Genomic DNA, 139,394 nt, shown 5'->3' on the forward strand with positions numbered 1-139,394 from the left:
ATGATATTCAACAAGCAGAATGCTGTTGCCTTGAAAAACATTCGGAAGTCCCAGCACAGCTGAACAGCAGAGCTACGTTAGACTCACTCTTGTTGGAGTGCATTTCAGTCAAGCTCTTTACCTTGGGTGACATGAATCTGTTCAGCTTCCAGTGCTGGTGGCTGTTAGGCTCCGGTCATCCTGGGAGGGGGGAGAGGAGCAGATCAGTGGAGCGTAATTAAACAGGGAACAGGCCGAATGGGTAAGAACGCACGAGGAGTTCACTTGGAAATTAAAAACTGGAACGCTGCTAGAAAAAAATGAACCCAAACCCTTTTGGTGTAAATATAATGTATAAATTTGCAAATTGATTCTCACCGAGCAATCTGTCATCAGTTGAGTAATAAGCCTGTATTCCCAGTGTGCTGCTCCTTGACGAGACGATAAGGACTGCAGGCTAAGTTTATCCTTGTGTGTTCACTGGGTTTCTTTCCAGGAAAGAAGCCAGGTGTGATAGACAAGGTGTTTAACGCCAGAAAGGTGTCACAGATGGCACCGTTTAAAAAAGCAATACATTAAGTATAAATATAAGTTGGGGAGATTTCATTTTCTTTTTTTTTTTGAATGGAGCTTTTCATCCTGAAGAATCTGAAAACTCTTGACACGTCATCGTGGCCCACTGCTGCCAAAATGCTCCGGCGGATCAGGTGGAGAAATTGTTTTAGCGGCTGAATTAATTGTAATTCATTTGTGTTCATTACCTGTAGGTGCATAGGACAATCAAACTCAAGCGCGGACTAACTGGATCATTAAAGACAAACAGTCATCCATCTGTCTCAGAAGATGAACTTCTGCTTGGTAGGCTCTTGGGTGATACTGGTTCCCCTGAGAGGCTGTGGGAGTCCCAGCACTGACTGCCATGGACAAACTAGAGTGAGGCCCAACAAGGCTTATTTGCATTATTTGTGAAAGACAAGTACTTTATACTCATAGCGAAAACACAAATATCTCAGGCTGTTCGATACATTTTTTTTTTTACTCATTATGCAACACCACAACATTTAACTCACAAATACATGGCCACATAACCAAATAAACTAATTTCAGGTACTGCACATACACGGCAAAATAAAATATCATAATCCAGCAACCGACATTATACCCTGTGGGAACTATACCAATTGTCCATGCGCTCGTATGCACGAACATTTCTTTCTCAAATCATTTCAATTCAGTTGTGCAATCTGATACCTACTGTCACGCCTGTCACGCAAGAAGAAAAAGAGACTGACGTACCCAGATGTTACAGCTCCTTAGGTTTAAAGGTAATTGTATCGTGATATATGGTGAAAATACCAGGTGGGCTTTTAGCAGTCTGTCAGAGAAATGGGTTCAAACACTTGGGCTGGGAAACAGGGCGGGAGGCTTGCAGTGTGATGTGCGTAAGGAATAGTTTTGTGGCACAATTGTCGTGGGTAGATTCTGAAATTATTAATTGTATATTAGGTGCACGTTTGTAGCTGAAAAACGTTTCTCACATAAGGCTTTAACTTCGCTCTGACCCCTGTCCAAAAAGTTCGATCTTACAGCAGGACGAAGAGTTTTTTTTAATGCCATCAATTTGTCGTCGTTTTAAGGAATTAAGTAATTTTAACTTTCTTGTGAAGGACGACAACCACATGCCATTCCCCGTTAGCCTCACAAATCATGTTTTTGTTTTCACAAGAAAAAAAAATCCATCTGTTTTACCCTTAAAGTCGCGAAACATACTGGCACTCCATTCCATAATTTCGTATGCAGTATTTTCATCTCTCTGTTGCATTATTTCCTTAGATCTGGTGTGGTTTACAGACAGACACGCAGGGATTTAAACACAATTCATGTCTGTCAAAACTATTCTTCTTTTTGCAATGACAACAGTCCTGTGATGTACTGGCATTTTGTGAAATACGCGGCTTCCTCCAATCTAATCAATAAAACACTTCTCCCTCTCTCTCTCCCCTCTAACGATGTTATTAATAAAGGTGGTCTTGGTGCCCCCCCCCCGAAGAGGGGAGGGAGATTAATTTCCCCTGGTCGCAGTTTTAAGTGTACACCGACAGAGGAACACGACTTCAACTCTCCTTTTCCAAAGTGCATTAGAGGCAGAGTGAAGAAAGGGGAGGGTACTACTTTGTCACAGACTGCTATGCAGATTAACCTTTCAATTAGTTGTTATCAGGTCCTTCTGCCTCAGCGCGAGCTGTCGCGTGCGTCCATTTATTAAATAAAAGAACGCCTTTGGAATTCCCGTTTTTTTTATTTATTTCTCCTTCATCGTTTAATTACCGCATTTATGGGGAGAAGAGAAGAGAACCCCGAGCAAACTTAAAAAAAGGTAACTACCAACAAATGTTCGCATTAGCGTCAGCAGGCATTTTTTTTTCCCTCTTTCCCCGGTTTCGTTTCGTTCCGTTCGTTCGTTCTTCTTCTCGTTCTCGGTCTGGTTATATGGCAAAGATTGAGCGTGGAGCAGCAGCAGCATCGTGGAATCATTTCACGTTTAAATTGAAAACCGCGCAGAAATTTTACAGTGGTAAAGAGGCGTGTTACTGGAGAAAATGGTCTGGGCGACATAAGAATGCATCTTTTAAGTGTTGCGATGGAAATTTCCAGATTTTTATACATAGACGCTTAAGACTTCCATATGACCTGGTTGATTTTATGTCCTCGAAAATCAGTATTTTTCAAGAAATGTCGAGTTGGTGATTTATTTATCGTCAGGTAAAAGATAAATATTAAGCGCATGTGATAATTTGTTTTTTGGGGGGAAGAGGCGATGCAAAATAACGAGAATGAATTCCGTGCATGCATTTTATATTTTTTTAAATTATTTGCACGGGTGGCGAAATGCATGGAAAAAAAAAGGTTTCACAAAAAAATCGAGAGCATCGTGTAAGCCCAGCGCAAAGATGGTGTTACTGCAATTAAAGCAGCGAAGCAAACGTTCTCGTATTGCAAAGCTCCGCTAAGGATATAAACATTACAGCCCGACAAACTTCGGCATAGGCGATTATGTGGTACTTTAGCAAATAAATGATGGATATAACCGTCAACCAATTAAAATCTAAAATGTTCCAATTCACTTTCGACAGTAGCCAATCGATTCGAGATGGAGCCTTTGTAAAGGTGGGCTGGCGAGGGTTGAGTCTCTGCCTGCCAAGTCACGGGGCATTTTTTCAGCTTGTGTGAACTCTTTGCTGTCATTTTTTATCTTAGTCGATGACTCGATTAATAAATCCTTTGGCTAAATCCCGTAGTGAGTCGTGCTTTAATTTAATTTTTTGTAATCCCTGGGAAACCGCACCGGGGGATGTGCGAGTGGCAGGCAGCGTAATTTACCGATTACCTTAAGAGGAGGGACGCCGAGGAATGATTGGCAGCTGTGCTCACCAATCGCGTAGACGAGTTGGCCGAAGGGCAGGCCTTAGGCGGATGATTGACAAGACGCTTATCAAACCAGAAATCGGGCTTGGTGTTTCAGGACCAATATTAAAGTTGCTGGGGAGGGCGCATCAGCGTGTAGGTAAGGCTTAATGAGACTCCATTGGGCTGTAATCAGTGTCATGTCGGATTCATGTAAACTACAACATTGTAACAAAATGGCGTCTGTTTAGGTAACACCAGCAGGCAGCGGCGCAGGCAGCCCTACAGCCACTCAGCTGTTAGAAGTCCAGGTTTGTGGTTTGCCTTTCATTCATTGCAGCGCGCAGGTTAATTGCAGCATTAACTCGCCGTCATAAATTATCCTTGATCACCCGTCGGAAGCGGACGCACAGTGTGTTTTCGTGCGAGGTAACCCAGAACACTGGTGATGCACCTTTAAACTTGAAACCAGAATAGTGACAGGTTTTTTACTCCGAGCGACGATGCCCCCCCCCCCACCCCCCGTCGGTGGGTGGTTAGCTGGTGTTTCTTTAGTGAACTTCGGGCACGTCTCAAGTTTAAGGAGAGGCGATGAAACACGCGAGCGCCTGGCGTGAGAGAGAGGAGATTCACACCTGGAGTGCTTTCTCACGTTAAATGTTGTTTAATTTTTATTTTCGTCCCGATGTGTGTGTGTGCGCTCTCGTTAGAATGGGCTCCCCGACCCCCCCCGGTCGCGCAGAGTTTGGAGTCGCGGCCACTGTCGCCCGTGGGAGTGCGCGAGCGGAGCGTGACAGCGGAAGAGGGACACGCAGCGGAGGCGGGGGGGGGGACGGAGTTTGCGGGATGCGTGTCCGCTTCGTGCAGTGCTCGCCTGCCCTGCAGCCGCAGTGTGATCTGGGGGTTGTAGCAGGTAGAGGAGCCCGAGAGAATCTGCACACTGCGGGTCACCTGCTGGCGGCTCGGCGCACTGCTCGCCCCGCAGGCCTGTAGCAGATGGAGGAAAAAAAAACACTGCTTACGTGCACGTGTGTTTTTGATATAGATATGTTTTTTATTTGATGGAGGGCTTTTGTGTCGGTTCGACCATTGGATGTTCATGTTTTTTTTTTTATTTCACTCCGCTGTACTGGGATGTCTACTTTTTAGAGCGGAAAAGTTGCTTATTAAACGTTAGTAAATAATGTGGTTGTTTGGGCGTTTTAAAATACCCCTCTCCTTTTGTTTCCTGTTTAGTCAGGTACTTTCTGTTCTTCTGAACTTGCTGACCTCCATTCAGAGCCTGTTGAGGTGACGCCGCAAATAGCCAGGCTCAGAATCCTTAAAGGTGACAGTTGACTGAAATAATGGTAGCTTGCCAAATAGTCTATGTGTGACGTATGTAAATCTAATGTTTATGTTCTGTTAACTGAGCATGATTTGTCTGTGGTGTGGGGAAAAAAAAAACTGTTGGAGCCCCTGCCTATTGAAAGTCGCCTGATTTTGTTTCAATTATTTTTATTCAACAAGTGACCTGTGACTGACATCCATTTCCTCATTTCTTTCTGCATCTCATGATGCTTTTGCAAAAGAATGTCCACAGAATTGGGAATGATTTACAAGTACGCACGTCTCTCTATCCTCAGAGCTGTTCTTGGAGTGAAATTGCTGGTGAGAGATCTCGGTACCAGTAACAACACTTTCTCAGCTGGATGACCACCTTGTAGCCTGCCCGCCCTAGTCACGTCTCAGATGTCAAAAAGTGGTGGGCCTGGTCAGTACAGGGCTGGGAGACCTCTAAGGAAAACCAGGTTGCTCCTACAAGTGGTGATTGTAGACCAGTAGGTGGCGCTCTTTCATTTGGACCACGATTTATAAACCATTCCTCCAGTATGGAGGTACTGTCCTTCAGATGAATTGTAAACCCAGATCCTGACTTCTGGGTCGTTAAAGATCCCATCAGTATTTACCTGAGGAGTCCTGGTTCAGTTCCACTCTGGGCTTGTACAGTCTGCCCTCCTTCAAGTTTCCTCTCTCCTCCCCCGGATCTGCTATGCGTTGGGGCTGCTGTGTGTGGACACAATGGGTGGACGTAAAGCAGTTTGAGATCTTTTGAGATGAAAATTTCTACACGCATTAATAAGTCAAGCCGTTTGTCTCTTAGAAAATCGCAGTATGCGAGACACTTGTCTGTTCCAGGGATTAGGAGACTTAATCTTGGCATGAAGTCATTGCTTTTAAACATTTGTAGCAGGTATTAGCGATGCTTGTTTTCTGGCCTTTTTGATGTGATCTGATCTGTTCATGCTATAGAAGGGTTATGATATTATCTCTTTGCTTTCTGCCCAGTCAGACATTCAGATATGGTCTGCAGTGGTGCAGAGCCAGGACGTTTGTCTGTGCATCAGGTGGTCTGAGTGTGTTACTGGCTCTGGCCTGTGCCAGAGGTTTTGTTGGGATGCTCCGGGAGAGTGGCAGGGAGCGGGGCCTTGCCCTGTTCCACGGGTGACAAGTGCAGATGTGCTCATGGCAGGTTTGCGGAACAGAGGGCTCCACTTGGCGAATGTCGAGAGACGAACGCTGAGGGTGTTCTGCAGCGTCAGCTGTTCAGGTTCCTTGAGTGTGAAGGGAAGTAACCAGGCAGGTTTATTTTTTGCTCTATGATAAAGATCTTTCCGAGGACGAGCAACGGAGACGGCTGAGGTTAGAAACGAGATTTTCCCCAGGTATAGGATTTCCCGTAGAAATATGCAGGATTAGGATTAAATGCCTTTCAGTCTGTTTAAAAACTGAACATGAGTGTTTAAAGCAAGGTCTTGGGGTTGGTGCTTTCTGTTCATGTCTCATTTTCAGTTCACTGCCAACAATACACTGTGACGGTAGCTGCAGCTCTTTCCTGTGCTGATGATAAGTGGGTGCACCTGAATTATATCCCAGTTGCTTTGTTTTGTGACTGACGGAAACTCTTTAAATAGGTAGTCATGCAGTGTCGTGTATCAATCCACATCTGCTCTCTGCTTTAGTTCTTTGAGTTGCAACCTGAAGTTAAACCTGTCCTGTTTTTTATTTCAAAATCAAATCCCAGCGGATTACTGAACCGCTTTTAGGAAGCAAGCCTGTTAATTCATTCTTGCTGTAGTAATCTGCTTTCTCTTCTGACTTCTTTTCGTAGGTTTCAGTTGAGTGTCCGAGCCCAAACCATTAAGGATTTGTCTTCAGATGAACCGTGCTCGGCTGTTCACTTCCCTGCTGTTCCAAGGATTTACAGTCATGATGCCACGTGCTGCACCGCCACATTTAATTCCAAAGTCCCTCTGGAGCTATGGATGCATTTAACGCGTTTCAAGAATAACGGGAAATCTCTATGGATCGCTCTGTTCTGAAACAAATTCTTCAACCATGGTGAAACTGGCCAACCCTCTGTACACAGAGTGGATTCTCGAGGCGATACAGAAGGTTAAGAGGCAGAAGCAGCGGCCGTCCGAAGAGAGGATTTGCCATGCCGTGGCCGCCACGCACGGGCTCGACAAGCAGACTGTTCTCGAGCAGTTGGAATTAAGCGTCCACGATGGCTCCATCCTCAAGGTCACGAACAAGGGTTGCACGTCTTACAAGGACCCGGACAACCCGGGCCGGATTTCCGCGGTCAAATCTGGAGCTACTCCCGTTCCCCCGCCTTCCCATCTCCCCCCCCCTCCTCCTCCTCCTCCTCCTCCTCCTGCCCCGACCCCGCCCCCTCCGACCCCCCCTCCCCCTCCGAAGGGATCCGTCGACACCTCCGGCGACCTCCGCCATGTCGACTGGAATAGGATCCTGAAGAGGGCCATCGAAGGCCTGGACGATCCGGGCGGCTCCTCTCTGAAGAACATCGAGAGGTACCTGCGGAGCCAGGCCGACCTGGCCGGCGTCGTCGGCCACCCCGTGTTCCAGCAGCGCTTCCGCTTGGCGGCCAAGCGAGCCGTCAACAACGGGCGGCTGCTGAAGGACGGGCCGCTGTACAGGATGAACTACGGGGGAGCGGAAGGAAAGGGGCCCTCGAGATACGCCAGTTCTTCCATAGCGTGTCTTCCGCCCGTGACCCTCCTCCCACATGAGAGAGACCAGGTAGGGCTCTGCGGCGCTGGCGGGGTTCGCCCTTGCCTCTTCGCGTGCAGCGGCTGGTGGCGTAGAGGCCGGAAGGGGCAGCAGTGTGGCACAGCAGTGTACCCTTGAGCCAGGTACTCCACCCATACAGCTCCAGTGAAATACCCAGCTGTGGAACTGGAAATGTACGTCACATGGGATGAAAGTGTCACCTGAATAAGTGGTAATTAATAGAGACGTTAGATGGGCACTCTTTTCTGTTTGAGGGGCGGGAAGACAACAGCCACATTGACTGATCGGTCCCTTCCGTCGTTGTCGTGTTATTGTCATTGCGTTTGAGCCAGGTGGTATTGTGTTATTCGTGAATGATTGTGGGTGGTTTTCTGAAGTGTCATGTGTTTCGTATGGTGAGGGGGGTTACTTTAAAACTACTCGGCGCCAAGTGGGTTTTATTGACCACAACTTCCTGATAGTGCATTACGTTGTTGGGGATGTTCTTTGGAGTCATTGTGGAGGGCTGCCTGGACCCGTAGCCGTTGTGGTGTGTCTGTTCTCTGGGTGGGGGTGCAAGATGTTGGTGCAGGCAGGGTTTTAGTCGTGGGTCTTCAGCCACTGGGTCTCTGCTGTAGCTCACTCTTCAGGACCTGCTGAATTATAACTGGCAGAATCTCTGGACAGAAGAGCATTCTGTGGATCATACTGATCTCCAGAGACAGAACTTACTTCTGCGCCTCAATAGTAGTCTTGCAGCCTTGTCTCTGCGTGTGGAACATCAGCTGAGCGGAATGTTTTCAGGCCACGATGTCCAGCCTGTTCTTGGAACTAGAAGACAGTGATTACCGTCTTGTCAAGTTCTCAAACCATCAGTGTCACTTCTCATGTTTTCTAGAGCTGGTGGGAACATTTTTTGGTTCCCTAAGATCAATTGCAGTGCAGCATCAGACTTCCCTAATTACCACATTAAAAGAATCTTTTTCTTTCTGTTATTAACTGTGGGTAAAAACTCTAGCCATACATTTCTAAGAATTATTCTTTGGTGTGTAATGTGAGGTTCTTCATGGCAAGCAGTTTTGGAAGCTTTTGGCAGAAGTGCTTTTAAGGACTTTGCAATTATTCAGAAGAGGGGGAATTTTTTGGTTACTCTCATTCCAGGTATTGAATGCATTGCCCTGTCAATTATATCAAAATGTCAAAATGCTTTTTTCCCCGTAATTCTAAAATAAAGCTTTTAAGTGAATTCTGATCTACAGGAGGTCATATGCTGTGCTTTTTTTTCCAATATAGTACCTCATGGAGTGTTCTGCCCCGCTGTATTCATTGGGGGGGGGGGGTTTCGGAGAGCTTTTGCAACCCATGAGGGCGATCTTGTGTGGCTCAAGCCTGCGGTGTTGAGCTAAGAACTGTGCTCTGGCACCATTTGGCTTTCGTTCTCAGTTCTTCGACTGGCGTGAAAGAAGGAGGTGTGAGAATGTAGTAGGCTGTAAATAACCTTTGCGTCTTCTGGCGCTGTACCTGAGCAGCTCCTTATAGAGTGACTGAAGATGTGCTTTCCAGGGGCAAAAAGCCAGACCTGAATTTAAGTGGCTCTTTTTTTTTTCTTTTCGGCACCATATTTTGTTTCTTTTCTTCTTGTGTAGGATTACTTTTTTTTGTTTGTTTGTTTGGATCGGGGTGGTATCCTAGCGGTTTAAAACGTGACTCTGAAATTGCTTCTGATTCACTCTGCAGCACCGTGATGAGCAGACGGGCTCTCGTGGTTACAGCTTTGTTGTAATTGTATCTAATTATTGAGCGAGAGAGCACCACGGTATAGAATTATACTGTAGTTAGTAACACAAGCCGCAGATTCAGCACATTTCTCACCTGTGCAAACTCCTAGGCTCCTGTTTCAGTCATTCAGCCACACTGTGCTGTGCAATAAATTGGTTGGACCTGACTGATATATATATATAAGGAACCTTGTGGGGGGGGTTTATAATGCAGTGTGAGGACTGGTAAGGCACTAGTGAAAAAGTCATTGAATGTGTTGTGAAATGCTGTCATCGCTCTCGGTGCAGGGAGGTGTCTGAGTGCTGGGCTCAGGCCTGTCTTCAGGTACGGCGCGGGCAGCAGACCCCGCTTTGCGTGGGGACTGACCCTGCCCTGCCTGTGGGGTGAGACCCAGGCTGCCTGGACCGTCGCAGAAGTGGCGCTGGTGTCGCCGCTGGAGAAGCTCGGGGCCTCTGACAGCTTCTGGCTGGCGATGGGCAGTACAGTTCACCTCCGTGCTCTGCTGGAGTGGAGGGTCCATAAAAATGCAGGTTAATGGACCTTAAACGCGAGTCCTTCGCTGCCTTTAAAATGCTAGTCCCGGTGATGTGCATCACCACGTGCTGTGAATTGAAAACTGCTTCAGCTCTGCGCTGGTTGTTGGCCTACACCTGTGTGAAAGGACACTGAGGAAGTCTGCCTGACCTGTAGCCAGTCCAGATTCTCGTCTCTCCTGGCAGATGTCCCCCCCCGATAGGTATTTTTGTGAGCCGGCAAAACAGTTTACTTTCCGTGCTGACGGAAAACAACTGCCTTTTCTGGGGTTTTTTGGCATTACCTCTGGAAGAACTTCATAACCGAGAGATTACTTGGGCCAGTGAATTGAATAGTTTATTGGTTTCCACTTCCAAGGAGTTGCTGGACTCCTGCGCTGGCTGCCGTTTCAGCTGATGAAAGTGAGCAGAGCCCCCTGTTCTGTTTGCTGGAATATTTCCTGCTGTTTCAGTAATGCTGGCGATGTAAGACCTTGGGCAGAGGGATCCGTTCAGCTGTCACATCGTCTGCAACAACAACAGAATTAAGGAAAGAGCCTGTAGGTGGGCTCTCTCTGTTCCTCTCCAGTTTACCGTGTGGTGTTACCGCCACAGAGTAAGAGCGACCTCTTCACTGCTCTTGCCATGCCAGTGTTTTGGGAAAGCAGTGTGCGTTGGGCGAGTTCCAGGTTTGCCGGAGCGGCGTCGCCGGGAGAGGGCGATGTGCGAAGGGGGGGGGGCAGCGTGAGGGGGGAGCTGCAGCCCCTGTGCCGAGGGGGGCGTGGCCGTGGGCTCTGTCGCTCAGCCCTGGGATCGGGCCGAGGTCTGATGTCCGAGCCCCAGCTACGACCGCTAGTGCAAAGGCAACATTGTGCGGAGCTGGCGCTCGGGAGAACTGTGGAGGAATGCTGTCTGTGAAGGCGCGCGTCGCCCTATGTCAGGACGCAGAATGGCCGTTACAGAACCTGATCTACTGGTGCAGCGATCCACACCTCCTTGCTTCCCTGCGGTTAGCCCTGCGTCTTGCCAGCAAACGCAGGTTCAACGCAAGTTTAGGAAACGAAAATGGCGAGCTCTGCACCCGTCCAAAAGTGTGATTATGTTTTGTTGCCTTCATAGTTAGGAAGAAGCCCTGATTTTGCCGCTGGGCGCCACGCAGTACCGCACCTTACCCTGCGGTGGTTTTGGCAGCCGGAGTCCTGTGGCGGCGCCGTGCCCTGAACTGTAAACCACACGCCGAGACCTCCCTGCCCCAGGATCAGCAAGGCGAGGCCATACTTGGCTGTGCGCTTTGTGCCGTTTTTGATTTTATTTTTAAGGAGCATCTTTGCCGCGGTTTACGCTGGTCTTGTCGGTGCTTGTTGTTTCTTTTTTCCCCCTGCACAGTTGACATCTCACAATGGAAGCCGTTTGGTAATCTAGTCCGGAGCCCAGGACATTCCCTTGTCTTTGAATTGTTCGCTGAATGCAAGCCTTTGGTTTCCAGGCATGGAGCTTGACTGTTGCTAGGAGATAAATTTCATTGACATGAGGACATGATAGCATGGTGCCAGTGGTTTCACAATCAGAAGGGTCTGCCGTCTTGCAGATGGTTCAGAAAGCTCTTGGTGGGTAGATGTGTGCTGATTATCTCGGTGCGTTAAAAGAGCCTTTTGTTATTTATTGTGTGGTGTGGACTGGTCAGTCTGCAGCTGCTCCTGAGCTTTTTATTGCGTTTCCTTGGGGGTTAATTCATAGGAGGGTTTTGGGGAGAAAACTCTCCACTTAAGCCATTTTTTTCTCTTAAAATGAACAATGTAGAATCTTTTATCTTTTGCCATTTTAAAGGCAAATGCGACAGTACTGAAAGACAGTGTTTTGCAACACTTAAGATAAATGTGTTAAAATGTTAAAATAGTAGAGTCCCCTAAATTTCATAATAAAGGTTTTCAGTAACAATTCAAAGGGAAGATAAAACCTACAGTGTCTCAGGCTTCTTGCAGTGGTCAGTCAGCTGGGAAAAGGTGAATTTCCACTGTGAGAGTTATGGTCCTTTCTGAGGTGTTGGGTCTTGAAATATTAGCTCCACTCCATGAAGGCAACACCAGCTACACACTTGTTGCCTAAGGCACTGTATAGCACACTGTGGCCTTGAAGGCGCATGAAAGTCGCTCTGTTTTACTGCATTGAAACATGGGTCTGAAGGGCTGCTCTGAAGAAAGCAGCCTTGCTACTACAGTAGCAGTCTACTTTCCTGGCTGCTGAAGTGCTTCTTGTGTATTTGGACATTGTACAGTAATGAGCTCCTGCTCTGTAGCTAACGTGAATGAAACCACAATTAGGCAGATAGTAAGTAGCACTACTTGCTGTTAAGGCAGAAATTGGCACACATAATTGCAGGCAAATTAATAAGAGTGCTGTAACTTGCGTTCTAGTACATCGATGTCACTACAGCTAATGAGTGTAGATCTTGGACACGGCTTGAGTTGGTCAGAATGGAGGATTTTGCATAGCCAGATGAAACGGAATGGTTCTGCTTGATCAGGATTATTCCCAAAGTACCTGATCAGGAGCATTGCGAGACTCCGAGAGAATCCGAAAGAGCCCTCGCTCCCACTTCCCGATCGCAGCTGTTCTCCGTGTGACGGACCACGCCATCTTGTCAACAGTAAGGATGCGTGTCCTGAATCGGCACTCTGGTGAAAAATGGCAGGAGCTGTCTTACTGCTGGGAGATTTATGTAACTTGTCTCGATGGGTTTTCCTTCAATGCACACAAATTCCGTTCCATCGCGCTGCAGAGCAGCATCTGCCTGGAATAAGGGATGGAGTGTACAGTCCCGTCTACCCCTCCCCAGGCATTAGAGTGCCGACTTGAAACAAGTGGAACATGTCTTGGAACGTCACAACAGGCAGCGTGATTACTTTATCAATGTCCAGCTGGTATAATTGGAAGGCAGCTTACTTTTAGAGTATAAGTCTTTCATGACGCTGAAGTGGCTCTCGAGCAGACAGGATTCTGTCGTGTGATGCTTGCTATGCTGGGAGTGCTCTGCATGGGACAGGAACTGAATCAAGTCTTCAGAGTCTTGAGAACTGAGAACATTGAGCCAGGTCTTTACACAAAGGGTTGTGGGGGTCTGGAACAAGCTTTTCAGCCATGTTGTCAAAACTGAGGGCTTGGATGAGGTCCTGGGATCAATCTGTCCATCACTACCAAACAATCTAGATGGATCAAATGGTCCAACTGATTTTCTGTGTAATCTGATCTTGAGCTGAGCTAGGGGTTGTGTTGCCAGGAAATTTTCATACAAGTTTGATTAAGGGTTGTCCTGATAATGGATCCCTGCAGTTTCCTCTGGGGAGTCATTTTGGTAACAACCTGACAAAAGTCAAGTCTGCTCATTCACAAGGGCTAAGTATAGCGCAGTAAATGAGCAAATCAACTTGGCAGTGATATCTGAAATGTTCAATTCTAGGCATTGTCCCATTAAATAAAATCCAAGGATGTTTTTAATATGTGATCCCAGTTGTGGCAGTCCTGCTTAAGACACTGAGATCTGCAACAGATTTGTACTGTTTCCTGCTATAGCAATGACACAAATTGCCGTGCAACACTTTAAGGATGTGTAGTCCTAACAAGGAAATAGAGTGTGGGGAGGGGGGCTAAAAAAAAACAAATGGGTTTTAAAAGGTTTCCTTAAATTTTGTTAAAGTCACCTTCTTTTAAAGGAAAGCATGTCTGGCAATATTTTATATAAAACTGATATAATAAAAATAAACAGTTTAACGACAGGAAATTGATTCCAGTTATCAGATCACGTCTATGCATACCTTAGCTTTGTGCAACAACCTGTATCTTTCAGGTACCATAAATACTATTATTCCTAAACACATGCCTTTCTAATCTGCACGTGACGAGAATACAGAATACAAATTTTTGTATAAAAATGCGTTTATACACAGCAGCCAAGAAATGTCTCGTCCCTTTGACTCTTGGGCTAGCCTCGTGCCCACAGTGAAAACTGCTTCCAGCGGGGTAGCCTGGAGGGGGAGAGCTCCACGCCAGTCTGCCGATAAACTCGGAGCGAGAGGTTCCTGGGGACATGGAAGCCAGGGGAGGACACTGTAGTCTCAAACTCTCTCGGGGCTTGATTTTCTTTCCCTCCTTGTTTACGCACCATGTGAATCGATGCCCGTTTGTTTTCCCTGGCCATCTTTTAAGCTGAATATTTCGTCCACAGTTATCTCCAAGATTAGGGCTGCGGAGCGACAGGATGGATATGACAGCCTTTCAGTTTAAGAGCTAATTACCTCTCGATTGGGAATCCAATTTAACGTGCTATTGTGTGATCTATCAAAGTAAATATGATGTGTGATTAAGAGCTTAAAATGGGGGGGGGGAAATCCTTGAGCTCCCCTACTCTGCTCCTTTCAATTTAAATCTTCCTGCACCCGACTCCTGATTTGTTCAAATGTATTGAAAATATTGACATGCTGCTAAAGTAAGCAGTGACCTCGCTCCTTGCTGTGTTGTGTACATTTCACTCCAGGCGCTCTGCGAGTGTTGATATTTCTGCAACCTTTGAGGCTGGCTGCGTGAACAGGGTATTAATTGGGTGGCATGTACGGTAATTTTATCTTCAGGTTAAAAGGAAAAAAACAAACGTGAAAGATTGCTTTAATATTTAATCAGGCACGCAGCCCTCTGCCGGCTAGCCAGTGCTAACCTGAGCGAATTACACCTGAGCGCTGCTCGGGTTCAGCTGCCCCGGTCATCTGACCGGGCTGAAGTAATTGTAATGTAATCGCTCGGCTCTCCTCGTTAAGCCTCGGAGAAACTGTAGGGAGTGATAAGCTAATGGACAGTGCGAAGGTAATGAAACCCGAGGAAAAGAGAAAACATCTGTTCTGGTTATGTCCTGCGTCACGCATTGATCACCGGTGGTGTTTTTCCCCCTGAGCAGACCGTAAGATCTCGGTTTAAAGTGGATTTCGAGCTTGTGTTCGCTTCAGCGGAGCGGAACGGTTCGCTTACAGTATTGTGGGATGTAGCGAACTAAATCACACCGGTCATTACCGATCGCACATTAGTGTTGTTTCTCCCAGCGACCTGCCAGTGTGGCCCGCACGTCATTTGAATGCTGTTCAGATCAGTTACAACGGTACAGAGTAGCAAATTAAAACCTTCCTCAGCGACTGCTGTGTTTTCCCTGTAGCTAATTTGTAAGTCTGTTTTGTAGTGGGGAGAGCAAGGACAACCCAAGCCGCTTGAGACCGTACCGTGTGTCACGGTTATGACATGTCAGGGACTGTTTCTGGTCCTTTATCTGATCCTTTTAGCCTTCTTGCCGAGTTTGTGTAAATGTCACCTCTTTTCAGTACCTGACTGAGGCGATTAGGAATCATTAAAACGTAACAGAGATTAACCTCCTAACTGATGTTCTGCATGTTTAAACACAGGCTGTTTCCCAATTCACTATCTGGTTAGTACGTGCAACCTCACCTGCCAGAAAGCTGAAGTGTTGCCGTGGCAACAGCAGCCTGGTACTCCGATGTTGATGTCTTCTGCAGAGTACTCTTTAACACCAGAAAGGCCTGCAGGTGTTTGTCATCCTTTACTCGGCAGAGCCATCAAATATTTTAGTTAGGTGTACATTAGAAAGGTGGCCTGGGCTAGTATATAAGGCTCATTCTGCTAAGAGCTGACTAACTATATTATCTAGCCAATAAGACTTTTGAAAGCGCTTTAGAAACTTCAGCCTCAAAGGAGTCATTAAGCCGGGCAACTGTAGGCATGTAACTGTAACCTACTGAGCAGGTGAAGTCATTTGCCGGAGTATCGCTCTCCGTGTGTAAACGGATTCAACCTTTATTTGGAAGTCTTAAACGAATGACTCCAGCGCAGGTCAAGTGTGTATTAACCCTCTTGCTTCTGGTGCCGAGGAGCTGGAGCCCCACCGGTCTGGTGGCCGTTTGGCGGCCCAGGGTTTAGGTGTTCGGGAATGAAAATGGCGACAGGGTGGCCTTCTGGGGCAAGAGTGGGCCACTCGGGGCTAAGCGGTGTGGCGCTGTCTGTTCATCGGCATTTGACCACTAGCAAATGAAGGAAAAACAATGGATATTGGGGTGCTGCAGGTTTTGCAGTAGCCGGTTTACACATACTGTACATGTGGCTGTTGTATACCGGGTAAGGGAAAGTGTAATGGCTTTTCTGTCAGAGGAACTACTCTGTAAACCTCACCGTAAACGGCAAAACATGAGCTGCCTGCACTGCCACTTGGGTTCTCTTGGGTACGAGGAGGCTAAAATCCATGTAGGAATCTGCTCTGTGTTCTGTGGGAGTACAGCATGTCCATAATATTCTGGGGTCTGATTTAAATGAACATGTAAACAGTCCGCTCGGGGTTGGTATAGTGGAAAAGGCAAATCAGTGGCGTCGTGTGTTGCATCTCCAACATGCAAATTGATTGGGAGCACTGCAGATGTCTTTATTCAAAGCCCTGGAGCTCGGAGTGGGGGCAGAACTGCATTCATTTCTGTTCAACGTGCTGTAGTGCGATTGTTTTTCGAGCACGTATGTAAAGAACCGTGGAGCACTCGCATCGCAATTGAGGTCGAGTACAGTAGGCTGTGCGGGGCGGGATTTAACTGGTACTGTGTGCTACAGCTCTGTCATTCTGGCCCAGAGGGGAGAGACTTACACTGCAAACAGCAATTTACATCTGAGAGCCGTGTCTCCTTTCTTTTATCGATTAGGTGGTTTAGAACGCCATGGGACACTGATTCTGCCTCAGACTGGTATTTATAAGATAACCCTGAATAAGTAGTTGTCAGGAAGTCTAGGGAGGAGGAAATTGTCTTAAATGCACAATACAAGGCAGGGGTCCCAGGCTCCAGGGGTGCAGTGGAGCAGGCTAACACCTGAGGTGGAGGACTAGATGATTGTGCACAAAGGCATCTAAAGCAGTGTGTAAGGACCATGTAATCTTGAGTGACGGCAAATCACCCAGTGCTGTGCTGATCACCAGCATTAATACAGCACTACTGAGTATTAGAAGAACTGTTGGGTTTGATCCCTGGGGATGGTGCTTTGGGCACCGGTGTTGCTTCAATTATGAAAAGTTGGCTTTCTTCTGGGCTATATTTAGGCCAGATATTTAGGCTATATCTGACAAGATATTAAGGGTTATCTTTGTGAGACGCAATGTAGACATTAAGGTTTTCCTCCTGTAGAGCACTGTAATTAAGTTATTAGGTCTTCAGTGTATCAAAGAGGCAAATAGGATGAATATATACAATTAAGATGCACCTGACTCCAAATTTATTCAGAACTGTGAGGTAATTAAAATCCAGGTGTACATTCAATGTTTTCTGTAGTAACAAATCAAAAGCTAAAGACTTGTATGTTAAACAGAACATCTGTCACGGTGTCCTGTATTTCTGTATGGGGATATATCCAGCCATTGATATTTTGCCGACCTTGTGAGGACCTCTGAACGGGTCCTACAGCTCCTCCTCAGGGGTGCTCCAGCACTCCTCCAAGCAGGGCCTCTCCAGCTCCCCCAGGTGATCTGCGCGCTTCTGCTCAGGGCTGAAATGTTCATGCTCTTTGGGTTATTGAGCTTGATGTGTTATTTCCTATCGTAGGGCCACACTGCGGAACAGTGTTTAAGGCACGGGACTCCTAACCGGAAGGTTTGTGTTAAGTCTTGCATGGAGCCCTACTGTTCTACCCTTGGACAAAGTACTGTCTTCATATTGCTTGAAGTGAGCTTCTCCTGTCCATGCGACTGTTTTTCTTGGGAAGCCGTCCAGAAGCCCAGTTCCAGCCTCATCACATCTCCCCATTTGTCCTGGGGAGTCAGTTTGCTGCTGTTGGGCAAATCCGTGTCTTTCAAATATATCACTACAGACCCCAGATTCATCGAGTCTGGGAGACACCGTATCCCGATGATACCACAGCTTGTGAAGATTCCCTCTTGTCGTTTTCCTTCCCACGCACTTTTCTCATATTTGACATCCATTTCTACCTTCCTGTTGAGGTAGCAGCCATCCCATTAGTCTGGAGATTGTTGGTGGTTTCTAGAGTTGAGGCTGTTACTCTGTACTATATCTTCAAGACTGAACTCTTTTGCCTTAGAGTGCCAAAAGTGTCTGTGGAGCTCCTTTAGTACCTTCCTGGCAGTTAATTCAACTTCCAGAAACTTCAGTACGAATACACTGAGGTATTGTGATCCTACCAGCTGACTGAAAATACATCGGAGGATAAAATTGACAGGATTTTGCTTTTAACATGTTTACTAGTGTGAATAAATCTTGTGCATTAAGAGATACAGAAAATGTGATTATTAGTTGTGCCATTGATGGTATTGGGATGCTATCAACAATAGAATTAATAATTACTTTTTCTTGTACATTATCATGTTTTAAAAGTTACCAAATCTTTATGTTGGTCTATAGTTCATGACCTTGTTTTTAGTTACAGTTTATCAGGGGGGCCTAGGATTCTGCTGTATTACTTTTTGCTTTATTCTATTTTATGTAACAGGAATGCATTTTTTGGACAAAAAACAATGTCATCATAGTGCAAGACAGTTTCATTCAGTGGCCACTCCATCGCACACTCACTTATTTTCCTCTGTAAGGATTTCAGTGCTCGTAGGATGCTTTTCTGTTGCATCTGTTGAAAGCTGTTGCTAAAGGCACGCGTTCAGAGTACATTCTGTGACTGCTAAAAAGTGCTCAAAATTACAACATGCGGTTTTAGGAAGCACTCCGTGGGTCCATACTTTACAAAACTGACATTCTCCTGTGTTCAGCAGCTTTTTTTATAATCCTATGTATAAGTGCATTTATGAGATGCAATGCAGCAATGCCTGCTTTCACAGAAAATGCTCACCTCGTTTCAAAAACTAGATCAATTCGTGTTGTCCCTCAGATATCACATTGACCCTGTCAGCATGCTTCCTTAACAGCCAGGTTTTGTAGCTGGGAAATGGGGCATATTGCCACCTTAGTCGGGTACCCTTAAGTAATGCCTGTAAAATAAAGGGTCTCCGGGGAAGTTGTGTGCAGCTGGAACAGCCGAGCAAAGTTTGTAACACTTTGGGATGCAAGTATGAAACGTATTCGAACAGAAACTCGTGCTTGCCTTTGCGTTAACTGCATGGTTACCTTCTAGAAACATCAGAAATGTTTTTTTTTTTTTAACCCTAGTATACTTCTCTCCAAAAATAACCACCGCCGCACATAAAGGAGTAAAGTCCTGTGGGTTTGACCTCGGAAGTGAGCCGTCGTTCATCTTTCACCAATGGCAGTCGTGATCCACGACCCCCGTTAGTCTCTTTAGCTTAACTGCGCCGCATCGGCGCCCTCGGTCAGGGCTTTCCGCCCCAGACGGCCCGGGCGCTGCGCTGCTGCCGTTGAGCCTCCGTCTTCGGTGGAAGAGCACCCTGCTCCCTAGTGCGAGGGTGCAGCCAAGGGCTGTCATGCATAGCGACATCGGCTAATTGCAGCCTGCATGCGATGCACAGGGCATGTGTTGGCTCAATTCATGAGTGAAGAGCAAAGCAAATGGAAATATTTGTTTTGGGAGATTGTTATACTGATCCCTTAACCCTATTAGTAACAGCAGCTTTACTGCCCGTTTGGATGCCGGTCCTGCGTTTTAATCTGAGCACACCAGTTCCACATGTTAAGAGGTTAAAATTCCTGTTGCGGCGTTCATGAGATTTCTGTGGTGGTGCTGCATGAGAGTCAAAGTGTAAAAGGCTCGGAACAATATCCTAAACCAGTTCCGTGGCGGATGATAGATTTTCCAAGGCCAAACTCTGGAAAAAAAGTGCTGGGCGAGTGACAGTCTGGAGACAGAAACCGAAGTGTTTACTGAGTAATTAATCTTCCTCTGCACTGTTAACCTCAGCGTTGTTGACTGTTGATATGAAGTTGCAGCAGCTGGAGAATAACTTGAGAAGGCGAGCTTTCCGCGGTCGGCTGTTGAGCCTCAGGCCTGTAAGGCAGTGTTGATGGCTCGGTGGCTGGGCTCCTCGGTGAGGAGGAGGCAGCAGGAGGTCAGTCCTCGTGTGCACGTGTGCTCTGGTGCTGCACCTCTGCACGCGCGGAGGGAGCGCCACGGCCTTCCGGGGCCCGGGGTGTCCTAGGCCGCGCAGCTGGAGGAAATGTGCGTGGCACAGTCCTCCTGTCTAGTTGCATCCTCGCCTAAAGCCTGCGCGGTGGTTGTTTGCCGATGGGGCGCTGGCGTGAGCGCATCTGGCCCTGCCCTCGTCGCACAGCTGCCAGTCCGCGGAGGAAAGGGAAGTGTGGTTACCCGCCTGCGCTTGAAGGGGTTTGCAAGCCGGCCTGCCCTGAGGTTTGTTTGTTTTTTTTTACCAGGCTCTGACATTTGCTTACTGCCAGTGGGGACCCGCCCTGCCAAAAAGAGCTCATCGGAATCCTGAAAAACGTCAAAAGATACCTGGTCCCTCTGGGCCGGTCATTGATCCGCTGGTTGGAGCAAAACCTGAAGCTCCCAGGCTGCTGAGGGCGGTTGTGTGCAGATTTCCTGTGCTTCGTTTGTTTAGCTGCAGTAAGGGGACGAAGAGTGTGCAGCTGGGCTTCTGATGGGTTTGGGCGTGAAAGCTGGCCCTGATTAGCAGCTCGGCGCTCTGCAGGTTGAGCTGGTGAATGCAGGTCGTCGTGACCAGTTTTTCCCCCATGGGGCTTCGCTGAAGTTTGAGCGAGAGAGTGAAGCATAAGTGTAGCATGGGCTGCCAGCATGGGCTGAGGAAAGTCCAGATCTGTGTTCATGTTTTTCCAGAATGTGAAATGAGACGCTTTTATCGATGTTCCAAACGAGCATGCATAAGTATTTTAAATCGAGGCCTTCACATGCTGAAATTGCAGATGGTGATTTGAATATAGGCTTCTGAGATGCGTTTTTGTGCCAACTGTTCGTTGACATAAGTGAAACAATGCTTTCCTTTTTAGTACAAGACATGAAGTATCGTTGCAGAAATTTTTGTAATGAATAAAAAAAAAAGGCTGGCTGGGAAGTTAATGCTGTGCTTACTGGAGACCCGAATCAGTTTTCCTAATTGTTAAATTGATCATTCTCTTCTTGACGGTAGCAGTATTGCACTTGATGAATGGTGTAGAACACCAGGCTTTTTTCCATTAAACATTAATTCAATTACACATCAAGTGCTCCCTTTGGGCTCTAGTATGTGAAACTCTGATTAAGAACTTTAATTGTTATGATCATTAATCTTTTTTTTTTATTTCTGTACAATATAAAGAGATTACCCGATAAAGGTGAGGTGCTTCATGTAGGCTGGGTGGTGGGATGTTGCTGGTCCGTGCCTGGCTCCCTCTGAAGTATTGTGGGGCTCGGAGGTAGGCATGGTCTGGGAATGTTGTTTATGTGCCTGCTGTTGCACACCAGGAAGGAAGAATGTAGCAGACTCCGATTCCTCCCTGTCCTGAACGGAGCTCACTGACAGCACATCCCCTTCCTCCTGGATTGTGTACTGTGCCGTGAACTACTGAGGGTGTGGTGGAGATAGCCCCAGGATGGAAATGGCACAGCGGCAGTCAGTTGTTCGGGCTCAGGCCTGCCGTTGAGAAGATTGATGCTGTATTAAGGGAGGTCAGCGTTGAGGTGATGACTTATGGCCTCCAGGATCTCCGTGGCATAAAGCAAGCCAGTTACTTCTAACGTTTTTTCTTAAGCTTTGTTTAGTGGAGGAGCAAGAGATATATTTTTTTAGAAGAGTTAGCATTTCATTTTGAGTACCTCGCCTGAAACTTTTCACTGGGTGTTCCAGTTTCAGAATTCCTTTCGTTAATCCTCCTCCTCCTTCCCCGTTTTCTTTCTCCCTCCTAGCCCCGTGCTGACCCCATCCCGATTTGCAGTTTCTGTCTGGGCACGAAGGAGTCGAATCGCGAGAAGAGGCCCGAGGAACTTCTGTCCTGTGCGGACTGTGGCAGCAGTGGTGAGTAGATCAATCAGAGAGGTGCCGTCTGCCCCCCAGTCTGCTCACCTGCACCAGAGGGGTGAGCAGGTCTGACAGAGGTGCTGTCTGCACACCTGCACCAGAGGGGTGAGCAGGTCAGACAGAGGTGCTGTCTGCCCCCCAGTCTGCTCACCTGCACCAGAGGGGTGAGCAGGTCAGACAGAGGTGCTGTCTGCACACCTGCACCAGAGGGGTGAGCAGGTCAGACAGAGGTGCTGTCTGCACACCTACACCAGAGGGGTGAGCAGGTCAGACAGAGGTGCCGTCTGCCCCCCAGTCTGCTCACCTGCACTAGAGGGATCAGCAGGTCAGACAGAGGTGCTGTCTGCCCCCCAGTCTGCACACCTGCACCAGAGGGGTGAGCAGGTCAGACAGAGGTGCTGTCTGCACACCTGCACTAGAGGGGTGAGCAGGTCAGACAGAGGTGCTGTCTGCCCCCCAGTCTGCACACCTGGCTGTGTCTGCTGCTGAGCAGTGGAGCTCGGTAAAGGGAGTTATTGAATTCGAGCAAGAGTAAAGAAACAGTCGACCACTAAAGGCTGTTGAAGTGCTGTATGTGAACTTGTCAGAGGGGCTCTGCCTCAGCTGCTCAACAGCTCTTGTTCCATTTTAGAGGAAGGTTGTCTGTCACTCCATTACTTCACTGCAATGAAAAATGGGGAGCGTTAGTCATTTTTGTAGATGCACAACACCTTGACTGATGGTGGAGAGAAAGAAAACATTAAGCATTGTTGTCGTCGGCTGCAGTGTAAATGATTTAGAATGGTTCTCCCCAGCCCTGATATGTTTATTGGAACAACATCCTAACAGCAGTCCCACATTAGGAATTAATTAGCTCTGAGGTTTGTGCATAAATTTTTATCGAAGAGCTCTGCTGTAAATATTTGATCCAGCGAGTGCAGCGTCTTCACAAACCCTTTCTTTAGCATTTTGTGCAACTTTATGGATGCATACCACAAGGATTTGTCTGCTTACATCCATTTGGTTATATTAACGAGGATTTTGTTTCCGATAAATGTAAATCAGATTTCTTGTCCTTCACTGCGGATCTTTGGAATCCTGAAATGTTCACTAAGTCATTTTTTTTGTGTGCTTGTGCCGGTGGTTCATGATCAGAGATAGCATCACAGAAGAGTAAAGATCAGCAAATTAGAGGTGCAGACTGGCGACATTTTCCTTTTTCCAGTTCTCTTCTTTCCATGTAAATTGCTAACCTTCCATTAAATTACCACCCCAGTGGAGTCATTTGTTTTGGACAATTATTTTAAATGCCACAAGGAATTGTTCTCCTGGTGACAGATTTTTATTGCCTGAATTTGACTAAGTAGCATTGAGGTGGTTTTCATTAACTGTTCATAGTGTACATACAAACTGTGCTTTCACTGTCAAACAGCTGGTCTGAAAGTCCTGAGAGGGAGAGAAAGCATGTGAAGGCAAGCTTTTACATGACTCTCATGGATCGACTTCCATTAGAATGAATGCTGGTACTGTTTCTGCCTCATTAAGATCAAATTATCTTTAATTAGCTACTCAGATGTATTTGATAATACAGTGCTTTCAGACCCAGATCTTGAAAAGGGATCATGCATGCTCTTAACAATATTGATGCAATATGTTAATGTTTAACTGATTTTTAAAATATATGCAATTTGAAAAAAGGTCTCCCTTCCCTCTGTAGAAATTAATTTAGATGGCTAATGGAAGCTGTCGGCGTGCGTGGTAAAAATAAAGGCTTGCCTGGCTTATTTTTTCAGCCTTTCTCAATTGCAGTCCCTGGAACATTATAAAGTTATTAAAAAGCAGGTTTGCTCTTTTCACTGGAAGCTTTCAGGAAGCGTTGATTTCAGTTTAGGAATAACCGAGGCCTGGGCTTGGTGAGGGAGAGTGGTCTGTACATTATGTTGTGCCGATCTGCTTTTTTTTTTAAGGACACCCATCGTGTCTGAAGTTCTCGCCCGAGCTGACTGCAAACGTGAAGGCATTGCGATGGCAGTGTATCGAGTGCAAGACCTGCAGTTCCTGTCGGGTTCAGGGGAAAAACGCTGTAAGTTGCGATTACAGGTGTTAATTATCAATGTTATTTATTAGGCTAAGCATTTAAATATTTGAAAGAATGATCTGGGTGTAATAGATACTCATTGCCTCTCATGATAAGTGCAAGATTCTGTCCGTTATACGTATAATAGTAATAAGAGGCAGTCTTATTGGCGGGAAATCGGATCTGATGCCATTTATTAAAAAATGTAGCCTGATGTGACATGCAAAAAAAATCAATATCTAATACATTCATATCATAACCATATTGTATCCCTTTGAATGTGTTAGGAGTGTGTTGTTGGGGGGGGATGATAAAAATGAACAAATGTTGAAAATGCTTAAAAAGATTGTTGTGTTTTTTTGTTAGGAAGACATGCTGTTTTGCGATTCCTGTGATCGCGGGTTCCATATGGAGTGCTGTGACCCCCCACTTTCAAGAATGCCAAAAGGTATTGTACTCGCATAGTAACAGCACTGCCTCAGCAATACAGTTTCTCTGCAGCAGGGCCCTCAAACTCGCTTCCTGGAGAGCCCAGTGTCGTCTGGTTTCTGTTCCACCCATAATTGTTCTCAATTTAATAGTAGGTCTAATTGTTTAATTAGCTGCATAATTGTAATACTTCTAACCAGGCTCTCGGGCAATTTATAGGTAGCTCTACCTTTTAATGAAGTGAATGTCTTGTGTAATCAACTCTCGAAGACCTTAAGAAAAATCTCATACATGTCTAATTTAGACAATAATTAGGTTAATTGTATAGTTGACTACTGGAAGGCACAGGGCCCTCGAGGAACTGAGTTTGTGACCTCTACTCTAGAAAGGCCTGTGGTTTCTGTCTCCTAGGACAGCCTAGAAAGATGTCTTCATAGAGCTTTTTTCTATTTCCTATCATTCTGCACATGTGGAATATTCAAGGTTTCATGTTAAAGCTTGTGCTGCGTCGGGAAAAAAACGACCTGCCGAAAAGAAATTACGTAATCGTGTTTGACAAAGCTATGCGAAGGAAGGCGAAAGTATCCGTCTTGATAGGGCAGTTGCAAAAAAAACATTTTACACGCAGATATATTGAAAGTTACATCCTGACGTTGGATCGCATTTGTGCTCTGTTTAGCATTTTAAAAATTAGAAATGTGTCCCTAGCAGCGACAGAGTTTCCTGAATCGCTTTCCTTCCAACTCTTCCCCAGGACTGTGGGTCTGTCAGGTCTGCAGGCCGGAGGACAAGGGGAAAAGGCTGCTGCACAAAAGAGCCGCCCAGATCAAACGGAGATACGCCAAGCCAATAGGAAGACCCAAAAATAAGCTCAAACAGCGAACAATGTATGTTATCCTCCACCTTCTGTCCTTAAATTTCTAGGCTAAACTTAGAAGGTTCAGCTGAATTAATTTGTACCATTAGCATTTCTGTTCCTTGTCCTTGTAACTTTTTGGGTCTGCTGTTCCATGCACAGAGCAGGTGAGCACAGATAATGCACAGACACCCTTTCTCATTGGCACAGCTCCACATTACATTTGGATGGGATTAAAACCACTGTGCTGTATTAACTAGGAGGTGTAAGAAAAGGTCATTGATAATATCAAAATTTACTTTAGTTTTTATCTTTGTGATGTGTTGTAGGATTGTAATGTTGGTACGTGTAATGCCTTGCTTAGGAATTAATTTTGCTCCAGTTGCATCTTATTAAATCTGAAATGCTCTGTGTTGCAGATTATGTAGATAAAGGTCTTGTAAAATAAGTCCATTCTTTTCCCTGAACCTTTCCGAAAGGGCATTTATACTTCTCATGACCTCCAGGTCTTTGCTTCCAGAACAAGTGTTTGAGAGTGAATCATGAACATATACTGGCTCTGCAGTAATAGATTTTCTCCCTTGTAGGTGAACAGATGAGCTGTTATGATCCTGCTTGTTAATTAACCATTAATCTTACCGATCCTGAAGCTTATGTTGTATTAACAGTTTATCTCAGATGTCTTGAAGACAGCACATACATAGAAAGCGATTTGGTTTTTTAGATAAATTTAGACTCAATACAGAAGTCTTCCCCTGGCTTTTCATTAACCGAAAGCCAGATTAGTAATTGCGTTACTCATTCATGCCTCCTGCAGTGCTCTTCACGAAGACCAAACGGGAGTGCTGTTTGCAGGGACCAATACTCAAGTTTTTGATCCGAGAACCTGTGCTTTGTACTTTTTACCTTTCTCCCCTTAAGCCTCAGAACAGCATTTTCAGTCTTCAGACCTCTGTGCCTCCTTTCCTCACTGCAGTCAGTGCTGGGAAGAGTCCAGGCCAGGGTCACATTAGGCTTTTTCTTCTGAGCACAGCACATTCGTGCCTACTTCTGACTGGCATCTAGCTTTCCGCTGTAACGAGGGGGGAAAAAAAGACCTCCCCTCACATGGTTCGTTATAGATGCGCTGCTCCCCGATTCATTGCACTCTTGCGCACAGAGGAGCATCTTGATGTGTTAATTGATGGTGTCGGCTGTTTTGACACCGAAAAGTTATCGGCAGCTGCGTGTTCTTAATTTGTCAAAAGCCTGAAATCCTTGTTTGCAGTCGCTGTCGGTTGGTCGTTTTTATAGACGTGATGTTTGGGTCACAGCCTAAATATCTTGGGGTTTTTCTCATTCGCAACTGGAGTTTTTTCTAGCATGGAAACCAGCTAGTTTCTAGTTTGGAAACCGGCTAGTCATACGCAAAAACAAAAAGATGGCCGTTCGTTTAAAACGCTGACCACCTTTCTTGACTTGCTCTTAACGTTTTTTTCGCCCTCAGGTCTGTAACCAGCGCAGAAGGAACCCTGATTGCACTGGCGGGCAGGGGGTCACCTGGTAGGGGTCAAAAGATTAAAGTCTGTACCACACCTCCATCTGGTCATGCCGCATCCGTGAAGAACACGAGCAGCAGATTGGCCGTCACAGACCCCTCTTGGGTGGCCGTCTCCACCTCCTCCTCCACCACCACCACCTCCTTCTCCTCCTCCTCCTCCTCCACTCCTCTCACGCCCACATCCTCCTCCACCTGTCCGCTCCCCGTTAACAAGACCACCAGGGGCCTCATCGACGGCCTCTCTAAATTTTTCACGCCGTCGCCCGTCGGCCGCAGGTCGCGGGCCGAGACGGCAGACCTCCCAAAGCACTGCCGACCGAGGAAAAAGGGCCTCCAGAAACTGTTGTGCACTCCTCGCTCGGGCGCCACGGCGACCGGTACCTCTCCCCAGCTCACCCCCCCGCCCGCCGCGCTCCCGTCCCCTCCTCCGCGACCCGGGCAGAGCCCCGGTTCGCAGAAGTCCGGCAGCAGCTCCGCCTCCGCAAACTCCCCCCAGAGCTCCTCCAGCCAGTCTAGCGCGCCTTCCCTTAGCAGCCTCTCCAGTAACAACCAGCTCAAGGGGCTGTTTGACGGACTCTCGCACATCTTTGCCGCTCAGGGACAGTCGCGGAAAAAGGCGCACCCGAGCTACGCTCCGCCCAGGCGCGTGCGGCGCGAGCCGGATTTGTCTTCCTGTCCCCAGCTCCACGGGAAGAAAGAACTGAACAGTAGGCTAGTCTCCCACTCCGCCCCCGCCCCCGCCCCCGGGTGGGGGGTACCCAGAGGATGCACTTTTAAGGCAGTGGTTCATTTCAAACGAACTTCATTCCTCAGAAAGCACAGGATGCTAGGCAGATTAAAATATAAAGTGACCCCTCAAAAGGGGACCCCCTCACCAGGGAAGGGGAGCTTGGCAGCCGGAAGAATTAAGCCCGATCAGCATCATGGTAAGCAAAGGGTCACAGCGCCAACCCCACCTGCCTCCCGTCAAGTGCAATAATCTTTGTCGCGCGCCGTCTCAGCTTTTCTTTTTCCTCTCTGTCTTTTGCTCTTCCTGAACTCGCGTAGCGAAGTAGCTCAGCTTTCTCGCCCTCTCTCTAATGTCGATTAACATCTAGAATGTGTTCTCCAACTAATCCTGCGCCACCAGTTTCATTTTCCTTTGGCTTTCTTTTGCGCCTGCAGAGGCCGCGGCACCCCCCCCCCCCCCCCCCAACGCTTTCCTAGTGCATGGCCAGCCCGTGTCTCTGCGGCTCCCCTGCAGCCGCCTTGCCCATCGCGGTCGCCTTCCTGCCGCTGCTCTCTGGGTCGACCCTTCCCATTCCTCTTCCCAGAATCCCATTCTCACCCTTCCACCACCCGCTCTCAGCTCTCGGCAGATTGCTTCGCTCGTTTCTCGACCAGTAACGATCTAAGCCTTTTCTTGTTTGCTTCTCCCTTCTATTCCCATAACAAAAAAATAAAAGCTTTGGCCGATTTTCAGCCTGCCAGTGGATTAAAGGGGTTAAAGGACACTTAATCCTAACAAAGGAAATGAACTCTGAACTGTTAGCATATCTCTGTAGATGATTTTTGTGTATGTGTGTGTTATTTCAGTCAGTCCCTGGGTCTAATAACCTTCATATCTTAATAAAGTCCTCTTTAAGGTGCCATTATAATTACATAATGGGATTAGCATTTTTAATATACTCACTCTCATCATTAATCCCATTAACAATAAAAACATTTTATTAAACTGTAGATCTGATACATTTTAGTGTCCGAGAAAGTGATCAGAGAGCTTTTCTCTGGTTTTTAAATGCATGGTTTGGGTATAAATTTCAAAGCATTTAATCTGCAAATTAAGTTCACTTTCCAGGCGAAGACTGGTCCTGGAAATTGGAGTAAAGAACATGATCTTCTGTAATTTAACGACACCTGTGATTAAGAGTCAAGTGTTGTTTTTTTTTGTTCCTTTTCTTGCCTTTGATTTGAAGAATTAAAAAAATGAAGGCTATTAAGCATTCAGTGACTGCTTTACTGAGATTTTTTTTTTCGTGGGTTCCTGGTCTGTTTGCTAATGTCTTTAGAGATTAATTTGCAATTTTAGAGCCCTCAGGCTGTACTTTTTCTTTCTTTTCAAGAGTTGTTCTGGGAAATACAGATACAGTAGCTGTGTGTGTACAACATGTAGGAGTTGATAGGAGTATGATTCAGTGAAGTCTCCATTATTAAAGCATAGTTAACTTTTGGCACCAAACCTTGGATTTACCTAACAACTCCAAAACAGTAGGATTGCAATGCATTATATGGTCTCTGAACAGCCATCCCATTGCTATTAATTAATAAAAGATGAGGTTGATTTAAAGCTAATAAACATGATTTGTGCTCGTACATATGCTGGACTTGTTTCGGTTTTACTCCAGCGAGAAGTCTGTCTTGACCAGGGCCATGCTGGTTTCTCACATGTGGATTCGGGGAAAGTGCTGGCACACGGAGATTAGTTTAGCCTTCATCTCAGGAGACTTTTCTTAAAGTGTCCGTTTACTCCAGTTCTGATCGTCCTCCTCCTGGGAGGCTAGGCGTTCTGAGAAGCGGGCTATGTGTTTGAGCGTTCCTGTAGCAAGGACTCCTCGTGTCTGTAGCATATGACTGGAATTAGCGAGGAATACAAAGGGAAGAGTCTATAGCTAAAGGCTCTTGCATATGCTTTACACATGTCTTACCAGTTGTATCTCGTTTGATGTTAGGACTAATCCTTAACGAATTTATACGAGTCTGTTACGCAAGTGGACGTTTTTTTGGAAACGCTGAAGTTCAAAGATCCTAATCGAATCAAAATGAGCCCCCCCCCCCCGGGGGGTTTTGCCCGAACCCTTCGTGCGTTTCTTTGTTCCGGTCTGCGAGCCGTGCTCTAATGAGCTCGTCCTTGTGAACAGACGTGGAAGGCACGAAGAACCTGAGGCAGGAGGCCCCGGACGCGGGGGTGGCAGCGGCGCGGGAGCATGTCACGGAAGAGGACTTGGAGATGTTCAAGCAAGCCCAGGAGCTCTCGGTGCAGGTGGGGAACCACGTCGGCGAACGTCGGACTGCGAGCACGTCGGAGGGGTTCCAGTCGGGTGGGCGCCCTTCAGCCCATATCTGGCCCGTTTGGTCGTTCATAGCTAATTAATCCGAGGATCTCGCCAGGGTCATATTTCCCAGGATGGCTCGGTGACATAAGCAGTAACGGTAGCATGGTCCCGTGAATAAAAGGGTTGACGATCCTTCCGGACGCTTTCCCTGACAACATAGCAGTAACAAGCGGCCCGTGAATAAAATGGAACGTGTCCGGAAGGATCGTCAACCCTGACGCCTGGCCGGAGTCGCAGTTCCCAAGAGCACCCGTCCTTTGCCGTGGGGGAGATGCGCTGTACATCAGCCTTCAGCTTTTCAAGGCCTTTCTGACTTGAAGGTGGAAATTCGTGGGTTTTCCGTATGTTTATTGTACCCTTCATTTAAATACGACTGAAGCATTGCCTTCCATCTACCTTTCACTTGTTGAAAATCCTCTTGAAATCCTTTGTTACTTTCTCAGAACACCAGCTACTCAGGCGGTGCCGACTGTGGCCGCTACCCAGCGGTTATTGAGTTTGGGAAGTATGAAATCCAGACCTGGTACTCCTCGCCTTATCCGCCTGAATACTCGAGGTAAGCGCGCTCGGGATTTGTGCCATATTTCCGCGTTCCTGCACGGCCTGTTGGGAAAGGCTTTGGGTCACTGCTGAAGTGACGTTTGCTAACCTGGCGACTTGTGTGTTTGACAGATTACAAAAGCTTTACCTGTGTGAATTCTGCCTCAAGTACATGAAGAGCAAACACATTCTCCAGCACCACTCGAAGAAGTGTGGGTGGTTTCACCCACCTGCCAATGAAATCTACAGGAAGAACAACATCTCTGTGTTTGAGGTTAGTCGAGCGATTTTGAAATGCGTTTTATGCAATAGTGCCCTAAGTAATTAAGACATTACAAAACATAAGGTTACAAGCATGTGTGCTATTTTTATCTCGGTTGTCTTTGGAACTGTTCTACAGATTACTAGATGATATGTACACTGTGTGTACTGGCGATAAAAATGTGTTTCTATCTCTCTATGAAGTTCTATGAATAGAAGCTCTAATGACTCAGAGAGAAGATTGTTGTCCTGTATTTCTGTAACTGGGACCAACCTGATAGATTTTCTTCTGTCTGATTATGTTCATACGTTTATCCAGTTCTGTGGTTATTTTGCTCATGCTTTTGCTTTCCACCTCTGAGACTGGAACCAGTATGAATGTTGATCTCCCAGTGAAAGCAGCTTCCACTCCTTATCCAAGACCTAAAAAAATCAGTCTCAGAAAACGTACCTCCTAAATCCCGCATCTTTCTTTTTCAGATATAGTCTTATATTAATATAAAAATCCATTATAGAGAGCTCCCTTCATCTTAAATTGGTTAGAATATGCATTATACAATAATTATCATTCTGAAGTATCCTCCTATAGGACCTCATCCTCAGCTCCAGGGCAGCATCTCTGCACAGCGGATCAGGAGGACGAGTGAGAAATCGCTCCCCGTTTGAATTAATGGGGAACTCTAGGGTGGGCCGATGGCAGAATCTAGCCAAGCTCCTGGTGATTACACTTAAGGGCAGACTGCTATCCACAGGATTATCAGTTATCAAATAGTCAGGACCTCAGTTTAAAGTTTCATCCGAAGGGTGAGGTCGTCCCGGGTCCCCATGCTGGTGCGTTGGCCTGGCAGCTGTGGTCCAGGGTGTACAGCGCCACCTACTGTTCCACCAACACCAATTACAGGAGCCACCTGTTTTTTTTCTTGGAGGTCCCTCGTTGTCTGCTGAATGTATTATTATAAAATAGTATTGTGAGCTCTTCGTTTTGCTGTTTTTATGTGGTAAAACAAGTGTGAGGACTTCAGTACTGGTGAGATTTTACCCCCAGTTAAGCGCAGTGCCATCCTGGGTTACTTACCAGTTTTTATAGTTCAATAACTTTTTTTCTAGGCTGACCATTGTGATATTATGTAAAGTTGCGATCGCTGTTGGATTGTCGCATTTTAGGGTACAAAACATAATTAAATGAAACAAAAACATCTTTGGGGATCCTGTCTGTATGATTTTTCTCAAATGTCTGAACTCCTATTTCTCCCAGAGACTGGGTTGGCCCATGTCTTTGTCCATGTCTCAGAGGATTCTGAATACTGTTGTCGGGTCCCCTCGTAGGCTGTTCTGTTCTAGACTAAAAACCTGTCAGTAGAGGACATTCCCTTGAGCTCCGGAATAGACCTGACTGCTCTTCTTTGTGCTAGAGCTGCGCTCTGTTCTGTAACGTGACAACCCAGTTTGTACACACTATTCTAAATGAGGCGTTAATAGTGCGCTATGCAATTTGAACAATCTTGGTTGAAGGTTGACACTTTTAACTACAATATATACCCTGACACTTTTAACATTTTCCTTTCCCTTTTTTAATTGCTTCACCAATGACAGTAATGTAACATCTCTTATCAGTGACCTATAAGATGCGTGTTTTTCGTCTTGCTCCCTCTTCAGTTGGGAGGATCTCCAATGTAAGAGGATTTAACAGACAGTTAAAAGAAGGAGCACGAAGATCTGATGGGAGATAACATCAGTTTAGGCTGTTGTGGTCACTATAAGTTTCCTATTTTTAATCTTTAAATTTACCCTAGAAATTGAGCTGCTTATCTATGTGCTCGACTAGTCTTGTTTTTGACAGCTTGGAACACATGAAGAAATGTGACCTTTATTCAAAATGAAGTAAAATAAACATTCTGCACTTGTGTTGTTCTTGCCTTTAGGTTGATGGCAATGTCAGCAAGATTTTCTGCCAAAACCTCTGCTTGTTAGCCAAGCTGTTTCTTGACCACAAGACTCTGTACTACGATGTTGAGCCGTTCCTCTTCTACATCCTCACTAAAAACGATGAAAAGGGCTGTCACCTGGTCGGATACTTCTCGAAGGTAAAAACGCCCTCTTTTTCGTTTAAGTTGACGAAGGTTTGGGGAGAGAAAAACACCCCCAGTGTTTTGCTTTCGGCACTGTTCTGAAGGCAGCTTCCAGAAATCAGTCCTGCCAGAGCACAGAAAGTCTAGAATACATTTCTGAAGAGAAGGAAAACAAGATTTCGAGTCCGTGAACAGCAGTCGGGTCTGGAAAGGAAGGAGTGATGCCGAAAGAGGTCTTCGAAACCGTTTCTCGTTTTGTTTGTTTAGCTTCCAAGGCCACTTTGGCTTTAGTAGTTTGTTTAGCGCAACTGAAGAAAACATTCCTTTTTTTTTTTCTTTCAGATAATGAATAACGCATTGTTTTGTTTTTTTTTGGTGAGGGGGGGAGGGAGGGCTGGATGAAAATGAAGGAAATAAAAAGGTGCTGATGACAGATGGCATTTGTGTACAGCTTTTCTGAAAGCACTCTGAAATTTGCACATAACCTTCTGTAGTACTGACTGCATGTCCTTGTTCTAGAGGGTCTGAAGAGAGGTGGTAGAATTGTCTCGTCAGGGCCTTGTCTCACAGTGGCTGTGTGTGAGTGTGCGCGTGTGGTTGCTGACAAGGGCAGTGCCCGTTTCTGCAGTGCTTTGACTAACTTGATCTGTTTCTCCTTCCCTCAGGAAAAGCTTTGCCAGCAGAAGTACAATGTCTCCTGCATAATGATTATGCCTCAATACCAAAGGCAAGGATTCGGCAGGTTTCTTATCGATTTCAGTAAGTTTCCTTAATGTATTTAAAACCATGATAAACTGCACTTAGCTTGATATTTCTGATGCAGTCTTTAGCCATCACCGTCTTGTTCATGCTATTGATTTTTTTCATGCGTTTTCAGCGATGCATACATTAGTGTTTCAACTCCTTGGGTTTTGTGTAGAGTGTCTGCATAGCTTGAAGTGTGTTTTCTGGATGCATTTGTGCATCTTAAGCTCTTACATTCGAGCGAGGAGGTCTTTCAGAATTCAGTCTGGAGGTAAGTGCTGTGCCGTTGCGGTGCCCCAGTGAGCCAGTTGTCTGCGAACTGTTAAACCCTCAAGCGCTCGTAGGCTGATGGGACCTCCCTGTCCGCTTGAGAAACGCGCCGTGTCCGAGCGGCTGGCCAGTCCCGGTTAGCTGCAGCTCTCTGGTTCAATTTGGGAGTTTTTTTTTTTCCCCAAGGAGGGTGGAGGGATCTGGGATGTGTGTATTTGGAGCTCTTTAATGAGGCATTTGATTTTTCTCCTGTGCTGTGAGAGCCATTCAGATAGTGCGGGGGATCCTGGATATTGAGAGGGGGGAAATAACAAAGAAAGGGATTAGGAGGATTGAGTGCTATTGAGTCCCAAGGTTTGAGAACTCTTCTATTGAAAACTGGGGGCTAGCTAACGGCAGTCGACTTCAGGGATTATATCAATTTTCTTGCCTCTTTCATATGTATTTGTATTTAAAGAACAGTTTAGTGTTAGTCATTTCACTGTGGAAGCCACTAAACTGTAATTAAAATAATACAGCTGCACTTGCTTTAGGGTGCAGGGGTGTATACAACGGTCTTTAGAACAGTAAAGGTTCTTTTATATAGGGGGTACCCTTGCCTGAATGGGTGTCTTGTTAATTTCTGTGTAATCTGTCTGAGAATTTGGAGAAATCCACTTGTATAAATATCCTTTCCTTGTCTGGTGCAAGTGGGTTTTTTTATAGAAGAGAGGAGCCCTTAAGCAGTAAATTCAACCTCCTTCTGGTTATTTTTCATCCTGAAACCTTGCAGGCACATAAAAATGCCTGTGGCAAAACCTTCACTCTGACTCACAAGGCAGTGACATAATCTGCTTTTCAGAAATCCTTCCTGGCAACTTGCACAAGTGCACCAAAACCACTAATAGCTACTAAAAATGCAATTTAAAACCAGGGAATACAAATAAAGAACAATAAAAATGTATGTTTATAAGACAAACAAAAAAGACCAAGGATATTTTTTTCCTCTGTGGAAGGAAGCCAGCTTTAAAGTAAATGGTTTGTATAGTCTCAATCTTAAATAGTGTCTGTCTATATAAGAGATTAAAACAGATTGTGAAATGCAGAGGATAGTCTTACAAAATAACTGGCCAAATGCAGATTTCCTTCTCCAGCCAGTAAATCCTACTGTCCTAAGGTCTGGGCTGCACAGCTGGACTGTGTATCTCTTCTAGTGCTGCTTGATACAAGCATGCAGAGCAGTTTGTGTGAGTGAAGTCTGTTGTAGTGAATGTTTAATGGCTGTTTTATATTTCACATCTGTTAAACCTACAGGTGTGTTTAGAATTTATCCCCACCTTTAGGTTTTTTTAATTTTAGCTGTTGAGCAGTTCTTCGATTTGTTTTCCTTAAGCGCCAGCTGTTTAAGTACCTTTCACTGGGCTGTGAAAATTTTGGATTTCTGTTGAAGCAACTCTGACTGATGAGGAATAAGACGGCACACAGCCTGCAACTGGCGTTTCAGAGCACTGTGAGGTTCTGAACCTCACACCGTCGAGCTACAGGGTTCACATGAACATTCTAGGTGAAGTGGCTGGGATTCTGGGCCCGTAACTGGAAGGTTGTGGGTTCGAATCCCAAATGAGAAGCTATTGCTGTTGTACCCTTGAGCGAGGTACCTCACCTGAATTTCTCCAGCAAAATGCCCAGCTGTATGAGTGAGCTCAAATATAAGATGCTTTGAATGAAAATCAGCTGTATAAATAAGTAACAATGGCCACCTTACAAAAAGTTTTTTTTTTTGTGTGTGTGCGTGTCTGTAGGTTACTTGCTTTCTCGGCAAGAAGGACAGGCGGGGTCTCCAGAGAAGCCCCTGTCAGACCTGGGCCGCTTGTCATACCTGGCTTACTGGAAGAGCGTCATATTGGAGTACCTGTACCACCACCGGCACGCCCGGATCAGCATCAAAGGAATAAGCAGAGCGACGGGGATGTGTCCCCACGACATCGCAACAACTCTGCAGCATCTCAATATGATCGAGCAGCAGGACGGCAGGTGAGAGACCCTGTGTTTTTAGAATGTGAGGAATACATCACGGTATTTGCAACTGACGAGAGCCATGAATGGTTACTATGTTTGCTTTCGTTCATCTTTTTTATAATCCTCCCTTCCAGTGCGGTCTAAAATTATTTTGCTGTTCCAAGAACTCCAGTGGAGTTACTGAGCTCTAGTGCCACTCTCCTCCTCGACTTCTGATTACTGCCAAAACACAGCAGCTTTCTTAGAAACCCAGAGTGCTTTTCCAAACATCCACTTTTTTCAAATTATATAGCAGGCAGAGAACTTTTTTTTTTTCCAGTATCGGGTAAAGAAAAAAGAAAGCATGCCTTGCGCCTTTTGTTGACTGTGACTTTGTTGTGTGTAGGTTGAGGGTTAAATTACTTTCTATTTTGTATTTGTTGGAAAAGGCTCCAACACGCACTTGAGTGTGTTACTGGAAGCATCTTGTTCTTTTATGCGGGTGCATGATACAGCGAATATCCCAGATCGGCTGATTTTATAGTCTGAGGAACATTAGAGATGACAACCAAGGGGGAGCTCTTCAGTTAGTAGTTAATTGATCCCAGGACCTTATCCGGCTGTTTCGTGAAACAAGCCAGGGTGTAGGCTGGGCAGCTTGTTCCTCACTCGGGTGGCAGAGGAGAGAGGCAGCAGTGTCTCTCTGAGGCGTCCTGCCCAGTCAACCCCCCCCCCCCCCCCCCCCGTTCTCTGTGTGGGAACAGGCAGGGTCTGAATCCTGAACCGCCGTCTGTATCGGTACTGTGCCCAAACCGCCAACTCCTTCCCTTTAAACATCAGCTTCTGCGGCAGTGAAGGACACATCGGCCTCGAAGAAGAACCCGTGCCCTCCAGAATGTTTTAAAATGGCCTTTTTTCCCCCCCCTTCCGTGAAGGTTCGTAATTGTCCGAAGGGAGAAGGTGATCCAGAATCACGTGGAGAGGCTGCGGGCCAAACCCCGGCTGAACGAAGTGGATCCGGAATGCCTGCGGTGGACGCCCGTCGTGGCTCCTAGCGCTGCCGTCTCCGAAGAGGAACGGGAAGCGGAAATGGAAGTACGTTCCCCGCCACCGAGGCTCCACGTCCTTCCTCTGGTATAAAACGAATGCGTGGTGCGGTGGGCGGTCAGCTGAGGCGCCTTTAAGAGAGGTGTTTTTTCGGCTCGGGCGCGTGGTCAGAAACCCCATGGTGGCTCTGCACGGGTGTAGGGCTTCCTGGTTCAGCGTGTGATAAAGCGTGCGAGGGGGTGGCGTGAGGACCAGTTCGTGCTGGGAACGACGTCAGGGGGGAGTTAAAATGCATGTTTCCCATGCATAGCCCCTGTATTTGTGTTCTGTTGGCAATGTGTCGCGTCTGGGCCCTTATTTTGGGCACGATAACTGTGTGCATTTTTATGTCCCATCCCTATTATACAACAGCGGGCCTAGTCTTAATAGGAGAGGCTTCTGTGTTCTTTAGGACTGCAAAATAACCAACAAAGCCAGTGATTTCTAATCACAGTATTAAAGTAATGTACAAAGCTAAAACTTTTGTCTCTGAAGAACATTAATCCATTCAGTTTCGTTGAGACCCACGTAGAAAGTCCTTATACTTTTTCAACTAATATTGAAGCCAGGGATGCATCTGGATATCAGCAGTGGAATTTGATTGCTTTGTGAAACGTTTGGTAAACGACATGCAGACATGTAGACCTTCCAAAAGTTTGTAACTTCTTTTCTCCCCTCCAAAGATTTGTGAACTTCTTAAAAAGACCAGTAGAGTTTCCCGGAAATAAGGGCGAGATCAAACCACATTCTGAGCAGGCTAAAATGCTCAGTGTCAGTATTCATGTAATGCAGTGCAAAACGGCTTGAATACATTCACTACATTATTAATAGTTGTAAATATTCCATGAAATGTAATCTGCTGTGGTTGCTTATCACAACTCGTACTGCGAGACCAACGGCTCATCATGGTGCAATCTCCCAGTTTAACAGGCCTTTAGTGATCATGGGGGGGGAATGAAAGTTGAGCTAGATTAATCCAATTTCCATGGGCTTGATAATGTAAATGCTGAGCTGCCGCTTTTTTTCCCTTCAGGCGGAGCGCCTAATGGAACGGGCTAGTTGCTGGGAGAAGGAGGAGAAGGAAGCCTATGCCGTCGCGCACACTGGCAGGCAGCAGGCCGCCAAGGTCCCAGGCCGGGCTCCAGGCCGCCAGCCTCCTGGCAGGCTCTCCGCCGCCGCCGCCTCCGAGTGGCCGGCGCCGGAGACGGAAGAAGGCAGCGAGGAGGAAGACGAGGAGGACGAGGACGAGGGCGGCGATGCGGCGCCTCCCATACTGACGAAAGCACACAGCGTGCTTGGCTTTAAGAGGAAGGTGAGCAGAAACACGCCCAGAGGCCCGGGGTAGAATCGCCACACTTGCCTTCAGAGCCGCAGGATTGGTTGCTTTAGTGAGTCCACCATAATGTTTCAAAGCAGGACTGTATAGCCATACAATACACCATAAAACGAAATACACCTTATACTTTAAACTACGATACTAACGTACCCAAAACTGGAATTGGTTAGCATTAATGTTCTGGAATTTTGCTTTTTTAACAGACGTGTTTCTGTTGCCCATTTGTTGGCTTTGTTGGTGAATGTTTCGTTTCATGGCATCTGAAATTGCATTGCCAGCGGTGAACTCGAGTCTGCGTCTTTTCTGTACAGAGGCAGACTGTGTCCTCTCCTTCACTGGAATAGCAGTCCAGCTCCTGGTGCCACCAGGCCATGGCTCTGCAGGCATTAGGTGGAACTTCACATCCTCAATAGATAAAGGCTTACAATCGCGAGCGCTAAGTGGTAATCCAGATTAACCAAATCTATATATTGATCCAGTTAAATCTGTAGGAGCTCAGATGGAATGAAACTGTGTGTGACTCCTGTGACTGACTCTCCTGGAGCAGGAGTGAGTCTAGGTGCTAGAAAATAGACAGTAGTTGAGATCTGAGTATGATATGTTAGACACCAGGCTGAGTATCATCTGAAACTGGCCAGTAGGCTTCCCAGAACCTAATGCTGCACAATTCACATAGAAACCCCTGAGTGTAAGAAGTGTTTGAGAAAACAAGGTCTCTGATAGGGTCTAAGCATTTATCTGTGGAGTTTTCATATTCATTTGTGGTTTTAATCTTTCACACTTCACTGTTTCAGTATGTCAGTGCACATCAAGGTCTTTCCACGTGATTGACATGATGGAAATATTTTTGAAACATCGTAAAATCCTGTTACGGTAATTTTAATGTTTCACTAAATAAGTGGACTGTAATATACCAGTTGATGTTTAAAGTTAAAATTACTTACTTCATATAGGAGTTATTTGTACATGAATATCACAATGTTAATAGTGCAATACCAATTGTTTTGCCATACATTTAAATACAAATGCTTTTGCGGTAGTTTTATTACACCACACCTGTCTAACTCATGTTGAAACCTCCAGATTTGTCGCAGCTTGTGCTGCTTAGAGAAATTGAATATTCTGCTTCAGAAAACAATCATTTTAAACTTTGAAATCTTTAAAAAATGTTCATTTTCTTCTCCCGGAGCAGATGATGATTGCTGGTCACTGTTCTGTTTTTTGTGTCGAAAGTTAGTGATTTTCTATGGCTGTCACGGAATTCTGCAACCAAATGTGATTTCAGCATTGATTTCTGTGAAATCTATGAGGCTCTGACGGGCCGTTTTTTCAGACTGAATATTGTGCAGTCAGAATAGAAAACTATATTGGAAGCATAATCAAAATACTCTTGCTTAAGTTAGACTTTGTTATTTTAATTTTATTAAAGTAAGAGCGACTTATAAATGTCAAGTTACTGTTCTGGGAATCTGATACCAGCTACACATTTGTGTTAAAGCTGCAACTATTGCTTCTTTAAAGAAATGTCTGTTAGAGATGCTTGGTAAGTCCACTAGTGACCAAACAAGTTAGTCAAATCGCCTCATCTCATTTGTCGCCTTTTACATGGTCTCATGGTGATATTAAGTTTTTTTTACGGAGTGAAAACGGTCCCTATTAAGAGAAGTGTTTAATTGGCTCCCATTTGAAAACCATGGCTTTGGTGTGATCAAATTCATTGCGCGTCATGTTAAGGTGGGATTTTTAACGCCAACCAAGCAGTAGTCGCATACGTGTTTCGAGTTTGTGTGCTGCTGTTGATCTGGTGAGGCCTTGAGATCTTTAGACAGGTAGGTTTCTGCTGCGGTTCTCTCTAAACCGCCGTGTAGCTGTTTCTTCAGAAATGTCACGGTGCTGGCAGCTCTGAGCAGATGGAAAGTGGGTGAGGGAAATGTGGTTCAAGCAAAAGGATGAAGTGATTGTGTGGTGCTGCCCTGCCCTCTTGTGATGAAAAAGAATATCGCTGCTAGTTCTCACTCTTTTATTAAATCGAATCATCAGTGTTTTTTTAATGTGGAATTCGGAGATCAAATATGCAGCACTTTGTAAATTCAGCTTCACAGATTCGGCTGGAAGAAGGTGCATGAGTGTTATTGTGCATGTTTCAAAGGACTGTTAGGAATCGGAGACGCGATACTGGGTACTGTTAAAGTGTTGAACCATAGCATATAAATGCCATCTTCTGTTAGAGAAGGAGTTTATTCTGTTTCAGCGCCCGATTCTTTCCCTTTCCTCGAATGTCTGCCCTCCCTCATGCAGTTTTGCTCAATTGTCATTTGCTTTATTTAGTGATGTAAGTTTTTTTTTTTAAGGCCTAGAAGAGAGCAGTTCTTTTACTGGCTTTCAAGCCACATGTGGTTGTAGCTTTGGTCAGAAAACCAGCGTGTGGTTATGGGCCTGCGGGCGCAAGGCTCACCCTGACTGTGGTTTGTGTTGCTGGTTTCAGAGGGCCCCTGTCCCCAAGAGGAAGAGAGGGCGAAAGCGCCGCAGGGTCAACGGCAGCGTCACCACGGAGACCATCTCCGAGACCACGGAGGTCCTGGACGAGCCCTTCGAGAACTCGGACGAGGAGCGGCCCATGCCCCTCCTGGAGCCCACCTGCGAGGTGGCCGAGGAGCAGCCTGTGAGGAAGGCGGCCCTGCGCCGCCGCAGCAGCTGGCAGAGGGGTGGGAAAGCTGAGGAGAGCGACGACCGCGGATACAGAACGGATCCCGGAGAGGAGAAGATGAAAGGTGACGTTCAAATCGGATCCACAACCCCAGTCCTTGGGAGAAGTGTTGAATCTGTCTGTCTTAAGTCGGTTTTACCTGTTTCTTTTGGCAAATAGATCTAAGTTTTTAAAGCGTCTTGGAATTGCCAGACATGAAAATATCTGTACTGAAATCTTTAGTAAAAATTTGTGGTACCTGCAAATCTCAAAGGTTAATCAGGATATAGTAGTGTGTTTTAAATATATCCACCCTTTATACCAACACTGTCTCCTACACTTCATTACAAGTCATTATTGTACAGGAATGGTGCAGAGGATGGTGGCAAAATGCATGAAGGCACAGCCCTCATTCCTGCAGAGGTGCCACTTCGAATAAGTTTTCATGTAGCAGATAGGTCTTTCTCACGTGTAAGCTCTGTGTCCTTTTCATATGAGAAATATGAAAACACTATGTTGCTGACCCGTCTCTTTCTTTATAGGCTCTAGAGGGCTGGTGCAAAAGGAAGACAGTCCTCAGCCCGTGAAGCGTAAGAAGGGCTGGCCGAAAGGGGTGAAGCGTGGGCCCCCCAAGTGGAGACTCAAGAAGGAGAGAAAGATGGGGTTCAAGCTGAACCTCTACACGCCCCCAGAAACCCCGATGGAGGCTGACCACCAGATTCTGGCAGAAGAAACCAAGGAAGCCCAGGACAAGACTCCCCCCATAACAGAGGAGGAGAGCGAGCCCTGCAAAGAGATGGAGCCACTGGACACAGACCTCGAGAAGCTGCTCTCCGAGTCGCAGAGTCCCGAACAGCTGCTCCCGAAAAAGCAGGAAGACTTTTTCGATAAGCTGGGCTCTCCAGAAGACGCCTACAGCCACGACGAAGGCCATGAAGACCCCGACCCCGCGGACGACGACCACGAGGAAAGTGAAAACGCAGTCGAGGAGCAGCAGTGCGCTGAGCGTGCGGAAGAGCACGAGGAAGATGACGACGAAGAGGAGGAGCCTGTGCATAATGAGGATCACGATGCAGATGATGAAGATGATGGCCATGTAGATTCCACTGAGCTGGAAAAGGAGGAGAGCAGCGCGGAGACGTTGAAAGTGCAGGTCGAGTTTCAAGAAACTTTTTTAGATGCGAATGCTTCGAATGGTGAAGCAGAAAACCACAGTGATCAAGCTGTGAACTGTAGCGCAGATCTTCCTGCTGACCTAGACGGCAAGATCCAGGAAAACGAGGCTGACTCGGATCACCTGCCAGATTCCGAGTCGGATGACGAAAATCACAATGACCTGGACCACAAGGAAGGCGATTCCTTCAGCCCTGTGATAAAGGAGGATCACACAGTTTGCGCTGAAATCGACTCTGAAACAGTGCAGGCAGTGCAGTCCCTCACCCAGGAAAACGAGCAGGAGAACAGTTTCCAGGATTGTGTGGAAACACAAGAAGCCTGCAGGAGCTTACAAAGCTATGCCCATGCTGACCAAAGTCCTCAAATGACCACGATTGATGACTGTCCGCAGTCAGATCACAGCAGTCCCATGTCATCGATCCATTCTCACCCCAGTCAGTCTGTTCGCTCTGTGAACAGCCCAGCCGTTTCCGTTTTGGAGAACAGCTATACACAGATCAGCCCTGATCAGAGTGCTATTTCAGTGCCCTCTTTACAGAACATGGAAACAAGTCCAATGATGGATGTCCCTTCTGTCTCCGACCATTCACAGCAGGTTGTAGACAGTGGATTTAGCGATCTTGGCAGTATTGAGAGCACAACAGAAAACTACGAAAACCCTAGCAGCTACGATTCCACATTGGGTGGAAGCATTTGTGGAAATAACTCGTCCCAGAATAGCTGCTCGTACAGCAACATCTCTTCCAGCAGCCTCTCGCAGAGCAGCTGTGCCGTGACGCAGCAGATGGCCAGCATTAATGGTAGCTGCAGCATGATTCAAAACAGTATTAACTCTCCGCAGAACTGCAGCGTCAAATCCCCCCAGGGGTGTGTGGTCGAGAGACCCCCTAGCAACAGCCAGCAGCAGCTGCCGCCGTGCGGCATGGCCACCAACTTCGCATCGCCCATGCAACTGGCCGACATCCCGGAATCCGGCAACCCAAATCTCGGGATATACGAAAGGATGAGCCAGGGTGACTACGGAGGCGGGCATTATTCGCAGCCATCGGCGACGTTCAGCCTAGCGAAGCTCCAGCAGTTAACCAACACCCTCATGGACCATCCATTGCCTTACAATCATTCAGCTTCTGTCACATCCTATGCAAACAGCGTGTCCCTCTCTTCGCCGCTCAGCAGCACGGGCCTGGTGTCTTTATCCCAGTCTCCTCACCAAGTGCCGGGGGGACCCCAGGCACAGTCCACGATGACGCCCCCGCCCAACCTGACGCCCCCGCCGATGAACCTGCCCCCTCCTCTCCTGCAGCGCAACATGGCGGCCCCCAACATCGGGATCCCACCCTCCCAGAGGCTGCAGACGCAGATGCCCGGCAAGAGCCACCTCGCGATGCGATCGAAGTCGGCCCCGCTGCCCCACCACCAGCAGCAGATGTACGGGCGGGCTCCGCAGTCCGTGGCCATGCAGGCGCCCGCCAGGACGATCGCGGTGCCGCGGATGAACATGGGCGTGAATCTCATGCCTGCCCCCGCTTACAATGTGAACTCCATGAACATGAATCCCCTCAATGCAATGAATGGCTACCGAATGACCCAGCCGATGATGAACAGCAGCTACCATGGCAACCACGCGTACATGAACCAGTCCCCCCAGTACTCTATGCAGATGGGAATGATGGGAACACAGCCATACTCCCAGCAGCCCATGCAGGGCCCGCCGCACAGCAACATGATGTACAGCCCGGCGGGCCACCATGGCTACATGAATACGAGCATGTCCAAGCAGTCTCTGAACGGCCCTTTCATGAGACGTTAATCGGGTGGCGTTCCTTGCGAGTTCGAAGTGCATATCCCTCTTGTAATGCACAGCTATGCCTGGAGCCCCGTTTTCTCTTTTTCTTTTTTCGATTTTGTCCGTTTTAGAAAACCAGCACTTGGTATGAATGAATGCAACGTTTTTGTTTTTGTTTTTTGATGGCCTAATTCAGAGCTTTGTTCTGGTTTTTGTTTTGTTTTTTTAAATGGGAAGCCTTACGTCATGTCGTAAAAAAAAAAAAATGAAGATTTACTTTTGGGATTTTGCGTTCTTATCCTTTTAAATGAGTGCAGCCTGCGATGCAGAGCTGTAGTGAAGGGAGGCTTCACACTGCAGTGGGGTTGCAGCCTGTATGTTGGAGCCATTTAATGTGCCTCTGCTACAAATGTAATGTTTGGATGTTGGAGCCTTTTAAGTGTACCTGTCCAGCAGTACTGAAGTTTAGTTTATGTTCCATACTTATGCCTTTATATATTTAAATTATTGTAAATTTGTTTTATTTTTTGTAAGGTGACACTTAGCATGCTATGATGTCTTTGTTAGTGACAGTGCATTAAGTAGTACTGTACAAGTGTTGTGCTTAATAGCAAGCCATTTTCAAAACTTATGGCCTTGATTAGGTTTCCCTGCAAGGGGAGGAAGATTAAACTATATTTTTGTTAATTCTAATACTGTAAAAAAATTGTAAACTTAGTCTCGTTTCAGTTGTTCAGTTTGAAAGGTTTTATTGCTAATTGTGTATAATTGAGTACCTTTTGTAACAAATTTCCTTGAAGGAGGCAGCTTTTCTGTTTTATAATGCAAACTGATTACTGTCTACATAATGAAGCATATCTCAGTGTTTGTACCCATACAATTCTAAAGCATTTCCAAGAACAAAGTCCAGAAATGTGGAGGAATTAAAAAATAAAAACGTAAATTTAGTCCAAAGTTGCTATTTTATGAAAATGCCTTTAAACTTACATTTTCATTCCATCTGTAGATTTTTTTGTATCTTTATAAAATGTTGGATTTATATTTTACAAAAAAGCGTAGAGCAGTAGCCTGTGAATAGACCAAACTAAGCTAACAGATCGCATGTAAAAAGCAAAATTGTATTTGTCTGTTTATATTGCTTTTTTGTAGCCTTTGTACCTGTACAGAGTGACTGGTTAGGGATGAGAGGGGACATGGATATGTGTACAAAAATAGAAAAGAATGACAGTCTTGTATTTATGAGTTATCTTTTTAGTCAGTCACTTAAAAAATGCTGTACATTTTAGCATAAAATAAATTATGATGAGCCATTATTGGACTGCCCTTATTTGTAATCTGGCTTCTTTCTGAAGAAACATTGTGAACATTTCTGCATTGCTGTGACAGTTTGGAATCTTCATTCACATGTAAAAGTGCACAAAATCATCGTAATCGTGAATTGCAATTGCACGGCCCCGATGTCAAGCACGTAGTAGTTTGTGCACGACAGCATTTGGGTTACGTGATGTTCCGGCAGTCTCTAAATTGGTGCTGCCAACACATTCATACCTTCAGCCTGTGACCATTCTCCTGGGAGCTTCTTGAAAATGTTCTAAAACTTTTTCACGAGACATAATTGGATAAGAAGCATTTAATCCAATTCTGGCCATACTTTTTTTTTTGCCATTATCTATGCATACTTCCTTCCCGTCTTTGTTTTCAGAGTATAAAGCCCACAAAAAATAGACCCCTTCTGTAAAAATTATTGAAAATGAAGTTGTCATTTTCCTTGCTCATCGTTTTCTCCATTCGAGGCTGTGCCTTCTTTTAATTTTTTCCTCTGAAGCTGGAGATCGATGTCGAGCTGCCTGAGCTGTTTCAAAAACCCACGGTTGGGCAAAATGCACCTGTGCTTGATGACGTGATTAACGGCGTCCACAATGGTCATGTTCTTGTAGATCATCAGGTAGGCCAGGAAGAGCGTGGCTGAGCGACTTCTCCCCATGACACAGTGCACCAAGAGCTTGTCTGGAAGAGAAGGACAAGGCAGGCTTACATGTGGGTGTGTGTTGGTATAGCTCTGTTGCTCCCGCTATTTCTATTTCCGACGCGGATAAACTGATAATGAAATCCCAGTTTGAATAACAATCTTTCACCTTCAAGCAGGTAAGAAAATGCTGAGCTGCCCAGCTATGGAAATGTCATTACCTCTGTGCAAAAAGCAGGTCTTCATCATCCCTAGCAATGTTTACCTTCATTGCATCTGCATTCCACACGGCTGCATTTCCAGACGTGGAAAGATAATCATATTCTTATTTCTGTCTTACTTTCGGGTCTGCTAAGAGCGCCATCGATGAACTTGGCTGCAGGGTAGAAGAATTCGCTGAGGTTGAAACTCGGAACGTCATCAGCTTCGACGCCGTAGTATTCGATGTTTATGTCGCTGTAATATTCGGGTCCTGTGCTGATGTTCCACTTGCCAGCGGCCGCGTTCAGGATGTGCGTCATGCCCATCTTCTCCAAGGTGTACCTGTCCAGGGCCGTCTTCCTGCAGGGAATATCCACACACCTGTTCAATGCCTCATCTTCTGCCTCGACATTAACTTTGTGCTGAAAAACGTAACACAACCTCTTTATACTGACACTTGATTGATCACCAAAAATAGTTTCCAATGGAGTTTAATTTCATGACCAAACTCTGTAATGAATAGGAATGGATTTGGCAGCCATTCTTAAGGTACGGTTTCATGCCTTTCATCGCGCTGAGTTCAAAAGCAGTGAAATGAAACTCGGGATCTAGCCAAGGTTTTGTAGTGTGAGAAACTGCCTAATATTCCATTCCTACTCCCAACTATTAAATACTTTTCCTGAAGACATTCTTGAGATCAAACAGTGTGAAAGGATGTTTTGCATATGGAAGAAAAAGCACATAAGGGCGAGTTGGAATCTTTTAGCATTAGCATTACCTAAAGCTATGGACATTCTTATTGAATTACCCGGGGTTGAGCAAATTATTGTTTCACATTTATTGTAATGTGTTTCTAAATGAGTGAGATGCACATTGAAAAGCTGAGGAATGTGTCCAAGCCTGAAGGACCAAGCTCAAAGTTCAGCATCCAGGACCATAGTGGGAGTCTTGAGAGGGGAAGCACCCTGAGCCACTCGGCACCCTTGAAGAAGCTGAAACACGAGCAGGTCCTGGTGGAGTGTTTTAAGAAAAACTGGGAGAGAACTTGGTATCTCCTGAACTGAAAACGGAATGGCAGTGGGGCTCAGCTTCCTAGCCCTGTGGTCTCTCTCCTGGAAGAGCCCCTTCCCAAGACTCTCCGTGATCTCTGGGGCTCGCTGCTGGGCAGTCTGGGTAAGCTGGGTACTATTACCCCTCAGTATGTGTGGCGCAGATGGGCTGCCTGCTGCCTGGCAGGAGGAGGCATGCTCGCACTCTAGGGAGAAACCCACTCCTTTGTCCAAAAGAGGTTGTTGCAGTGTTTCCATCTCCCTCCGCTTTTACTGGGAACGGTATTGAGCCGCGGCCAAGAGATTCCTCCTGCCGTCCTCGGGGTTTTAATCCTCCTCAGTCAGGATGGGATCGGAGCGGTGCTTCTAACCTTAGCCAGGCTCTCCACTTACTCGTCCCCGATGTAGACGCCGGGCCACACCTCGTTGACGTGCGTGTATGCCGCGGAGCCGTGCCAGAACAGCCTCTCCAGCTCGAAGGCTCCGGGGGTGGCGTAGTCGCTCTCGGGGTCCACCTGGACGGCGGCGTACGCGTTCTTTTTCTGAGCCCGCAAGCCGTGTGCAGCCATTTCTCTACAGAGGCCCAGGGCTCTGCTCTGCTCTCTTCCCTTCTTTTCCTTCTCTTCTTTAAGCCTCACCTAGAAGGGAGAGTTCATATTAAAACATTTTTAACAAAATAACTTTTGGGAGATCATGCAGGCAACACTTAGTAAGGCATTGGTCCTGCTTTCCAAGACAAGTTTTTATATTGTTGTTTCCATGTTGTAAATAGTGCACATCCTCAGGGTACTGGACCTAAATAACTGCCCTTTATTAGCAAACTACAATAGTTCATATTCATTAGTTTTACCCGTGATCTTCATTTTCATTGAATTTTTTTTCAGGCATTGCTTGGCTGTATTTTAGACTCAAAGAACTACTTACTATGAATAACTATGCTACAATCAACAATAACGTCACCAGAGACATTTCAAGGTGAAAGAAGCTTAGGAAAATTAAGAAGGGCCATTGGAAATGGCGAAAGGGCTTTAATGTTCACAAAAGTGAAAATACAAAAGTAAAACCACAATTCAGGTTCACACTACATGGCTAAAACGTTTTGCGATTACAGCAAGATGAAGTACAAGAAATATCTTATTTTAAATAAGTCTTTAATCTTATTTAAAATCACAGTTTGTTTTTCAACTCTAGTGTTAAAAAGTCAGAATTTTAAGATGGGAGTAACTAAACTACTTTTGTGTCTTTCCCCTTATTCTAATTTAAAAATGACTCTTCAGGTCTTCCTTACCTTCAGCCTGTTCTGTCAGACGGCACTCGCCACATGCTGCTGTGAAAAGCCAACTGGAAATGATGCAGTCTGAACAGTCCTGGTGCCGGACACTGAATGTAATGATATTTTTAGGGCGTTGATCTATGGGCTTTGACCTCTGCTGCGTGTTCCCAACCCTGCATGGAGAATCCCCACATGTGCCAAGTCTTCACATACCGAGCCCCTGAAACCCTACCCTGACTCCAGCTACAGCTCTCTGTGGCACTGACCCTGTGCCGTCAGCTCTACAGGAATAGTAGAGGGTTGTTTATCCATGGAAGGATAGGTCTGGTTACTGAAACAGTTCTGGACTTATTGTTAAGGTCTTGAATCTACTATCTGCTGATACTTAGGGTGAAGGGACGATTGCTGCATGAAGGTGTAGAATGGTGTTCTGGGTGCCACAGGATTAAAGATGACTGAAGTCACTGGGGTTTTTGCTGCAGGCCTCCAGCCTCTCAGACTGAAATGCTGACTCATTCTCCCGCTCTGACTGCAGCTTGCAGTGTCACTGGCTGGTGACCACCTGGCGTGAGTGGAGCTGTGTGGATTGCTTTGTAACAGCAGCCCCTGCTGGAGGCAGGAAGGAAGCCATGTCTGTGGCAATATAAACCAGAATGGCACCAAGGGTAAAGCTGCCTTGACAGCATTGGTGTTTACAGAACTGAGAACCTGTCCCCCCAAAACCATGGAGGGGTGCAAGAAGGGGGCGCCTTAGCTGTGCCTCGTTCCTCGTGTGACAAGCACAGCTTTGCCCCTCGGGGCTTTAGCGTGGCTTCTCGCAAGGGGCCAGGGCCACGCGGCACATCTTCCACAAGGCAGAGAGGTCAGGGCCAGGCCTCCTGCCATGGGAAACCTTGGCACTACCCAGGTTCCAAGGAGGTGACATCATCTTCTGTGACGGGTTCGGTTACCCTCCTTCAGCGCAGTTATACCCACCCCAGAAGTACAGCATCCACATGGGTTCTGCACCAGCAGATCAGGGGGAGGAGCGAGCAGTTACTTCCCCAGTTGAATTAAGGAGGGGAACTTCTCGGTGGCTAGATTGTACAAGAGTGGAATTTAGGCAGGACACTGTGGGGTTTTTAACATCCCTACTCTTAAAATGCCATGTGATCTTAAATGAACAAGTAGCTGGGACCTCAGTTTGTCTCATGCAGAGGACAGTGCCTCTTGCAACACAATGTACTGTACCAGCTCACCATGCTGGTGCACACATGGAAGAGCACCACCTCGTGATCCATCAACACTTACAGCAGCAGCCCACTTTTCCTTGGAGGTCTCCCATCCCTGTACTGACCCAGATCAGCCCAGACCTGCATAGCTCCTGAGATCAGACAAAGCCAGGGCCAGGATCCAAGGTGGTAACACTGGTTTCTGTGAGTATCTCTCAAAGCCCAGGGTTGGCTAGGCAGGCACAGCACATCTCATCTTTTGTAGTGCATAGTGCAGCCCTTCTGCCAAAGATCTTAAATGGACAGTGTTCTGCTAATGAACATTTCTTGCAATTACAATCACCAGGTACAGGTTGAGAATCCCTTATCCGAAATTCCTGGGACGGAAAGTGTTGCGGATTTCGGCTTTTTTTTGGATTTCGGAATATTTTTATATTTGCATCTATAAAATGGGACAGTTTGGGGATGGGACCCAGGTCTAAACACAATATCCATTTACATTTCATAATATAGCTTATACATATACCCTGAATGTAGTTTTATTAAATTTTTAATAATTTTTTTAACAATACCATCAGAAAGGTAAAATATCAGTCTCCACCTACGATGTCATGTTTTGATTAAATAGTTACAGTACACGTACGCCATTTGTATTTTATTTTTTACTATACAGGTATTGTTTTATGTAAGGTATAAAAACAAAGCATTGAATATGATTACAGGTAAATTGAAAACTGAAAAAAGTCATCATTTTATTTTTAAAGTAATGTACAAGTAATGACGCTAGTCAAGTTATACATGGAGGTGAAATTCAGATCTCACATAAAAATAACATTTTGTACTGACTGTACAAAAAAACAAAACAAAACATGATGATCACTGCTTACAAACTTGAAGATAAATGCAGCCCCAGACATTACAACTACATCAGGTCCGAGAAACTTGAGAGAGAGGGTACGTCATCGATGACATCACTGTGAGCTGGAAAGTTTCGGTTTTTGGATTTTGGAATTTCGGATAAAGGATTTTCAATCTGTAATAAGAAGTCAATACTTACTGTATTTCTAGTAAATCCTTAATGCAGGAGCAGAGCTGTCCAGTCCTGGTCCTGAAGGGCTGGTGTGTCTGCAGGTGAAGGTGCAAGAGCTGGGAGAAGCTGTTAACCTGCTCCTGTTAAGCCAGGTAGCAGGTGGTTTAGCTTGTTAGGAGCAGCATTGGACTGAAAACACATGGACAGACAGACCTTCCATGATCCAGACTGAACAGCCTTGCTCTACAGACATCTGACTTTCAGCAGAGCAGAGTAACTCAGGATGACCAGCTCCTTTAAATAGGTGAGGTGTAGGCTTTGCAACATGAAGAAGTATATTGTGCTTCTTCTGTTGAGATAAAGACAAACCTAGTAACATGAGCTCTGGAACTGATGAACTGATGATGGAAATAGCACTCACTGTGCAGTATGTACAGTATTACAGTATGTAAAGTGCATAAAGGTATGGTATGTGAAAATTAAATGTGACAGTGATGTAACACATAATCTTTCATTTGCTTTTCTCCATGCTCTACTAAGACGAAGTGTGACAAAGAAATCATTACACTTGTGATACCGAATTCCTTTTATCATCATGGCAGGTTCTTTTATTACTGTACTCATAGGATTTCCATTATTTTACAAAATCGCTTTATCCTGATTTCTAGCTATTCTTGGTGAAAGGCCTATTTATCTCTATAAAAACAACATTTTTCACACATGCTCTCTGATACCTTGATTGTGAAATGACAATCTTTCAATGGCGCTCTCTATGGTGTTTTTGTAAAGGTTGCTGATATGATTTTGAGCTTGATCACTGGATGAATGCTGTCCCACTGCCAAGATGGGGACAAGCTGTACAATTCGACTCCCATCCTTGAACGACTATATTAGTGCAATACAGGGCAAGGCAAAATATATCTTTAATGTTTCAAAAGTGTTTTTAGAAAAAAAGCTAAATGAACAAGCCCTGTTAATTTAGTAAATAAAATGACAGCCTCATAATAACACTGAAAAAATCCACAAGAAGATTCTCTAAATAGCCTGTACACCCTCTGTATATACTGTAACTTAATGGATAGAAAGTGACATTACAGAATGTGTGTGTTAACCTACTGCATTGGTATACTGTATTTTAGAAGGAAATAAACTTTACACATTTTCACTGCAATCCAGTGTGTAATGTGTGAGGAGGAATTTAAGAAGATAAAAAAATAAAAGCAAAACAACTAAGGCAAGTTAGTTTTACAGCTACAGCTATGCTGGATTTTTGTGCACAATTCAACCCTCCTGTAAAAACAGAACTTTAAAACAGTTCTTGCTCCGAGGCTGTTAAAAAAACTCAGCTCAAAGCATACGCATATTTCGCTGGTTCAGCAGAAAGAAAGCCCGTTCAGAGTTTGTACAGCGCTGCCTTTCTCTTCCTCTCCAGCATCAGGGCGAGGTCCAGCTCTCTTAGCTGGCTCAGGAATCCCGAGTTTGGGCAAACGTCTCTGTGCTTGCGGACAGTCTTGATGGCATCGACCAGAGTGAGGTTCTCGCAGATCATCAGGAAAGCCAGCACCAGTGCTGCAGAGCGGCTGATTCCCATTGCACAGTGGACAAACACTCTTCCTGCAGGAAATACAGAGCACTAGTTTTGATTGATCAATCGATCGATCGATTGATTGATTGATTGATTGATTGGCTGGCTGGCAGCTTTAGATCACTCCTTTTGATTGGTTGACTGACTGGCTGGCTGACTGATTGATTATTGATTGGCTTGCAGCTTTAGAGCATTCATTTTGATTGATTGATTGATTGATTGGCTGGCTGGCTGGCTGGCAGCTTTACAGCTTAAACATGCTACAAGCACTAAAGGGTGGGACCAGCCCAAGCACATGAGTCCTGACCATACGATTTTAGGACAAGACCTTGCTGCACACTTTTTCAACAATAAGCATGTGATTAACCTTTCTCACAGTTACTACTGTTAGTACTTCTGCTTGAGATCAACCTATGGTACAAACAGAAGTCACAGACATCTGAGCAAAAGTCAAAATACCACGGGCACCTCTCTTGGAGTCCTCCAGACGTTACTCACACTTGCCTTTCTGCGAAAGGGCCGACCGTATGAATCTGGCCGTGGGGTAAAAGAAGAGGCTGAGATCGAACTCCGGGTGATCATCGGCCTCCACCCCATAATACAGTACCGGCATGTCGCTGTAGAAACGGGCGCCTGTGTTCACATGGAAGCGCCCGTCTGCCGCATTCACGATGTGGGTGATTCCCAGGTTAAACAGAGTGCCTTTGTCCCGAGCCGTGTACCTTAAATTTCATTTTAAACAAAGTAAAAAGAAAAGGTTCGATGTCTTTTTTCATTATTGTTATTGCTACTACTTTTTAAATAGCCTTTTCTTTAAAACGTACGGCATTTAATAATCATTCTAAAGAATGATAACTTAAAGAAGTTATGCAAAGTCTTCCTAAATAATGTTATAATAATGTTTCTCCTATAAGAACATCTTTAACATGGAGGAGATGTGACTATTTTGACTATTTCTGCCTTTAAATTTCTCTCTCCTCTTTAGCTGCACTCCTCGCCTGCCTCACTATTTTCTCTTACCATTTAAATCTCTTAATATTTTTCTTAATCTGTCGTGTTTTAGTGGATAAAACTTAAATGTGTAACATACGGAGTATTTTTCTTTCTCTAGTCACTCCAATACAATATGTGCAGGTTCAGCAATAAAAAGCTTGATTGTGTGGAGAGTTCGGTCCTGTTTAAGGCTGGTTCTGTGCCACTCTCTTGCTGTGCAGTTACTGTACTGGCACTGGTACCAATGTGCCCATGCCAGCTGGCTGCTGGCACTCTTTTTTCCAGACTCTTGTGTACCCAAATGTAATGGAAAAATAACACTCTACTGCAACATTTTTTTACACACAAGCACCTTATTGCTACTTTATCTACTATAAGGTATGTAGTACTGTACATACGAATCTCCGATATAGAGATTAGGCCAGACTTCATTGACATGTCCGGTGGAATGCCTGTCCATCCACAGGAGCTTCTGTAGTTCTGAAAGAGGCGGAGGTTCGTATTCGCCCTTGCTTGCCATATCTTCCTTCTCTTTTTTCAAGGCCATCCTGAAAGCAACGTGGCTCTTGAACGGGCTGGCGTGGTGCTTGTCAGAAGCAGTCCTTTGTGTCGGACAAACCGTGCTGTCGTCAGCGCTAGCACCGGGTGCCTCTCGCCCAGCAGGGGGAGCTGTCTTCGTTTTGTAGGAGTAAACACCGCCTTTCAGCCGTTTCCGCGATATTCCCAGTGAAACTGCGGCGAAAACAACATCGGCATGAACGCTGTAACCTTCACTGGTCACAATATTCGTAGCGCACAGGGCAGAGAGCAGAGACCTGCACAGCTTTTACGAACTACCACGTCTGAGAGAATCAGTCACCGTAATGGCGCCTCGCTGAAGTTTCAGAAGACAGAAGGCGTGCCCGGTGCTCACAGCTCATACTGGCCGTGAGTCGAGACCGGTGTTCTTAGCCCTGGCGGCACTGTCATAAGTGATGACAGCGTCGTGAGGCCCGCCTGCTACATCATGAGACGGTTTTGCAGCCGACCGCACGTTAGGATATTGATGCATCACTGAGAGGAGAAAACGCAGGATCCTGAGCCGAAAGAGGGCACTGGAGGGAAAGTTAGAAAGTCTTTTTGTGGGAAGCGCTAAGCCCTCTTAAGAGCTTCTGCGCCATCTGGGAAAGAGATGTATAATTAGGATTCCCCTTTCAGCTGTGCCTAGCAAACGCTTTAAAACATGCTCTACACAAGCTGGTGAAAAACATTTTGTCCCGGGCGTGGTGCCTGCCGATTCTACCCTAAAAATCATGGTGTTTGCAGCTGACCATGATTGCAGCTGATCCATTCGCAGCCGTCCTAGTTACGTTCAAATCTCGTTTATGTCCAAAAGGACTTAATCAGTGTTTTAACATGGAATTACCTTAAAAGTAAGAGAGCTGTAAAAAGCATTTTGATTAGTCTGTGGACCCATAATGTTCACGTTTTGCTGAATTATTTATGAGTTACAATACTAAATCCCAATAACCTAAAATGTCAGTATTAAAATAAGACAAGCATGTGTATTGTGTACACATCTTCTGCTCAGCTTTAGATAGAATTAAGTGTTACTCCCTTTAAAGCTATTTTTTTTTCTTCTGGCAGGTTTCTGAGACACGGTGACTCTACAAGCCTCATGACTTTGTGAACTTACTTTTGACTGCTGATTTCTTCTAGTCTTTTTACAGGGTGTGTCCTCGGGCTTTTTCCTTAACTCGGAGAAGTCACATTGAACTCCAAGCTGCCTTGGTTCCTTTTTAAATTCAGCGATAATTGTAAATCTCCAAGCTGTAACGGCGTTTTCCCGGGCTTGGCGAGCAGCCGCAGCGCCCAGAGGCAGGCACAGACACGGTTTGTTTCTCGTTGTTATCGATGCAGCTGTCTCCTCGCACCCGAGACCGGGAGCGCCTGCCCGGGTAGGCGGCAGGTGCGGAGATGGTCGACACGGAGCCCCGCTATGTTGCAGAACTCGCCGCTGCCAGTTCTAAGAGGTGACGCAACTGAGCCGAGAATAAACAGCGTTTTGTGGCGAATGCGGGGCCAACTAAAACTTTGAGGCTGTGGAGGTTCATACAGTAAGGTTTTACAACTCCTCTTTCCACATCAGCACACGGTGCTTTTAAATGGCGGCTCCTCACTTTTTTTTCTTTTTTTATGAAAAGATTTTAGATCTGAAAGCCTTTTCTGAGCCTATTAACCTTAACAGTTGAAAAGTAGAATCCTGTGACTACTGAAATGTACTCATCCCAGCCATGTGCTGCAAAATGTTCAGGGCTTCTGTTTCTTACAGCGTGCAAGATACAGTACCTTCTACTGCAGCGTCTGATAAGCCTCCACAGAGTTAAGACAGGACCAACAATGTAATAATACTGTATCACCAGAATACACAATGGCATGGTAATCTTCCAACAGTTAATGTTCAAAGAATAGCAGGTCCCAAGGGAGAAACAATAAAGGCAATATGGAACTATGATAATCGGGAGAGTAACCTGACACTTTAATTTAGTTCTTGGAAGTTGAGCAATTGAGGTCTTGGAAACCACTGTAATGTCTCTTCAGTCCAAACAATGGACACTTTCTAAGGCATTAGAAGCACGCTGCATTGCAATAAAACGTTAACAAAGCACAATTTAAATGTGATTTATTGGTGTGTGCATAAAAGATATTCTACGTGACACATGAGATGAGTTTTAAAGGACTATAAAAAGCGAGTACAAAGTCATTATGCAGCAGTTATTGAAAGCGTGAACTCTGCAGTGTCCAGGTAGATGCCCCAGTGGCATTTTGAAGTGGAATTTCGTCTAGGGGACCTGTAGGGAGTGGCTGTGCATGACATACGACACACCCTGGTGAGCGGAATACTATTCACACTGAAGACAACGTACAGTACACTAGTTCTCTGCATGCTGTTGTTTTGAAGGGGGTTCCTGGGAATCATTCACAACTTCACAGAACAAGGTGAACAGGAAATTAACAGCTGCCAGTGTTTTCACTGATTAATTTGCACTTTCTGGAAGTGAGAGAGGAATTTTTCATCATGTTTTTTTTATTTATAGGCTTTAACCATTATACACCAAACTGTAACTTCACTTGATTGCCTAATCTGAATAACCTGTTAATACGCAGGAAGACCTGTGCATGAACTCTGTGCCAGTCAATGACTTTTAACTCTGGCGAACTGAAGTCAAAATGACAGAATAATCAGTTCATGCACGTGGGGTAATCTGATCCTGTACAGTGGACATTTTTTTTAGCTCTGTAACAAGTTCTTGGTACATTGTGATTTATTCTCCCAGTTTAAGGCCACCGTGAATGCCTTTCTGCACTCTTGCTTCTGCCTTCATTGTGCTGTGTGTCGAGAGCGCAGAATGGCAGCCGCTTCCTGTAGCCCCACAGCACAGTGTGTGATCTGTGTGTCTCAGAAATGGCCCGTCCGTGGCTCTCTCTCGCTGGCCAGCCTCATGTCCAGGTCTCGCAGCTGGCTCAAGAAGCCCGAGTTGGGGGAGACATTCCTGTGCTCACTGACCGCCTTGATGGCCTCCACCAGGCTCATGTCCTCATGGAGCATCAGGAAGGCCAGGACCAGCGTGGCAGACCGACTCAGTCCCATTGCGCAGTGGACAAACACTTTACCTGCAAGAAAGCGAGTGGGGAAAAAAAAAGAGGATCGCAAATCACCAACTACTGGAATATCCATCGTGTTTCTTGAACCCCTCCGTTCCTACATGTCCAGGATGAAAGCCATGACTGCAGCTCCAGTGGCTTGATCAGGGAGGGCAGATGGAGTCCTAGAGTCCAGACAGCGGCAGTCACAGCACAGGCTGTGTCACTAGACCCCTGTGGCCAGGTTTCCTTAGGTGGGGCTGCACAAGCACTTCAGGGGCTCAGTGGGCTACCTGGTTTGCTTTCTGGGTAGAGCCAGGGCAACCCCAACCTGCAATTCCCCAGGCGCCAGTGAAGGGGGTCTCTCTGACAGCCCTGCACACCTCCTCGAGCATTCAGACAACGTGGACTCTGAACGTCGGTGAGTCTGACAGTGCAGATTTCAGAGGAAAGCGCGAACGTCCCTCATCCCTCCCACAAAGGTCTCGGAGGGAAAGCCCAGGTGATTAACAGCTCAAAAATGTCGAAGTATAAAAAGAAAATCAAAAGGTTATTTTTTAAAATAAAGAACATCGCTGCATAAAGAAGAAACGTAGCTAGTTCACAGAGTTCCTGTCATCACCCCTATTGAGAAACAGGACACATCACACAGGCTCCACGGCCGAAACGTTGTGTTTTCTTTCTTCTTTTTTTTCAGCATGGAATAAACCTATTACTTGTTCCTTCAAAGGCACTGAAGTCAACCACCACAAGTGCCACTACAAAGAGCTGTTTCCAGACAGCACAGGAGTGGCAAAAGAGGCTTGCGGGCCAGTGAAAACTGGAAACTAAACAGGGCGCAGATCTGTAGACATTGTACCCTTACAGCAGAAAGACAGAAGCATTCCTCAGAATGGTTCTGAGCCAGGTGCATCTCTTACATTATTCTGTAGTGTATTCATGTAGTGCCCTCTGCAGACCAAATGCTGATCTGCAGTATTCCATGCACAAGTCTCTCCAGGACAGTAACATTCATATTCCCAGATTACCCCTACCAGGTAAGAGACCTTAGGGTGCTTCTTAGAAATCTGTTTGATAGTTGTAACATTGTAAACTTTTTTAAGTAGGTCAAGTAGTCAGCATGCGTATAGGCTGCAAAGGAACAAGTAATACGTTTATTCCATGCTGAAAAGAGAAGAAAGGAAACACAACGTTTTGGCTGACCCACACACCCGAAGAAGGCTCCACAGCCAAACGCTGTGTGTCCTTTCTTCTCTTTTCAGCATGGAAAAAACCTTTATATGTTACATTGTAAACACTGTAAATTAGCACTTCATGCTTTTCTTTGAAAATTCACTTAACTGACCTGTAACACTTTTCTGTTTAAAAATTATATTTAGACACTTCAATTCATGAAGTAATTGCTAAAATCCATGATTTTTATAGCGCATCATTCAAAAGCCATTTGTTGTTATCCTTCCTGAGGATTATCACAGACTCAGGAGGCAGGATGATAAAGTGTCTTTTAAAATGCATGTTTCTGATCCGGATTATCAAGTGCTTAGTGCAGAATTGTGCAGCTTTCCTGTGTGCAGTGGAAACTAAGGGCAACCCACAAAAGAAATGTTCAGATTGAAACTAATTAAGAAATACTAAATACTGCAACAAAATAAAGATAAAACTATAAATAAAATAATTTTTTGAGGCTAACAGAAATTGAATTGTTAAAGACCAACTACTTTTTAATTCAGATTCACACATTAACAACCAAGTGGAATCTATGTGGAACTGCATTTTAAACTGAGAACATGAGACATGTCTTTGCCCAAAGGTTTGTGGGAGTAGGGAACAAGCTACCCAGCCATATTATAAAAGCAGATACCCTGGTTTCTTTCAAGAAACATGGATGAGATCCTGGGATGAATTAGCCAGTAACTACCAACCAGGTCAGATGAGCTGCATGGCCTCTTTTGTTACCTTCTTATTTAGGTTGTCAAACAGGAAGGTGAGAGAATAGGCCCCTGAGCAGAAAGAAAGGGGATAATACAGGACAGTATGTGTATTCAAAAATGTATTTTGTTTGAAAAGCTCAGAACTCAAAAAGTATGTGTACTGTTACTCCAAAGCAGGTTTAAACTCTAATATTTTAAGCCAATTGACCTGGCTTTTCCAACTTATTTTGATCTTCTTATCTACCTTTTGCCTTTAATTGTCAAACTGCCGAGGTCACAATTAGAGCAGATTTCACTCCGAGGTTGCTGTTAACGCAGAAAGCTAACGCTGTGTGTAACACTATAACGGCACTGATATCTGACATAAGAAATTCACAGTAGCCGGCGTGTGAGCAACCACAGCAAGCAAACACCGCGAACAAACACGTCTAGAAACGGGGAAGTAAACACTGATGTTTAATTGTAACAAGTAAACAAGGTTTGTTCCATGCTGAAAAGAGAAGAAAGAAAGAACGTTTCGGGCGAAATGTTGTGTTTCCTTTCTTCTCTTTTCAGCATGGAATAAATCTATTACTTGTTCCTTTGCAGACTACACATGCCGACGCAGCTACCTGTCTGAACTACTGGTGTTTAAATGTTGCTTTTCCTCTTGGTGCAGGTCGGGTAGCGGTGAAACCTCACCTCCAGGGGTACTCACGGCAGCCTTGATGAACTGAGCCGCGGAGTAGAAGAACGGACTCATGTCAAACGCCGGGCTGTCATACGCCTCCACCCCGTGGTAGGTGACCTTTGTGTCGCTGTAGTAGCTCGGTCCCGTGCAGACGTTGTGCTTTCCGTGAGCAGCGTTCAGGATGTGCGTGATGCCGAGTGACTGAAGGGCCCTCTTATCTTTGGCGGCCCACCTGACAAAATGCATATTGACTGTACATACTGCACTGCACATACTGCACTGTATATACTGCACTGCACATACTGCACTGTTCATACTGCACTGCACATACTGCACTGCACGTGTGATCCATTCAGGGAGAGAGAAGGGTCTGATACAACTGTCAGATGGCTGGCCTAAAAATATAATTGAGGAATTATTGAACAAATACTGGTCTTATCAACATTTTGTCCTTGAAGAGCACGTTCAACAGACACTAAAAATATATTTTCACGCTTCAGTAATTGTCTGGCATCATAAACAGGATGAATACATTGAAAATCACAATTTAGTCTTTCTCAAAAAAAGACCCATGAGTAACAAATTGTGTTATTAATCATATAAAATACCATCCATTCTGGTTTACCTGTGAAAATCCTGTCGAGTGTTCTGGGCAGCACTGATAGAGGATCAGTGTAGTTGATATTCTGTCTATCCATTGTTAGAAAGCTGATTAATTCCGGACAAGAATTGTGGTGACCCAGCGCCTATCCCAAAAACACAGATCACACCAGGTGGTGGATGAATGGATAAAGAGGATGTTTGCTGTGTTGGATACATGTTGACTCTCACTGCAGGTCTGCCTGTGCAGCACTGTGAGCCCAACACGACCTTCCTCCCCGCAGAAAGTCTTTCTTACAAAGATCTGCCATGAGCTCTACAATCGGCTATTGCCTCTTCTTCCCTGGGCCCCATGGTAATTCAACCATTGGGATCTTTCAATGAAATAGGTACTTTTTATTGTTTGAAGTGTTGTTTTTGTCTCTTAATATTTCTAAATGTTTATTAAACTGAGTAAATGTCTTAAAAAAAAAAAGACGTCACACTATATGTTTATTGAAACAATATGTTTTCGTCTTTGCTTCAGCTGCAGGAGTTTCCACACCTCATGTCCCGTCACAGTGCATGAATCTGTTGTTTGCCCCATTTTCCCTGGTTTCTCTCTGCAGCCCGGTGATTCGGTATGACCTCTGTAGTGCCAAACCACTGTGGTGGCTATTCAAGCACGTCTGGTGCACCAGTGTGGCATCAACTACTGTAGATTAGCAGCTTGGTTTGGATTGTTACTGTGTTGGAAGAATCCAGGCTGAAGTCCTACAATAGCCTAAGCATATGTGAAGTACTGTAGTTTATATTGAGGAAGAATTTTAGCAATTGCCTTTTTATTAAATATATAAATAGTGACTTTTTCTTAGCTCATATGCCTTTTGCTTAGCAACAGTATAAAAGGATAATTCAAGCATATTATTTGACCTTCTGACATTGATATTACAAACCGCAGAATGTCTAGCTCATTTTCACACCTTTTATTTTTATACTTCCTTTTGTCTGTATGCAAGGTAGAACTGTTTCTTAAGAAGAACGTGGTCAATTACAAAGAAATGTTTGTAGAGAGAAAAACATCTCCTAATATGGAAACTTGGAGTGAGCTTTCCTGTGTGTGTCTACTGTATAAAACTCATTGCATTTATCATCTCGGGGAGTTAGATGTTTGTAGATCTGTATGAGAGATTGCTCTCAGATCTGCATGATCTATCCTCCTCATGCGCATGAATAAAGGACTCGGCCTGACCACACCTAACCTGAGTGAAGACTTTTCTTCGACAATATAAATGATTTATTTATCAATCCATCCATCATTTTTCTATTACAGGGAGTAGCGGGGGAGCTGGAGCCAATTCTGGCAAGCAACAGGCACAGGTTGGGGTACACCCTGGACACCTGCCCATTGTAGGGCACACACAAACACAAACGCACGCACACTCACACCCCCTGACCACTGCGCCACTGTGCTGCCCGCTATTCATTTCTGTATACGCCAAAGTATAAAACAGCAAAGATTTCAATAGTAAATCCTAAGAATTCCTCAGAATCCACTACACAACACGGCTTAGGGGTGTGGCAGGACTGAGCACACTGAGGTAGTTGCTCCTTTTCTTACGCGTCTCCAAGGTAGACCTTTGGCCAGACCTGGTCCACGTGTCCGCTGACCCCACCTCGCACCCAAAGGAGCCTCTGGAGTTCGGGCACAGAGGGGGTGTGGGACCCCCCCGGCCCCCGCTGGCCGCATCCTGCACTGCCGGGCATCCCTGTATCTGGGCGGGAGTCCAGACCCCACTGGACTTTGGGATCTGACCAACAGAGAAGAACCTCGGTCAACTCCAAGCTCCTGCCTTCAACAAGGAATCATCGTACTGTGAAGTGGTCTCGCCTTAAAATGACATTCGCAAAAGCAGATGTGCCAAGGAAATACCTTGAAATTTCATTCACATACTTAGACCATAGAATTATCCTGCCCAGATAATGTGTTGAGACAGTTGCAAAAGAGGAAGGACTGATTTTTAGAGACGTCCTCAGCTGTGGTGTTGAGTCAAGGTTATGTGAGCGTGCGGAAGACTTTTATGACAGCTGAAGTCTGAACACCGTGAAGTTCAGGATCCACTTTTGAAGCTTCCTCAAGGCACTGCTAAGTTGGAAGAATAAGATTAGCAGCATCCATTTATCCAGGATGAAAGACTCAATATACAGATAGCCAACAATTCACCTGTATATCAAGGGTGTGCACAGGACTGAGAATAAAGGATCCATATCAAATCCACTCCACCATGGTTGAAATTGTAGTATTGAGTGGCATGCTGTTTCTGAACACCAAACAACTGAGCTACAGTACGTCCGTTGCATCTGGATGTGTCTTTGAAATTGTCTGTATTCTTACATCTCATCCCACAGATTTCACACAGAGAGGGAGAACTCCCTCTGCTGCCTGACTGGATTGTATTGTACAGGGTTCACCTCTCTGAGTGCATGAATAATGTGCCTCACAGCAGTGTTCTGAGATGAGATGGCAGTGCCAGTCTGTGTCTGCCGCAGCCATTTCTTTCTCCAGCCATGTCAAAGCTAGTTAGCTCCTTTCATGCAGTGAGTAACTTTGTTATTGTCTGTCAGAATAATAGGTAGGCAAGAACTTCTACCTCCATTGCTACTTTTTAAGGAAATGTTAGTTTCTTAATGTAGATTTTCTCATTTATTCCCCAGGCTGAAGCGTCGTGTTCTTACAGAACAGCCCATTCTATAAGAACGTGTACTTTGGTACAGACACCAAAAAACGTTATTCAGGTCCAGTGCACAGTTCGGCTGCAGGGAAGCTTACAGACATTGGCGTCTGTCAAGAATTATATTGGAGACAGAGTGTGTCTGTGGCTAAATTTGGTGTAGCTCACAGAGCATGTGTCAGCATCTGTTTGATTGCTTCATCCATCTCTCTGTCACTTTTGCTAAAGAAGAAACGCTCCAAACACAAAGCAGGTTGGCTACTTCAGCCTAGAGGCATGCTGAACACATGGTATTCCTTATTGCACCGATCTATCACACACTATTATCTTTTCACCCTATTTTTTAGAAAACGAGTCTAGGTGAGTCCCCAGTTCCCCGCCCTGCTGCCTTCAGGGTCTTCCTCTACGCTGTTGAGGGGTTGCCAGTGTTTTCCTGGAAGAAAGGAAGATGCCGTCTTGATTTCCTAGGAGCAACAGGGCACCTGGTACACAGTTTCTTCTTTCTGCAGCACAGGAGCTTCTGCTGGAAACACGCTGCCCTTCCTGTGGACGCTGTTTAATGAAATCTGTTGCCTGTGAAGGCAGTTGTGATTAAAGCAGAGAGCTCAGGTTTCACAGACATCAGTATTACTGCTGGTGGATGCCTGGTAGCCCACTGTTCTCAACTTTCCCTTCTTTTCCAAGATTAAACAACACAGGGCAACCGAAAAATTGCAATATGGAATACGATACAATATGAAATTACTTCATTCAAGCAGTATAAATTCCAGCATGAGTTTACACTCGTACTTGCCTTGGTTGTTGCCTGAAGTGATCCCTAATAAACTGGGAGCAGCAGAATTCGGTTTCACTGCAGAGCTTTGCAGTGTTCATACAAACAGTACATTAGAAAAAAGACCGTGAAGTGCGATCTGCCAGCCGGCCTTTTCTATTTTAATATCTGACGCTGGACGCTAGCATGTCCTGGCAACAACAGTGAGATTCCTCCGGAGCTGCATAGCGTTACAGGCTCCCACTCAGAGGAAGGGCGATTTACACGGATCAAAACCGAATAAAACGCACGATCTATGAAATTATTTAGACTGAGAAGGTCTTTCAAAGATAGCGTCATCTTCTTTCCAAAACCATTTCTTTGTGAGAGAAATTGCTTGATTTATTGTATTTGCAAGTATATATATGCAGCCAATGTAAAAGCAATAGCTGAAACACTGAAAAAATAAACCATGAAGTATCATGTGTATGGCTGGTTAGGTAAGTAAAATGCACTTTAATTATAATGAAAGACACTGTACATCGTTTGCATTTCAAAACACGATAAAAAAGAGACTTTATTTATTACTGTTGTTATGTTATAAGGGTATTTAGACATTCCCAACCATAATGGAACTTTGGCTTTGTCTAGGATCGCAGTAACAAATCGATTGCCTTCTATAACTTGTAGTACTCCGATGCTACCAACAGATGGCGATCTCCTAGCAAATCTCAGCTCCCAAGACGGAAAAATGCCCTCCTGTTAGGATGCGATATCATTTATTTTGAAAAGTGAATTGCACCTGTTTACTTTGAAACCCAAATCGGGTATCTTAATTGTCTTTTATGTATTGGTACTATAAAAGACAGCGTTATATACAGGAGCAAATAGCATTGAAAGACAAAGAAGGTAGCACCCATGAAGAAAAACACCACCGGTATTATAAATGTATATAATAAAATAGAAATGTTATAGAATAGCACAAAAATCTATATCTCTTTCACAAATACCACGAAATAAATAAAAAAACAATAAATAAAAAACAACTCCAGAAAAAGCTTTAGAAATCAGTCAAAGATGTTTTTTTTGTTTCAATGTGTTCATTAGAGAATTGGACAGATTCTTCGTTTTCTGCTCAGCTGTAAATCCAGATCTCCTAATTGTTTCAGGAAGTTTCTGTTGGGATAAATGGCTCTTTTCTGGATAATGCGTTGGATGGCCTCGCTGAGAGAAAGCCGTTGGTACAGCATGAGGTAGGCCAGGACCAGGCTGGCAGACCGGCTCATTCCCATGATGCAGTGCACTAACACCTTTCCTGTAACGAGAAGACAGAGTTTTAGAGGGGTCTCCCTTCATCAGCAACCCTTGCAGCTGCTGTGCAAGAACTTCATGCTTTCAGTTTCTGGATCTTAGGTCTAAAATAGCTATAATCTGCTGCATCTGTTCAGGAAAGGGCAAGAGGCTACAGGAATCTAAACATCAGGCAAGTTTAACCTTGCTTTGTATCCGGAGAAACACAGCTGATGATGTCTGGAGACGTCCATTATAAACCACAGAGGCTACAAGGTAAGCTGGCCTCTAATAGCACTAGACAGACCAAGTGTACAGCAACTATTGGCTACTTGGTTTGGGGAGAAACTGTGCAGAACACAAAAGCCTGAAAACGGGTAAGACAGAGGGGGGAACAGAGCCTCCCTCATATCCTGGCAGCACAAGGTATTTGAATTGTTGAACTGGTTGCTGTTTATTTGGATGAATGTTTTTCTTCATCTATAGAGCTAACTATAGAGCGAAAGGTTCTGTTCAGTTTTTTTTTTCCAGGATATTAATTTAAAGATACAGGCCTCTCCCACAATTTCACTTCCTACTCACTTCAAAAGTAATGCTGCTGTAGTTCAGTTCAATTTTATCATCTTTAAAAACTCATGTATTTTAGAAATCATGTTAGCGTTCTTTTCAGAATACCTGCAAGCAGAGGAGGGATAAAGATTATTGCTGCTGTTGATTCATTTCCATAGAATGTCCTGATGAATGATGGAAAACTGAAGGCACCCTACATTATCTTGTCCACATTGTACCTTTGTAAAGCCAAGACTGGTATCTTACCATCTGTCTTCTTCAGGGCTTTGTGAATGAAGCATGCGGCCGGTTTGAAGTACACACTCAGGTCAAAGTCCGGGGAGTCATCTGCTGGGATGCCGAAGTACTGAATCTTCTCTCCATAGAAGGCCTGGTCCCCTATGCTGCCCTGCTTGGAATGTGCGGCGTTCAGAATGTGAGTGACACCCATTTTCTGTAAGGCTTTCCTGTCCTGGGCTATTGCCCTGTAGTGTCATAAAAACAACAGCCTCAGAAAAGCACACATTTAAGTGATGATTCCTTGCGCCTACTTTATATTCCAGAGGTCCGCAAAGCACTTGACCTGTGTCGTGATAGCAGACCCCCCCCACCTGGGTGATGTTCAGCAGCCGTTATCTGCCTGCAGCCCCACCACGCAGCAGATCCAGCAGAGAAGCTAGAGGAATGACTTCACCAGCCGAATTAAGTGCGATTGAGCACTTTGGTAATTAATATTTACTGATCCCAGGATCTCATATAGCTGTTTCTTGAAAGAAGCCAGGGTACTGGCTTCAAAAACATGGGTGGGTAGCTTGTTCCAGACCCCCACAACACTTTAGGTAGTTGAAGACAGTCATAAAAATCTAATTATACTTCAAAATACACTTTTACTCTTCCCAGACTACCAATATCACTCCACTAGGATATTTACTCACTGTATTCTGTACTGGCAGAGTTAAGGAATGTAGTTAAAAGCATAGATTCTCTAGGCAAGAGCTCAGGCATGCGGTGATAAAATCTCTATAAGTGCTGGTGCTCCTCCATACTGGTGTTCTTGTCAGTAAGCGTTATTTAGTCCCTATATCACAGCATACAGAAGCAGAAAATGGTGCGGTTTAATAACCACGCTGTTCTTTAACAAGTGTTTATTTAAAAGCACAACGAAAAGCAACGGGGGACCTGAACATCACAGACTGGCAAAACAGAGAGTGAACTTTGTTTGATTTTTACTTTCCTAACAGTGCTGTTTTGTCAGCTGGCTCTGTGTGATGTTGCAATACTAGTCTGCGTAGAGGCCTTCCCCGAGCGAGAGAGAAACTAGCTCAAGTGGCACAGAAAGGGAACCAAAAGACATAAAGGACAGTAACACCAAGTACTAACTCTCAACTCTGTCTCTCAAAAACTGCACAGACAGACAAAATAAGAATAAGCTCGAATATCTCTGCTGCCAAGAGCAGAACAGCTGACATATTACGATTGTGGACTTTCAGAAAGCTCCGTACTTACACGTTTCCAATATACAAGTTTGGCCAGACCTCGTCTACTTGAGTCAGCTCTAGTTTGCAGGTGTCCAGAATATTTTCCAGGTCCCGGACACAAAGCAGGCCGGTTCGCCATTCTCCTGAGGATGCCATTTGCTTCTCGGTTCTGGCTGAACAAGAGGCCGTTCCTGGCATCAATTCCCTTCATCTCTTCCTCGCAGCCTCTGATTCATTTGAACAGGTGTTTATTGAATGTCACCGTCCTGTTACTGGATTTAGCACAGGGTACATCGCACACAGTACACCCTCGGGAGGGAAAACGCAGGAGAGGAGAATAGGGGACAGCAAAAACTAGACAGCTAATGTTAAGAATGCTAAAGATAATGGAAGGACAACACAGTTAAAGTAAACTCTTAGAGCAGGGCTGGCCAAACCTGGTCTTGGAGGACCAATGTGTCTGTGGATTTTCATTCCAACTCTGCTTATAGCAAAAACAAACCAGCTGGTTATGGGCTTAACTGAACTGGTCTAGCAGTGTCTATCAGCTCTCGAGGAGCTGCTGTTTTAAAAGGACTTTGAAAACCTGCAGACACACTGGCCCTCCAGTGTGTAAACAAGTGATACAGCTCAAGAGCTATTTCAAGAGCTTTGTAGCCTGTTTGCTTAGTCCGACTTAATCTCACTGGAGAAGCAGTTGGCCTTCTGAAGGACCCCCTTTAAGGTGGGTGACGAGAAACAGTTTCCAGTGTGTTCCATGTGAAGAAAAGAAAGCTCTTGCTTTCAGAAAATAAAACGTAAAATTAGGAGTGAAACAGTGGGAAACGATATCCAAATCTTACTCCAGTAAAGATTAGAGTTTTTATGTCAGATTAAAAATGGTTGTAAACGAGAGGAGTTCGTTGGGCCCATCTAGCCTGTTTGGTAATTAGTACTTAATTAGTCCAAAGATCTCAACCAGCTGTTTCGTGATAGAATCTAGTGTATCGGTTTCACCAACATGAATAGTCGGCTTGTTCCACACTCCCACAACTCTTTGGGTAAGTACGTGCTGCCTGTTCTGGGTTTTAAATGCACTTCCACACAATTTCCACTCGTGCCCTCTGATTCTGAAGAAGTCCACTGGGTAGATTTTCTGTCCTTTAATTCCACAACATGCTCAATCTTTGTTTATCGAGCACATTAATTCTGAAATGATTGAAATCGCTAGTTGATGCAGTAGTCATGGTTTCCCCTCGGCTGAGTGTCTTTGTGGGCGTAATTTCATATCCAAGCTCCTCAGCTGTTTCAGGAATCCTCTGTTGGGGAAAATCCACCTGCTCTCCTTTACTGCTTTGATGGCATCAACCAATGAGAGATGGTGGTGGATCATCAGGTAGGCCAGCACCAGGGCGGCAGACCGGCTCACGCCCACCGCGCAGTGCACAAACACTCTGGCTGCAGAGGAAGCACAGCAAGCAGGACGTTTCCATTTCTTAGCCCAATAACGATAAGATCAACAAATGTATCACTTACACACCTGCCTCACATCTCACGTTTGGTCCTTTTTTTTTCAGACTGTTTTAATTTTCTTCGCTTTGTAAATATGACCAGTTCTTCATGAAAGGGAGGACTTTTACGATCCAGTTAGCTTTAACTGGAGGGATTTCAGATTCCTTGTTTAAAGAGGCACCAGTACACACACACACACACACACTCATCAAGAGCTGAGTGAAGGCAGTCCTTACCCCCTGGAGTGCTCAAAGCCTTGTGTATGTACTCAGCAGAGGGGTAGAAGAAGGGGAACAGGTTGAACTCTGGCAGGTCATGAGCTGGGACTCCATAGTAGTCTATGGTTGTACCATAAAAATCATGATTTCCCTGGCAGTACATCTTTCCATGAGCAGCATTGAGGACATGAGTGATCTCCATCTTCCACAGCCTGTATCTGTCATGGGCCACAAACCTACAACAGAAACGTAGAAGAGAAAGAAAGAGCTCTGCACACCTTTCACAGGCAGGGCAGAGCAGTAACAGGATGTACTGTGGCGAGATCCTCCCACAAAGTTAAGCAACCAGCACACATAAAGAAACTGTGGGAAGTGACACCATTTACAGGGCATTTGAAAACACAAGCTTTAGTATGATTATAACAGAGATTGTTTTTTGTATACTTTGAGAGGGCAACAGTTGGTAGTTCTCTGTAACAAAAGTAGAGATTTAAAAAAAACAAAAATTCAGGAACAGGTGCACTGTAAATACATTTGACTTTAGTATTTTTCCAGACACGGTTAGCACAGCAGTGCTTGCAGTCATACTCACATGTCCCCAAGGAAGAGGTTGGGCCACACCTCATCGACATGGTTACAGGAGGATTTACCGCTGTACAAGAGGTCCTCCAGCTCTTTTACAGAGGGACTGCCAGGCTGAGCACTGCTGCTGCAGTCTTCAGAGGGTGCCTCCAATCCAGTAGACGTACTGCTTTCTGCCACTGACATGCTTTAAGTATTACTGTATTTTAAATTCTTCTTCCCTATTTCCTACAGCTTATTTATTTCAGATTTTGCAGTATCTGGGAGAGGGATATTTACGAACAGGTGTAACTTGACCTCTTGAGCAGTGCTGCAAAAAGTCCCTTCTTAATACCCAGTCTCTCAGTGCCAACATTTTGTTGCAGCTCAAAATAACCTTTAACTGTTTAGATTCCCTGACTGGAATAAAGGGAGATGATCGAAAAACAGCTATGTCCGGAATACATTCATATTTTGGCTGAGGAGAGGGTGAACAACATTGAGAGCAAAAAAAGTTGCTCAAAAGTTTTCAACAGCCTGTCAGTTTGGAGAGTAAAAGAAAACATAACTAAGTATAACTAATAATATAACTATACTAAAAGTATAATTAATAACTAACTAGGGAATCAGAGTTATTCTCCTGCTGTATGTAAAAATGTTTTCAATAAACAATTTATTTAAAATTGTCCAAATACTCCACCTAACAATAATTACAAGGAAGAAGGCAAAATACACTTCCATTTTCTCTCTTGATAAAAGTCTATAAGGCAGTAATTACTGAAGTGCTGATGCTGCTTATAACCCTCCAGACATCAAGTAACCCTCACAGCATATCTAAAAGCCAATGCATGGTTTCAATTAGTCTGAACTGGAAAACAACAGTAATTATGAGCCATTTTATTACATAAACTTCAAAAGCAGTAAACAACAGGTAAAGAGTTTCAAAATCACTTTTTTTTAATTAGACATGTCGGCTGAGAACAAGTGTCCATTTTCAAGAGATGGAGAAGTTATTTAAGATTAAGATCATTTTATTGTCGATACACAGTTTCTTGTATTAATTTGTCTTTTTGCATACCCCAACTTGCTCTCCATGAGACACACAGACAGGGAGAGAAGCTTGGGGTCAGAGTGCAGGGTCAGCCATTTACACAGCGCTCCTGGAGTAGTTGGGGTTAAGGGCCTTGTTCAGGGGCCCAACAGAGTAGGATTCCTCTGCCAGCCACAGGATACAAACTGGCAACCTGCCAACCACAGGCACAGCTCCTTAGCTACAGAGCCACCACACCACCCCAAATTTAGACAGCAGAGCACTAAATGGTGCCCCTCAGCAAAGTACTAGGGTATAATAGCAACACCCTGGGGTCCTACTTCCATCTAGTCTGGAGTCTAGAGCCCTAATTGCTACTTCACACCTCGGCCTTCCATGTGGAGTTTGCATGTTCTCTTAATGTTTGTTTGGGATTTCCCCTGCTGCTCCAATTTCCTCTCACCCACAAAATTGGTGCTTAAAAACAGAAGTTATATTAAGGTGTGTGCAGCCGAGAATTTTGAAACTTAGTCTGGAAACGGCTGTGTGCTATATGGCCAAGATAAGTCACCTGTGACCTGAGTATGATCGCAGAGGTTTCAGAGTAAAAATTGCATGAGTCTGCGTTCTAGAAGGTATATGAACCCAGGTATATGAAATAGTTTATAAGTAAAAGCGCAATGTAATCCTCGCTGTAAATTACACACGACTAATTTACATTAATAGTTTAGGTGGGTAGCTGAGCCAAAAACACCCCCCGGACCATCAACCCGATCAGGAACTCCCGCCGTAACAACCGCATTCCTTTGGTGCTTCCTTACCACCCCAACACACTTCCTATCCCCAGGACCATTAACCACAACTTTTCCATCCTACAGGATGATCCCTCCATTGGGGCCCTCTTTTCTGATCGCCCTATCATCTCATATCGCCGACCACCTAATCTGCGTAACCTCCTTGTTCACAGCTCCCTTGACCGCCCTCAACAACCATCCACACCAGGCACTTTCCCTTGCAACAGAGCTCGCTGTATCACCTGCAAGTACACAGCCACCACCACACTCATTCAAGGCCCCTCAGGACAATTCCGATCACCCAGACAGCATCTTGTACCTCCAGCAACCTTATTTACTGTATCTCTTGCAGTAAATGCCCAGCCATCTACATTGGAGAAACAGGAAGGAGACTCGGAGACTGCTTCAGAGAACACGTCAGGGCTGTGAAGATTAAAGATCTCTCCAAGCCCATTGTTTCTCATTTCACCTCTGACGGCCACGACCACTCTAATCTCTCCGTTTGTGTTCTCAAAGACGGTTTTCCGAACTCATACATCAGAAAGACCACCGAAACCAAAATAATTCTGCAGCTAGGATCACACATTCTCCCTTCTCTTAACGACAGACTACTGTTCTTTTAAATTTTCTCCATTCATTGGAAGTTTCATTCCACACCTCTTTGCACCCATTCTGACTTCACACCTCTTGATTGGCCTCTCTTTCTGTCCCCTGCTCCTGCCTCTCAGTCCTCCTCCCTCCCAGCCTTTGTTCTCCCGCTACTTTACCTTTGCCCACTGCCCTGTCTCTCTCACACCTGAAGAAGGCTCCACGGCCGAAACGTTGTGTTCTCTTTCTTCTTTTTTTCAGCATGGAATAAACCTATTACTTGTTAATTTACATTAATATATATATATATTATATCCAAACAAGTCAGAATGTAATAAATAGAGTGTCACATTCTGTGCTGTTTGGCTCATGTGTCTTCCACCCTGGGCCTGGAGAGCTGCAGGGGTTTTTGGTTGTCATTTGCTGACTAATTTACAATTAAAATGCACCAATCACTGGTATAAACTCTCTAATGACCACTTAACCCCAGGTCGCTGGACTGGCCCTGGTCAACAGCCGATGGACGCTCTTTCAGGGAATAACCACCATACACCCTCCTTTGGTATGGACCTGGCTGTCCGTGAGCCCTTTGCGCACTGCGGAGGAGGAGCACAAACTTTGCAGGACCTCAATCTGCGCCAGCCCGTCCCTGTCCCCCCAGTGACCAGCAGATTTCGATTTTTAAGAACTTTATTCACTTTCCACAAATAAATACAGATAATCACAAAATAGAAAACTTTACATTAATATATATATACACTTAGAACAGTATATATGAATGAATCTCGTTAAGATTAAACAAGTTGTAACAACAGTTACATAACAATAAGTTATCTTGTTCAGGTGCATTTGTTTGAGTCATTTTGCGTCACTTCCAAAACAGGTCAGGCAGCAATCCTGTCTTGAAGCTTTCCTCATATAGGTGCAGTAGCGGATCCTTAAGCACGTCCCAAAAGGTGCAATAAAATTCTTTTGGGAGCCTGTCAGCACCCGGAGTTCTTCCCTTCTGTAAGCTTTCCATAGCCTGTCTCAGCTCTTCTACTGTCAAATCCCTCTCAAGTACTTCCCTATCTTCTTCACTCAAAACGTTTTCTAGCTTTGAGGTAAAAAAATGAATTTCTTCATCCTTTACCTCTGTAGAGCTGTACAGTCTTGAGTAGAAGGCCTCGATGCAGGAGAGGATAGCACTAGAGTCTGTCCTCTCTCTTCTCTCCTCATCAACTACTCTCTCCATGACAGACTTGGAGCCTACCACTTTCCTGAAAAAGAAGCAAGTACACTTCTCATTTTCTTCCATCTCTACATCATGTAGAAATGGTGCAGCTGCCTCTGTTTCCTGGCTAGCACTCCTCTCCGTCTGGCAGTGGCCTTCCTCCCCTCAGCCACGAAAAAGGCCCTTATCCTCACCTTCACCTCTTCCCACCACTCTCCTACTGACCCATACAGGCACCGCAAGGACAGCCACTCTGTCAGTTTCTCCTTGTAGTGGGAGGCCAGAGGCCTGAAACCAAAGACAGTCCCGCCCTGGAGTTCCACTCTGCACCCTAAAGCCTAATGATCCGAGGAGAAGACAGGCTGAAGAGTGACCCCAACAAATTTAACTCTCCGAGACAAAGCAATAGTCAATTCTGGAGCTGCTGTTCCTCCCTGACCATGTATATCCTGCTGTTTTGGGATTGATGCATCTATAGCATCTGAGAGTTTAAAGTCTTTTACTCAATTTTGGAGATCCATTGAGCTGGCATCCAATTTTATCTAGTCTGCCTGTCTGTGTGCTCTAAGATACAATTAAAATCCTCTCCCACCATCACGCCTGTGCCCCAGTGACCAACAGAGGTCGCCCTTTTTAAGGGCTCTGCGTCTTCGCCCTCTCAGAGCGGCCTTGGCGGCGCCGTCTTCCTGTGAAATAACTTCGCAGTTCCTGTTTACGGTGGGCAGTCGGAGCATGTTCGTTCAGTCAGAGAGCAATGATTTGGAGAAACTCTCCGACTGTCAGGGGCTCCGGGAACAGGTCGCACAGCAGCATGTGAGAAGATTACTTCATCAGTTGTGATTACGGTTGTCGAGGGAGCAGACGCTTCGGGTGAGTAACTCAGTCCTGTCCTCCTGGTAGTGAGCTTGGTTTGGGTGGGCACCCGAATTGTCTTAGTGCACTTCCAGCCTCTCTCACTTACTAGCTCTGATTTTTAATCGGTTGCTTTATTTCACTGTTTATTTGAGTGTCGCGGTACGTAAACGGTCTTCGTTTTGTTTCGCGTCTCGATGGGGGCTGTTGGTGAAAGGTGGCTGCCGAGCGCAATTCGTACACATACAAAAGCTTTTCTAACAAAACTGGAAGATGGGTCTGCTCCTCTGTGCAGTTATATGACTGCATGCTCCATTTGGGAACTCTCTTTGTTTTGTACAATACTTTTATTTTAATAAATGGTTAAACCGTCGTCCGTTGCCTGGTTAAAACCTAGTATTTGAAGAGGAGCTTGAATGCCGTTGGCCTTTAGCGTTTCCGTTAATTCTTTTTTTCTCATTTAAACGTAAGTCAAATTTATATCGAGTTCTCCTTTAAAACAACGATCTGTACATACAGCGGGGCTCGCTGCTGGGGCAGTCCGAGTGAGGTACCTGACTCGGCGGGACAACAGCACCGCCCCGCTGGGGCTTCGGACCCTCGGCCCCGCGGGTCCAGGTCGCCTCCCCGGGGTGTAAAGAGTAAACGAGGTCTGGTCCCTCGTTTTACAACAGCTTTCAAGCGTCGCACACCGGAGTGTGTGTGTGTGGGGGTGCTTGCGGGAGCCCCAGCGCTGTATCGGTTCCCCGGAGGGGAAAGTCTCTCCTCCCCGGTGGAAAGGTATCCCGTGTTGTACGAGGGCTGGACTCTAGTCTTTCATGGAAAGTGATAGTGTCACAGCAGTCTTCGTGTTCACTTCCTCAGTTTAAATACCTCGGTGTTTCTTACCGTACAGGTGCTCTCGCTGAAGCTCATTTAGACGTTGGGGGAAAGCCCAGTCATTTTAATTGCGATCCAGTTATTACTTTTTAAAATCATTTTTTGTTTTGGCTAGGGCTGCTTATTATCTCATGAGTGCTGCTGTTTTTCGTTCACTTAGCCCACGGAAAAGAGAGCCGTGAACGAAGGTGAATAACGTCCCGCACTCTCACGATTCACCTAATGAGAAAGCGAAGTTCTAGTCCTTTAATTCCGGGACAGTACTATTAGAAACTTTTTATCTACTAGGGCTCTGTCGAAAAGCGATTCTTGTATTTTCGTGTGTGCAAGTGTACAGGGACCCAGAGCACAGTTCATTGGCGTGTTATCCGTTTATTTCTCGCTTCTTAAAGGGGACATTTTAACGTTTTTTTTCACCTTCTTGACAAGCTATTAAATACACTCTGATCTATCTGCGAGTTAATCCGAGTTCGCACAGAGCCATGTAAAACTGAGATTACGTGTGTTATCTCATGGCTGACTGTTTTCAAGACCCCTTTCATAGTCGGCAGACATTAAACGTCTCTTTATATTATATATTTTTATTTTACAATAATATTTATAATTAAGAGTTAGACTTGCTTCAAGCTACATGTGAAAAATAAAGGAAAAACTTTAATGTTCAAGACCACAAGCATTAAAGTAGGCTAAATGTTACTTATTTAATCTCCTTTTGTCGATAGACTAGGTATTGTTTGTGGTGCCTTTTGTTTTAGGAGACTCTTGCTAGTTTGAACTGGAATATTAGAGGTAGCTTGATCCTTGAGGACTTTGACTTTGCAGGCTGAGATGATATCTGTACAGGCTGCGTTCCTGTTATGCAGCACCTTTATCAAGAGCACTGAAAAGCAGTAATCTAAGCAGGTTTCAAGATAGTGATATCCCCTGTATTGATAAGGCCCCGTCTCCCACATTGTAAGGTGAGGAAGGCTTTCTCTGGCACCAGTCCTGTGCTGAGTGGCCTGTGTAGCGCATCACAGAGAGAGCACTAATCAGCCATTGATCGCTCAGCCTCTCACACAGGGTCCTGCAGTGCCTCTGGCACTTGTACCTGAAGTGAAGTTATTTATGAAAGTGTTCTTTTTACTTAACTGTTTCAAGAGGGTAGGTAATGTTGCTGGTCTGGAATTCCATAGATGTCTACAGGTAAAAGATGTCGGCGCTAAGTGCGGCTCATGGCTTTTAGTAAGTTGGTGCATTAGTGGACCTTGTTTCAGATACAGGTGCTAGAAGTCATGCCTTCATCTGTGTCAGTCAGACCCAGAGCTGACCCTTGTGGGCAGTGCTCAGTTTGCAGATGTGGGTGGCTCCTGGTGTGGAATTAGTCCTGTGTGGAGACGTCTCTCTCTCTCCATGTCAGCATGGCATGTGTTTGGGCTGTGAGGAGTGGAGTTAACTGTTAACGTTCTGCTCCGTGGGACAAGTACAGGCCTGAGTATGAGTAGCATTTCTGCTCGGCTCTCACATGTGTGCAGATGTGGCACAGCAGGTCTGAGTTGTTTTGGGACAACATCTGAGGGTTAAAAGCTCCAAAGCTCAAATTTGAGAGGAATAGTCCATCACAGAGGAGTCTAGTTCTGGTCCTGCTCGGCCGGTGTCACTGCAGGTTTTCAGAGTTTAGCAGCAGCACATGAAGAGCTGGGAGATGCTGCTAAATTGGTCCAGTTAAGCCAGTAACCAGCTGGCTTAGCTTGTTAAGAGTTCAGCTGTACCTCGTTGAGGATGGGGCACCTCTGGCCTATCTAACGAAAGTGCTTTTGGCTCATGTTAGCAACAGGGTCCGAGCTGTGATTGCTGCAAATGTAGACCTAACATCCTGCTAGACACCAAATCTATAGTTAGAAATGAGTCCCTGCATACTTGGTGACTGTCCAGTTCCTTTGGCAATACTGTACATATCGTATCTTCTACTGCTTCCAGCGAGTTACGTCTCTCTGTAGAAGAGAGGACAGCAAGGTACTACAGTGCTATGCCATTTGCTTGCTGCTGTAATGTGCCTTTGTTTTTGCTCTTTCAAGAGTCCTGCTGCGGTTTGGTCAGGCAGGTACTGATAGAGTGTGATAATTATAGAGGCTGTATTTTATTTGCTTCCATCTTATAGGCAGTAGCTCTTTGTCTGCTGTGTCATGGTAGATATTAGGGAGCAGCACTTTCAGCTGTCAAAATATGAAGCTGTTTTTGGGCTTTGCTGAGATTTTTTTTAACACAAAAATGACAGTTTCTGAGCCGGTAATTGCCTGTTATGTGAAGCCTAATCCATTTAATCCACAAGCTTTCCCAAAACCAACTATTTATTAACTAGTCTATGAAATATATCTTTTATATCTTTTTATTAGTTGGTTTATGACATATCTTTGGAGCCCTTCTTGACTCACAACTAGCTGGAAATCTGATTTTCCTGATGCTGAAGATCATATCTTCAGTGGGGGTGTTTGCGGGCCACTATGTTCTCTGTACTTTTCTGCTGTGCTGTGGGAGCATGTCAGCAGCTTGCCGTGTAGTTGAAGTGCGTTTCTTCCTGCTGAAGCTCCTGCTTTTTACCTGTGCTATGGATCAGTATACTAATTTAGTGTAGGAGAAATGATAAGATCACTTTATTGGCCATATACAATTTCTTGCATTAGGAATTTCTTTTCACATACCCCAGCTTGCTCTCCATGAGACACACAGGCACACAGATGGGGAGGGAGAAGCTTGGGGTCAGAGTGCAGGGCATTTATACGGCGCCCCTGGAGCAGTTGGGGTTAAGGGGCCCAACGGAGTAGGATTCCTCTGCCGGCCGCAGGATTTGAACCGGCAACCTTCCTGCCACAGGCGCAGATCCTTAGCCACAGAGCCACTGCACCGCTCCAGTTCCTTTGTTTATGCATCAAAGTCGAGTTGTATAATAACCTCATCCAAATGAATTTGAAATTTTGCTCAAGAAGTGCTTGGGCATAATTACTACTGAATTTGGCTGAGGCTATTATTAAATGATTGTGACAGAAAGCATAAAGTACTGTACTGTAGTATTACTAGTAGGACTGTGGTAATGCAACTTCCTGAAGTCCACCTGCTGTTCCTTTCTGTTCCCGGTGGTGCCGGTGTCTGAGCTCAGTGCCTCGTTTGTGTCTGGCGACTGAATATGAGCTCTGTTTTGTCCTGATTGTATTGTTTCTGTGACCAGGGCTAAGCCTGCAGGCCTGCCAGCTGGCCTAATGTTTACATTAAATCCAATTTGGGATCTTCTGTACCATTAGCACTTTGAAATGAGAGCATGGATCACTGTGATTGGCATGCTAGTGTTACGCCATATTTCTCTTTCTTTGTTTTGTTTAACCTCTGAGTGCTCCCATCTGTCACGGACCTCCAGAGGCAATTTCTGCCTGGAATGATGTCCTCTTTAACATTTTGTAATAACTTTGTAAGTACAGACGGCATTGGCCTGTTCCAGGGCTTAAACTAGAGCTTCGCTCGGACTCCTTCCCTGTGAAGCACCTGTGGGTGTGGAGTGCCGTCCCCTGCCTAGTGGAGCGGACTTGGTTGGCCACAACGCAGTGGATCCACAGGCTTGTGGGTGTGGCAGTGGCACTCGTGCGTTCGGTGAGTAACCGAGCAGGAGCAGACTCCCATCTGCCACGTGATGTGAAAATGAGCGAGTCTCTCTGTTCACACTACGATCAGATAAACTTCTAGCTGTTTTTCCTGGTTACTGGTCTTCAAATCCCAGCTGGTTTCATAATGAAGGAGCTTTGTGCTCTGTTAGTGAGGTGTGATGAAGACATTCTAACTCTCTTCCTCGGATTTCTGATGTGTATTTCATTTCCCAGGAGCAGTGAAGTTGGATATTTCAGCTCCACTTGCATTTCTGCAGCATGCCTGAGGTTACACCCTTGACACCCGCCTCTAATCAAATACACGTGTATTTGCTCTAAAATGAGAAAGCGGTTAGAAATGGGTTTGAATACTTTTGCCAACGCCTAGACTCTGGTATCGGAGAGAGTGACTAAACAGTTGAAAATTTTTTTTCCTTCATTGCACTTCATTCATTTTTTTCAGCTTTGCTGTGCGACTAAATTTATACACACTGACAACATTTCAGTTTCTCTCAGACCAAACCTATAAATGTGTTTGCATGTGTTGTGCGGTATATATCTAACATCTACTGTATATTCAGAAGTCTTGATTTGTTAAACGCAGTTTGATCTGTTTCTGGCACTGACCCTACAGATTATCCCATTTGCACATGTGAAAATTTTGAAATGACTGACTCTTTACTAAGGCTTAAACCTTAATAGTTAATAAAAGCCTTAGTTTATGAGGCACGGCGTCAGTTTTTTTTAGTGACCTTAATATATTGGCAGCATTCTTTTCTTAAACACGGCCAAAGTGTCTTTCACAACAAATGTTGCTGCTTAACCTTGGAACGGATCACCAGTGGGAATGAACCTATCTAGTATTATAGAAAACCATGCCTTCAGAGTAAATGTTCACTGTTCACTCTCTGATACAGGGAAGTAGTCTTAAGAAATCCCAGTTTTTGCTGAAGTTTCAACTTGCGCCATAATTCTTCCTCGCACGGGTTACTGCCCCTTTAGAGAAGAAAAGGTTATCGAGCTTCTGCTCGAGATTAGGCTGAGAACTTTGGAATGGAGACAGGATGCCATGGTGAGCTGTCAAGCCGTAAGAAAATTAAAATGGCCCCATTGATGGGAGAGTCCTTAATGGAATAGTTTAATCACTGTAATGCTGCTGTAAGGAAAGTGAGTGGGAGACTTACTGATGAATGGATGTTGCATTGATTTGACAGGCAGTAAGTTTTGTTTCTAAAAACTGTTAATGTGTTAGTTGTCCAGTTAGGGAAAATACTGCTAGTAGAATCTTATTTGACGTGAGGCTCAAATATCATTTTTATTTTTGTAAAATATTAAGATTTTGGGGAAAAAAGTCAGATTGAGTCAGAAATGGAGGAAATTTAAGTTTTCATTTGCGTGCAGCATATTATTCTCGCATCATATTTTCTGTTTGGTTACTTTTGTCAGTTAAACCTGTAGAATTACCCTCCGTATATTGTATATTGTGCTGTGGATAGGTGTTATGGATGTGTTGACCATTTGCTCAAGGGACTGTGTTTTGAGTAGCTGCTGCACTTGTCATATATTAAATCAGCTGAACACTGTTGGATGGTATGAGCTGCTGTTGGGTTGTCCGCAGTGGTGTAAAGCCCACCTGTGATAAGTCTGGGCGCTGTAGCACATGCCATCACTGTCATGCTCATCCCTGCTGGAACACTGCTAAGGAAGCTATTGTTTCCATGGCAGTGAGCCACAGCTCACTCATCTGTCAATCGGTGCCTGTTGTCATGGATACATAGGCTGACAGGAAACCTGTTTCACCTGTGGGCAGTTCTTGACCACTCCCATCGCAGGTGAAGCAGGCTGTTCCAAGTTTGCTCCAGCAGTGCTCTGTGCTTTGTTGTAGTGTTTACTAGGAGCCTCTTAATTCTCTGTCTCTCTTCTTCCTTGTCTGGCGCTTTGCCTTTGGATCCTCATCCCTGGTTTGGCTTGACTTTGTCTCCTGGGTTTGCTTTGAACCCTATTACATATTCAGATTACTGCTTTCAACTGCATTTCTCTGTACTGTCCCTTGTCTTTTGCCTGGCTATGAACACTGTGTTCTCGGGCTGTGACCCTGAATTGTGTTTTGTGTGTTTACATGTTTACCGCTGCCTGCTCAGCTACTTATTTCTCCCTGCCTTTGGCTTCTTCCTTTGAAACTTGTGCTGCAATTTCCGTGAGCAGCGAACATTACAAACGCAATCCTGCCACTGTCAGGGTGTCATCTTAATTTTTCACCTTTCAATTGGGCTATCCTGTTCTTCCATACCCCCTCCGGGATCGTAGCTCTTCCATGGCGTTCCCCACTTGAGAGAGACTGTGGGGTCCTCTTCTTCCTGGGCTGCTCTTCACTTGGCTCTGCTCTCACACAGTGCTAGGTTTTCTCACCAACTCTTCACTCTCTGTCTTCATTAATCTCCAGGCATTGGAGTATTCAACCCTAAAAGCTGCTGGGTCTTTCTGACTTCTGTACGTTTCAAGGGCAGTAGAAGTCTCGGGACCTGCATCCACACTCTGAGTATTTAATTTAAGACTCGGCAGTAGAGGCTATGAGTGGGAAATGGTCTGTGCCAGTGCTGTTTTTAAAAGTGGAGATCAAAAGAAATTAATTTTGTAAGCATTTAGAACAGATTTTGAAACACTCTTGTGCAGTGAGTCAGCATGATATAACATTAGAAATTTTGATTTTTTTTTTGACTTGTATGAAAACCAAGACTATCCTGGCCCTAAGCACTATTATCTGTGATGTAATGGTCTGTCCCTGCCCACAAATCTCTACATCATAATCTCTGTTCCAAAATAAATGCTGCTGTGGCTTTTGGTCTAGATTGCTAACGCCTAAGATCCTGACCACAGCAATAATGGGGGAAAAAAGTCACATGAACTTAGATCATCGTTCTACATTAGACACAGCATATTCATTTTGTGTTCAGTAAGGATGTTTTCAGCTTTTAAAAAAAAGGTTAACTGATATGACTTGTTAAAAATCTGACTAAAGGGCATGAATTGCAGATAAAATACCCAGTCTTGAAAACATTTTTTTTTTAAGAGAGGAAGAGTTTAGGGTTCTGGAACCAGTTTTTCTGAGCGTGCCTGTTAAAGTTGGCACAGTCAATAGATCTGTACAGTATGGAGGCTTTGAGGATATTGTGACATAATGGCGTATTACCATTATTAGAAATTCAAGAAGGAAGCACTTAGCCATCGTCGGTTACACTGATGAATAAAGTGATGAAATGCCAGTATTCAGAAGCCACTCTCGGGAAGTTTAAGACAGGAAGACATGCCAGAGAACTTGACTGAAACTGCTGAATATCAAAAGAAACCCGTCACCGGTTTAATATTTTAGAAAATAAAGGCTAAGGGTTTTGGCTATTGATTAAATGTTTTTGGCACCATTTAGAGTAATTGATCATTCATGACTGACTGATACTCTTGAGTGCCTTTGTTGTATGAGCACTTCATTAGTGAGAGAGTGGATTGGGCTCAGGTGATGAGGTGGCTTAATCTCCTGGTGAAAATCGAGAAAGGAAATAAAGTTTCACTCTTATCAAGAGGAGATGGTCTTCAGCCATCAGCGTGTTGCAGGCTAGACTAAGTTACCTGGAAGAACCTGTCGGCAGTGGAGCCAGATTCTCCAATAACAAGTGTAGTTTTCTGTAGAACAGCCAGATGGGCCTCAGTGAGTGTGACAGACGCACAGAACTTCATGCTGATTGCTGTACAACAGATTAGTTGATGGGGAGGTCTAGGTGTGCTGGTGTGATCAGGAATATCCAATCTCTCGGCCTCCTCTTGTAGAAGTTGATGACAGCCGGGCTGCATGAGGCTGCACCGATCATGTCCTGGGACCCCACTTGTGGGCTCACCCTGATGTGACGGCAGTCCAGCAGGACAACCTGCTGCTTGTGTAACAACAGCGTGTTGCAAGATGAAATCATGACGGTTAATTCCATAAACACCCTACTCCTCAGACTTGAGGCCCATTGAACACCTGCAGATTGAACTGGGATGACATGTGCCATCAAGGGCTCAGAGACCAGTCAACAATCACGTTTGTCCAGGTCCTGTTCCTGCCAAAGCTCACAGTTCCACAAGCCAAGTGAAAGGACCTTCATGAAAGGCATGCATCACGCATGTACCGTTTATACTGCTTCCTCATGGTAACCACGCAGCCTGAAAGCCTATGACTTTCCTCCTCTTTATCAAGTCTGCTGATGCCGAACGTCTATGCAAAATGAATTGACCTCTGTCATCTCTGTCTATTAACGTATCTGTTTGTTTTCAGAAAGACTGGCCTTTGTTCCTCTCCTGTTGCAGGAGAGGGCTAAGTTTCTTCTGAGGCTTGGCGCTGACTCTGGCCGAGTGCGCTCTGTGCTCCCCGACCTCTGGAGCTGAGGCGGCTGTCCAGGGAGCGCTGCTGCTGCTAGTAACCTCCCGTGTTCCTCTGTTCCAGCCAGGGCAGGCAGAGATGGCAGGAGGCCAGCTGACCGTGCGGCGCTGGACGACGAAGCATGTGGCCCGGTGGCTGAGGGAGGAGGGCTTCAGCGACTACGTGGACCTCCTGTGCAGCAGGCACCGGCTGGACGGCACCTCGCTGCTGTCGCTGACCGAGTACGACCTGCGCTCCCCGCCCCTGGAGCTGAAGGTGCTGGGGGACATAAAGCGGCTGATGGTTTCCGTCCGCAAGCTGCAGAAGCAGAACAGCGACGTCCTGGAGGAGCTGGGGTACACATGCGACGGCTGGCCCGTGGCCGCCGGGGCGCCCCCCCTGCAGGCCGCCGACTGGCTGTGCAACGGGGACCCGGCGCGGGACTGCGATGGCGCCCTCTCCAGCCTGGGCGGAGAGCCCTACCAGCAGTACGCCAACGGGAAGTACAAGCAGCACCCGCGCCGGCTGGACCCGGAGTACTGGAAGACCATCCTGAGCTGCGTGTACGTCATCTTTGTGTTCGGGTTCACGTCCTTCGTCATGGTGATCGTGCACGAGCGGGTGCCCGACATGCGCACCTACCCGCCGCTGCCCGACATTTTCCTGGACAGGTGGGTGTTCCTCCCGGGTCCCGGGTTCTGCAGCCTGAAGCCCTGCAGGGGTTTTCAGAGGACAGAAGAATGGCCTGTGGTTTGTAACCTTTTGGCCCACCTGACCTGTGAGATAGGTCGTAGCTAATGGATCCAAGGATCTCCTCCAGCTGCTTCTTGTAAAAAGCAAGGGTATTGGCTTTAAATACGTGCCTGTACAGCTCCTTCCAGACTCCTGCCACCATTTCTGTAAAAGGTGTCCTTTTTTTGTGTTGTTTTATCAGCTTCAGATACTTGGCTGTGTAATGTGTTCCATATTCCTACAATCCAAAAGTTCTTATGACAATTGCTCTTTGATTGAACTAGTGCTGAAGGTTGGCTGACACCTTTGTAGGAATTTCTAAGCACGAGGCAAGTAACGCATTTTTAACCAGAGTGAAAGAGTTTGAGAACTGCAAATGTGGGATGGGTACAGTTTTTCATGTTGCTCTTCCAGTACTCTACACTCTGGACAGGGCACTGTGTGAATTGATACGTACCAAGACACAATCAGATTTCGGGAGGAGCTTTGCACATGGAAATGTATGAACATAATTAGCATTATGTTATGCATTATAACGTATTCATAAAGTTCCCAAGCATTCATGGTTTAACGCATATGCCGGCAATACAGTGTAAAAACAGAGGACTCTTTAAGCTGCCAGTGTGCTGGATTGTAAAGTAGCCTCTTATTTAACCTGCCTGAGTATTTTAAAGTGAAGTGAGGCGTATAGGCTGCTCACACTGATGATATGAACCTGATTTGACACTGTTAAAAACAAAAGCCTGGACAGAAACAGTGAGAGACAAAACAGCTGACGGCAAGGATGTCTGTGAAGGCCAAGCTTTTAAAAGTCTGGCTGCCAGTCGTGACACATGGCTGATGTTAGGCGATATAGGGTGCATACAGTGGTTATGTTTCTAAAACTGGAGTCTAAACGGAACGCCTAGTTTCTTCCAGTAAACGTATGCTGCAGAAGTTCACGAAGGTTTGGTAGGGTGTAGTCCTTGGCCAAGGCTGTTGGAATACTTGAGAAAGTCATAAATACTAGGGTTTTTAAGTATTCATTTACCTTTTGTATGAACTCTGACATTAAGAACTTCTTCCACCCATCCTTTTTTAAATCTCTACATCCAGTTCAGGGTTGTGGGTGTGTCTGAGCCTGTTCTGGCAAGCGGAGGCCACAATACAGGCCTTGATAATCGCACGTGATGACCACTCCGCCAATCTGTTGCTCGGGGACTTATTTCTTGAAAAAGTCATGATGTTAGAGGCTACAATCTTTATCTTATCCCGATGCCTTCTTATCCAGAGTAGAAGTGCAAAGGTCCTTGTGTCCCATGTGGACGAACTGCCTGCTGCTTCACGGTGAATGAATTGGAAGGGTTCTCTCCTTAGGGAAGTTGTGCCCATCATGCCCTAGGAGAGAGAGGTGTAAGAAAGGTGTAAGGTGTAAAGGTGTATTCTGGTAGGGATGCTCTTTTCCATTCAGATTTCTCTTTGTTTCTTAACGAATAAAAACAAAACAATTCCCACATTGAGTAATGTGCCCAGTACTCATTTTAAAATTCCTTCAGTCTTAAGTCTGCCCAGTCTCCTTGTTTTACTTTTGATGACATGAGTCTGAGCAGACTTTGCAGGTGTTCACCGAGTATAGGAAATGATGGTTATTAAGCTTGCCCTGCCAGTGGAATAGGTTACTCTGTACACTGGGAAGATCAGCAGCGCTGCTCTGGAAATGCCCTGAAGGTTTGTCTTGTCCTGAAGCTACAATCCTGATGCGGTCGATGTTTGTTTCCTCTTTGCGCTGCTTGCGGTGTGATCGCGAAGTCAAGCTGCCCCGCCTGCTTTCAGAGCTTCCTGGAAACTGGGACGTGTGAGCACAGGCGCAAAGATGGTAACAAAAAAAACAAAACAACAGAGGAATGAAGCTGTTATAATCCCCCGACACACATGCAAAAAGTGATAAAATATGATATCCCTCTGCCACAGATGAATTAAGACATGTCCTGGAACACCCTGTGTAGCCTAGCGGTGGTTAACTCTGGTTTTGTCTTTTTGTTGCAGTGTACCCAGAATACCTTGGGCCTTTGCCATGGCTGAAGCCTGCGGTGTGGTTCTGTGCAATATTTGGTTGCTGGTGCTGCTTCTTCACAAACACAGGTACTGTGACACGAGCTAAGAGAAGCTCTGTGGGGGGGGGGGTGCATGTGTAGTACATTGTACGGTTTTGTACACAGTGAGGGACAGCGATGTGCTCCTGGCTACTAATCCACTTCGGACTGTAATGGCTCCCTGCAGCTCAAGTAAATAGATGTTTTCTTGCCTTGTTCACATCAGTAATTGTTCAAATGCAAAACGTTTTGTTTCCATTGTAGTCAGTGGTGTCATAGTCATTGTGCCATTGTTTTCGTCCCCAGGTTAGTTCTTTGAAAAGTTCACTGGGCTGTTCGTTTTCAGAACTAACTTGCGCTAGGACATGCTGCTTGACCAGTTTAGGATCGTTTAGTCTGTGAACTTCTTGGCCTCTTAGCCTTCTGCCCATTGGAATGTCCTTGCAGGTCAATTCTCTTGCGTCGGCTGTGCAGTCTCATGGGAACGGTGTTCATGCTGCGCTGCGTCACAATGTTCGTCACCTCCCTCTCTGTGCCCGGACAGCACTTGCAGTGCTCAGGAAAGGCAAGTTGGCAGCTCTGAAACTGAGTGCTGCAGTTACTTTTGGTATCAAATATAACATTTTGATTATGTAATGCTCTAAAGAGGATTTCCTTTTTGACAAATCTCAATCGCTCAGAGCCCAGAGCCCTGGCTGGTTAACCCCAATCCACCCTCTGCGGTGCTTAGACGGCTGTACTCTGCTCTTGGGGGGAATCTCAGTCACAGTCAGCTGTGATGTGACGCAGGCCCGAACCCGTGGTCAGCCAGTGCTCAGGCGAACACTTATACTGAGCCACTTCGTTATCCTTTTTTAACAGCCCCATAAGCCATACGGAGAAGCCTTTTACTTTTTTTTAGCCTTCATGGGGAAAAACAAATCTTGCAGTGTTTTGCAATTTTTTTTTAAGATTCAGCGTCCTGCGCATTCGGAGAGGCGTGCAGCTAGAGACTGAAGATTTTGCCCCAGTGCCGCGGCAAGCTGCCTGTATAACTTTTAATCGATTTTCAGTCGTCATTCCACTAAAAGGGCTTCCACAGTTAGTGAGAGCATCTGCGAAGTGCTGCAACATTTTAAGATGTAGTGTTTGGGCAGTTAAATGATGGGGCTGAATGGAAAATGTAGCCTATTTAAAGTTCCAGTTGCCGAGTCCTACAGCCAAGCTCCAGTGTGTAACAAATGTCAGTATATCAGAATTCCTTCTCCAGCTCTGGTAGAAATTATTTTCATTTTTCACTTAATTTTCTCTTTATATACATTTCTTTAAAAATCGCTAGGCTGCACTTTCCTTCTTGTAGCTAGAATGTAAAACCTTAAGGTTTATTTTATCACCAGATCTTTGTATGCGCAGTCTTATTTGACTCTCACTTGAATCCGTTAAAAGAAGATGCTGTTGGAGTATAGGATGACTTCCTCTTGTTTCTGTGGCTTCAAATCTAGTTTATTTGGCAAGTAGTATCTAATTGATTCACATTCATCGTACAATTATTTCTTTAACAACATAGAAGAGAGCTTGTTCCATACTCCCACCCCCCTTTGTGTAACGATGTGCCTCTGCTGGGAAGAAATCTGCTGGGTTGACTTGTTTCTAAACTTTTTAAAACATATTGGAAGCCCAGAATAAGATGGGCCATGATATGTACAGTGATTGTACACAGTTTAGTGAGAACTTTTTTCCTAGTTAATTTCCCCCCAAATTCTGCCTCTTCCAGATCTATGGGGACATTTGGGCGAAATTGCGACGAGCCGTGGCCATTTGGAGTGGCTTCGGGATGACACTGACTGGGGTGCACACGTGTGGCGATTATATGTTCAGCGGGCACACAGTCGTTCTGACAATGCTGAACTTCTTTGTGACAGAATGTAAGTGCAGAACAGAATGTTCTAGGTGTAATAACAGTGGTTTGACTGTAGTAGTACACAGCAGTTGCTCTGCCATCCCCCGGTTAGAATGACATTAGAACACTTTTTATACATTTAATATCATCTTATTTTATACCTCTGTTCTACATGCAGTTACTGTATGGCTTGAAAAAGCTGTGAATAATACATGAGATGCATCTGAACTTCCCCAGTCTTATGCCACAGAGATGAGTTGTTTCAGTTTACCAGTGACTCCAATTACTAACTGGTTGTGTTTAGAAGGTAAAAATCCTTAAATGTAATAGCCGGATTTGAAGTAGGAAGTGTTTCTTGAGTAAGTTTAAGTGGGTAGCTGCGTCAGTATGTGTAGGCTGCAAAGGAACAAGTAAAGGTTTATTCCATGCTGAAAAGAAACGTTTTGACTGTGGAACCTTCTTCAGGTGTGGAAGCCCAACAGTCTAAACATTGTTTTTCTTTTCTTCCCTTCAACATGGAATAAACCTTCACTTGTTCCAGTGTTTCTTGAATGTCTTGCTACGCCTCTGCTGCCATCAGGTGGTCTTTGTCATTATTGCACAAAATTCAAATTCCTGGGACAAAAGCACCTCAGTTTCGTCATGGAGTGTTAGGAATGTCAGGAAAAACAGTTTGATGGTGATTTTTCCCCCCCCCCCCCCACATACTACTGTTCATGTAGCAAAAACGGTACATGAAAAATCAGAGACATAGTGAAGTGTGGTCACAGTAGGATCTGGATATGCAAAGTGTATTATGGTTCTGCCACAAACTACGCAAGTCCTCAAAGTAAAACTTTAAAAATAAAATGAACATGTTCTGCATTACACTCTGCAGTAACAGACAAAAACAACGCAAAGCGAGGCAGACATTGGGATGAAGAACCAGAGAAGGGGAAAGAACCATTGAAATGTATTTTCTCCTTTCATTCTCCTAGATACTCCAAGAACCTGGAATTTCATACACACTCTTTCTTGGGTTTTAAACCTGTTTGGCATATTCTTCATCCTGGCTGCCCACGAGCACTACTCGATCGACGTCTTCATCGCCTTCTACATCACCACGAGACTGTTCCTCTACTACCACACGCTGGCGAACACCCGGGCCTACCAGCAGAGCCGCCGGGCCCGCATCTGGTTCCCCATGTTCTCCTTCTTCGAGTGCAACGTCAACGGGCCGGTGCCCAACGAGTACTGCTGGCCCTTCTCCAGGCCCACCTTCATGAGGAGGCTGATAGGATAGAGCCCTGGGCCCGGGTCCGGAGCCCCGGAGCAGGTGTGTTTCGCAGGGCCCCAGGTGAGGCACGAGTCTGCCCGCGACACGGCGTTCGCGGAGGAGCTACAGAGTGACCTGGTGAATTGTTCTATTTTGGGGATAGATGATTTGCACAAAACATCCTGTTGAAATCCTGTTGACACCCTTTCGGCTATTATTAGGCGGAGAGGCCTGCGCTCCAGGTGACTGCGGGAGGGCCACTGTCGGCCTGCACCGGAGAAAGAAGACCGAGACCTGGGCACTGTTTCTCTCTCTTCCCCGTCTGCTTGAAACTCGACTTTCCTCCCCATAACACGTCAAATGTTTTACAGAAGAGCTATATTGTTGTTGAGGAAAAATTCCTTTTTCTTTTTTGTCCCAAATTGAAGTGAGAAAACGAAATTTGTTTACCGCGGTGTGCAGTTTGGTTATTATGGACATTTTTGAAAATCATATGGAATATTAGATATTGCGTACCTGGGCAACACGTACCGCTCCTAAAATGGTAGCAAGTTAAACTCGTGTTAAAGAGAAAGGTGGCACCATTCCTTGAGATATAGTGAGTAAAATGATTGAATAAGTTGGGTTATACTAAAAGGGTGGTGGTGTTGACATTGAAGAAGTTATTAATCATTGTGTCCGCAGTGCACAGCTTTGGTTTGAGTATTGAAATACTCTTTCTTGTGTGGACCTGTTGCAGCTCACTTACACTGTATCCTGTCAGGCGATGACTGGTATCAGAGGAGGCCTCGTTTAAAAACCTCTCCTAAGACTGGAACAGAAATCATCACTTTAAACATTATTCCATTTGCCATTAAACCTGTGGTATTCATAGAAATATTTTCTTGATGCTAACAATCCAACCTTTTATTTAACCAATCTGGACTTTGCACAGTTCTGTTATACCCACTGGTTTTTCATCACAGGCGTTTGAACTTGAACAAAGTGAGCTGTGATCAAATTTGATGGCTCTGAGCTCCCTATACGTTTGAGCCCTGATAAGGCTTTAAAAATGTAAACGTATGTAGTTCTGCTAAATTAAATTGGCTGTGAAGAAGCTTATGGAGGTATCCTGAAAGTCAGAATTTTTTTACGTCACTTGAAAGAAACCTACAAGTAAAGCTGTGCACTTCAGATTAGATGACTTTATCTGCCTTTCAAGGACTTTCATTATTTTCTAATAATGCTGTTCATGTTTGTGTCTTAATTTATAGAGTATTTTTAAAAATATATATTTTTATTTAAATTTTGTAAATCACTGAAATTTTGCTTAAAAATGCAAAAATGTTATAACACTCAGAGTAATTCCTGGAAGTGATAATGGTTTACGGTAATGCACTAAATGAGATGGAATGCTTTTGTCTTGAGGGATAAACTTTTGGGAGTGTGCTTCCTGCAGTGCACAGTGGTTATGCACACGCAAAAAACACTCCTCTAGCAGAGGTAAAGATTTAGCTGTGGCTCTTTTTGATCTTAATTCAATAAAAAAAATGTTATGCAGGTAAGTAATAGGCATCTGTCCCTCATTGACCTGCATATGTGTCTGCATATAGACACCTGTACTGCAAATGTTTTATAAATACAGAATACAGCAAAACTATAAAAGTGCATTGCATTTAAACTGTCAGATTTAATATTTCCTCTTAATTTGTATCCAGTACATATTTCACAACCTTTATTACTGGGTGATGGAATTGATATTCAGCTCTGTATTGTCACACAATGGACAAGGGGATGTTACAGTTCTATGGTGCTCATGCTGAAATGAACTGGGGAAGGTTTTATCATGTAACAGTTGAAAATCTGTGTACGAATGTCGTTTTTGTTGCATATTCTCAAACCAAAACCCCAAGATGGAATTGTCATGAGGGCTGGTGATTATCACCTCTCTGCATGGGAGTGACACCACAGTGAAAAGCATGAGAATGGCTAACTCGAACCTGGCAATGATGTGAGCCGACTGTAGCTTCTGTAATGGAACACCTCTTATATTTGGTTACATTACATTTGATCTGTCTTTGAGACTTTCTGTATGTGTCATCTTTGTCTATTTTATTGCAGAATTTTGGATTTCCTTGCTTTGAAAGATTCCCAGTTACATACATCCCCCCCCTCCCACAGTTATAAAAAAGGTTCATTTTAACTTTAGTGACAGCTACATACAGTACGTGTATCTGTTCTTTCATAGCTTTCGTGGCTTTGTTTCTAGTTCCTAAAAAGAAATTATTTTTTCCAGTTTCCTTCATTGCATAGATTTAATTTCCACTTTCCCATAAAGCAACCTATAGCAAAACATCGTCTTTAAATGTTTGTGTGAATTATTGCTTTATAAACTTATGCATTTACATTGAACAGTTGATAATCAAAACCTTCCAAGTTTCCCGGATGTCAATGTCCTCTTTTTACGTACCTACATTACAAATGCTGCAAGGTTAGGTATAATGCAGTACTTTTTTATCACAGCTGAGCCTCTGTTTTTTAAGCTGGAGTTACTGTAAGTACGACACACTCTTATACCATAAGCCTTTTCTTATGCGAATATGCAAAACACTTTACTGCTTAGCATCCTTTCTCTAGCTGATTGATTTTATTTTCTATTAATAATAAAAAGTTCATTTATTTTGACAGCACTTAGATGAGTTATTCCACTAGCGCTGTGCTCCTTGTGAAGCACGTGATTATATTAAGCAGTTCATCACTGCGCTGCCCTCAGAGTAGATAGTTTGTGAGGTGCAGTTCTTGTGTAGAGTGCTTTCAAATGACCACTTAGTCAGCTGCTCAGCAGGTTGCTTGATGACTTTAGTGCACTATAGTCTTTTTGTACCCAGGTTGCCCAGCTGTGAATAACTTCAGATTGATTCACTTGTTTAACATCAAAATTGACTCAGTGCTCTAGTTGCCATTAAAGATATTGGGGTGTGATTCTCATTCTCTAAACTCTGGTGTCATGTATTTAAGGGAAAGGGCCTCCAGTGGTACTATAAGTAATGTTTTAATAAAGAGCACTAGCTAAGCTATGGTAGAACTACATTGAAATAACTACATAATGCAAAGTTCTTTTCCGTTTTGAAGTATTAACTACTTTTGTGTAATTGACTCAACTGCACTTTGGGGAGATGTTTTTGTTTCAATGTTTACAGTTTTTTTTCTGTGCAGTATTCAGTAGACCTGTAGACATAGGGAAATTAGCAAATGCTGACTGCTACAGTGTTCCCTTGTTAGTACATGTAGGAATGAAAATGTTTTTGAGCAATACGACTCTACACTACCTTTGGTTTTTCTTGCATTTTTTATAGTGTCATTTTGTCCAAACACATGAACAGAACAAAACCAGAAAAATTAGTACATCATCTGTTGGTTGCCTTGGTAGTGTACGTATTTTTAATTGGTTCTGTTTTTGTTTTCAATACCAATAACATTACATTGCCTGCAATTTAACATCTTTTCAGTGTCTTCTGTATATTTGACATTATCTTCAATAGACAAAGCAGATGAAATAGACAAAGCAGCTCTTTGAAGTACAGATAGCATAACCCAAGGTTATACTGCATTGTCAAAAGGTACTAAACCATTTAATACCTACATGTTGTTGCTTTAAAACTCTGTGATAAGGCTGCTGCAATAAATAAAAAACCTTTTTTCAAATAGATTGGTCTTCTTATTGTATGGCATTGAAACGGCAGTAGGTATAATGAGCCATGTGTAGGATGGTTCTTGTTTTAATATTTTTTTTTCAGCTATTTCTGTTACTTAATAACTGCATCACAAACGTTCGTACAGTATTGCCTGTATTTTATAGCCCACACTATTGAACTTCAAGTTCAAAGCGTTCCAGGCTGTACTGAGGACTTCCTTATCACAATGAACACAATGCTTTAACGCTGGTAAAGACTCTGCTGTCTTTCATTGCAATCCAGTCCCATTGCAAGTCTTGATGGCAAAGCCCAGTCCTTTCTCTTTTCACCAGGCTTCACAGAGATCCCCATGTCCAGGCACTGCTCTAGTGGCAATGTTAGTGTGAAACGTGAAAGAATGACTCTTTTCAACACTTTTCCGTTTACCAGCAGGATGTGTGTATGCAGAGGTCTCAGGACAATTAAGTAGGATGTTTTCCCAATATGACAAAGTTGCGTTTTTCCACTTTGCTGTTTATTCTTACTCGGACCAAGTAAAGGTTTTGACCGGCAGGCTGATGTTTTCTGTTGATTTTTCCAAACAACCTGCTTTCCCCCTTGCCTTAGATATCCCGTTACCACAGATTTCCTACACTGCTGAAAGGAAGTTAAAGAGCTGGGGCACCGGACAGGGGAGGGTCCTGCAGCGTGTCCAGCAGAGCATTGAATGGGAACGATGAAATGCAAGGTCAATTATTATAACCTGCTTCTCATGACTGGAATGTCCTTTTACTAACATTCTTCAAAATACTCACTCTTACAGAGAAATAAGCTTTAACACGAATGCCTATGGTGAAAAACTAAAGCAATTTGGCTAAAAGAATCTTAAATATACCTAATTTGCAAAGGTTTATTTTTACTTACGAAGATCATTTCATAAGATGAATGTGTAATAATTCCCAAACAGGGTATTGATGAGTATAAGCCACCACTATAAGAAAATACACAAATCGCAGTAGAATTCAGTATATTAAAAAGTAGTGAGACAACTTGTAGGTTTCTTCACTATTATTCACTCATGGTATAATAAGTGATTTTTTTTCTGAAGCTGGGGTCTGATGTTTATCCAGAAATGTTTGATATCTGCTATAAAGCCAGATGTTGATCCCAGTTTGATGTAGGTTTAAATTGAAGAGATTAAACACCTTTGCATCATAGAAAATCTTAAATGACAAAATAAGACATTCTCCTGAATGACAGCTTGCTTAACATCATGGCACAACAGACTGAAGTACACTACTCAGAGGATAACACTCAAGGGACTGGACTGACCATCAGAATCACCCTATTCTAAGGAAGATCATTGGTGGAGCTAAAGGAGACAACGACTGCAAGGAAACTAATGAATTAAAATTTACTTGTAGCTGCTTGCTTGGAACAATAGCGGAAAAAAACGATTCAAACTTTTTAACATCAACTCATTTAGTGTTTAAAAAAATTAGTAACGCATAAAGAATCATGACCAGGACAAACTAAGAAATATTTGAAGCATTAGTGCACGTACCCATGCATTAATATCAATTTCTAAATGTAGTTATGTTAAAACACAGGTCTGTGATTTCCTTATTTTAAAAAAAAAAGTTTCTGCAGAAAGGTAATGACTCGAAAATGGCTGTTGAATGCAATTCCCCAAAATGCATGTTGTGTTGGATGAGGAAGGCCATTCGCTAATTGATATAGAGTAAAGGCGTTAAATGCTGCAGAGACTGGATTAGGAATTTCTGCGGCAAACAGACACACCTGACGGTCCCGTCGGCTCCCGAAGGAAGGAGAAATACGGATGGTGACGTCACACATCGACCGGGGACATGCCCTCAGGTGGCACAACCTGAAAAAACTGCTGAAAATAATCACCAGGATACTGTCTTATTATGCATTTCATTTTCACAGACATACGTGTGAAAGGTTGGGCGATAATAGTGAAACAACATACTGATCGGCTTACAGTTTTATTATGAATTAAAAACGTCTCTGGCCTGTTTTACATACTCTGCAGCGTTTAACCTTTACTGGATATGTATGTTTCAAAATGCATAAGATTTACATCCTAATGTCCAGCACAAGTAATTTAAAACGATCACAGCGAGGACTAGCATAACCTTACAGTCTCGATGCAGCTAAAAAAAAAATCCTTATGCAAAACACTTTCAACTTTCGGAAAAGACAGTTGGAAGGCGTGTGCAGCCACACCATTCCGCCACAGTTTCCATGGCGATCTCTGTGAGGGGACCTGAACGTGTGCCTGAAACACCCGAGCGTGAGTTAGGATTCACACCTCCACCACGTTACCGAAACAACCGAAATATAAATAATCGAAATTACATTTATGTGAAAGCAAATGTAAAAATAGGATATTGATGGTCTTTATCGGAAGAGCGAAGGCTGAGGACCGGGGGAAAGAGTCAGGCGCTGCGAGGCTGCCCCTGTCGGGGGCCTGTGTGTCAGGGTTATGACAGGGTGCTGGTGCAGCGCTGTCTCCTTCACTTCGCCCTCCAGCTGAAGTCACTGCGGCGCTGCACTAAAGCCGAGAGCCGGACAGATCGACGTTTAGCTTAAAGCTTCACCTGAAACAGGTAGGCGAGGCGCGCTGTGCTGCAGCCCAGCAGCAGTGAGCGACGGCTCCAGTGAGGTTCGTCCGAAGGCCCGGTGCTGGTGGTGGCTGTGAGCCCGGGACGAGGCGCGGTGTTCCCGCTGCTGCACGGAAATGTGGGAGCGTCGCAGATCTGGGGCCGGGACGGCTGGTTGGGATGTCTCGCAGTTTCGGTCTTTATCATTTCACTGAGTGTATCATTGTAAGGAGATTATCTGGGGAGACGGAGCAGGGTGACATTCCAGTGTGCCGTGCATGCAATCCACAGTAACCCGAGATCTTGTTTTTTTCCCCCGATGGCATTTGGTGTAGTTATTCAGTTGTGAGCCACATAAGGCCGTTGTTTTTATTTTTACCTTCGTTAAGCACACGATTGCGACTTTTAGTATTGAAATGGCTTGACTACAAGACTAGTCTCCTCCGGCGTAATTCTCATTAAAAATGTTCCGGCGATTGAAGTCTCCGTGATTTGTTTTTAGAAAAAAACATAATACAGATAGCCTAGAGTGTATAACTCCTCCACAGAAGCGTTTAAAGCTGTCTTTTGTGGTGGTGACGTCTGAAACGCTCAAGTTCATGTAAATTATTTGTGGCAGGGACGCTGCGCTCGGAGCGCTCTGCACTACGGCGGAACTTGACAGAAGGCGAGGATGTAGTTTTAATGTCAAGATGGCTGCCTTCAGTTCACCTTGTTAGCCTAAAAGTCACATTCGCCTCTGTTCCCTGCTTTTGATCGGGTGATTTCCACAGATTAGTCGCATTCGCAGCAGACAGGTGATTGAATAAGTGTTTGTAGACTATTGCTGTGCTTGTTAGCTAATGGCTTGCCGTTTGTGTTATAATGGCAGGCATGGAAACATGGCGTTAAGAAAAAAAAACTGGTCGCATTTTGTGAAGGACCGGCGGAAAAAAAGTTCGTTTTTCATAATCCAGATATTTTCTTATAATGGATTATTAGCTGTTGTTCCAATCGAAGCCTCTGCGTGTTCGCTTCCATTGAACAACCGCGTCCTTGGTGACGCTCCTGCCGGATGAGACGATTATTTCCAGCTCTGTGCTGTGTAAATGCTTTTGTTTCTTTATGGATGGCCCAAATTTATTTTTTTGTGTTTTTTTTTTTAAAAAGAACTGCTCGCTGAGTCTTCCATTCCTCCTCCGTGAAGCCCGGCTTCGGACTTGTAGGTCGTGTCAGGCCGTGACGCGTTTTCAACAGCTTGCGCGCTGAAGGAAGCGAGCGTGGAGGACCTGATCCATGGCGTTTGGGCCATGCGAAGACGATGGAGAATAATAATTAATAATTGCTTACACTTATATAGCGCTTTTCTGGACACTCCACTCGAAGCGCTTGAGAATGGGCATTTGTGTGTGCCCGTAGCTCTGCTTGAGAACGTTTCCATACAAAAAAGTACTGATCTTCCTGGTTTTTATTTTTTAAAATAAATATTTCTGATCACAACAAGGATGTATACATGGGATATCAGGAGTTTACTTCCTCGTTTATAGTGTGTCGAAATGTTATATGTATAGATTATAAATATATGTGGAAGTGACTTATTTTCCCTTGCTTGTTTCAAAAGACTGAGCCGCTCCAGTGCATTCTTGGGAGCTTGCCACCTTCTTTTCAGTCTGATAGTGAGATCTGTGTGCGCTTAACTAACCTCTGCGGCGTCACTGCTGCCAGGTGTTCAGTTTGACCTTATGGTCTTATAAGATGTCGCAGATGAGTAGGCGTGCCATGTGGGAACCGCCCTTGATCTGAATGGGTCGTGTAGTTTAAAGCAGTGTTTAAAGATCAACCCGTAGACTTGAGGTGCTTGCTGCACTGGCTCACCAAGTGGGGTAGAGGCCGGATGGGTTTCAGAAGCCCATTGGAAAGCCCAGCCTGGGGGCTCCAGTGGTTTTTATTCTCCAGGGGCCACATCTTTCCTGGAATGACAGGTGCTGGTAGGCGTGGCTGTCTGTGGGGTTTCCTGGTTTCTTTCCAGCAGTGAGAGACTATTGCATGACACTCTGGTGACTCGGGAGCTAAGGAATGAGTGATTTGCCACCAGAGATTTGTTCATGGAGCCTTGTCATAAGCTACATTATTTAAATGCATTTTGAGTAAATGGTACCTACACTAACAGGGGAAAAAAAATCTGCCTGTAGTTTTCATTTGAAACCGTGTTTTTCCCTAAACTCAAATCGTGGAGATTTGTTTGTAGTTTGTGTGTTTCATCCTAATGAGTAGAATGAACATTCCAGGTGAAACAAGACAGTTCAGACTGGAAAGGGGGACGAGGACCAAAGCTCCATTGATTTCAATACAGTTGTGACCACAGCATGACTTGGATGAATCAGCATTAAGGAAGTTTCCAGAAAGATATTGCCTTCCGTATGAGCACAATTTCAAAAAGATGCTGTCAAGGACATAGAAATCAGAGCCAACTCTAGTTGTTTGTAGCATTGCTTCAGAAGAAGGATGCAAGTATTATCTGCAGCCTCTCATTATTCCGGACGTGCCTGAGTTAGTGAAGCAATAATATTCAAACTACCCAGAGCAAGGATTTGGGGAACTGTGTAATTAAAGAGTTTCTGCTTCTGCCGTTACAGCCCAAGCTTGACATTTTAATTTGCAGTAGTGTTTCTGGCTCCTTACAAGCTGTCCTCTTCAATTCTATAGGAAGAATGGCTGTTCCTCCATCGTATGGTGACCTGGGCAAGTCTGCCAGGGATATCTTCAACAAAGGATATGGTACTATCGCCTTTCTATCTCTGTCTTCTGATAACATAGACTTTTCCTCTTGTAAGCCGTGGCATTCAGTATTGTAATGAGATTTGTTTTACATTGGCGGACCTCTGGGAAGTCCTCAAGCATTGTTACTCATGTTCATCTTTAGGTTTTGGGTTGGTGAAGCTTGAAGTGAAGACCAAGTCTGCCAGCGGAGTGGTAAGCTATACCCTTAAAACATTCCTGAGAGGTGTCCACGCGTCGAATTCGACTACCTGATTGACCCATAGCATTTTTTCCTTTATATATTGTGATTGATAGTTAAATTATTCCTGTTATTGATCTTCAAGGAAATGCAGTCATGAGGAAGAAATATGCTAATAAACTTGATATATTTTGAAAATTTAAAACTCGTTTACATTTACATTTTCTGTCCAGGAAGTTATTTTTTTAAGATGTGGTTACTAATGTACTAATGTGCCAGTCTTTACAGCTACAATTTGTACTCATCTAAAAATCAGCGTAAAACTTTTTGTACAGTGGCTAACTATTGCATTTGAGTAGTTGACAAGAATGCAGGTGCTGTTAATGAACTGCTATTTTTGGCAGGGTAGGTCTACATTCCTACAGGCAGTTGCAAACCATGTTTTAGGTCAGGCAAGATTTTTGCAGACCTTGTGATTTGCCTACACCTCCAGCGGAGGATTTAAAGAGCACATTTCCTGTGTACAATAGATCCGCAAGGATCTTGTGCGGCCTTATCGCTGCTTCCCTGATTGTTGGGGGAATGTTTGACTAGTGTTACTGGCGCGTGGTCATCCTCGCCCTGAGACATATCATCTTTTTCAGAAATGGGCATGACTTTTGTAATGGAGCCAGTAATGCTGCCCTCTTTCGATCTTTTTAAATCGTTTTTTATCGCTCTGGGCAGGAATTCACAACCTCCGGCTCGTCCAACACGGACACCAGCAAAGTCATCGGAAGCCTTGAAACCAAGTACAAGTGGGCGGAGTACGGCCTGACCTTCACAGAGAAGTGGAACACGGACAACACTCTGGGCACAGAAATCACTATCGAAGACCAGGTGGGCTTCGCAGCCGCGGCTAGATCCTAACTTATCTCTCCTTTGATTTCTTTACGTTTTGTACTAAAGATTATTGAATTTTGTTTCTAGATTGCCAAAGGTTTGAAGCTGACATTTGATACAACCTTTTCACCAAACACAGGGTAAGTTTGTTTAAATTGTTCGTTCTTCGTTTCATCTCTCAAAAAGTGTAATTTCATGGTGCCTGGGCGCACAGTTGCAGTATGATGGTTATTGAAAGAATGTACTTGAAGTTGACATTATAAACCTTGTCAAGGAGAACAATCTTCACAGATGAAGCTCGTTTTCTAAACGGAGGGTAACGAGCAGGATTTACCCTTGTATTGTTCGGTGAAAGTCATGTGTGATTAAACGTAAAAGGACCTTCGGGACGAACCATGTTTCACACATTGCTTCAGTCATAATTTAGTACTCGTGTACAGTTACAGAATTCACTGTTCAGTTTGGTCATGTAACGTACCAAATAAAAAATAACCCTTTGTAATGAAGATGTAATTATGATTCTTTTGCCAAACTAATTATTTTGCTTTAGTCTTAGGCTATAAGCAATAGAGTTAAAGCTCAGTTCTCCGTAGAAGTGTATATTTTGAAGACTGTTACTAAAAGGACACTTGTGGAGGCTGCGCTGAGAAGCAGGCTTTGGTAACTGACCTTGTATCCGTCGCTCCTGTTCAGCGCCGCGGTGGACGCGCGGCAGGACCGCATCCCTGCGGTGCCACAGCCCTTTGACCTCCTTTTCGCCTGTTCCTTCTCTCCCGCCAGCAAGAAGAGTGGGAAGGTGAAGACCGCCTACAAGCGGGAGTACGTCAACCTGGGCTGCGACGTCGACTTTGACTTTGCAGGCCCAGCCATCCACGGGGCGGCCGTCGTGGGTTACGAGGGATGGCTCGCTGGCTACCAGATGACCTTTGACACGGCCAAATCCAAAATGACCCAGAACAACTTCGCTGTGGGTTACAAAACCGGAGACTTCCAGCTGCACACCAACGTGTACGTCTCGGTAACCGCTGGGTCTGGTTCGTGCTGCCGTCGTGTGTTCTGGAGCGGAGCTGCAGTCTTCTTGTGCGCCGTCATTTAAAACTGAGGTTCTCCTTAGGGGGCCTATTTAAGTTTCTTGTAGAAACAATCTCGGTCACTTATGAGTGTGTGAGCTTTTCGGATGCGTTGGTTACATATCCAGAACTTTCAGATATGACGTTTACATACCAGAGAGTTAGTACGCAAACTGAGTGCAGTACGGTATGTAGTAGTCCGTGTATCTTTTGCTTCCCAGGGTCGGACTCTTGATTTGCCCTTCTCGTTGCAGCAACGACGGCTCTGAATTCGGAGGCTCTATTTACCAGAAAGTGAGTGACAAGCTTGAAACGGCCGTCAACCTGGCTTGGACCGCGGGCAGCAACAGCACGCGCTTTGGCATTGCTGCCAAGTACCAGCTGGACTCCACCGCCTCCGTCAGCGTGAGTGTCGCCAGCGGCTCTTGCGCGGGGCTGGGGCCTGTCCCATACCACGCCACGCGAGTCGTTATCGGATCAGTGCTTTTGTTATAGCCTTCGTACGCGCGTGCCTTCTTGATCAAGAACCAGTGATTCAACACCAACTATTTTGGTCTTCCATGATATAAATTAAACTTTTTTTTGTCCTCAAAGCTATGCATACGACCACACCTTAACCATTTACTTGTGGTGGTAAATGTTCTGCTGTTCCACTGACTTCAGGCGGTGTCCTGTTTTTCGGTGTGTGCTTCTGTGAAGGGCAGGATGGAAGTTTGTTATATCATTTAACTTCTTGTCTATGATTATTTTTCAGGCTAAAGTGAATAATACCAGCTTAATTGGAGTAGGCTACACTCAGACCCTGAGGCCAGGTATGTACTCGCAATGGGTAATATCACTGCTGCCCCCTCAGCTCCCTGTGAGAGAACTTCTAAACCGTGTTTTTGCTTTCTGTGATTGTTTATTCATTTAAAAAATATTTTAAATCTTATTTCCAATTTATAGTCGGCTTAACTCCTACAATATGTTAAAGGAGTCATGATCTTTTCATATTGAGTTTTAATTTTGCATGTGATTTATGTGAAAAATAACTTTGTGAATCCAAAGACGGGGATGGAATTCAGATCACTATAGCTGTATAGTAGTGGGTTGTCATTGAAGCGCAAATCATTTATATTAAAGCATACCAATGAAGTTGGTTAGTGAATGCCTTTTTAAAAAGGTGAAGTTTAAAAGTATAGTGAAGGTTATGTTGAACACGAAACTACCATTGTCATCACACTGTGAGCAGATCTGAGGGAGCTGAAATTGCAGTAATTTCTTGCACAAAGTACATCAGTTTGTGCAACTGAGTCATCTACTGTATGAATCCACCCACTCACACCTACACACATACTTTAAACCTATGTCAGTTTAATTAAACTGAAATAACTAGGTCTGAATGCCTTTCCCCTTCCTTCATACCGTTACTACTTTGAGCATTGGAAAGATTTGCATCCATGAGCTTTAAGATTAGACAGGCATTATTGTGGACCCACCTCTCTATTCTCTGTCAACAGGGGTGAAACTCACCTTGTCGGCGCTTGTGGATGGGAAGAGCATCAATGCTGGTGGCCATAAGTTGGGCCTGGGCTTGGAACTGGAAGCTTAAAGAGGCTCTGCTGTAACTTCAGAAAAAGAGGGAATGTCGGGAATTTGGCCTTAAATGTATCTCCAACTCAACCAGCAGGGGATTTCTGAAAGGGATATTGGGAAGTGACGAGAGACCCAAACCTTAAATACTTCTTAGGTGGTCGCCTGTTAGCTGGTTCCTGTACATTTGGTTTCTAGTTATTAAAGATGCTTGTAGTAGGTCATACATTTATACTTTTCAATGTATTTGACAGTCTGTGCGCTGCCATCATAATGAAATACACCTTTATCAAAAGTGGACATTTGTGCATGTTTTGCTTTTATGTTTATTTTAACATTTGGTCTGTCGGGTGGTCTTGGTTGGTGGCGGGGGTGAGAGGCTAACCTGCTCTCTCGATATTCCTGAGCTGTCTGCAGAATGGAAAATCTCCTTGTGCAATGAAGTATTTTAGCAAGCTTCTTTATTTAAAAGCATTGAGGGTTTTTATTTGCTCCTTGTTAAGATTTAGCCATATTGTTCTTTTTGCTATTCCAGCTCTCAGGAGTTCTCGGAAACTTCAAGTATGCTTAAGACTCAACACTAAAACCTCTTCAAACGACCTGTTTCTGGGAGTGCGTTTTTTTTTTAGGTAACCAATTTAACAATCGTTTAAGAGACCGACAGTACGTGATAAAGGAAATTGGGTCTGCTTTTATTTTGTGCTTCGAAAAAGGTTATCCTCAATGTGGGAATTAAGGTCAACTTGTGCCGGAATGAATCTTCTCTGTTAAAATGGAAGTCAACACTAAAGCCGTCTGTGTCCCCATCATGCTGTTTGATTGGCAAAGGCATTGCTGATAAACCTCGGAAGTCCTCTTATGTATGTTAACTTTTCAATAAAGTCTTTGAATCCAAAATGGTCTGTTGTATGCAGGATAAATTGCAGAGCAAGCCAAGAGCTGTTAAATGTTAATTAAATAAAACATTGAGCAGGAGGCAAAGGGTGTCCCACCGGAAGAGGATAACTTCATTTTTCGCATGGAATAAGGGGATAATATGATTATTTGTGCAACATGTCTGAAAGGGGTTGAGGTTTAAGGGCCTTCTTGCAAGATCTGCTGCATCCATGCATTTAGCCAGCCTGTTCCTAACTGCTTCTTCAGTATTGGGTTGCAGGTGCCCCAGAGCCTATCCCAGAAAGCAAAGGGCACAGGGCTCTTTTGCAACCTTGAAAAGAAAGATCCTATATTTGCTTCTCGGATGTTGCAGTGACTTCTAGATCCATTTATTTAATAATTGTTAGGACTTGTCAGCTAGGGCTGCTGTGGGGTCTGATGTCTGCAGTGCCACCCATGTCTGCCTGTCCGCACCCTGCAGCGGAAGGTGGCGAGTTTCAGAGTCCTCCGAAATCGATCTTCAGTATGTGGAAATCTTCCAATGGCTGTCATTCGGGCAGTGTAGTTAAAGTAAGTTCTTATTGGGTGCTGTAAGATCTTTGCTCTCTGTTAAAAGGCTGAGAAATATCAGATTGTAAATTGCTGTGCAATAGAGGTGTTGGTGTCATGAAATATACATTTTAACACATTTTCCACTGTGTATCAGTTTGAAACCTGTGAATATCTTTTTTTTTTTCCCACAAAGACCAATCTCAAGGTTTGTTTGAAGTTTTTGTGACCTGAACTGAACTACCAAGGAAAGTTCTGAACATCTTTTTCCATTTCCTGTGGGTGTCTATTCTTAGTTTTTCCACCAGAGGGCACTCTATTCCAAAATGAGGGAGACATTTTTTTTTTTACATTTCTTCCATAAAATGTTCATTTGGGTGGGAGAGGGGTTGAGGGGCTGGACTGTCCTGTCGTAAGCTTCCTTAAAACTGTAGACAGTCTCGTCCTGGGCTGCTGAATAAACCGGCAGTGATCCATGTGGAGCTGGGGCAGAGAGAGCATTGCACTGTCAGCTCTCGCTGCGGCTCCTCTGCACTGCAGAGGCAATATTGGAGCTTTCTAAGGGACTGATCTGTGATGGACTAGACTGAAAAACATTACAACCAATTTCCAGAAATACCATCTCTTAAAATACATACAATTGCTGGTTTGTTTGGCTGACGCCTTTGCCCGTAGCAGCTCTGCAGGTGGGTCTTTGACTGGAGCAGTATGGCCTTGCTGTTGGACGTCTAGAACCGCAGCCCTCTGCGGCTTTTGCACATATGCTGTGTATGTTCACGTGTGAATGCAACTGACGGCGCTTTTTTTTTTAAACTGTGCTCTTGGAGGTTCAGGTGCAGAGTGTGCAGTGACAGAATTCCCGTAAGATGTTACACCTATTTAATCATCCATTGACAAATGATGAAAAACAAATGTGCTATTAGGAGAGGTTTTCTATATACTGCTGAAGGTACTGCCATGTCTTTTTCACATTAAGATCAATTTAATTCCACATTGGATTTGAACAGCAATTATTTGGCAGTGGCATGTTATTGAAGTATTCAGAATTGTGATGAAGATCTAGCAGAATTTATTTTTGATACCCACCTACAATGATTCAAAACGATATGGACGGCTCCCACAGGTGTGCTGATATGTTAATCAAGGTAATCTGGGAATTAAGACTAGGAACTTTGACTGCAGGTGCACGCACAATACACACACCTACAGGACATGTTTTTCCAGGGTTTTCCTCTACTTATAGTGAACCGTGCAGCATATCTGAAATATACTGAACAACAGAGGCAGATGGAGCAGGAATACTTGACCAGATTCAATTTATTGTTTCTCCAGCAAATTACTGAGTCATGTCTTTTCTTTTCTTGGTCATTCTTAGACATTGAAGCTGGAATTGCATCCACTATTGTTGAAACTGATGGTAATACATTCATGCATCAAAAGGTGCTTATTCATTATATCCATGGAAGACTAATCTTTAAACAATTCATTATTCTACATTGCCTAGACTAGCTTTTCACATGCATGCAACTCTAAATTTTACCCATAATTCAGTCTTTCTATATATATATATCATTTTCCTATTGTCAGTCTAGATATCTTTCTGTTCAGCCTTGGGTTCAGCAAGTGGTTGCTTACTTGTCTCAGGCTGACGTTCCTTTTCTGGCATTTTTGTATCTTCCTCTTTAGTCTTAGTCACAGACTCGGTGACATCTCCCCTTCCATCAAGCCCATTCTCTTGAATGGTGGGTCTGACTTCTTCTCTTAACTCTTTTTCAGGTTCTTTCTTTGCTTTCAAGTCAGAGGGCAGAATCTGTTGCTCTTTGATTTCTACTGCTACCTGTGAGTCTTCTGAAGGCACTTCTGTGTCCTTGACTGCTTTAAGGTCTGTGGAGCTGCTGGCAGTTAATTCCTTGGTGTCAGGTCCTGGGCTGCCTGGCTTCTCCAGTTGCTTCTCTTTCTGTGGAATCTCCTCTTCGTGCTTCATGTCCCCCAGCTTGTCTGTCTTTGTGCTTTCAGATGGTCTCTCACTTTGGGCTGAAGGGTCTTGAGATTTCGGTCCTGCACTGAGTTCCTTCAGTGGATCTTGTTTCTGTTCAGCTCTTCCCTCCTGTTCCTGTTGTGTTGGTTCCTCTGGTTCTTTATCCTTCTTCTCCCTGGTGCCTGGAAAGCTGTCAGCTTCCAGTTCTTCTTTAGGACACAGTGTCAACTCCGGCTTCTGGGAACCTTCTGATTCTTTAGCTGTGTCTTTCTGATCAGCGGATGTGTCTTCCTTCTGTGAGTCTCTGTCAACTGAATCGCTGGCCTTGACTGTTGACTCTGCTCTCTCGTGGGTGTGGTCACTCTTGTCACCACTGCTCTCTGTGGGCTTGACTTCACTCACACTCTCCTGTTGCTGAAGGTCTGTGGATTCAGTTTCAGCACCTGCAGCTGTTGTCTCTGCTTCAATCTCGGGTCCTGAAGCCCCCTTTTCCGATGTCAGTGGTTCTGCTCTTTCCTCTGTCAGGAGGTGTTTGGATGCCTGTTTGTCTTCTGTTTCCTGTACGGTCTTTTCAGATGTAGACTCAGAAACCTCTGCTGCCATCACTGTGTCCACCTTTTCCTCTGGAGGACTGTGTTTACGTTCTGCTCTGACACCAGTGGGCTTTTCTTCACCCTCTTCACACGTAGGTCTTGTTAGCTCCTTTCCTGTGGGTCTGACTGATGTTTCTTTGCGATCCTCTGCTGTCTCTTTCTCTGGGCTCTTTTCCTTTGCAGCCTCCGCTTCCTCCACTACAACACTGTGCTCCTTTGATTGATCTTCTCCAGTTTCTTTTACTGGGCTCTCCTGTGGTCTTGCTGAAGACTCTTTGGTTTCCTCTCTCTGGGTTTTGTCCTCAGAAGGCTCCTCTGACTTCACTTCTTCTTTCTCATCCTTCTCCGGGGCCACTTCACTGCCACTTTTCTGGGACTTAACTTCAGACACAGGTTTGTCTTCTGCTGCCTTTTCTTCTGTTTTCTCTCTGTCTGTCACCTCCTTTAAGGCTTTTACTCCAGAAGCTTCTTTCTCAGTTTCAGATTGGTCTTGCCTGTCTTCTCTTACTTCTGTTTCATCCTTTTCTGGGATCCTTTCCCTGATTGTCTGCTTTGATTCAGATGCATCTGCAAGTTCTGCTTTCCTTCCCTCTATTTCACTTTCTTCTTTTTTCGCCTGGTCATTCACCTCCTTTGCAGTTTGCTCTGCAGGAGCATCTTTCACTACTTCCAATGTCTCTGTTGCATCATGGGATTCCTCTGTCACAGCTTCCTGTGTGGTGTGTTCTTCCACTTTCCCTTCATCTTGGACATCCTCAGGCTCGCCTGCTGCTTCCGCTCCAGATTCATCTTGATCAGCACCTCCCTTGTCTGGTTTCACTGCAGCTACTCCTTTCTCCTCAGCCTCAGGGGATGACTGTTCATGTTGCTCCTGTGATCCTGGGGTGTCCTCTCTCTCCTGTGTCTCCTCAGCCTCAGGGGATGACTGTTCATGTTGCTCCTCTGATCCTGGGGTGTCCTCTCTCTGCTGTGTCTCCTCAGCCTCAGGGGATGACTGTTCATGTTGCTCCTCTGATCCTGGGGTGTCCTCTCTCTGCTGTGTCTCCTCAGCCTCAGGGGATGACTGTTCATGTTGTTCCTCTGATCCTGGGGTGTCCTCTCTCTGCTGTGTCTCCTCAGCCTCAGGGGATGACTGTTCATGTTGCTCCTCTGATTCTGGGATGTCCTCTCTCTGCTGTGTCTCCTCAGGCTCAGGAGATGACTGTTCATGTTGCTCCTCTGATTCTGGGGTGCCCTCTTCCTCCTGTGTCTCCTCGGCCTCAGCTGCCTCCTCTTCCTCTCTGCTCCCATTCCCTCTTGCTTCTTCTTCTCCGTTTGTTTGCTCCGATTCTGCCTCTTCAATCTCTGTCATCTCTACTTCCTTTGTTGTTTCGGTAATGATCTCCTCAACGAACTTGTACTGTGGCTCTGCCTTGGTGGCTCTGCTCCGCTCCTTTGTGTAGCTCGGGAGAGTGTAGACAGGGGACTGTCTATACACATATGGCAATGAAACCTGAGCTCCAGCCACTGTGGATAGTCGAGTCTCTTCACCTTCTAACAGTTTCCTAAGAGAAGAAAGAGTGTTACTAAGGAAAAGGGGTGAGGGAATCTTGTCAAAGGGTCTCAGCTTTATTTTACAATTTATTTTTTAATGTTAAAAAATAGTGTAAAACAACTCAAAATGTTTTTACTGATTTATTAAATTGTGAAATATAGCTTATGTCTTACATGTGTTTTCATACTCAGTTTGATGCACTAAACCATTAGAAGTATGTATTCAAATTGGAATGTCATTTAAAATTATTTTTACCTGGTTATATAAAGACAAGTTATCTATGCAAAAATTAATTTACACCAATTTCATCAATTAAAAACATTCAAATGGCATGCTATAAAAACTGTCAGATATGTTACAGATTACACAGATGGGTATTACATATTCTGGCAATGATATTTTTAAAAAATCATTCCTTACCTATAAGATGCAATTTCAACATCTAAAGCCATTTTGACATCCAGCAGATCCTGGTACTCCTTAAGGTGACCAGACATCTCACATTTTGTGTGTTTAAGCTCATGTTCCAGCAACCTGATGATGTCCTGTTAAAGCACAAGAAGTGAATCACCTCATTAAAATCACAGCATCATGCAGGCATTAGCATGAAATACACACTGTGATTAAACAATAGGAAAGGATCCTACTCAAAGAAATCCTTGTGGTGTGATTATAGTTAGTAGATATTTAGTTTCTAGTGATATTTAAAAGCCGTACTCATACAGTTGGACAGAAACACCAATGTTTTTATACTGTAGAATTTTGGCTCTAAAACAAAAAAGCTTCAGATTTTTCTGAAAGCATATACAGGAGTGTCTGCAAATACAGTTTCATTGGATGGTTATTTTATTTGTAGGTTTTGGAATATGATTTTATCTTGATTTTCAGAAATTGCAGCAAATAAACTTTGAAAGTCATCCAAGCTCTTTGAAATGTATAGTTCCTCAAAAACGACAGTTATGAACTACAGTCTGTGATGTTTTTTCTCCTTTATCTTGAGTGTCTTACAATTAATAAAGCTGAATTAGTCGACGACACGATAACCTTAATATCTGACAAATGCTGAGAAACTGTGAGAATAACCAGTAAATGATGTTTGAAGGTCACATTTCAGGAGAGGTTAATATAACGCAAAACAGCAAAACTACAAGTCCCATCGGACAACTACAATCTGCCAGATTCAAGTTTATTTCACACTGTTTCTGGATTGGCTCAATCTGTTATATAGCTAAATTTGTTAAAACTGTTGAAAGTGTTTAACGAGAGCGGTGGGTTACAAAGCTATTAAGACTGAGTACTTTTCTTTTCTCCCTCTACTCGTCTTCATGTTATTTGGTTTTTATTTTTATTACCTTTCTCTCCTACGACGAAATTTAACCCGACACGGGGTGAAAGTAGACTCAATGCCAAATAGGTTTTGCCACTTGTAGATTTAAGAGTCCAGGTGATCCCTGCTCTGACGGTAACGCACGCAGCCCGCCCAACCCCGCACGGATCGATACCTGGTAATGACTGATTTCTCCGTCGTGTCTTTCCTCCAAGTCGCACAGCTGTCTCTCCAGGAGCTCCCTGGTGCCCTTGGCGGTCTCCAGCTCCAGGCTCTTGGACTGCAGCTGCCGGCGGTGCTGCTGGATCTCCTGTGTCGTGCTCTGGAGCGCCTGGCTGCTGCTCTCCGCGGCTCTGGTCAGGTTTTCCACGCGAGTGCGGAAACTCTCCTCGGCGTGCTGGATGTTGGAGCTGGCGTGACCTTCAAGCTGCTTTCTGATGTCCCGCAAAGCCGCGGTGATGTCCGCCTTCCCGCACTCCTTCACCTCCACGGTTACGCGGGCCTGTTGGATTTGGGCCATCATTTCGGACACCTCTTCCTGGTGGTTTTTCTTCAGGAAAGCGATTTCTTCGACCAGAGAGCGAGCCTTACTTTCTAGTTCCATCTTGGAAAGAGATACGTCATTCATGTATTTTTTGAGTGTCATAATGCTGGCCTCGGTGTCAGCTCTGTGACGAGCTTCTTCCTCGTATTTTTCTCTCAAAATGTAAAAGTCTTCGTCCAGATGCTGGTGTTCCAGTTCAATCTGGCGCTTTTGCAAGGTGATGTCTTGCACAAGTTTCCGCAGATCTTTCATCTCGGGGTCGTAGGCTTGGGACAACGAAGAAGGAGACGCTTTCTTTTGCCGGAGGTCTTCAATTTCCTGTTCCAAAAATGTATTCTGCTTTTCCAGCAGGCGGACCTTCTCTATAAAACCCGCGAAACGGTCATTTAGACCCTGTAGCAGCTCTTTCTCGTTCATGTTGGTCAGCAGCAGCCCGTCTGAATGCTGGCTCGCTAAACCCAGGCTGCCGCCGTGACCGAGAACAGCCACGGGGTCTTTTTTCAGCATCACGTTGCTCTTTTTATAAGACGGCGAAAGGCCGGCGTTCGAGGGGCTTCTAGGAAACTGCCGAGATGCAGAAGACCGGAGACTCTGAGGCTGAAACTGGATCCATTCTACCTGGGGTCTCCTCTGAGGAGAACTCGTGAGGCACTCCATACTGTCGCCGCCTCGGGATGCCGCGGAGCCGCTGGAGCGGAGTGGGGAGAGCGGCGCAGCTCCTCGAGTTTATATAGCCCCCTCCCGCGGCTGGCGCTGCAGAACGGAGCTGTCCGAAGTGCTGAAGCGGGGGGGGGATCAGCTGTTCGGGTGGTCCAGCGCCAACACTACGTGCTACCTTTGCAACTTGCAACGACGCGCGCTGCCCAAACCAGAAAACCACTGCATTCGGCTCAAATATTATGGAATGTGCTGTGGAAATATGAGCACTCAGCCTTCGCTCTCCCTCAGTGTATTTAAATAAGCACCAGCGCTTTAAAAACATCCCAAGTGTTTCTACTTACTAAATTGCCGCTCATGTAGCCTCGATTTTACAGACAAAAAACAGCTTTATGTACGGTTAACTGCTAAAGCACAGCCAAGCTTTATAATTTTCAGTTAAATCCGACAGCAGCCACATGGCTTCCAAAGGCAGGCTGGCTCACTGACGTCTCTGCATTGCTCGAATGAGCTTGGGCCAGCGCTGGCCTGGTCCAGGGTGCAGTCCCACCTTGTCATCAATACTTCCGGGATAGGTTTTGTGAGGCCATGTCCCTTACCACAAGTGACAGCCTGGCAAATGATGGATGGGGAATTCAAGGGGACCCTGCAATTCCTAAATCCTTGATTTCATGTTAAAGTTTGATTTCACTAGGAATAACAACACGCGAGAATAAAGCTTCATGACAGGATTATGGAGTGAAAACCTGGCTTAACCCACCTGGCTGAGGGCTGAACTCCTGGCCACAGGACGAGTAGGTCAGGACCCCCCCTGCAGAATGGCCAAGGGGCAGCTGCAGAGGTGGAAATAGGGTGTAGGTGGGATGCAAGAGACATATGCAAGGGAGAGATGGGGATCACGTAGGTATTTATGGTGTTTGAGGAGAGGAAATGACATCTTGAGTGATTTCTAATTACTGACAGCCAAGTCTGATTGAACTTGGTGGTTGTCATCTCTCTTGAACTTTCGTTACAAACTCTATTTATGTAAGTTAACACTTCCTTTGTGCATTATTGTGGGACTGCAGTTTCCGATCAGAATGTTTCGATGGAATCTGGGAAATCCCTTAAATGTAAATTGAAAATAGACCTGATTAAGACCTCCTTTTACTTTCTTATACTACATAAGCAGTCATTTTAACCAACAGTACTCTTGTAAGGCCACATTTAGCACAATGGTGTATGTGTGAAGGTTCTCAGTCTTTTACATCACTGGACCTATTTGGCTCTATGTCAAAAAGCTCAGGGGCCACAAGAAATATTAAGCTAAAGATGGACAAGGACAATAAGTTGCAAGTTCTTTCAGCGGTAGGCAGCTGACAGTCCGCGCTGTGCTGGAAACCCAGCAGTGTTTTAGGCATAAGGTCCCTCTGGTGAAGCCAGTTCCAAAACCCAAATCCCGAGGGTCTCTTGTGGAAGTAGTCTGTGAATTCATTTCACGGCGGAGTCAGGTGCTTGGACAGCTCTGGAGATGTTGATGCACGGAGAACCATCCAAAATCTGACTCGACTCGACTGGGATTGGGAACATTTTTTTCCCTTCCTCTCTTGGCCTTCGTGTCAGTCCAATAAGGAGGGCGGTTGGTAGGCATTGCTGCAGCAGCGGGCACTTGATCTCCTTAGGAAGAGGAGACACTGTTTATTCCCAGTTCAAGCAGGCGATTGTGCACCTGCCCTCTGGAGAGCCAGTTCACTTCACTGAGACTCAGAAATTCCACCTACTCTGCCTCCACGCTCTCACGAAACACTGAGGAGCATTTGGGATTTACTCCATTCCCCCCCCCCAACAAAGTTGACCTTTGTATCTTTTTGTATCTCCGGTGCCATCGTGAGGGTGAGCTTTAGCGATGTAGGAAACAGCCCTCTCCTCTGTCTGTACTGTAACACCACTGGGTATCCTGGTCACTGAAACAGCACTACACAGTATGTGCATGCACCCACGCAAATATTCCCTTGAAGTCTCTTAAATTAACATTAAGACCGTGAAAGAACTCACTGGCTGTTGTTTTGGTGGGGGGCTCATGGCAAAATAGCAGGTCTTCATGAAAATGTACATCTCTCAGAAACTATCAACAAAATAGTATTGATAACATCTGTCTGACTGTGTGGAAAGATACGGGTTTGCTTTCATTCCGTCAAAAACCGGTCTTTTAATTTCAATCCCCTACAGCAACTGTTCATCTACAGTGATCTTCAACAGCGGGAAGGACACAATTTTCTTAGTCTGCGCCTCCCTTAGTAACTTTCCGCTCACGTCTACAACGCTGGGTAGAGGTAGCTCGTCGGCAACGGTGAAAGCTTTCTTGCTTCGTGCGAAGGGAACTTGCCTTGGGGACGTTTCTGGAAATCATCGTGAGGGAAGCTTCTGTTTTTCTGCAGAGTTAGAATTTCGTCCCATTTCCTTCGCACGTTTTCCAACAGGCAGGTTGTTTCAGCGATTTGGGTGAAAACACCCCATCGCATTCCACAGGCGGGCCCCCTGGCTGTGAATCCAAACTATCGGGGATCGACTTTTATCGCCTTTTTAGTCACACCTGCATTTTCAGAGGTTTTAAATCGTTTTGCCGTTATGGGAAACTGGTCTTGGTTATCCAGATAAAATTCAGTGAATAGTGAAGTTGCTACCCGGCCTTACTGGGTTCCTACTTAGACACGCGACAGCCTTCACGTGTGTCTAATTGATGACGTCTAAGTCAAATGCACCGATGAAATAAAAAGTCGTGCATTTTTAATTACAGACAGTTTTGGATTTAAAAAAAATATTATAAAAAATGATTTAAGTGTATTTTATCCTGCTTATTTCAAAGTGAGAGTTAGTATTAGAGACAAATTGTGACGATCCCGTTTTTGATCAGTACTCTATTTGATGTTATGGTATCTGCACACCGTTCTTATAACAAAATGAGATGGGACTTCACGGTTCACCGATGAGTCACCGTGATCTACCAGTTGAGGGCTGATGTTCATCATTGATGTTCTGTGTTCCAGTTGGTGGTGATCGGCCCTGATCATGGCTGTTAATATACTTTTATTACAGGGTTACTCACATGCAGTTTTAGGGCATCCTTTTGAGAGGTGTTGTCATAATGAGTTAGTGACTCTGGTTTACAACAGCAATACACCCGCCTTCGGGTTGTTTTTTGTGTGAAGACACAGTAGCAAAATCAACGGTTCTGCTTTGTAGTGTTATGAAACAATGCGAGCAAATTCATTTTCAAATATCTTTCTATTCCTTACTGTTTTAATTCATGTTCTTACACTCGTATGATGGTTTTTCTTGTCGTAATGCAAAGTTTGTGCTATATTGTAAGATTCCCCTAGTGTGCACCCCTGTGAACTACTTTTAGTTTTTGTCTTTTATTTTAACCTTTGATTTTATCTTTACACTTCATTATAATGTGGTAGACTTTGACTTTGTCGTACTGCTTGTAACCCCCGTGGCTGTAGGTTTGAAATTTTTTAGACATTTGAGCTAAATTGGCAAAACTGGCCTTGCTGCACAAGTCAAAACAGGGTGGAGGACTAAGAAACATCTTCACCAGTTGAATTAAGGTCAGACTGTAGAAGCACAGAGTGGAATTTATCCAGGACACCAGAGTGAATACCAGCTCTCTTACAATCCCAGCTCCGGGATCTTTCAATGGCCAAATAGTCAGGACCGGTTTGGTTCAACAGTTGCAATGATTGGACATTAAAACTCAGTTTAGAGAAACGTGTCGACATCCACTATGTGGCAAAGAACATGAAGGAAGGCATGAGACCATAGATCTTGTGGTAGGTTTTCATTTTCTTATTCTTCTGTATTTGTTAAAAGCATGCCTTGTCATGATACCTTGGTGACAGCAAAACAGAGAAAACATGATTGCCAGCTCAAAGTAATACAATAATAAAAATATGGCACTACTGCTTATCAGTAACAGAAAAATGGGCTCCTGCCGCTATGTGCCATGTTGTAAAATGCTTTATGTAAGGATTCATGATCAATTTGATTATTTTGCTATCTGTTCTCTGACGGATGTGTTGGATGCTTTATCGTGCTTTGTTTTAGTCATGCTTTAATCATGCTTTATGTTTTAAAGTCCCTGTTTTGTAAGTGAAACTGAAACTTTTAACTGAATTTAATTTAAGTTAACTGAATTTTTGATGTAATTACATGTGAAGTAATACATCATTTCCTATGGAGCATATGAAAAATGCAACTTGAGACACAATATTCTTGGGCTGGTCATACAACTTCTTCTCATCAAATTGAATTAATCATAGAAAACATTTATTGTAAATTGTTACAATATATTTCCTATGCAATGAATATAATATTGTTGTCAGGTGCTTCAGCTTCCTCCCACAGTCCAAAGACAAACTGACTTCAGTGACTTCTGGGAAAATTGGCCCTGATGTGAGTGTGTGTCTGTGTGTGCCCTGGGATAGACTGGTGTCCCATCTAGGGTGTACCCTGTCTTGTGCCTGTTGCTTGCCAGAATACATCTCTCTTTGCTTGCTCCTCCATAACTCTGAATCAGATGAAATAGTTAGAAAACAGAAGGAATGGTTGTATATAATATGCATATCACAAATGTGAGAAGAAGCATTGTTCCCATTTTTTAGGTGACAGATTTAGTATGTGATGCTATTTGTCTTCTGAAAACCTTGAGTTGTGTGTTTGTAGATCGCTAAAATGTTAGATTTAGAGTATAAAGTGGTTCTTTGATGGCAAAATAATACTATCAACACAAATAGCAGATGTTTCTCCACTCTTGGCTGCCTTGAAGATATTAATATGTTTAAGGCAGAATTAACTAACAAGATTTTATGGACCAGAAAGGTTTTCCCAGTTAATACAAATTGCAGCTGCATTGTGAACATTGATGGATTTCGGAAAGGAATTCATACAGTGTTCTGGAATTCAGCAGCTAATGAACAATTCAACTGTTCTATGGAATCCAAACACGGAGAAGCAGAAGGTGCCAGACAGCACTGCTACTGCCAATCATAGCTATTTGATTTCTGTCAGCATGGTCTGAGCTCAGAGGTTCTCACTGTGATGGAGAAGAAATCAAGTCGACTGTCAGCAGGAAAAAGAAGAGAATCGCAAGTTCAGAAGCCAAGTTAGCATCTTTTTCCTTTTGCCTTTTCAGTGCTTCGTGTATTAAGAAGAAACAATATGGGGCATGATGTTGCAAACGCATGAGAATACAGATTCTGAGTTTTAAAAAACTATTTTATTTAAAGGAAGTTCTCCTAAGACCTAAAATTGAACACAAAATCATCATCATCATCATCACCATCAACAACAACAACTGCAACTGCAATAATAACCATAATTATACTTATTTTCTTTAGGGGAGAGTTTCAGAAATGCATTCCTGATTGTTGTGAAAATTGAATATAAAAGCATTTTTTAATATTACGCATTCTTTGCTGTTGCAAGCGATTGAAATATCAGTGTGGTTCTCATAACTGTCTTGCAGGCTTGTCGTGTCAGGTCTCGGAAGGAGGACACTAAAGTGATTCTTTTCCCTCTGGTCCAGAAGCCAGAGTCCAGAAACGGAACAGCCCTGTGTAGTGACAGGGAACGCTGTGCTGTTAAACTGAGACCCTGTTTAGTTAGCCAAGATCCCACTGCATGTTTCTTAATGAGTAGGAAACCCTGCTGCACTGGCTTAAGTCCATTCTGGGTTTGTATCAGGTCTGCCTAAGGTTTAAAGTTTCTTACAGTGAAGCAGTTTCTCATTCTTCTAATTAGACTACTGTGTAGTTGGGGCTGCTATTTGACACCCAGAATTGCCTGATTAGTGTCCTGTGAGAATGGAATGCCACAGGGGAGAAAGAGCTTATATACAAGTAATTGACACTGTTAGTAATTGGACTTTGCACAGGATGAACTATCAGTGTAAATTAGTAACAAGGTATATATGGGCTGGGGTCTGCATCTCAAAGAAAAAGAGAAACCAGTAAAGGAGGTGAGAGTGAGTTTGAAGAGTAGTGAGTTAAGATAGCACAGGAGTGGTTTTTCGGCTCCTATGCTGTATCGTCAGCAGACAGCCTGCAGTCTTAGCATCAGTCAAGGTTTGAAGGATTGAGAAGATTAAAGAAAAACATTCAAAGATTTTCTTTTGGGGTTTATTATTAATGAAACAAGGGTTCAGAGTAGAATACTGATTCTTATTTTACTGAGATCAGTTTAAACACTCCAGAGTCTCTAAGGGGGTGTTGATTAGTGTAGTATGGTTGGAATCTGGGCGTAAGGAGATGAAGGTGAGTAAGGTGCACCAGAAGGTCTCTGAGCAGATCTAGAACATGAATCTTCTGATTGAAGGGGGAACCTGGTTATGGCAGGTTATGTGTGTCAGGGTGTTACAGCAGGAAAACACAGAGGGCCAGTAGGAGAGCAAGAGGAACTGGAATGGCTGTGCAAACATTACCTCTGTGAAAGGGACTTATCTTGGGGTTATACAGGCCTCTCCGCAAGGGGACCATCAGTACACCTGTAGGAGCCCGGAGGGGTTCCGCATTCCCAACACGGTGACAGACCACTCAAATGCACATGTGTAATCAGGTGACATGCAGATTCAGGGCTGTATTTTGTGGCTCAGGGGTTTGCTTTCACCACAAACAACCTTATATAAATGCAAGGAATGAACACATACCACCACATTCATCTAGTCCACTACCCTAATGAAGTGTCTTTTCAATGGACCTTCAAAACTTTGTAAGTCATTGTAAAGTCTGGATCATTTAGAAAATATATTTGTTTGTTAACTTTGCTGCTGTGACAGACTGTGGATCATTATCTGTATTCTACCCTTTTCATATTGGATGGTGCTTTACTCTCTGATATGATTCTGTTTATACTGCTCTAGTTTATCAAATGCATTTGCTGTGCCATGTTCAAAGGACCAATAGTATGAGTTATCTAGACAAACTCTGAACCTTTTTATCTGTCACTGCCAACCATGTTTAAACAAGATTAATAAACTTAATCTGCACCTGATCTTTGAACAGAACATATCAAGACTTGCCAGTAACCCATTTATGGGTGTATTTATATATGACATCAGTGACCTATTATTCTATTTTGATGCACCACACGGGAGTAAGATCTAGTCTCTTCAATAACTACGTTTTAATTCAGAGCTTCAAGGCTGTGCCTACCAGTTCTGTAGGAATGACAATTTGTTAATGATGGAAATGCTTTGAAGTAGCAGAGAAGTTTCTGTCCTGGGCATGGGTCATGCAATGCATTTTTTTCACATTTCTTATTATGTATATTATTGTTCTTTTTAGAAACAGAAACAGGAGCCTATTCTATGTCTGCTCCCATTTAATATAACCCTCTGCTTCCACACAAAGTGATACATGAGAACTGCATTTTATCTGCAGCATATCAGCATTTGGTGCAGTCCCTGAGGCACATTAACAGAGGGGGATAACTGCACATGTAACTAGCATTTCCAGTGCTGAGGGTTAAACACTTAAGAGGTGGTGGATACTAACAGTTTAGTTTTGTATTGTTTTTTAAAGAGTCTCTATCATTTTGTCCCAGACTATTTAAACTTATTTAGGATACTGTGCGTCAAAATGGTCACTCCACTCTTTAGTCTGATTTCTCTGTACAGCTACTACCAGTAGTGGTTGTGTTGGGAAGAAGCCCCTCTGGGAAAGGGACGGTTTAGTGTAGCCTAATCAGCATGTCTCTGGGAAGATGAACAGCATAAGAAAGGAGGTTACAAACGAGAGGAGACCATTCAGCTCATCTATCCTGTTTAGTACTTAGTAGCTCATCGATCCCAGGAAATTGCACCTCTTTAGCTAAAGAAATGCCTCCTGTTCTCAGTTTTAAATTCTGTATAGACTAAGTCCCTAGCTAAGTCCCAGGACCCAGAAGCTGTTGGGCTGTTGTGTGATAGTGATAGGTGCCATGCCATCTGTAAATTGTTTATTTCTGATGCAACAAGCAGCTCCAATTATTAAATAGCCTTAATACTTTGTAGAAAATTACTGTGTTTATAAATGCATTAATTTATCAGCATGCCTAAGCTTTGCCATCAATTTTGTGTATGAATGCAGTGAATTTTCAAGCAATGCAGTCTTCTGCATTCACACTAATTCCTTGTCACGGAGGAAAAACCTATAGCAAGCATTTCTCAGCTAAAATGAACTAGGCAAACAACAAAAACTATGCAAATGCTGCCCTCTTCAGAAAATGTGAACGAACAGCATTTGGTTCCAGTGATATGTCTGTTTTACTACAGAACAACCGTTAAGGTTGCTTCTGAATTTTTAATATGGTCGAAAATGTGGTACATATATTTCCTATGACACATACTGCACCAAAGCTGAGCTCCCATTACACTTTAATGATTTCCAAGCAGAGCAGCAGTAGGTTTTACTTTTCAGCCAACTGTTAAAAAGATTCAGTGGATTCAAAAAGATCCACTAACATTTAAATGATTGGTACTTTGCAAAATGTCTTATGATTTATGACTCCTAATGATTTTCAGTGTTTTTATTTGTCAGTATGTCTTCTTTCTCATGCCCAAAGCCTCTCCTCATTAAGATGCTTGGCATGTGTGTTACTTTCTGCTTCTTGGTCTGGTTTATGATTTTCGCAGTGCAGAGAGTAAAATTGAGCCAATATGATATTGAAATGTATACTTTTTAAACGGAACTATTAAAACGCCACATTCAATATAATCTACTTTGTCTATTGTTTTAATGGGGGGCGGTTTAAAAATAGAACGCAACAGCATGAATAGCACATTGTATGTATTCAAAAATAAAATCATCTCAGTGGACTAATCAATACTGTACAGTTTATACTTGTATTCTGACCATAATTTAAGAAACTTTCACGATGCTGAAAGAATGGTAAAAATCGAAAAAAAACAACGCGTGTCTGTCTAATGAACATGCAATCTATACAAACACAAAAGATGTCTCTACTTTTGTGCACACTTGACATCCGACCCGTCCAGCGGGCTGAAGGCCAAATGCTTTACCGCGTCAATATCGGTTTTCCCATTTCAGCACATTGGACAGCTCCGTTTCTGCAACGCAAGATGTACTCGGTGCCTATAAAGCCCCTGTTCAGAGCTGCCTCTCTTCACAGACACCGCTGTATCTTGCAGTCATGGATTACCTGACAGGGCCTCCTCTAAAGCGACCACAGGGCGATTTCAGCCGATTCACGACCAAGACTCCTGTGGCTTCTACAGAGCTGCAGTTCCTCAGGATGCCTGGACGTGCCCTTTCATTGAAAAGAAGCAAAGCGGGATTGAAAGAATTTAGCAGCTCTCCGGTTCTGAGACTGAGCTCTAGTTCGGATTATGCGCGGCAGTTTTCAGGAGACGAAAACCTCGTTAATATAAACGAAAAACAGCTGCTGCAGGGGCTGAATGAACGCTTTGCCGGCTTTCTCGATACGGTTCGTCAACTGGAAGATCAAAACAAGTGTTTAGAAAAAGAAATCGCCGAACTAAAACAAAAAGAATGCTCCCCTTCCGATTTAGCAGAAGTATACGATCCGGAGATTAGACATCTAAGGAAACAGATTCGAGAAATGGCTCTCCAAAAGAGTAAGATTGACCTGGAGCGCATTGATATGCAAGAAGACTGTAGTGTTCTTGCTATGAAGTTTGAAAACGAAGTTCGGAACAGATCAGAGTCCGAAAGTTACATCGCGACTTTAAAGAAAGAGATCAATGACGCTCAGCTTTTAAAACTCGAATTAGAAAAGAGAGTCGACGCCCTTGTCGAAGAAATCGCTTTCCTGAAGAAAAACCACCAGGAAGAGGTGTCCGAAATGATGGCCCAAATCCAACAGGCCCGCGTAACCGTGGAGGTGAAGGAGTGCGGGAAGGCGGACATCACCGCGGCTTTGCGGGACATCAGAAAGCAGCTTGAAGGTCACGCCAGCTCCAACATCCAGCACGCCGAGGAGAGTTTCCGCACTCGCGTGGAAAACCTGACCAGAGCCGCGGAGAGCAGCAGCCAGGCGCTCCAGAGCACGACACAGGAGATCCAGCAGCACCGCCGGCAGCTGCAGTCCAAGAGCCTGGAGCTGGAGACCGCCAAGGGCACCAGGGAGCTCCTGGAGAGACAGCTGTGCGACTTGGAGGAAAGACACGACGGAGAAATCAGTCATTACCAGGTAAGATAAAACGGCACCGTGGGAAGTCGAGGCCAGTAGAACAAAAGTTTTTCTTATCTGTATGTTGTTCTACCCTACAGTGTATTCACCTGACAATTTCCAACGATCTCTCTGTGTTTTAGTTCCATCGCATACGAATTCTATTTAATCAAGAGCAACAAAGGTATCTGTGAAGAAAAGTAACAATGTTTACTGAGAGGTCAAACCAAAAATTGCCATCTTAAAAATAGCCCATTCCAGGTGTGAACAGATGAACGGATTACTCCTTGTAATAACTAAATGTGTTTCAGAATTTACAGTAACATTAAGATTACAAACATTAAGACTTTCAACCAGATAAAAAACGTTTAAACATGCAGGATTTAGTCTTGCTAAAGCTTGTCACTTTTGTTCCTTACATGGTGTAGATGATTTCCTCTCAAACATTTGTTTTAGCTCTTAACTTTGTCTCTTTATTATCTCTTTATAGCTTTCTAACTTTTAGCTCTTAACCTGCTGTGACAATAAGGGCACAGGCTAATGTTACAATAAGATAAGATCACAATATTGGCCATATACAATTTCTTGTATTAGGAATTTGTCTTTTCACATACTCCAACTTGCTCTCCATGAGACACACAGACAGGGAGAGAAGCTTGGGGTCAGAGCGCAGGGTCAGTCATTGTACAGCACCCCTGGAGCAGTTGGGGTTAAGGGCCTTGCTCAGGGGTCCAATGGAGTGGGATTCCTCTGCCGGCCGCGGGATACGAACCAGCAACTTTCCAGCCACAGAGCCACCGCACCCCCTGGGTGATTCTGAGCCACAGGAAACTAGCTGTGATATTGATCTGAGTGGTTATGTAGATTCTTCAGTGAGATTCTATCCTCATGAGGACCATGAGAGGAAGCAATAAAAACACAGTCACAATGTGTTGTGAGCATTTTCCAGAAATTCAAAGTGCTTTACAATAGCACCCCTGTAATACACATAATAGAAAACAGGAAATTCAGGAAATTTACAAATGACAGCATGCCATTTGTCCCATCTAGCTTGTTTAGTAGTTCTATATATATAATAGAAGGAAAAAGAAAAACACGGCAAAACTAAATAATACATTCAAATCTATAATGAAAAGAATGGTCTTTAAGCAAATGCTGAAAAAGTCAACCAGGGCTGGGTTCCTAATGGATCTGGGCAGTGAGAGCAGTGCTGAACATTTAGTGTCTAAAATCCTGAAGGGCAGAGACAATGTCAAGCCAGGGGGCTATTTCCCACTCGGGAGCACAAACTACCAAAAGAGCAAGAACAGCCTGCTCTCGCCCTTCTTATATTCTAATTTTCTAAAAACACCCAAGAAGGTACTTATCCCAGTAAGGGTGCAGGCAAACCTGAGCCCATGCTGGAGACACAGAGGGCTCTTGGACTGATACAGGACATCCAGTGAGCTACAATGTATTTACTGAATTCACTGCATGCTTTTCAGGATACAATCAATCACCTGGAACTGGAGCTGAATCTCACCAAATCCGACATGTCTGGTCACTTGAGGGAGTACAAGGATCTGATGAATGTCAAAATGGCACTAGATGCAGAGATAGCATCTTACAGGTACAGTAATAATCCTCCACCTGCCTTTTACAGGTAATAATCTCACACCTACATTTTACAGGTGATAATCTCAAACCTGCGTCATACAGATAATAATCCCACACCTACATTTTACAGGTAATAATCTCACACCTGTGTCATACAAGTAATAATTCAACAGTGGCATCATACAGGTAATAATCACACACCTGCAGTTTAAGGTAATAATACTTCACCTGCATTTTACAAGTTATAATCCCAAACTTGCATTTGACAGGTAATAGTCCTACATGTGCATTATACAGGCAATAATCCCACACTGCCTGTTTAAAACAACATGTAGGGACCACATAAGTGAAAAATGCAACTATGACATTGTTAAATAATTCAACAATGGTTTGATTTCCCAATGTTATCAGCTGTGTCCACTGCTCATATAAATTTAGATATTTCTTCTAATTTGTTCCTTGTCCTTGGCATTACCTATGCAATGATGTTCATAAGGCATTGAAAACCATCTTGAAAAAGGAACTTTTGATTTCAGTGTGTGACTTATCATAATGGAATTTTGTCTACAAAACAGAGCCTCAGTGAGTTGTTTGGTTACGTAAACAAAATATTTTAGCAAGGTGTTTACATGAAGGGTGCAGTTTGGTTGTGAGACATTCAGATATAACTGGCCATATTACAAAAATGTAGACATTTACATTGTGCGTATGCATTAAGAAGCTGTTACTTGACGGTGATTTATACACAATATATATCAGAATGCCACAAAATAATAAAAAGAAAAATGAACACTATGGAATTCTGGTGTAAATGTTGTACTTTGGGGGTGGCATGGTTGTGCTGTGATTAGTATTGTTGCCTGGCTGTGCTGGGGCCCTGGGTTCAATTCCTGGGGTGCTATCTGCATGGAGTTTGTATGTTCTCCCTGTGTTTTCGGGGGTTCTTTCTGGGTGCTCCAGAATACATGCTGTTAGGTTTATTGGCTTCTGGGAAAATTGGCCCTGGTGTGAAAATTGGCCCTGGGTGTTTGTTTCTGTATGTACCTTCGATGGATTGGCGTCCTGTACAGTGTGGTTAGAAAGTGGATGGATGAATGTTATACTTTGACTCAACTGCACTCCCCTGGAGTATGCAAATGTGTATTACCACAATGTTTCTGAATAAATCTGAAATGTGGTTATGTTTAAATTTGGTTATGTTATATCTACTGTATCTTGTTAAAGACTATGACAATGTATCAATAACATTGTATTTGCAATGACTATTCTTCCTGTCTTATCCTGACACATTGGTAATGCGTATCCTATTTTTAAACAGGAAACTGTTGGAAGGAGAAGAGACTCGTCTGTCTTCAGTGTCTGGATCCCAGATTTCATTGCCGTATGTGTACAGACAACCTCCAAGTTACACAAAGGAGCAGAGCAGAGCCTCCAAGACAGAGCTACAGTACAAGTTCGTTGAGGAGATCATTACCGAAACAACAAAAGAAGCAGAGATGACAGAGATTGAAGAGGCAGAATTGGAAACAAACAGAGAAGAGGAAGCAAGAGGGAATAGGAGCAGAGAAGAAGAGGAGGCAGCTGAGGCTGAGGAGACACAGGAGAGAGAGGACACCCCAGAATCAGAGGAACAACATGAAGAGTCATCCCATGAGGCTGAGGAGACACAGCAGAGAGAGGACACTCCAGAATCAGAGGAACAACATGAAGAGTCATCTCCTGAGGCTGAGGAGACACAGGAGAGAGAGGACACCCCAGAATCAGAGGAACAACATGAAGAGTCATCTCCTGAGGCTGAGGAGACACAGCAGAGAGAGGACACCCCAGGATCAGAGGAGCAACATGAAGAGACATCTCCTGAGGCTGAGGAGACACAGCAGAGAGAGGACACCCCAGGATCAGAGGAGCAACATGAAGAGACATCTTCTGAGGCTAAGGAGACACAGCAGAGAGAGGACACCCCAGAATCAGAGGAGCAACATGAACAGTCATCCCCTGAGGCTGAGGAGACACAGCAGAGAGAGGACACCCCAGGATCAGAGGAGCAACATAAAGAGACATCTCCTGAGGCTGAGGAGACACAGCAGAGAGAGGACACCCCAGGATCAGAGGAACAACATGAACAGTCATCCCCTGAGGCTGAGGAGACACAGCAGAGAGAGGACACCCCAGGATCAGAGGAGCAACATGAACAGTCATCCCCTGAGGCTGAGGAGACACAGCAGAGAGAGGACACCCCAGGATCAGAGGAACAACATGAACAGTCATCCCCTGAGGCTGAGGAGACACAGGAGAGAGAGGACACCCCAGGATCACAGGAGCAACATGAACAGTCATCCCCTGAGGCTGAGGAGAAAGGAGTAGCTGCAGTGAAACCAGACAAGGGTGGTGCTGATGAAGATCAATCTGGAGCAGAAGCAGCAGGCAAGCCTGAGGATGTCCAAGATGAAGGGAAAGTGGAAGAACACACCACACAGGAAGCTGTGACAGAGGAATCCCATGATGCAACAGAGACATTGGAAGTAGTGAAAGATGCTCCTGCAGAGCAAACTGCAAAGGAGGTGAATGACCAGGCGAAAAAAGAAGAAAGTGAAATAGAGGGAAGGAAAGCAGAACTTGCAGCTGCATCTGAATCAAAGCAGACAATCAGGGAAAGGATCCCAGAAAAGGATGAAACAGAAGTAAGAGAAGACAGGCAAGACCAATCTGAAACCGAGAAAGAAGCGTCTGGAGTAAAAGCCTTAAAGGAGGTGACAGACAGAGAGAAAACAGAAGAAAAGGCAGCAGAAGACAAACCTGTGTCTGAAGCTAAGTCCCAGAAGAGTGACATTGAAGTGGCCCCGGAGAAGGATGAGAAAGAAGAAGTGAAGTCAGAGGAGCCTTCTGAGGACAAAAGCCAGAGAGAGGAAACCAAAGTGTCTTCAGCAAGACCACAGGAGAGCCCAGTAAAAGAAACTGGAGAAGATCAATCAAAGGAGCACAGTGTTGTAGTGGAGGAAGCGGAGGCTGCAAAGGAAAAGAGCCCAGAGAAAGAGACAGCAGAGGATCGCAAAGAAACATCAGTCAGACCCACAGGAAAGGAGCTAACAAGACCTACGTGTGAAGAGGGTGAAGAAAAGCCCACTGGTGTCAGAGCAGAACTTAAACACAGTCCTGCAGAGGAAAAGGTGGACACAGTGATGGCAGCAGAGGTTTCTGAGTCTACATCTGAAAAGACCGTACAGGAAACAGAAGACAAACAGGCATCCAAACACCTCCTGACAGAGGAAAGAGCAGAACCACTGACATCGGAAAAGGGGGCTTCAGGACCCGAGATTGAAGCAGAGACAACAGCTGCAGGTGCTGAAACTGAATCCACAGACCTTCAGCAACAGGAGACTGTGAGTGAAGTCAAGCCCACAGAGAGCAGTGGTGACAAGAGTGACCACACCCACGAGAGAGCAGAGTCAACAGTCAAGGCCAGCGATTCAGTTGACAGAGACTCACAGAAGGAAGACACATCCGCTGATCAGAAAGACACAGCTAAAGAATCAGAAGGTTCCCAGAAGCCGGAGTTGACACTGTGTCCTAAAGAAGAACTGGAAGCTGACAGCTTTCCAGGCACCAGGGAGAAGAAGGATAAAGAACCAGAGGAACCAACACAACAGGAACAGGAGGGAAGAGCTGAACAGAAACAAGATCCACTGAAGGAACTCAGTGCAGGACCGAAATCTCAAGACCTTTCAGCCCAAAGAGAGAGACCATCTGAAAGCACAAAGACAGACAAGCCGGGGGACATGAAGCACGAAGAGGAGATTCCACAGAAAGAGAAGCAACTGGAGAAGCCAGGCAGCCCAGGACCTGACACCAAGGAATTAACTGCCAGCAGCTCCATAGACCTTAAAGCAGTCAAGGACACAGAAGTGCCTTCAGAAGACTCACAGGTAGCAGTAGAAATCAAAGAGCAACAGATTCTGCCCTCTGACTTGAAAGCAAAGAAAGAACCTGAAAAAGAGGTAAGAGAAGAAGTCAGTCCCACCATTCAAGAGAATGGGCTTGATGGAAGGGGAGATGTCACCGAGTCTGTGACTAAGACTAAAGAGGAAGATACAAAAATGCCAGAAAAGGAACGTCAGCCTGAGACAAGTAAGCAACCACTTGCTGAACCCAAGGCTGAACAGAAAGGAGTTGTAGACGAGGCAAAATGTTAACCAAAAAGAAATAAATATGAGAAGATGCATGTGGGAAGCTCTAGCTAAGCAAGAAACAGAGTAAATAAAAAGCATGATTAGAAAAACAAATTCCAGCTCTAAAAACTGAAAGAAGTTGCTGGTATGATATGTGAGAATTGTAGTACTGTGCAAACCCGGCAGTTAAGCTCAGTTGTTTTGAATGTATGTTGCTGTTATTCAATGTTCTCCTATAAATACTGTAATTGATCACTACAGAATTGCCTTCTAAAGTTAAATAAATGGTGCTTGGTTGCAATATAACTGTGGTATGTCTTTTATGTACAGGGTATTTTTTAAATTAATTGGCTCACTTAATTAGTTGCAGCTAATGAGGGTTACTCAACAACAAATGGGAAAACAACAGAAAACAGCAGAACACACTACACAGCACAACATCAGCAGACAGTTGCACCATTTACACCACTGTGACATTTATACCACTAAACACGTGATTTAATAGAAGACCCTGTTATTGATTTTTAAAGGGTTTAAATAATCTGGCTCCATTATACAGCTCTGAACTCCTCCCGTCTGTTCAGTTGAGGCTAGTCCTTTGCTCTAGGGCAATGCAATCTGCCAGGCAATGCAAAGGGTGTGTTTTGAAACTGGTAAAATAATAATACAACTAACCAGAAGAAGATGATGATGATGATAATGAAACACGTCTTTACAAAATATAAAACTATTCAAACTTAATGTTCCTGTAGAGTTGCATAATTCATGAAATATCTAAGAAAACAGGCCACCGCTGACTAATTTTAAAGGAAACATCTGACAAAGCTTATTTCATTTTTATTTACGTTTAAATCTCACTTTAGGTGGAGAATGTACCATTTTAATATATGTAAGAAGAACACAAAACAATCAATATGATTAATATTCATCAATGCCCTTAAACTTATTAAACTTGTCAAGATTTCATGCTTCCTAAGACCTGCTGTTTTCAGGCTTATAGTATATAGAATCAAGCACAGAAAGCACTGTCTTACAGGGTTCATTGTTAACATTGAAAGCCAACATTTTCTTATAGGATTATTTTGCTTTATTGATATACATGGTTTCCAAGATTTAGAAGTATTTCTTGTTCTTGGGATTTCAAGGAATGCTTACTGACGAGGCAATGACATCTCCTCACCCCTTGCAATGGCTTAAAGTTCCTGCCTGGGGAACTTCTAGCCAGCACTTCATTGACTCCAGTGCAGCAGGGAATTTTGTTGATCTGAAAACCGACCAGGTCCTGGGCATCACCCAGGTTCCATGTGATCTGACACTGATGGTACAGGCCTTGGACAGGAGTGTCCTGGGCCCATAACCGTGACCCTGATGGTGGGCCCGCTGTACAGGGACAACATCGGCTTCCTGTGCATTCCATCCCCATGCTGCTTCCTGGTTCTGGGTTTTCCGTGGCTCCAGGCTCACAACATTCGCCTGGATTTCACTCCAAGGAGACAGTGGCCTGGAGACATGCCTGTCAAAAATCCTGTGTCATTCTGTGCCCCTGCTTTGATTTACACCTCAATGATCTCCACCTAAATCAAGACTTGAATAAATCAAGACTGGAACATGTGAACACTGTCACTTATCTAGTTGCCCCTCCCTGGTCCTTGTGGAGACTGGTTTTGTTGACATCCCACGTTTCCCTCCTCAACCTTAACTGGTAACCACCAACCCGTCTTCCCCAGCGCTGCCGGTCGAGGACTCTGGGGAACTCAGGCCCCACTGGTTCCTGGACTCTTGTGGGGTGCAAAACAGTCTACAATACTTGGTCTACTGGTGGGGCCATGGTCCCGAGGACATGCGTACCCGCCTGATATCTCCATGTGCCTTGGATAATCAATACCTTCCACACGCGGCACCTCAGAAGGCCCCATCTGCACTCCTGAATTCTGTTAGTCCTGAGCCATCCGTACCTTATTCAGAAGGATTACTTGAAAAAGGTCCTCCAACTGTAAACCTAATAGGATTAGTCAAATATTAGAGATTGATAGTGTAGTGATGTGAGGGTTTTAATTTACTCTAACAAACAGAAATTGTAAAGGTAAATTGCAAGAGTACTTGAGGACTTTGAGGAACCACACATAATTTACTGTCCCACACATGGATTCTAAATATACAATGTATCAATATAAAGCCAAAAACATGCATAACAAACAAAAGATATATCTGTGAAACAATCTGTGTGGTATGAAAGGTTAATTGTTCACTCATGGATGAAAGGGTGAAGAGTTAATAACTTCAGAGTTAAAATACTGTACATTGACTATAATATGTTTGGTCAACATTGTGGGTTTTATCAGTCTTGTATAATTACATCACATTCACATTCTCAGATAAAAGTAAATATGCATTTTTGAGGTTTTGACTCTGCAAAGTGTTAGGATTAAAATCCAGTTTCAGTGTAATTTTGTAAACGATAAGCACAGTTAACATCTTCAGGCCTGCTTTTACCATCAGATGATTTGGTCTGAAACTGTATCTTTATACCACAAACAAATAAGAGATTACAAATTGTGAATATTCTGAATTTTAGATTGTGAACCTCCAGATCATGGACTTAAAATGAAGGTCAGAATCTCTTTTGAATATTTATTTACCCACAGGAGTTCATTTTAAGAAGCCATTCAAATCACATCATGTACCCAACATACCCGAAGGGATCCGTTGCCTCCAGAAAAAGAAGCTGATTTTTTAATGTGATGCCTGCAGCCGTCAATATACTGTAGACAATACAAGGTTCTGCACACTAACACTGACTACTGAGAATAGCGATCTTGTTGCGTTAGTATAATCGATTATATCATGTGATATTCTGACTGTGACATGCGTACGCCTGTGCCTGCAGCACACAATACCATCTCCATACAACTAACAAGTATCTTACAGCATCGGGTATTTATTGACAACGTTGTAAGGGATGACTATACTAAAGATGGAATTAGATGGATTAGAAATCTGGAAAAACATTTAGCAATTATACTTTACACTGGATTTACTGCTTATAGTTCTTCTGCATTGTCAGAGCATACTGCTGTAGACTGCTCAGGCATACTGAAAGGTTTTGGGCTATTTTCAGCAATAGCTACCGATAAACTTCATTTAATAAAGCAAATTTCTTTCTGTCTGAACGTGCATAGTCTTTGAAACAAAGCGACGGCACTCTGTTAAAAAGAGATCAAGGGCAGCTCATTGATCATCCTTTCCTCTCAAGCCCCATGGGCTCCTATTGTTGGTATCAGGTAGGTAGTGAAAAGAGAATTGTTAACTACACATACATACAGAAAGAATAAAGCAAAGAAGGACACCCAGAAATCATAGAGGTGCTGTCCAGTAAAAAACCAAGAGTCAGCTGTCGATGCACACTCTATACTCCCAATAGGTTTTATTTAACAGTTGTCAACAGTTTGGCAAAAAAGTCTCCATACAGACATGTTTGTCCTGATGAAGGTTTGTTAAATCAAATTCTGTATGTAGTATGTAGTGTGCGTCACACTAGACATTCAGTCACATTCTCCTTTCCAGATGAATCAGTGAGAGGGGATATTGCAATGGTGGCAACTGCAGCACCAAATACAGGAGACAGCAGGGCCTGTCGCCGATTGTGAAGAACTCACTGCTGCTGGTGCACTGGAATGATGCGTCACGTCACAATCAGGCAGCCATCCCACGGCCACTACCAGCATATTAAGGTTGAGTGCGTGTGTTGTGTCAGCTGTGGGCAAACAAGCTACTGTATATGACGCCGCGTGCTGTAGGACCACAAGTGAACAATGGATGGTTTCCATTACACTTAGCACTCTAGGAAAAGTTAAATTACGTACCCATCAGAGAATATGGACGGATGAAATGTGTCAAGTTTAACGTTCCAGGCTTTATTTTTGTTTTATTTTGTTTCCAGGCTTCTTCCGTTAGGAAGTAATAGTTGAAATGTGTGAGAAAATAACAAGTGGCATCTATTTTAATCTAATCTGATAAGGTTTTGGCCCTTACAAAAGATCTTCAGTTGCCACATACGGTATTGGCTTACATGGCCTCAACTCACAAAAGTTAAAATCATTTTCACACTGTGCTCCGCACCATAGTGCATCTGATCTGACTGTTACATTAAAAAGTGCCTGATCTCACTTCAAATTCCTCTGGCAGGCTAAAAGGTTTTAAAACCACTCTGTTTACCAAAAAAAGATGCATATTTTATTGCAATGTCTTCCCGATTTGGGCATGAATCTTGGACTCATACATTGGGTGAAATATTTCCTAAGTAATCAACCACAAAGAAACACTATGAAGAAGAAGTTCATTATGGTAGGAAAAGTTCAAGTAGGTGTCTATGCCAGCATGCGTACGCTGCAAAGAAACAGGTTCAGCTCATGCTGAATCAAGAAGGGGTTTTTCCAAGTGCCATTACTCTTTCAGCACATATATGTACAGTGGATATCAAAAGCCCACACACCCTTATTGAAACTTCAGCCACAAACCACAAGTTGAAGGTGCACTCCTTTCTTTTTATACAGTTACATACATTATTGTGACAATTTTTTTCATAATATTTAATCAAACTCTATGAATCCCAGTACTCAAAATGCATCCAATAGAAATAAATATGCCAAAACATTCTCCATTCTAATCCTGTTTATTATAACATCTACCCACACTCAGTCTGGGACAGCAAATACAGCATTTTGTGTAGTAAAGAAGGGAAAAAAAAATCCGATATTTTAAATGGAACTCAAGAAGAAGAAGAAAATCTAATAACGATCTGCGACCCAGCAGCTGTGGAATGAAGTACCACTTTGTTCCTGTGCTGAGGTACGTTCCTGCATGTGCTCTCTGAGGGTGTGCTACCTTGCACTGTGAGTTACAGCTTGAACGCCAGCGTCAGTCCATCTCCCACTGTCAGCATGCTGACATTCACCCGGACGTCCTTGTGAATCTTCTTGTTCAGTCGGTCGATGCACAGGGTGTCCACATCGCCTTCTGCCGGGTTCACAACCTTCCCACTCCACAGCACCTGCAAGACAAGAGAAGGAAGATGGGAGATTGTTGTTATTCCTTCCGAGACATGACGACGGCCACCAAAAGCACCATGGCTATGTTCCGGTAATAGAGACCGATAAGGATCTCCAGAGGTCTCCAACCCTGATCTTGTAGTCCAGTCCAGCACGTTTTATAAGTCGCCTCTAAATCACCAACTTCGAAAAACTGTTCAGTTAGAATTACAATTAATTTCAATGTGACCTACTACGTAAATTGTTTAACAACAAAGTCATTTAGAGGTCATATGGGACCAAAATCTTCAGCCTTCATTGAGCAGAGTTAATTGCACAAAGCTATTCAAATCCTGTAACATCTCCAACATGCCTGAGGGCACCTGCTGCCTGCAGAAAAAGATGCAGCACAGCACATGACATGCCTGCATCCATCAATACAGACAGCACAAGACTCTGCAAGCTAATACTGAGTACTGAGCAGAAGACTGATCTTGTTGCATTAGCGTCAGAATGTCTGGAATATTCAGACCGTGACTGGAGCTCTCCAGGAGCAGGGTTGGACACCCCTGGTCTACACACTTTCTACTTCTGTTGTGCTTAAAACAACAGGGTTCATGTCCGATTCCGTTTCTTACAGTTTAGTTTTTAGGATCAAGAGTACTGAAATGGATCACGCATCCTATATTGTGAGAAAACAAATATTTCAGTGGCAATGCAGTCTGCAATGTTGAGTTTATGCAGCTCATCTGTGCTGTGGTAACCGAGATCCAGATGATTTTGTGAACTCAAGAGATGGATTACACAGTAAAGAAAAGTAAAGTACTTTTACTGCTAGTGTATTTTGAAAACAATAGTTGAACAGATGTAACAGATGGAAAAGCAAATACGTCACTTAGGAACAGCAAAAGGAGGATGTTTGCTCCAAGAGAATCAGAAGGTTCTTTGACTGTTTTATTAACTTTGTGGTGATACAGAGATTTGAAGCACAACACTGTACTCACGTTATCAATGGCTATGATTCCTCCTTTCCTAATAAGCAGCAGGCACTTTTCATAATACTCATCATAATTCTTCTTGTCAGCGTCGATGAAGGCAATGTCATAGGACTCAGCTTCGCCAGCAGCTAGGAGCTCATCTATTCAGAAGAAAGAAAAGCAAAGCTGAGGAAGAATCAAGCTGGTAATTCCTTTAGACACTCTTTCACCTGTAGGAAATTCAGAGATGAAGACTTCTTACAGTGTGCATATTTTTAAGAAGGCGCCACTATAAATCTGCAAGCCAGTAAGCACAGCTCCTCAATCAAAAACGAAGCACATTTCAAATTTAAAACAATCAGAATATTTCACTGAACTTTGAAACTTGACTGTAAGAGGCATCAACATCTACTGCAAGTTCAAAAGATTGGTATAAGTTGTAAACAATGTTGAATTACCAAGAGTTTTCAAGGCTGGCTGTATCCTCAAATCAATTTTATGCTCAACTCCAGCCTAGAGGAATAACAGAAAGAGAAACACAAAAGCTAGGTGAGCCTAATATACTGTAACAAAAAAACACGTTTGTTTAGGACTGAAACATGCTACACTTCAGAATCTCAACAAGCAGGCTCTGCATCTCTGCGATACATTGCAAGACTATTTTAAAGCTGTAGAACTGACTGATTTACACTGTTCTGAAAACAAGACGTTTCATAAAAGGAGAGTTTTTACAACTGCCTTGGCAATAATGTGCAGTGAGGGCGGAGTTAGTGGCAAATTTTCGGTCTCAGAGGTGCGAGAGAATAAAGCATTGAGCAGAAGCAGGGAGAGACACACCAGTGGTCACCTTACTGTCTGGCACACTCTGTGCTAATAGTAAGAATCAATACGCAGACAGCTGAGGTCACAGAGCCCGCACTACAAGTCAAATGGAACGGGAAACCACATCTGTATCCTTGTGGGAAAAATAGGATTCCAGATCATACGGCATGCACTTAATACCTTTAACTCTTTTCTTCTGGCAATTCATCATGGGATTTATTTCCCCAGAGGTTTGGCATAAACACAAACAAAAAAGCAACATTAATAATATAATACCTTGTGTTTGTATATTACATCTTATGCCAAAGGATATCAAAGTACTTAAGCTGTCATTAGCGATATTATGAAAACTCTAACTATAACTAAGGTGGATTAACACCTAAAACAAGTGCACCCAACAAGCATGAATCATTACAAGAAGGTTAAGGTCATCCTTGAGGCATTAATTCTCTGCAATCATGCTGAAATCTCTAGTACTCCATGTTCATCCACCTGCAAGATGAAAATATGGTTTTGCAGTGCTGTCCCCCCAAAAACAGAAAAGTCAAAACTCAATGAGCAGTTCCACCCCGAAACCCGCACGCTGGTGGGTTGTGCTGACAGGGAAACTCCAGAAGTAGAAACACTGGTGTCCAAAACTCAGCAAGTAAAGGCGAAGATCAGAGAAAAGGTGTGGGCAACAAAACTCATTTTGCAAGCTTCAACCACTTTAACTAAAAAAGTTAAAAACAAATGGTGACCATAAATGGGCTTCTCAAAATCCAGTTGTCAGCCTTGCTGGGAGGAAGCTTTCAGATTCAGAGGATGCAGTAAATCTATCATAACAGTAAGGGTAAATGCTTTTTACACACGGATCTGCCTTTTCACAAGTTGTGATACTGTACTCTCCAACGCAGTGCGACAGCAAATCTCCAATCACCTTCCCAAACTGCTGTTCCCTCAGACAGAGCCTCCACAAGAAAAAATTGGATTTATTTCACTCACAGACAGCCTGGGTGCCTTCAATTTAGCAATCACAAGGCAGCAGTGCTGTGATGGCACACTTGTTAATGTTTTCTGTGGCCAGCTATAGAAAAGTTTTGTCCTGGCCAAATTTCCCTCTGGCCTTTACCAGTCACGGCCTCCTAATAATCCCCATCTATGAATTGGCTTCATCACTCTGTTCTCCTCCCCACTGACAGCTGGTGTGTGGTGAGCAGACTGGCGCACTATGGCTGCCATTGCATCATCCAGGTGAGTGTTGCACATTGGTGGTGGTGGAGGGGGATCCCCATTACCTGTAAAGCGCTTTGAGTGGAGTGTCCAGAAAAGTGCTATATAAGTGTAAGGATTATTTTTAAAATCCACTAGTGAACATTTCACCACAGACCAAGCAAAAAATCCTCCCAAATTATCACAAAATCTAATATTACTGAAAATAGAACTTACTATAGATCAACCTGATACTGCTTGTGATTATGTTTTGCTTTGCAGATAAAAATAATTGAGCACTTCTTTCCCCCAGATTGATCACATCACAATTCTATGATTAAATTAAAATTGTTACAATTAAATGGCTTGCAAGATAACTTTAAATAATTTGAACGGATACTGATCTAGTGCTGAAATTCTCAGCCAGTATTCAGTATTTAACTTTAAGTTTTGACACTTATTTCACATAAGAGATTTTATACTGGAAATTTGATTTGATCCATTTTTAACAGTGGACTATATTTTATCGGAAAAAGAATACACATAGGTTTTGTGTTTCAAGCTGCTCTGTGTTTTGGACACGGGCTAATGGAAGTTCTTCCCTATAGTGAACACTTTAGAACCGATTTTCATTTGTCCCTGCAAGGTCAGGGGAATGCACTGGTCTGCTGTTGACACGCTAGGTCTCCTTGAGCAAATACTGCCACTGTTTAGCCAATCTGATAGCCCTCTTCCCCCCTGTGCTGCAGTGGTAGGGCAGTCCCTGCCAGCACAAATCCACGGGCAAAGATTAAACGACACAACAGAGCACCTGCCCATGCAACAGGGAACAACCTGCTGAGAAACAATAAGAAACCGTGCAAGACTTACTTCTTTCCAGAATGGCCTTCCTATGTTGGCGTAGTCTTCGCAGATGTCACAGGCCACAACCTGGCCATCCTCTGGCAGTGCCAGGGCAAAGTTTAAAGCATTGTACCCGGTGTACACCCCTGGAAGAACAACAGTCACAGAGGCGGGTGTTTGAATTCTGAGTCATTGCCATTACCAAAAATACAATTGTATTATTTTGTACAACAAAGCAGAAAGCAACACAGCTACAATTAAAAACATGCCCCGAAAATGAAACCTAGAGTAAGACTGAATTACATGATAAAAGGCTTTAGTAAAAACTCTTTGTGAAAGTTTTGAAAACGTCAGCAGCTGCAAAGTCTCTAATGAATTCGAGCCATATGATCCGTACGCATGGTAGTGAGCACGAAAGAGTCTGCTGATCCTCGACTGGAGCCTGGCCTGTGTTAGGTCTGAATCAGCTGACCTCAGATTAAGAGCTAGACCAAACTCACGAGACAAGGCTTTGAGATAGTTAGAACTAAAAAGGATCACAGATGAGGCCATTTGGTCCATTCAGCTCATTCAGTTACTAGAAACTGAATAATTTAAGGATCTCATTTAACTGTTTCATTGAAGTAGCCAAGGTATTAGCTTCAAACACTTGGATGGGTAGCGTGTTCCATACTCCCATAACCCTCAGGACTAAAAAGATTTGGTTTATTTAGCAGTGTAGGTAAAGTTAGTGTTAAGTGTACAGTAGGTTCATTCCAGTTCCTAGGGATGTACCTAGTTGCTCTTCTCTGGACTGACAGCAAGACTTTTGCAAAGTTGTGACCACAATTGTACACAGAACTCCGGTCCAATGGATGCAGTGACTATGGACCTCCCACAAACAGACAACAGACACAGACAAGAGGGTCAAGACTGGTTTAAGTGTAGTTTCACCTGTGTAAATAATCTCTACCATGTGCACTATACTGTAGGTTGACTCTGTTGGTTAATGGTTAATAAGCAGGTTGTCCGACTGGTTACTGCTCTTTGATCAATGATTAATTTTTAGATTAATCATTAATCTGAAGATCTTTGACTTTTGATTAAATGTTTGTATAATACAATGTTAGCTTGAGTGAGATGTATTCTGTGCTACAGCACTACCATCTACAGTGATGTGAAAAGGAAAGTACACCCTCTTCTATGGTTTTATATATTAAGACATATCTGACTTTTATCTAGTCCTCACCACGTTCTAACAGTAGATAAATCTAACCTCATGTGACAGATAACACCCACAAATTTTACTATGTTATTACTTATTAAACATTAAAACAAATTAACATTCAGTAGACTTGTGTGGAAAAGTAAGTGCACCCTATGATTCAGTAACATGTGGAACCCCCTTTAGCAGCAGTAACTTGAATTAAATGTTTCCTGAAAGAGTTTATCAGTCTCTCACGTCACCTGGAAGGAATTCTGTCCCAGCCCTCCTTACAGAACCGCTTCAGCTCGGTGATATTTGAGAGCATTCGTTTGTGCACAGCTCTCTTTAGGTCCAGCTACAGCATCTCAATGGGGTTGAGGTCTGGACTTTGATTTGACCATTCCAAAACCCTGATTCTTTTCTTTTTAACCCATTCCGTTATAGATTTACTGGCGTGTTTTAGACCATTCACCTGTTGCATGATCCAATTCCGGTTCAGCTTTACCAGTTGGAGAGATGGTCTCGCACTTTCTTCTAGAAGGCACTGGTATAGAGAGGAATTCATGGTGGACTCAATGATTATGAGGTGTCCAGGTCCTGCAGCTTCAAATCAGGCCCAAATCATCACCCTGCCACCATCATGCTTGATGGTTCGTATGAGGTTCTTGTTTGCCGGAAACCAAATGCCTGCGTATCACCACATGTCATTTTGCATTATGGCCAAACAACTCCACGTGGGGAACATTTGTCCAGAGGCCATTGTTCTTAGTCGTTTTGTGTTTCATTCAGGTGCTGTTTTGCAAACCTAAGCCGTGCATTAATGTCCTTTTTGAAGAGAAAGGATTTTTTCCTGGTTCCGTTTCTCCGAAAGACGTTCTTGTTCAGTCATTTCCTAATAGTAGAATAAGTAACTCTAACATTTACTGTATTGACAGAGGCCTGTAGATCCCTGGATGGAGCTTTGGGGTTCTCTGTGATCTGATCTTGGGGTGAATTTGCTGGGATGCCCACTTCTGGGCAGACAGGCAACCGTTTTGAGCTTTTTCCATTTGTATATTATCGGTCTCACTGTGAAATGATGGATTTTTTTGGAAATGGCTTTATAATCCTTCCCAGACTGATGAGCAGAAACGATTCTTTCTCTGACACCGTCAGAGATATCTTTTGACCTAGGCATGATGCGTCACCATAAACCTGGATGCTCCAAATCAAAGTGACAAAGATTATGGTCTTCTATTCAGGTGGAAACACTTCCTGATCATGTGCACTTGTTTATCAGTATCTGATTCTAATTACCTTCTTAACTGATATGGAAGCAGTAATGGTGCACTTACTTTTTCCACACAAGGCTACAGAATGTTGGCTGTTTTTTTAAAATAAATAATTAGTAAAGTAAAATTTGTGTGTTATTTGTCAAATGAAGTTAGATTTATCTACTATTAGGACTTGGTGAGGGTCAGATATGTCTTAATATATAAAACCATAGAAGTGCACTTACTTTTTCACATCACTGTACAGTACTGTATAATACCTACCAATTTCAATAGCTTTCTTGGCTTGAATTAGCCTTGTAAGGTTGGCAATCAACTGTGATTCCTCACAAGCGACCATAATAACATTTAAACGGTCTTCAAGTGTTTTCTGGAAGAATATGAAAAAAAACAATTACAATTTCAAAATGACATATCAAAATATAAGCACCATACATAAACAGGTAACAGAAGTCCAGTCCTTTGAGTAAGGATTGATGAAAAAGCCTTTTAAAAGTCTTTTAAACTGTGTTTTGTGATGTCCATAAATATATTTGTAGCCTTTTTCCTATAATTGTACATGTCCCTTTTGCTTGTTTTTCCACTCGCTGGAAATCTCAGCTCTCTAGTTATCCCTTGAGATGTGCAGAACCTGACCTGACCTGGACACAGAAGAGCAAAGGAATCCTATCAATATTTCCTAGATGACCTTGAAAACGTATGTTACTGTTGCATCATCTTCAGGTAGCAAAGTCATGTTAGGAGCACATCTGGAAATTCATCTGTGTAAAGAAATCATTTATACACTGAAATACATTATATTTTATAATCATTATAATTACCATTTACGACAGCACTTGGAACCTACTGAACATCAAAAGAACCTGATCACTACCTGCACACATGTACAGGGCTGGTCAAAATGTTGTCGGCAAGTATAAAGGCCAATTATTTTACCAAAGTTTTGTTTTCTCCTCCACAGATGGAGGAGGGTTGTAAGGTAACTGTTAGAAACTTTGATATTTACGCTTTCATTTGAAACCTTTTTTGTCACAGTAAGCCATGTGATGAATTTGTAATAAACTGTCGAAGTTGTCGACAGCATTTTGACTAACCCTGTGGGTGACGGATGAGCTGGAATGAGCTGTGTGGAATTTAGGGCTCAGAGACCAGAGATTAGATTCTCTAGGCTGCACAAGAGTAATGGGACAGAATCCCATGAGACAACATCTGCAACCTGGTGTAAAACATTATTTTATCCAGAATAATCTAGGTCATGTCTGCTGGATAGAACTTGAATGCACCTGCCATTTTCTTGATAATGACTTTGTGAAATGGATGCAGTGTGGCAGGTCAGCTTAAGATGGAACTACAAAAGCAGCCACAGTGGCGATAAGTGGCAGTAGAGGCTGCCAAAGAGACCACTTCGATTATTGTAAATAACCGAACCAGGTGTCAATGATTTAATTATTAGATTACTGGTGATGGGAGTAATTAGTGGTTTGTTAGGTAAAAAGGTGTGCCTTGTGTTAAAGGTGGATGGGTACTAACTAATACCCATCAGGTTATGTTACAGGTGATAAGTTTCTTTTCATGCACAGTGTACCTAATAAGACACATACTATAGTTAAAGGGAATTGTCCATGCAACTTAAATGTCATTTAACGGGTCACGTGAGATGTGTCCTACCAATGGAGCAAAGTACCTGTACTCCTATGTCACTGAAGAAAAAAGCTGTATGATGCTAAAGAATTATTTTTTAAACCAGACATGCTTCTTAAATACAGTATGTTTCTAATTACTTAAATAAAAAGAGGTCTTATTTTTTATTCTATATTCCCAAATAAAAGAAAAAGAGCTAAAATAATGAATCTGAAGGTACAAAAACAGATCTTTTAAAATCTTGGCACAAAGCATGACAATGATTATTCATCGAAATGTGTTTTTTACCTCCTGCTATTATTCCTGTTTAATTTGTGACTGAACCTCTCCTCTGATGATTTTAGTAAAAGCACATTCATGAGTTTGTGTTTTCTGGTTTAAAGCAATATTGCTGAGGAAAAAAGTCTGTAGTCTTTGACCAAACATGTGGTTCACTCAGGACTTGATCTTTCCAGAACCTTCCAGGAAGTTCTTTGGCTTTATCCTCAGTTAGTTACAAATCTTTATACCTGTACAAGAGTAAACAAGGTTTAAGCATGAATCACAAAGCTACTAATCGCTATGAGTCTACAGAATTGTGCTCTGTGGCTGGACTTACCAGTCTGAGTTTCTTCAGTGCAGGGTGCTCTCTCATAGAGTGGTCCAGCACGTATTTCATCAAAGGATTGTTTTTTGCTCCAACATGACTCTTAAAGATGTCTGTGCCGGAAAAGGGAGAGGATGCGTGTTTTCCTTGGAAAAAAGCAAAAGTGATAGCATATATAAAAGCTTGGATTAGATTTTGCTCCATTTTCCTTCTGTGCCCCTATTTTACTGTATGTTTTCAAACCTTTAGGGATTGTAGACAGATATTAATCAAACCTTGTTTTCTGTTTCCACCCTGTTCTTTGACATATACTGTTCCTTGCAACATGTGGGATGATATTCGTCTCTTGCATGCAATATTCAAATACTTCCATCACAGAACGGTCCCAAAGAAATAATGGCAACGCAGTAAACATTTGAAAGGTGTTTTTCTCCAAGCTAGAACTGCTGAATCTGTGACTACCCAGGCCATGCCAAAACCATGTGCTTGGATAATATAAGGGATGAAAAGTACAGTATGGTACACGGGCAACATGCTGGCAAAGCGACAGCACTGCTGCCCTGCAAGACTGAGGCCCTGGGTTTGTGTGGGTTCTGTCTGGGTGCTGGCCCTGTTGTGAGTGTCTGTGTGTGTGTCCTGCGATGGACTGGGGTCAAAGCGTATCTTGCCTTGTGCCTGCTGCTTGCAGCGATAGGCAGGGGCTCCCCCACAATCCTGTATCGAATAAAGCAGTTAGAGAATGGATGGATGAAATAAGGTTCACACTTTTCACTACACATACTTGGTCTCAAACAACTTTCTAAACAACTCTTACTGTCAATCACTTAACGTTGCATCTGGCCAAGGTTTCATGCTCACTGACAGCTTTTTAAAAACCGAGAAGGAAGTAAAAATACAAATCAACAGGTCGGTTTCAGAGCTTGTTGAGCCAAACAAAACTCAGCTGGAATGAAAACTAGCGGACACGAGGGGGGCGGAAACTGAGCTCGACAAGTATCGACCCGTAATCGCCAGGCGGTGTCAACCCACCTC

The 139,394-nt window shown here is 44.1% G+C and overlaps 10 protein-coding genes across 15 annotated transcripts in view; 3 read left to right on the forward strand and 7 right to left on the reverse strand.

Moving 5' to 3' along the window:
- The first annotated feature begins 2,177 nt into the window (after window positions 1-2,177).
- Window positions 2,178-44,928, forward strand: kat6b (K(lysine) acetyltransferase 6B). Of its 4 annotated transcripts, none has more exons than XM_088915649.1 (17): window positions 2,178-2,356; window positions 6,536-7,467; window positions 21,591-21,699; window positions 23,649-23,764; window positions 24,125-24,206; window positions 24,942-25,074; window positions 26,530-27,509; window positions 29,481-29,602; window positions 30,119-30,231; window positions 30,348-30,489; window positions 32,399-32,560; window positions 33,211-33,304; window positions 35,341-35,572; window positions 36,472-36,631; window positions 37,656-37,934; window positions 40,444-40,729; window positions 41,187-44,928. In XM_088915649.1, the coding sequence occupies exons 2-17, from the start codon at window positions 6,763-6,765 to the stop codon at window positions 43,628-43,630; spliced, it is 6,159 nt and encodes a 2,052-aa protein (XP_088771775.1). In that variant the 5' UTR covers window positions 2,178-2,356; window positions 6,536-6,762; the 3' UTR covers window positions 43,631-44,928. The 4 variants fall into 4 exon arrangements, with proteins under 4 accessions (XP_088771775.1, XP_088771777.1, XP_088771774.1 ...); XM_088915651.1 differs by having other exon boundaries at window positions 26,530-26,585; XM_088915648.1 differs by lacking the exon at window positions 2,178-2,356 and adding an exon at window positions 3,595-3,695.
- dusp29 (dual specificity phosphatase 29) lies at window positions 43,701-48,258 on the reverse strand. Its single transcript, XM_088915654.1, has 4 exons — window positions 48,111-48,258; window positions 47,216-47,460; window positions 45,913-46,133; window positions 43,701-45,613 (listed from the first exon to the last, which is right to left on the reverse strand). Exons 2-4 carry the CDS (start codon window positions 47,389-47,391, stop codon window positions 45,366-45,368), a joined length of 645 nt encoding a protein of 214 aa, XP_088771780.1. The 5' UTR covers window positions 47,392-47,460; window positions 48,111-48,258; the 3' UTR covers window positions 43,701-45,365.
- Window positions 48,259-50,917: 2,659 nt separating this feature from the next.
- LOC148834608 (dual specificity protein phosphatase 13B-like) lies at window positions 50,918-54,904 on the reverse strand. The gene is made up of 4 exons (XM_088915657.1): window positions 54,590-54,904; window positions 53,313-53,646; window positions 52,426-52,643; window positions 50,918-51,950 (listed from the first exon to the last, which is right to left on the reverse strand). The coding sequence occupies exons 2-4, from the start codon at window positions 53,459-53,461 to the stop codon at window positions 51,730-51,732; spliced, it is 588 nt and encodes a 195-aa protein (XP_088771783.1). The 5' UTR covers window positions 53,462-53,646; window positions 54,590-54,904; the 3' UTR covers window positions 50,918-51,729.
- Window positions 54,905-55,600: 696 nt separating this feature from the next.
- Window positions 55,601-63,336, reverse strand: LOC148834609 (dual specificity protein phosphatase 13B-like). The gene is made up of 4 exons (XM_088915658.1): window positions 63,244-63,336; window positions 61,340-61,529; window positions 59,151-59,371; window positions 55,601-56,568 (listed from the first exon to the last, which is right to left on the reverse strand). Exons 2-4 carry the CDS (start codon window positions 61,483-61,485, stop codon window positions 56,354-56,356), a joined length of 582 nt encoding a protein of 193 aa, XP_088771784.1. The 5' UTR covers window positions 61,486-61,529; window positions 63,244-63,336; the 3' UTR covers window positions 55,601-56,353.
- Window positions 63,337-63,704: 368 nt separating this feature from the next.
- On the reverse strand, window positions 63,705-66,724 carry LOC148834610 (dual specificity protein phosphatase 13A). Its single transcript, XM_088915656.1, has 3 exons — window positions 66,547-66,724; window positions 65,308-65,525; window positions 63,705-64,516 (listed from the first exon to the last, which is right to left on the reverse strand). Exons 1-3 carry the CDS (start codon window positions 66,714-66,716, stop codon window positions 64,305-64,307), a joined length of 600 nt encoding a protein of 199 aa, XP_088771782.1. The 5' UTR covers window positions 66,717-66,724; the 3' UTR covers window positions 63,705-64,304.
- A 1,014-nt stretch (window positions 66,725-67,738) lies between these two features.
- On the reverse strand, window positions 67,739-69,047 carry LOC148834611 (dual specificity protein phosphatase 13A). The gene is made up of 3 exons (XM_088915655.1): window positions 68,820-69,047; window positions 68,246-68,463; window positions 67,739-67,955 (listed from the first exon to the last, which is right to left on the reverse strand). The coding sequence occupies exons 1-3, from the start codon at window positions 68,993-68,995 to the stop codon at window positions 67,741-67,743; spliced, it is 609 nt and encodes a 202-aa protein (XP_088771781.1). The 5' UTR covers window positions 68,996-69,047; the 3' UTR covers window positions 67,739-67,740.
- Window positions 69,048-73,138: 4,091 nt separating this feature from the next.
- On the forward strand, window positions 73,139-91,773 carry samd8b (sterile alpha motif domain containing 8b). Of its 2 annotated transcripts, XR_016091044.1 has the most exons (7): window positions 73,139-73,283; window positions 82,236-82,822; window positions 84,909-85,004; window positions 85,403-85,520; window positions 86,709-86,859; window positions 87,812-88,170; window positions 88,311-91,773. XR_016091044.1 is itself a non-coding variant. In XM_088915653.1 (6 exons), exons 2-6 carry the CDS (start codon window positions 82,251-82,253, stop codon window positions 88,114-88,116), a joined length of 1,242 nt encoding a protein of 413 aa, XP_088771779.1. In that variant the 5' UTR covers window positions 73,139-73,283; window positions 82,236-82,250; the 3' UTR covers window positions 88,117-91,773. The 2 variants fall into 2 exon arrangements, 1 of the variants encoding a protein (XP_088771779.1); XM_088915653.1 differs by having other exon boundaries at window positions 87,812-91,773.
- Window positions 91,774-94,213: 2,440 nt separating this feature from the next.
- Window positions 94,214-101,728, forward strand: vdac2 (voltage-dependent anion channel 2). Its single transcript, XM_088915876.1, has 9 exons — window positions 94,214-94,375; window positions 97,055-97,126; window positions 97,272-97,321; window positions 98,034-98,186; window positions 98,277-98,329; window positions 98,970-99,197; window positions 99,514-99,664; window positions 100,014-100,071; window positions 100,759-101,728. The coding sequence occupies exons 2-9, from the start codon at window positions 97,060-97,062 to the stop codon at window positions 100,848-100,850; spliced, it is 852 nt and encodes a 283-aa protein (XP_088772002.1). The 5' UTR covers window positions 94,214-94,375; window positions 97,055-97,059; the 3' UTR covers window positions 100,851-101,728.
- A 1,829-nt stretch (window positions 101,729-103,557) lies between these two features.
- LOC148834614 (uncharacterized) lies at window positions 103,558-108,928 on the reverse strand. Its single transcript, XM_088916397.1, has 3 exons — window positions 107,864-108,928; window positions 106,782-106,906; window positions 103,558-106,371 (listed from the first exon to the last, which is right to left on the reverse strand). Exons 1-3 carry the CDS (start codon window positions 108,887-108,889, stop codon window positions 103,845-103,847), a joined length of 3,678 nt encoding a protein of 1,225 aa, XP_088772523.1. The 5' UTR covers window positions 108,890-108,928; the 3' UTR covers window positions 103,558-103,844.
- Window positions 108,929-129,475: 20,547 nt separating this feature from the next.
- LOC148834615 (catechol O-methyltransferase domain-containing protein 1-like) overlaps window positions 129,476-139,394 on the reverse strand; it is an 11,170-nt gene continuing 1,251 nt past the window's right edge. For both annotated transcript variants that reach the window (XM_088915877.1, XM_088915879.1), the window contains exons 2-7: window positions 138,375-138,508; window positions 136,400-136,505; window positions 133,706-133,824; window positions 131,281-131,335; window positions 130,850-130,983; window positions 129,476-129,868 (exon numbers count right to left, since the gene is read on the reverse strand). In XM_088915877.1, the coding sequence (XP_088772003.1) occupies window positions 129,716-129,868; window positions 130,850-130,983; window positions 131,281-131,335; window positions 133,706-133,824; window positions 136,400-136,505; window positions 138,375-138,508 (701 nt within the window). In that variant the 3' untranslated portion in view covers window positions 129,476-129,715. The remainder of the gene's footprint in view (window positions 129,869-130,849; window positions 130,984-131,280; window positions 131,336-133,705; window positions 133,825-136,399; window positions 136,506-138,374; window positions 138,509-139,394) is intronic.

This window comes from Atractosteus spatula, chromosome 5 (assembly GCF_055471065.1).
Source record: "Atractosteus spatula isolate fAtrSpa1 chromosome 5, fAtrSpa1.hap1, whole genome shotgun sequence".
Lineage (NCBI taxonomy): Eukaryota > Metazoa > Chordata > Actinopteri > Semionotiformes > Lepisosteidae > Atractosteus > Atractosteus spatula.

Coding starts and splice junctions, on each gene's coding strand:
- LOC148834609 (XM_088915658.1), bottom strand. CDS start 61,485: ATGCCCGGCAGTGCAGGATGCGGCCAGCGGGGGCCGGGGGGGTCCCAC. Junction 59,372..61,339: donor AAGGTCTACCTTGGAGACGC/GTAAGAAAAGGA, acceptor GCATTTTGTCAG/GTGGGCCGCCAAAGATAAGA. Junction 56,569..59,150: donor TGCCGTGAGTACCCCTGGAG/GTGAGGTTTCAC, acceptor GCTTTCTTGCAG/GTAAAGTGTTTGTCCACTGC.
- dusp29 (XM_088915654.1), bottom strand. CDS start 47,391: ATGGCTGCACACGGCTTGCGGGCTCAGAAAAAGAACGCGTACGCCGCC. Junction 46,134..47,215: donor GGCGTCTACATCGGGGACGA/GTAAGTGGAGAG, acceptor TATTCCCTGCAG/GAAGACGGCCCTGGACAGGT. Junction 45,614..45,912: donor CGCTCTTAGCAGACCCGAAA/GTAAGACAGAAA, acceptor CTTCTCTTCCAG/ACAAGCTCTTGGTGCACTGT.
- LOC148834610 (XM_088915656.1), bottom strand. CDS start 66,716: ATGCCAGGAACGGCCTCTTGTTCAGCCAGAACCGAGAAGCAAATGGCA. Junction 65,526..66,546: donor AACTTGTATATTGGAAACGT/GTAAGTACGGAG, acceptor ATGACACTACAG/GGCAATAGCCCAGGACAGGA. Junction 64,517..65,307: donor AGCCCTGAAGAAGACAGATG/GTAAGATACCAG, acceptor TTCTCGTTACAG/GAAAGGTGTTAGTGCACTGC.
- kat6b (XM_088915649.1), top strand. CDS start 6,763: ATGGTGAAACTGGCCAACCCTCTGTACACAGAGTGGATTCTCGAGGCG. Junction 25,075..26,529: donor AAGCTCAAACAGCGAACAAT/GTATGTTATCCT, acceptor TTTCGCCCTCAG/GTCTGTAACCAGCGCAGAAG. Junction 27,510..29,480: donor TAAGCCCGATCAGCATCATG/GTAAGCAAAGGG, acceptor CCTTGTGAACAG/ACGTGGAAGGCACGAAGAAC.
- LOC148834614 (XM_088916397.1), bottom strand. CDS start 108,889: ATGGAGTGCCTCACGAGTTCTCCTCAGAGGAGACCCCAGGTAGAATGG. Junction 106,907..107,863: donor GAGAAATCAGTCATTACCAG/GTATCGATCCGT, acceptor GTGCTTTAACAG/GACATCATCAGGTTGCTGGA. Junction 106,372..106,781: donor GTTGAAATTGCATCTTATAG/GTAAGGAATGAT, acceptor TTCTTCTCTTAG/GAAACTGTTAGAAGGTGAAG.
- LOC148834611 (XM_088915655.1), bottom strand. CDS start 68,995: ATGTCAGTGGCAGAAAGCAGTACGTCTACTGGATTGGAGGCACCCTCT. Junction 68,464..68,819: donor AACCTCTTCCTTGGGGACAT/GTGAGTATGACT, acceptor TTTCTGTTGTAG/GTTTGTGGCCCATGACAGAT. Junction 67,956..68,245: donor GGCTTTGAGCACTCCAGGGG/GTAAGGACTGCC, acceptor CTTCCTCTGCAG/CCAGAGTGTTTGTGCACTGC.
- samd8b (XM_088915653.1), top strand. CDS start 82,251: ATGGCAGGAGGCCAGCTGACCGTGCGGCGCTGGACGACGAAGCATGTG. Junction 82,823..84,908: donor CCCGACATTTTCCTGGACAG/GTGGGTGTTCCT, acceptor TTTTTGTTGCAG/TGTACCCAGAATACCTTGGG. Junction 85,521..86,708: donor ACTTGCAGTGCTCAGGAAAG/GCAAGTTGGCAG, acceptor TGCCTCTTCCAG/ATCTATGGGGACATTTGGGC.
- LOC148834608 (XM_088915657.1), bottom strand. CDS start 53,461: ATGGCCTTGAAAAAAGAGAAGGAAGATATGGCAAGCAAGGGCGAATAC. Junction 52,644..53,312: donor AATCTCTATATCGGAGATTC/GTATGTACAGTA, acceptor ATGAAATTTAAG/GTACACGGCTCGGGACAAAG. Junction 51,951..52,425: donor GTCGGCCCTTTCGCAGAAAG/GCAAGTGTGAGT, acceptor TATTTCCTGCAG/GAAGAGTGTTTGTCCACTGT.
- vdac2 (XM_088915876.1), top strand. CDS start 97,060: ATGGCTGTTCCTCCATCGTATGGTGACCTGGGCAAGTCTGCCAGGGAT. Junction 97,322..98,033: donor CCAAGTCTGCCAGCGGAGTG/GTAAGCTATACC, acceptor CGCTCTGGGCAG/GAATTCACAACCTCCGGCTC. Junction 100,072..100,758: donor CACTCAGACCCTGAGGCCAG/GTATGTACTCGC, acceptor CTCTGTCAACAG/GGGTGAAACTCACCTTGTCG.